Source organism: Electrona antarctica (assembly GCF_951216825.1).
Source record: "Electrona antarctica genome assembly, chromosome: 5".
In the NCBI taxonomy this organism is placed as follows: domain Eukaryota; kingdom Metazoa; phylum Chordata; class Actinopteri; order Myctophiformes; family Myctophidae; genus Electrona; species Electrona antarctica.
In genome coordinates this window covers 8,088,032-8,220,388 of record NC_136810.1, presented here as the reverse complement: position 1 = coordinate 8,220,388, position 132,357 = coordinate 8,088,032, and the positions used below count along the sequence as shown (strand labels likewise).

The 132,357-nt window shown below is 43.8% G+C and overlaps 4 protein-coding genes and 1 long non-coding RNA gene across 10 annotated transcripts in view; 3 read left to right on the top strand and 2 right to left on the bottom strand.

Annotated features, from left to right (window-relative positions):
* agbl1 (AGBL carboxypeptidase 1) overlaps positions 1–8,709 on the bottom strand; it is a 258,686-nt gene extending 249,977 nt beyond the window's left edge. For all 3 annotated transcript variants that reach the window (XM_079501323.1, XM_079501324.1, XM_079501325.1), the window contains exon 1: positions 8,598–8,709. In XM_079501323.1, the coding sequence (XP_079357449.1) occupies positions 8,598–8,679 (82 nt within the window). In that variant the 5' untranslated portion in view covers positions 8,680–8,709. The remainder of the gene's footprint in view (positions 1–8,597) is intronic.
* A 17,641-nt stretch (positions 8,710–26,350) lies between these two features.
* On the top strand, positions 26,351–33,482 carry ska1 (spindle and kinetochore associated complex subunit 1). 4 transcript variants are annotated; one of them, XM_079501329.1, is made up of 8 exons: positions 26,351–26,372; positions 29,715–29,798; positions 29,903–30,018; positions 30,787–30,878; positions 31,397–31,534; positions 32,563–32,732; positions 32,862–32,971; positions 33,262–33,482. In XM_079501329.1, exons 1-8 carry the CDS (start codon positions 26,366–26,368, stop codon positions 33,298–33,300), a joined length of 756 nt encoding a protein of 251 aa, XP_079357455.1. In that variant the 5' UTR covers positions 26,351–26,365; the 3' UTR covers positions 33,301–33,482. The 4 variants fall into 4 exon arrangements, with proteins under 4 accessions (XP_079357455.1, XP_079357456.1, XP_079357457.1 ...); XM_079501330.1 differs by having other exon boundaries at positions 33,148–33,482; XM_079501331.1 differs by lacking the exon at positions 26,351–26,372 and adding an exon at positions 26,753–26,910 and having other exon boundaries at positions 32,862–33,482.
* A 4,357-nt stretch (positions 33,483–37,839) lies between these two features.
* Positions 37,840–38,877, bottom strand: LOC306923255 (kelch domain-containing protein 3-like; the record flags this gene model as incomplete). The annotated part of the gene is made up of 2 exons (XM_079501288.1): positions 37,840–37,844; positions 38,073–38,877. The coding sequence occupies 2 exons, from the start codon at positions 38,875–38,877 to the stop codon at positions 37,840–37,842; spliced, it is 810 nt and encodes a 269-aa protein (XP_079357414.1).
* Positions 38,878–43,243: 4,366 nt separating this feature from the next.
* Positions 43,244–119,637, top strand: enc2 (ectodermal-neural cortex 2). The gene is made up of 12 exons (XM_079501328.1): positions 43,244–43,363; positions 63,816–64,047; positions 65,261–65,366; positions 70,295–70,540; positions 72,855–72,944; positions 73,607–73,770; positions 75,519–75,666; positions 76,408–76,604; positions 81,934–82,039; positions 82,855–82,998; positions 83,964–84,393; positions 119,526–119,637. Exons 2-11 carry the CDS (start codon positions 63,866–63,868, stop codon positions 84,348–84,350), a joined length of 1,770 nt encoding a protein of 589 aa, XP_079357454.1. The 5' UTR covers positions 43,244–43,363; positions 63,816–63,865; the 3' UTR covers positions 84,351–84,393; positions 119,526–119,637.
* Positions 119,638–124,814: 5,177 nt separating this feature from the next.
* Positions 124,815–126,736, top strand: LOC306923289. The gene is made up of 3 exons (XR_013790012.1): positions 124,815–124,919; positions 125,273–125,755; positions 126,096–126,736. It is a non-coding gene; the product is annotated as an uncharacterized lncRNA (long non-coding RNA).
* The last annotated feature ends 5,621 nt before the right edge of the window (positions 126,737–132,357 follow it).

Below are 132,357 nucleotides of genomic sequence, written 5' to 3'. Positions count from 1 at the left end.
GAATAGGGTTAGGTTTAGGCATCGTTTTACTGAGGTTGAGGTTAGGAATAAGGTTAGGTTTAACCGTTTAAGCATAATTTACTTAGATTACTTTAGGAATACCAGGCCGCGCTGTTCCGCCGGCTGTACGCCCGGGGCGAGTTGGTAAAGGGGCGAGCAGTCTCGTATTCCTTGCCATGCATGAAAAGAAACAAAACGTGCACACAGGTCCAGACCTTTTTCACGTGTGCTTTTTCACGTAAACTATGTAAGTGGCATTAGAGGCTAATAGTGCTGACGGAGCAGCTTTCTTAACAATTAGAACATTTGTAACAAATCAGTAAGTGCTATTACTTTGCAACTTTCACCAGAATATAGGCCTATGGGCAGAAACGTTCACATGCTTGAAGCTGGAAGGAATGATGAAGTCCATCACCGTTTTCCTCATAAACTGTAATCTAGCAAAAGACTCAAACGTTCATGAAAACATTTGGATCCAGACAGTTCCGACGATCAACCATCATGTATTTCTCACACTTTGTCTTCCACCTCTTTTTCATAAAGAATTTTGCCATTTTCCCACTTTTTTTTGTTTTTAGGAATGCCACAATAGGTATGCCAGGGTGAGAGCGGTTAAATAACAATACATATAAATGTTTAAAGGACCACTTCACCACAGACGGAGTAGGAAAAAATGGTGGTATTTTATCATTAACATTAGTTAGGACCAATTATAGGAAGAGAAGTTGAAAAGTGGTGAAGTGGTCCTTTAATCTAGCAGGGAAAATGAACCTGTCTGTTTGTAGCTTGTCATTGTTCCACTTAGCCTCGTAAGTGATGGCATTTGTAGGGAGAGGATTATGGCCTAGTGATATTGATGACATCCTTCCTCTCCCATGTGGTGTGCAGGGTTTTCATGACACCGTGATTCTCGTTGAGGTCTGAAGTGAAATGTATTTATGCTCCATCGTTCTGTGGCATCGTAAAAGCCCACGACTTTGTGAGCTTGTACGTTCCCGCACGACTGTCATAACGACGAAGCAGAAATCAGGGCTGGAGTCGAGGCAGCGCTGAGGGTTCTGAGCCTCTGCTCTGCTGTAAAACTAATCACCTCCTCAGATATAAACCAGGCCCGGAATCTAAACTTGGGCCGCTGGTGGCAAAATCGGCCCCATAAATCAGAGGAACGGAGAGAAAGCAGATGGAGAAGAAATGAACCACCCTCGTGTACATGTGGTGCCAAAGACCCCCAGACTGGGACGGGCAGCACGATGGGATATAATTGAGACAGATGGCCTGCCAGACACAGAGATATGGAAAGGTTTATAAAGACATAGAGAGAGATGGGGGGGGGGGGGAATCAGACAGTTAGCACACGCATGCACCACACGCTCCAAAGGCTCCGTGTGAATCGCACTCGCAAGGACCCGAGTTTGAATCCGACTCCCGTCATCTCATGCACATGTCCCATCTGTCTTTCTGGTCTAGAGGGGGGGGGGGGGGGGGGGGGAGCAAGCGCTGGGGAAATATTGGTTCACCGATCAGAGACCCTCCGCCCCTCTCCTCCCTGGTAGAAAACAGCGGAAGAAACTGACGTCAATATGTTGAGACTCGAGAGCGCCACTCGGCACTGTAGTTCACTTCCGCTAAGTGTGAGAACTACTGATTTAGAAGGGTATAAAGCCCCACCCCACCATATACAGTATAGGCTACTGCACTGCACGCCAGTTAGCAAAAATAGCTGATCTAGAAGCTCACGACCAGTTGCAATGTGACGTGGTGTGAGCTTGTAGATCAGTTATCAATAAATACATTCATTAATCTGCTTTATTGATGACGGCAGCAGGACCTCCATTCCGGATCCTCACTGCCAACAAAGTGAGCCGTCAACTCGCCCTGACCAAAGCACTAGGGGCCCATGAAGACAACATCAAACCCTGACCAAAGCACTAGGGGCCCATGGAGACAACATCAAACCCTGACCAAAGCACTAGCGGCCCATGAAGACAACATCAAACCCTGACCAAAGCACTAGCGGCCCATGAAGACAACATCAAACCCTGACCAAAGCACTAGCGGCCCATGAAGACAACATCAAACCCTGACCAAAGCACTAGCGGCCCATGAAGACAACATCACACCCTGACCAAAGCACTAGCGGCCCATGAAGACAACATCAAACCCTGACCAAAGCACTAGCGGCCCATGAAGACAACATCAAACCCTGACCAAAGCACTAGCAGCCCATGAAGACAACATCAAACCCTGACCAAAGCACTAGCAGCCCATGAAGACAACATCAAACCCTGACCAAAGCACTAGGGCCCATGAAGACAACATCAAACCCTGACCAAAGCACTAGCAGCCCATGAAGACAACATCAAACCCTGACCAAAGCACTAGCAGCCCATGAAGACAACATCAAACCCTGACCAAAGCACTAGCAGCCCATGAAGACAACATCAAACCCTGACCAAAGCACTAGCAGCCCATGAAGACAACATCAAACCCTGACCAAAGCACTAGCAGCCCATGAAGACAACATCAAACCCTGACCAAAGCACTAGCAGCCCATGAAGACAACATCAAACCCTGACCAAAGCACTAGCAGCCCATGAAGACAACATCAAACCCTGACCAAAGCACTAGCGGCCCATGAAGACAACATCAAACCCTGACCAAAGCACTAGCGGCCCATGAAGACAACATCAAACCCTGACCAAAGCACTAGCGGCCCATGAAGACAACATCAAACCGTGGGTGCTCAGGGTACTGTATGCATGCTGAGCAGCAAGAAGCTCGCAACACAGCGCAAAGCGTCGCGTTGCATGTGCACTAGATCTGCTATTTTCACTAGTTTTGGGCGCGCGCACGCACGCACGCGCACACGCACACGCACACGCACACGCACAGTTGAAAAAGCAGAACAACAATAAATGAGTACCACAGACGAAAAACAGTCTTAAGTCCAAATTTCATTCTGACCCCTCCACGAAAAGGCCTCGTTGTCCTGAACCCTTATCTATCATTTATACATTATGGATCAATAGTGTGGACTTAGACTGTTATTCGTCTGTGGCATTATTGTAGCATTGGGGTGGCACAGTGGTGAAGTCCCTGCCTAACACCACAGAGGTTGTGGGTTTGAATCCACCGTGGTGCATCGGATGCACAATTGGCCCGTGTTCGGAGGAGGGAAGGGAGGGACGGGTGACACTGGTCATTGCAGTGTACTACTCCTACGGGCTCCAACTGTCAACGGGGAATGTTGGGCAGGAGGAGTAGGACGAAGGGTCCTCCCAGAGGGGGCTCCTCCCTGGCAGGTGAGTCTGTAGGCTACGACAGCAGTGACAACACCAGTGATGTGAATAGGTTTTCAATGTAGTGGGTTTTAGATGGGTCCCAGCCAGGGACATTCCAACGACGTTAGAGTACAGTACCGAGTACAGTATTGCATCCCAGGACCGCCGGAGGATTACATGATTGCGTCCTTTCTCAATTTAGTGAGTCTAAGGAAGCAGGATGCAGGCTATTTGCATTACTGCAACACAGAAATATATGTATGGGGAGTCGGGGACTACGACTAAATTGACTAAATTGGGGGGAAAGAAAAGAAAAAGGAGGAGAAATAAGCACTTCGGAACATGTTTTGTGACTAAATAACGACATTGGTACACAGGTGTTCTTTTCCTTTTTCCATTTCCTGCAAAGTAAAGGTTTTGGATGCATAAAAGGTTTTTGCCTGACAGCAACAATAGGAATAATGTAATAGGAATACAGAACGCTAACATCACTCATTTATCTTATCACTGCTGTCCAGAAGAAGCCTCCTATCTCCATATTCTAACCTTTGGTGTTTTTTTCCCGTAAATTAACCCATTTTAACCTGAGATCAGATTCTAAAAACGTCTTCTACATCCTGACAGTTTTCTGAAAAAGCTATGTTTCTATGTCAGTCGTTCTTCGATTTTTCTAAAATAGCAGACCTACAAGCTCTATGAGCTTGTATATCTGCTATTTTTTCAATAGCTAAAGCAGATCCACAAGCTCAAAACGGAGCACGAAGCAACACGTTTTGAGCTTTTTTTGCCATTGTTTTATTAGAATCTTGTAAAGTAATATGAGGTTTCCACCCGACAGAGATGTTATGTGAATGAAACCATCTTTCTCTTGCTATCCGTCTTACTTAATATTTGTGTGATTGCACTCATTTTTCACCCTGGGTGTAAGAGGGTTGATGTGTAACTGTAAACCCCCAGACATCCTCTGTTATTGTGTATTATTGAAGTCTGTTGTAATATTTCTCGGCGTTACAGTATGTCACTATCTGGTTGCGCTGCTCCATGTTGAATGGATTTGCCTGCAAAAACAAAAAGTGTTTTAATTCTGAGAACGTAAAAATGGATCACTTTCTAACACTCTCTACTCTCTACTGTGGATATCTGAGCAATTCATCTCCTTTCCCTTCTCACCTCAAGTAGTCCGGGAGCTATAGGCCCAGCCCATACTTGAGAAAGACCTCACGATCGAAACACCATATGTCCTGCTGTATCGCTGAATGAAAGTTTTCTGGAGCATACAGAGTGAGTTGCGAGCCCCTGCATCAGAGACGAAATGTTTTTATAATCGCCATGGGGGCCCGCCCCCTCCCCCCGCTGCATGTGTACAAGTGGACAGGCAACACGGTCCACCCCCCACCACCCCCCTGCCAGGACAAGAAAAGAAAGACAAGGCGAGAATTGCGCGAACGGTCGCGGCGCGACCTGGCGCGGTACAAACGGGACGGACCGAGGCGAATATATTCCATAGAGAAATGATATATTCAGGTCTAATTCCTCATGGGGGATCGAGCCCCACCGCCCCCACGGAGTATACGTCATTGCCCTGCATGCTTTTGTCTACGTTGTCTGTTTAAACAGTTTGGCTCAGCATCAAGATCGGAGGATGTGCGCTACCACATTCCATGAGTGAGCGAGCTGACTGTAGCAAGATGGCCGCCATGTGGCGACGTTGCTCTCCATTGGCCGGCAGGGCGGGCAAGTCATCTAGCCTTTATGTCTATGGTGGCAGCAAATTGAATGCCTGTGACTGGCTAGTACCGGCACATCCCATAAGGTGGAGTGACAGGAGCATTGTAATTGGCCAATAAGTGGTTTGATCACATAAGCCGGATGGGCAAACGCCTAATTGGCCAACCCTGATCCATAGCCTTTACAGGACATATCCCATAGACAGGAGGGATGATTGCTCTGCTATTATTAATTCACAAAAATGACAGTTGTCGTTTAGCAGGCAGAGGTCCTCAATTCCCAAATTCTTTTCCAAATGGCTGTCAGTGTGCACAGAAATATGACACTGATCGGCCTAGAAGTTTGCGAGATTAGCTGCAGACAGCCAGGTGGACGGACGGACAGACAGACAGACAGACAGACAGACAGACAGACAGACAGACAGACAGACAGACAGACAGACAGACAGACAGACGCCCACAGCTGAACGCTATGTCTCTGCCTGCCTGGCGGAGATAACGAGCAGATTGCATTGAAACTTGCTGAGTGCATTCACGCTGCTTGGAAGATGAACCCCACAGCCTAATTTATACCGTGTAAGACAACCCCCTGTGAGCCAGGTTTTTTGGCTCGTGAAACTAATTTGGAACACCTCGCAGGCTGCGTGCCACTTGGCTCATCATGTCTAGCGCGTCACACTGCGTCATTAATGACCCGGGCTTTAATGGTGAGCCCATCTATTGAGCATAAATGTCCATATGAGCATTGAGCCATAGCCTTGTTATACAGATAAACTAGGCTAGACTATTTTAGTAACCCTGTGACATATGCTCTAGCACCAACCTCAGGCCAAATTAACAACTTTTCACACAATATCTCGTAATCTACGACCACCCTTCAGGCAATTTCCAGTTGGATGTAACTCCTCGTGTCTCTCAGCGTAGTGTGTGTAGGGGCCTCCCCGTCTAACTTGTTTAACACATATTGATATGGAAACGGCAATCGATCACAGCTCGGCACCTGGGTGACTGTGAACCGCATTGCCCTTGTATAGCGTGATCAGGAGGATAACTTATGTAAATCACATTTTTTTGAGTGGTGTAAACCACTCCAACAACTGGCTTTGTACCCGTGTACCCGTGTTCGTACCAAAAAAATGAGCATGGTTGCTATGGTTGCTATGGACATTACGTCAGACCACAGCTGATCAGGCTATATAAGACCTCGCAACACTCAGTTCACACGGGTGTGATTTTTATATTACTCATTGAGATCCCTCATTACTATTCATGGTGAACAGATCAACCAGGTATGTTCCTACAAATACCTGGGAGTAGTACTAGTAATAGACATGTGCCAAAACTGACCCAATAGGCATTGACAGCCTTCCTTTTCTAAATCGCCTGTATTTGGCCATTAACTGGTTGGTAAGTGCCAAATTCGACCCCGTCGTCCAAAAAGGGTTATAATTTAACTGACTAAACTCTTCTTGAATACTTATGCAATGTGTAATGTCTTGGGATGCCAGTGCCACACTCCCCTGTGCCCAAAATTGGCACCCGTGCCTAAAGTTGCATCAATACTACAGCACTGCATTGAACATGGGAATGAAGAGCAGACAGACAGGCCAACAGACAGACAGGCCAACAGACAGACAGGCCAGCAGACAGACAGGCCAACAGACAGACATACATACAGACAGAATGTACCAGTAAAACGCCTGACGGCGAGAAGCGTCCTCGCCCTAAATGGCCTGTTGTTCACCGGCTACGGCTGCACTAATAACTTTGGGGCAGGCCCGTCTAGAGTTTAAATGGACAGGGGTGCACCATCAGTCAAAAGGGAGACATCGAAGAGGAAGGATGGATGGGGAAGGATCAACATATAGAATGTCAGGTCAGCTCCATCTAAGGGTGATCTAAGGGTTTGAGGTGAGATGTAGAGTTGCTGGCCAATATTGATGACATCAGGGATCTCCATATATGGGCTTAATATTGATGACATCACGTGATGTCACGAGGCATGACCATATATGGGGCGTGACTGACTGGCGGAAATGCACGATTTCATAGTAAAAATTAGGTTTCAATTAAAGGTGGTGCGAAATATTAGCTTTAAGTATGGCTAGACTCAGGGCTAAAGGCTAAAATAAGACAGATTTTAGAGGGTCACAGCTTATTATGGCAACACATGATATACAACCGTTGAGCAGTCAAGTAGCACCCTGACCCTACACAAGAACAGACATGTACACAGTAAGTAACTCATGTACTTATGCGCACCTCACAGCTGCTCTGGTCATGTACTGGTACTCTACAACAGGGGTTCTCAACCTGTGGGTTGCGACCCCTCGGGGGGTCGCTAAATTATTTTGGGGGTCCCCAAATTATTTTCTTTTTTTTTCTGCAACTGAATGGCTGGAAAATGGAAATGAAGAGTTTACATATAGTACACATAGTACATGCATACACCTTCCCTAATGATTATATCTGGTTTCAGTATGTATTTATGGTGTATTGTCTCTATTATTAAGGTTATTGTAGCAGTCAATTTATATTGGGAGTCGGGAGGGGGCGTGGCGGGGGTCCCGAGACATTGCCAAAGCATTTCCGGGGGTCCCCGGCCAAAAACGTTGAGAACCCCTGCTCTACAAAGTACATACGTACCCAGTGTTGGGCAAGCTACTCATAACAAGTTACTCATAAAGTGTAAAAGTTACTCTTTACATACCTTTAATAAGTAATTATACTTGATATCAACACCACAGACACGCCCGCACACACACTTTACATTCACTCCACATACAACACATTGTTTACATTTCCATGCATTGTAAATTAGCACATGCATCTAAATATGCATGTGCTAATCAGTCTAAATATATGTTATAATTATACTTATTACTACTTATTACTTGATATCAACACCGCACGCACGCACACACGCGCACACACACGCACACACACATACACACACACACACAGTTTACATTCACTCCACATACAACACATTGTACATTGTTTACATTTCCATGCATTGTAAATTAGCACATGCATCTAAATATGCACGTGCTAATCAGTCTAAATATATGGTGTCAGTTTGCAATCAGGTCTAATTATCAAAGTTTGACATTTGCATCCTATAATGCCAGGTTTCCTGAAGCCTCACTTCGCGGAATGACACGACAGAGAATCCACTGTCACATTCAGGGCATAACAGAGACACATAGCTGAGATAGCAACACTCTGGAGGAATTAGCCCAGCTTAAATACATGGGTGAAACAGGGTAGTCTGATTGCCACTCCTACCCCCCCCTCCTTGCGTCTTGGTACAGGGCTATCCAGCATTCAAGACACTGGCTCAACAGTCAGTCTCACCTCTTATTGCTCTCGCTCAGACAAACACAAACACCCACAACACACACAATGCCTCAGTGCAGTTAAGATACTCCAAGGCATCGTGTAGACCTCTTACACACATGTGTATCCTGTGTGTGTGTGTGTGTGTGTGTGTGTGTGTGTGTGTGTGTGTGTGTGTGTGTGTGTGTGTGTGTGTGTGTGTGTGTGTGTGTGTGTGTGTGCGCTCGTGCATGCAAGTGTGCATGTCTACCTTTGCAGGATGCAGGTGAGCTGGTCTGCAGCTCTCGCAGTGTTCCATTCCAGGTGAAATTACTACGTCCATAACCAGACATGGTTGCAGCTTAACAAGTCTGTTCTCTCCTCTTACTGTTATAGCACTGCTGTATGTGTAGGATACGTGTGTGCCTCTTCTCTGCAGTAGCTATGCTGTCTGTGTGTGTATCTGTCTGGAAGTCAGTCTGTCAGCCAGGGATTCATTTCTGTAATTGCTAGGCACCCAAAAAAACAAACAGGTAGATTGCCTCCCCCTGTCCTGCCCCCCTTCATTGAGAGGGAGGTAGCTTTAAGTTGAGTAAGAAGTTACGAGTCAGAGAGGGGAGGAGAGGGTGCTGTGTGTGTGTGTGTGTGTGTGTGTGTGTGTGTGTGTGTGTGTGTGTGTGTGTGTGTGTGTGTTATGCACCTGGTCAAGCTTTAAAAGATGCCCTTGTGCACGACGCTGGCCCATTGGACGGACGGCCAAATGTCAAACAGTGATTCCCAGCGTGTGTCCTACGACGTGGGTGGGTCTGCCTGTGACGGAGGGGAGAAGTGAACATATAGAAGTGTATGTGTATATAGAAATGTGTGTGTGTGTGTGTGTGTGTGTGTGTGTGTGTGCGCACGCGCGCATGGGGGGGGGGGGGGGGGTTATAACTGCACAGTTAGCCGAGTGTAAATCACCACTGTCAACAGCTTGAGTCCTATGCACTGCTGATCCTCTGATACCCACATGTGGAAGGCATTAAACTGAAGTGGGGGTGGGTGTGTGTGTGTGTGTGTGTGTGTGTGTGTGTGTGTGTGTGTGTGTGTGTGTGTGTGTGTGTGTGTGTGTGTGTGTGTGTGTGTGTGTGTGTGTGTGTGTGGGAAATTAAAGATAATGATGAGTTGAGAAGAGTGAGTTGTGTGTGTTGGCCCAGTGGTGGGAAAAGTATTCAAATGTTTTACTTAAGTAAGAGTATTTCTACTCTTACTTAAAATGAAGACTGGTCATCAAAATGTACGTATAAGAAAAGGTATTGGCATCAAAATATACTGTACTTAAAAGGACCAAAAGTTAAAGTACTCATTATGCAGATTGCAGAATGTCCCATTTTCCCAAGTTATCATTATGTCTAAAATTCATGAAAAATAGCAACACGTCATCGTGATGTGTTCTGAGCTTGTAAATCGTCTATTTTCAAGTAGGTTAAGTAGTTTAAATAGGGCTGACGTGGTTAACCTACAGTATGTTTCGTGTAACTATAGTAACTATAGTTTTAAGTACAATATTTGCCTCTGAGATGTAGTGGAGTAGAAGTAAAAGTATTGAAAATGGAAATACTCAAGTAAAGTTAAAAAAATGCATTTAGGTCTGCTGTCTTATACGCAACAGAGCATGAATTAGACTTGCGACAGAAGGATTGGGCAAAGCAAGAGGCACAAAAACAGTTGATATGTGCAGAAAGCAGAGCTGCATGTCCACTGGCTGCGACGCTGCTGTTCGTTTGTCTTTGAAGGCAGGAGTAGTGTTGCATGCCCCCCCCCCCCCCCCCCCCCCCCGCCTCTCCTGCAGCACGACATAAATAGTCCGCAATTAAAATAGGCATACAGTACTTGGTATGCAATACACACGCATGGTTCCATAAATAATCCCTTTGAAGTCAGATTGCCATTTGTGAGATGGAAAAAATACTCATCTATCCATCTATCTATCCTGATCTATCACCACCAGCGACGCACGCACGCACGCACGCACGCACACACACACACACACACACACACACACACACACACACACACACACACACACACACACACACACACACACACACACACACACACACACACACACACACACACACACACACACACACACACACACACACACACACACACACACACACACACACACAATTTACCGCTACTGGCAAGAGCCATCCAACGTGCTACGCAGCATTAACGAGCGTCAGGAACATTTAAGGTGGTGCTAGTAACATTTGTCAGTGTCAGACTGACACTGTGGAAGCCATCCAACGCAGGACACAGCCATCAAACGCAGGACACAGCCATCCAACGCAGGACACAGCCATCCAACGCAGGACACAGCCATCCAACGCAGGACACAGCCAAGAGGGGAAAGAGACACACCACCTACATAGATACACTGTGGTGCGACAGCCCGGAGGGCAAAGAGACAACGGAGCAAACCCAAATAGACACACTGCGGTGCGACAGCGTATAGCAAACACATCATCACACAACCCATGTATTGTAGACACACTGCGGTGCGACAGTGTATAGCAAACACATCAGCACACCACCCATGTATTGTAGACACTGCGGTGCGACAGCGGAGCAAACACATCAGCACACCACCCATGTAGTGTAGACACACTGCGGTGCGACAGCGTATAGCAAACACATCAGCACACCACCCATGTATTGTAGACACTGCGGTGCGACAGCGGAGCAAACACATCAGCACACCACCCATGTAGTGTAGACACTTCGGTGTGACAGCGTAGCAAACACATCAGCACACCACCCATGTATTGTAGACACTGTGGTGTGACAGCGTAGCAAACACATCAGCACACCACCCATGTATTGTAGACACTGTGGTGTGACAGCGGAGCAAACACATCAGCACACCACCCATGTATTGTAGACACACTGAGGTGCGACAGCGTAGCAAACACATCAGCACACCACCCATGTATTGTAGACACTGTGGTGTGACAGCGTAGCAAACACATCAGCACACCACCCATGTATTGTAGACACTGTGGTGTGACAGCGGAGCAAACACATCAGCACACCACCCATGTATTGTAGACACACTGAGGTGTGACAGCGGAGCAAACACATCAGCACACCACCCATGTATTGTAGACACACTGTGGTGTGACAGCGGAGCAAACACATCAGCACACCACCCATGTATTGTAGACACACTGTGGTGCGACAGCGTAGCAAACACATCAGCACACCACCCATGTATTGTAGACACACTGCGGTGTGACAGCGGAGCAAACACATCAGCACACCACCCATGTATTGTAGACACACTGAGGTGTGACAGTGTAGCATAAATTGCCCAGTGTGGGACATTAACAAACTTGAGCTAGCATGCCACTTCGTGCCACGCTGTAAGCTTGTACATCTACTATTTGTGTACATTGATTCAAAAATATTCAAAGAATTACTCTTTGATTTGTTTTTAAAAACAAATATTCTCTTCTGGGGGTCCCTGGCACAACATATTTTCAGCTCTGGTATAATATCAATGTGGGCGTTCTTGACATGAAAATGTGACATGAACCCACATGGACTTGGACCACCTTTAAGTATGTCCTTAATGGAGGCACCTTTCTGTCTAAGCAGATGACAGGTGAGACACACACAGACATACTGAAAATGCTCACACACTATACATACGTATTTTATAGAACAGGTGTAGATGCCTAACCCAGTATCAAAGCCATCATAAATCTGATGCGCGCGCACACACACATGCACACCTTGGTGTTACAATTCTATTGCGAGAGCAGAAATGTCATCTATGGAGTGACAATGTCAAATGAACACAACAAGCAAACAAGCTGACATTGTGACATACTTGCAAGATTTATCAATACATGGCAGTGATGGACGAAGTACTCTCAATACCACAATGTAGAAAATTAAATAGCCTACAAGTAAAGGTCCAGTATCCATAATTTACTTGAGGAAAAATACAAAGGTTTCGGCAAAATATACTTAAAGTACCAAAAGTAGGCTACTCATTATGCGGAATGCCCCATTTCACACGTTTTCGGATCAAAACAATTTTTCCCCCCCCTTTTTTTTCCTTCAAAAAAGCCAAAGTATATAGGCTAGAGCAGGGGTGTCCAAACCTTTTTCAAAGGGGTCCATATTAGAAAATATTAAAACACCCACGGGCCAACTACATCTCCTAACATAATGTACCGACTATAGCAAAGTCATATACATATGCATCGCATTTAACTATTTAACTATGATCATCAGTATTTAATATCAATGTTCTTTTGTCAGGTGTGTGCTGTGAACAAAAAGTGTAACTCAGCCTTTTTTCAGCCATATGTCACATAACCAAATGTACCCAGACAAGCAAGGTAAAAGTAAGGAACAAGGAACACTGCCATAACTAAAAAATACATTGCATGGATGCACCTGGGACGTATCTTCAGTGATGTTTCCTGAGGTCATCAAGGTTTCGGGTCTTCCAACATCATACCCCTCACTCAGGTGACCCAGCCGGGGTTGATCAAATCCCGACTTACGTCCCAGTAGCTACCCTTGATCAGTCCATCAGGGAATGAGCAAGGCCACACAATCCGTTGCTCCGGAACTACTCTGCCGGTACTGGGAGAACCAAAATCTGGCGCGTGGAAGGACTAGGCTCTGTGGGTTGACTCCTGACCGGGCCCCTCCTACGTCTCACCAGGTCCACTCCTGCTCTCACCAGGCCCAGGACCTGTGCGTTGCACCAGACTCCCAGTACCAGGCACTCCATTCAGGAGTGGTGGACTATAATGGCCCTCCTAAAGGCCTCACCAAGGTTTGTTGGGCTTCCTCCTCACGGAGGACACAGGCTGGGGTGCTAAACCATACTGCTCACCCGGGTGCCATCTACATTCCGGCTGTCACCCGTCTCTCCGGTGGTCACCAGACTATACCTTGTTGTCACTGGGAGAACCAAAATCTGGCGCGTGGAAGGACTAGGCTCTGTGGGTTGACTCCTGTCCGGGCCCCTCCTACGTCTCACTAGGTCCACTCCTGCTCTCACCAGGCCCAGGACCTGTGCGTTGCACCAGAGTCTAATTCAGTGGTTTTCAAAGTGGGTGGCAAACATGTCATTATTGGAAGAAAATTTGGCAAACCTTCAAACATTTAAAAAATATTTTCAAAAATAGCAAAGGGGGGGGGGGGCTATATGTATGAATGGTACAGTATGTCACACTGCAACAGGGTAAGCTTGATAGGCTATTTATGTATTGTCGGATTGTCAGTTTTCTTTTTCCAAGACATTTCATAATAGGTGGGGCTGCAGCCAGAGGTTATGGCTATTTGGGTTCCTTGACATGGAAAAGTCTGGGAACCTCCTTGATCTAATTCACTGGTGAAAAAAGTACTCAAATGTTTTATTTAGGTAAACGTGTCATTAATGCAATGTAGAACTACTCTGTAAATGTCCGGGATTCAAAATGAGTATACACTTCTGTATTTTCAAATGTGTAGAATTTATACAAAATCTTTTGAAAACAGCCGATCTACAAGTTCACAATGCGTCGCATTGCGAATTTGCGACACATTGTGAGCTTGCAGTTCGGCTATTTTCCGATGGGCAAAATGTAAATAGGGCTCAAGTTCTTAATGTATGTTTTGTAATAATAAACCCAGATATACCAGTATATGTGCAATGCGCCTAGGAGCGCTAGACCCACAGGCGCCCTCCAAATTTACATTTTAAGCTTATAGATCTGCCATTTCTGCTATTTTTGGAAAATGTATGAACATTTTACAACATGGAAACAATTATGACGATGTGGCGACTGAATTACAACTCAGATTTGACCATGTTTGCCATTCACTGTGCCTTTGTACATTGACAAGCTTTATGTTGATGCTGATCTTCCTTTTCAGGCAGCACTTGGCACCTGCCCACAGAGCCTAAACTATAGTAATTGGTGTACTGCCCATGGTATTACTGTGCTTAACTGACTAGCCAACTGGCCTGAACTGAACCCCACAGATAATCTAGTAGTATTGGCAAGAGGAAGGTGTGAGACATGAGACTCAACAATACAAAAAATGTATTTACGGCTGTTCAGTCAGATAACTCACGAATAGATTTACCAACATTTATTGTAGAATGAGAATACAAGTGTGCATATGATATTAAACTTGGCGTTCGGCTCTGCTGCATTTTCTCCCTGCTCGTCAGGATTAAGCACCATCATAAAATATTAAGAGCAGGGAGATAAATATACAATAACTTTATGAAAACGCTATAATATTGCTAGGTGGCGGTAACAGGCTGCCAAATAGACCAGTCCCACGTTACGTACAAGAAGAAGAGCCAGCTCCCCCTTCACGCAACCCTATCTGGGTTTTGCTTCCAGAACACAACGTGGTTGTGGCCGTCGCTCGCTGCCTGCTTTCTATAACGCATCGAGGTGACAGACAGGCTGACAGACAGCCCATAGCATGCAGGCAGAGCGCGCCACGGGATGTTTATATATTTTATAATACTATCTTACTATCGCAAGGCATTTTATTTACATCATGGTTTTACATTCACCATCGCTGATGAGCAGTGCTTTGTAGGCGAGGAGGGAGGCTTGTTCAGGAACTCCATATGGCTCTGCATCAATGTAATAAATATGCGCTGTGAGCCAACGTAAGACATGATGTCATACGTTTTGCGGATTCACCGTTTTGCCTGTTTATATGGAGACCATAGGAAACGGCGTTCTCAAAGATTTCCACTCTGGGAGGTGGTTTCACCTCGTTGCGTTTTCACCTCCTGAAAACACCGTTCTCGTCTAAACGGACACCAGCAAACGATACTTTATTTTGCCGTTTTCTATGAACACCATTCTCGTGTAAAGACCACCTAACTCTGCAAGCTACGCATCATTTATCAAACAAACCTGGGCTTCCATAATATATATATATATATATATATATATATATATATATATATATATATTCCCCCCACCCTCCTCACCTGTTCTTCAAGTGATAATTTGATCTGCCTGCTCTGCTCTTTTTTTTATTCCCTGGTCGGCAACAGCCTAGAGCAGAGAGTGGCATTACTACAGTATTCTCCTAGGTTTGTCGGTCAACCCTTTTCAACCCTGTGAAGGTGATACCTCAGGAACGTCTTGGGGGAATTGACATGGCACATTGGCACAGATGTCCACTTGGACTCAAGGATGTAACTGATTAGAAAGGTCAAAGGTCAAGGTTACATGGAGTTTGTCCCAAGTTACATTGTCAACACGATGTCTCAGGAATGGCTTGAGGACATATCGCTTTCTTCAAAGTCTTCCTTTCTAAATATAGTAATATACTACAGTGTACACAACTTCGGACAGACACGGATGTAAACGGCAACTGGTTGATTGAGGCATAAAACAGTGATGCCGTACTTCTATTTCTTTATTTAATTTGTTACTCTTTTGTTATACTGCTTTCATTTCAATGTATAAAATGTGCTATATAATTATTTTGACAGCGATTAATCCAACACACACACGCGCGCGCGCACACGTCCCGGCACTTATGAGATCAATGAAATGTCTGATTCCACCAGGCAGGTTAGCCCACCGCACCTGGTTTAGAACATCCCCCCTGAGTCCGAGAGGCATATACATAGTCCAGTGTGTGGTCTGTTAAGTACTGCATTACTACTAGGTTATGGTTCCTTTATAGCACTGGTTCCCAAACATTTTCATGTCAAGGACACCCAAATTGACACTAATTAGCCCACGGAGCCCCATTAGAAAAGATATGCCAGGGACCCCCATAAGAGAAGATTTTTATGTCTCTAGCAGTGATTTTCAACCCGTTTAATTTCAAGGACCCCCAGTTTGACATGCATTAGTCTACGGACCCCCATTTAATAGCATTTCTATCTCTGGGACCCCCAATTTATATTGTAAAATCAATGCTAATTTAACTCTGAGAGTGTACAAATGGAACCAAATGGACCCGTTAGGGTCCATTTGGTTCCATTTGTACACTCTCTGAGTTACAGACCCATAAGGGTCCATTTGGTTACAAACTATCATCTAGCTGGGTCCCCCCTGGAACTCCCTCAAGTACCCCTGGGGGTCCCCGGACCCCACTTTGGGAACCAGTGCTTTATAGTACCATCGCTAATGAGACAAGGCAGGTTTTGAGAATGAGTTTGGGAAGTGAGTTCATGTGACGCCAAAAATCAAAAGACATACCACTTCATGGTATTATTCTTTGAGCCCTGACTGACTGAGGCGTTGCAAACTCTATACCAAACAACTTGTTTTCATCTCATTACCTTATTTTAAATAAAAATGTTACATCTCTGCTGTCGGGAGGAAACCTCAAGAGGTTGGAAGAGAGAGAGAGGACAAACGTGTCATCGCCTGGGGCTTAACAGAACATCCTCTTGGTATGGAAACCACGCTCAGGCCCGTCTCGTGTTGCCTGCAGTTTACAACATCATTCAACAGATACAGTACAGGGGCTGCGGATTGGATATCATCTTGAAAATTGTGATGGGTATACAGTTAAAACAGTATATGTGGTAGCAGGGGACGAAGATACAGAGAAAAGGTCACACCGGGTGTTGCCCATGCTGTCTAAACGACAGGAAGATTAGCAGGCCATTTACAGCAGCTAATATGCAATATTGAAACATTTTATTTGTTGATTTACAGTACATGATTAACCAGTGATGATTAACCAGTGATGAAGCGCTACATGAAGCGCTACAAATTGCTACCAATTGAAACAAGTACAAATATAACGACGAGGCCACATGAGCACTTTATATCTTCATGTACAAAAAAGTTAAGAATATCTTTTGGAACATTTTAACAACATAAATCCTCGTACAGGGGTCATAAAATACTGGTTTAAATAACATTTATTTACAAGCGACTTTACAGAAAAACAGGCCCAAACTTGCTTATAATAGGCAGACATGGCAACACTGATGAAACATGCCTTTACTTCCAAGTGGCCCTCCAACTAGCAATGAGCATGCTGTTTTGACGTTTATCGGGTATGCTAGTTTCTTTGAAGCATAACATTGTTGTCTTTAACTCTATACTTGTGTGACTAATATGTACCCATGTTGTGTGTTGACTAGTAGGGTAAATGCCATAGTCTTGGCTAGGTGTAGTTGCCTAGCCAGGGCTGTCATCATGGGTTGCAGCTGTAAGTCGCCAGCCTTGGCTAGGTGTAGTTGCCTAGCCAGGGCTGTCATCATGGGTTGCAGCTGTAAGTCGCCAGCCTTGGCTAGGCGTAGTTGCCTAGCCAGGGCTGTCATCATGGGTTGCAGCTGTCAGGACGCAAGGAAGCTGGGAGGAAAATAGCATTTCTACAACCTAGGGTGGAACTTTCCATGTCTGTGGTGACCCTAAGGGCAGAGGTTAAAACGCTTTTGGAGGTACGCCCTATTCACCTGTTTCGGCGGGAAGGTACTGGGACTCCTTGTGTGTGTGCTTACTAGTATACAAAATACATTTTATATTTAAAAAAAAAAAAAGAATTGTGCTCAGCACAATCAAATGCTCATTCTCAGATGTTCTTTATTTAAATCAGAACATGACAAGATACTGCATCCCGTGCATTGGCGCGCCAAAATGGTGAACCATGTGCCCTTCTGGGCACAGGTCGTGTGTGTGTGTGTGTGTGTGTGTGTGTGTGTGTGTGTGTGTGTGTGTGTGTGTGTGTGTGTGTGTGTGTGTGTGTGTGTGTGTGTGTGTGAGAGAGAGACAGAGACACGGCTTGGCCTGTTGTAGCTCCACCATGAGGCTGATTTGAAAACTGTCAAGTGGCATTTCTTCCTCAGCCTAGTGGGAATATGCATGCACAGTTTCACCGCAATCGGACGCTGCGTTGAGTAGTTGTGGCGATTTGTACAAAACGGGTACAAAGCGGGCTACTCCTGAAAGGTTTAGAAGCCAATCGTAGACAATGAAGGTGGATTATGAGAAATCAAACAAACCTGTCTTGATCACATGACTATGGAGAGCATGTGTACCGATTTGCGTGAAATTTGGATAACATCTGAAGGAATGTTATATTAGAAAATGTGTTTTACATATGTCGGCCTCCTGGTGGCGCTATGAAGAGCAGATGTGAAAGATTCCAGGCAAAGGTTTTTCCTTGGCCTCTAGGGAGTTGGCATACAACGTTATCCACAAATCCGTGCAGTTGGAGGTAAAAACACGGCCAGTTATAGCGCCACCATGAGGCTGAGTTGAAAATGTTCATGTGGCATTTCTTTCTCGGCCTAGTGGGAATGTGCGCAATTTCACGGAAATCACACGATGTGTTCATGATTTGCAGCATTTTGTTTGAAACTGAGCACTCCTGCGAACTTTGGAAGCCAATCTTAGCCAATCAGGATGGAGTCTGAGAAAACTGAAAGACCAGTTATGGTGGTCTTTGAAATTAAAAAAACATTCTAAAAAGAAAGACCACATCAAGAACAGTGGTCCCTTATTGGCCTGTGGAGTACACTGACATACATACATACCCAGCCGATCGCAGTACTTGCACGCTCTTTCATGCTGGGCATGAAAACGATAGCTGCATTAGATGTATACTATAGCAAAGACAAAATGCACTGCACTGTATTTGTACTGGCTGCAAGATATAGGGCCCTTAAGTGGTTGAGATTTGCAGAGTAAACACTGGCGAGAGAAATCTACTATATTATCTGACCTGTCAAGAAAGAACCGAAAATGAGTGATGAGACACCATTACCAAGTGAACAGTGGATTTCCACTTTTTAAGCCCCCCGTATCTGTTGATAGAAGAGATCCACTGAAGCACGGTTAAAGCCCGGTGTTTAAATCCACTGGAACTGGAGCTGGTGTTGCGTACGTGTATGTGCATGAGAGCTTGGCAAGAGGAAGTGTGTATGTATGCACGTGTGTTTTCCAGAGAAGAGGGTTAGGGTGAGAGGCAGACAGGAGAGCGTGGTTATGTGTGCATGTAGATGGGAGAATGTTGGGAAGGGGAGGCTGGGGTTAGAGGAAGGTTAAAGCAATATTTCACTTTGGCAGAACATTTTCCCTTTTCAGGAAACACGCGCGCACGCACGCACGCACACACACGCACACGCACACACACACACCTCCCAGGAGCTCACTGAGAGCCATCCTCCACCACAGAGCCCAGATTTGCTCTTTGCTGAGTCAGCAAGCATGCAACGCAACGTGAAAATCGATCACGATGGCTGCATTGCTGTGCTGCAGCCATTTGCACTGTGAAGCAGGACATAATTGGCAATTGTGTTTTTCTTGGACATCTCACCTTCCATAAAAAACTATACTTAATTGACTGGGGTCCCACAAAGGGACAGGACATCTTCTCTCCTACACCAAATCTCAGACCAAAATATAAGCTCACAAGTCACAATGCATTTCAAACTTTCTATCAAACCCAGAATAAGGATGCTAGCTATAGGTTTCATGTGGATAATACATTACTATTACAGGTATTTGTCTATTATGTCATGAATGCATCCACACAGAACGCAGGTATTAGGAACAAAATGTATTTTATCCGAAATTAGGTCACAGGAAATAAAAGGTGTCAACGCTTGTAGATCGGCTATTTTGACTAAGAGATTTGACGTAAGGGAGGTAAGGAGCTCACCTAGTATAGAGCCCTGGGGGATCCCGTTCAACAAAGTATACACTATGGTATATTTACCAACCAATAAATTCATCTTAAGGTCTCCACACACCGGGCGCAAATTCGGATTTTTAAGTGGCGTTTCTCCATCGGTTTTCCGAAAAACACGGACGGTGTGCAACCACCTTAATCACACACATTTTTTTGTGTGATTAATTCCCCCAAAAATATATATTTTGAACTGTTGTATAATTTATTCTATATAACCCTGTGTGTAATCCACCCCACCTCAACAACATGCAAAAAAAACAAAAACAAAAGAGAGACACCAGGGTTAATGGGGTGAGCACCCAACGCAACAAATCAGATTAGATCCAGGGGGGAAACTATTTGGTAGAACCACAGATGACCACAGCAATCTTGACAATATCACAAGGCAGCTGAAGACGGAACTAAAGCAGCAGCATGGTAGAGGAGAGGTACACCCGAGGGGGTTCAGGGTAGCTCCTCTGACGTGTGCAGCCATCAATCACACGGTGGGAGTGTGTAATCTGAGCTACTGTTGGTAGCCCCTTTGCTTGGCATGCTACACATGACTGAAATAGCATTTTCCAAAAGGCCTGACACCCAAGACGTTCTCTAGGCACACTGCCCAACCCTCTCTGACATAAATACGCGTGTGCACACGTGCGTGTGCGCGCGCGCGCACGCACGCACGCGCGCGCGCACGCACGCACGCACGCACGCACGCACGCGCGCGCCCGCCCGCCCGCCCGCCCCGGGTCTAATCTGCCGACCTCGGAGCGGTCACCACCAGGTATTCCTAAACGTAACCTCAGTAAAACTAATAACTATGCCTAAACCTAAAATTATTCCTAAACTTAACCTCAGTGAAACTATGCCTATAACCCTAAACGTATTCCTAACCTTAACCTCAGTAAAACGAATACCGCTGGGGGCGAACGGTCCTCGAAACAAATGGGGGCGAGTGTGTTTTGGGGCAAGCAGTACGGTTAGCAGAGAATATTATAATGCTATTATGTTTCTAACATGGGGCATTTATTCTCAGACCAACCAAAAAAGGCTCCAAACAAACAACATACGTGTACTATAGTCATCATCATCATTTTTCGACCGCGGTCGAGATCATGGATTTCACAATGCCACGCTAGACTTTTCGGTCCTTCATTGCCATCCCCAGTTCCTGCTTACTGATGCATCAGGGAACAACAGTTTTTTACCTCTGGTCTGCTTTGAGGCAGGATTCCAGAGAAGAAGGGAAGATATAACCTCATTGTCAGCTCTGTAGCAGTGGCCGGCAAACTGTGTTCTTCTGGATCGGACTAGTGCAGAAACATGGGGAAGGTTTCCGCCATTAGATTAGTCGTTGGGTGGCTCTTCCAAGACAGATTTTGCACTCTCATTAGAAGGCGGGTGTAAGTGCCATCCAACCGTTTCTCTAATTTCTTGAAAATGAAAGTGTCCATGTCTCGCAGCCATAGAGTAGAATCGGCTTAACAGTCGTCCTAAATATTTCTCCTTTACGTTTCTTAACATCTTACTAAGCTGGAAGGACCAGATCTTATGCATGTCATTTCAGGCTGACCAGGCCATACCCTTCCTAGTTTGAAAGTCCTTTTGGGAAGAAGATATATGAGCCCAAATACGTGTAGTCATCAACCTGTTCCAGAGGAGTGTACTATAATATATACTATACTATAGTAAGACGCCCTGAGGGCGAGGCCGGGTGTACGCAAACTACGCATCCGCCTGGGTGACGGCAGACTGCTGGGCGAGCGCTGGCGCTTTGGCATGGGGGTCAGATCAACATATGGAATTAATTCTGTACTGGCCATATATGGAGCGTGTCTTGAGTGTACAGGGTTTGATGAAGTCAGATCAACATACGGAATGTCAGAACAGGATGGGACGGGGAGGATCAACATATGGAATTTCAGGTCAGCTCCATATATGGAAATCTAAGGGTTTGAGTTTTATGGTCAGATCTAGGTGATGATCCAGTCTTCTCCATGTATGGTTTTCCAGGGTTAGATGAGGTCAGTGTCGTGATCTTCATATATGGAGATGGCCATATATGGTGGCGTGAAGTGTCACAAGGTGTGATGTCACAAGGCGTGACCATATATGGAGGCGTGATGTTACAAGGCGTGACCATATATGGAGGTGTGATGTCACGAGGCATGAGCATATATGGAGGTGTGATGTCACTTGGCGTGACCATATATGGAGGCGTGACTAACACACAGAGATGCAGGTTTTCATAGTAAATGCGATCTACAGTCGCAATAATGGTAAATGGTGCATTTGTATAACGCCTTTATCCAAATCGCTTCATAATGAGCGTTACATTCCCCCATTCACACACCGAATGGCAGAGGAGACTATATAAGGCCCCAACCTGCTCATTGGGAGCAATTAGGGGTTTAGTGTCTAGCTCAAGGACACTTTGGCGGGGGCACGGTAGAGCAGTCGGTAGCGCTGTCGCCTCACAGGCAGAGAGAAGGTCCTGGGTTTGATTCCCGCTGGGGGACGCTGGGGGCGTGTTCTCTCCTCCGCGTCATCAGTGCCCACACCCTAGAAAGGGCCTTTCTGTGTGGAGTTTGCATGCTCTCCCCGTGTCCCCTATGGTAGGTACCCTCACAAAAAACATGCAGTAATCCTGGTCTCTAAACTGCCTCCTCCTGGCCAGCCAGGGCGCCTGATTGAGGGGAAAGGAACTGGTTGGAATAACGTGTTCCCTGGCAGGGAGTGTAGGGCCCCTTGCTTGGCATGCTTGACTGGAATGGAATGGTTGGAATAATGTGTTCCTTCCACGCGCTGTCTAACTGGGAAACTCCCTCCTGTCAGGTGAAAAGAAGCGGCTTGTCCTCATGCATTGAAGGAAGCAAGAGGTCAGTCCGTTGCTCTCCCCAGGTTGGCAGATGGAGTATATCACTCAGGATTACACTACAGACTAGACTATTGACACTGGGTGAAAACAATGGGCTCCAAAAGTGTGTAGGCCTACCACACATTTCATGCAGGTGCAAACGCAATGCTCGCTCGCACACGCACGCACACACACGCACACACGTGAGTGAGTGGTGCAGCTCTGTGTGGGGGTCCGCCGGGGGGGGGAGGGAAGTTCCAGACCCACAGGAACGCGCCCAGGGGGCCGGGGCCGGTTCCGACGTGCAGCCCTGCGTCCGAAACGGTTGAAAAATGACAGAGGTCCCGTGTGGGGGTCCCTCTACTGTACCCTCTACTGTACTGTACTGTACTGTCACTGTACTGTACTGGCACACCCGAAATCATCATATATACAGTTAATATGTGCGTGTGTGTTAGGTTGCGCACAGGTGGTGAAAAACAACCATGCTGTTTTCGTGCTCAGACCTACCCAGCCACCCACCCACCCACACACATAGCTCCGTAAGGGAGAAATAGGCTGGTGCTTCAAAGATCAGTGGGACTAAAATACTGAAGAAAAGGCGGCGATCCGAGCACTCAATCCTGATGAAGACTCCTTTGCGAGTCGAAGCATGTTGGCTTTTTAAACTTTTCTAATAAAGTACCTTGATTTTATATCCACCCTCTCCTCATTTTTACACCTTTTTGAGTGCTCGGATCACCGCCTTTTCTTCAGTAATAAAGAGTCTATTAATAAAACATCTATCAGAAGGTGGAAAGGCCTCTGAAACCATAGCTATACTATCCAATCCAATCCACTTTATTTATATAGCACGTTTCACAACTCAGGGTTTACAAAGTGCTGTACAGGTAAATAAAGAAAATGCACTATAGCTACCACACAGAAAACAACAGCGAGAAAACAAATTACAAACAGTAAAAACAACTCAGACACATCACAAAAAAAGAAAAACAACAGCATCACAGAGAGACAAAACATATACAAGGACCGAAGGAACTCAAGTGGGGTTAAAAGCCAAGGTATAGAGGTGGGTCTTAAGGCGAGATTTAAAAGTCTCGATGGAAGGGGCCAATTTGACGTGGGAGGGGAGTGCGTTCCATAATTTGGGGGCTACAACAGAGAAGGCTCGGTCGCCTCTAGACTTTAAGCAGGTCTTCTTTGTGACCCTGAGATTTAGCTGGCCCTCAGACCGCAGTGACCTTGGAGGAGTATAGACCTCAATAAGGTCAGACAGATAAAGAGGAGCCAGACCATTAATAGATTTAAAGACAAATAAAATAATTTTAAAGTCAACTCTAAAGCGTCAACTCTATGCTCACTCTATCTCACGTCTGCGAGTACCTGTGAGTAGTCGTGCAGCCGAGTTCTGGACTAGCTGGAGTCGAGCATTTGTGGGAGGCTTGATTACTAGAGCGTCGCAGTCCCGCCCCCTTTCATGACGACGAGCAGCCCGGAAGAGAATTAAATAATTAGAAAGAAGAAAAACAACAACAAAAAGTTACCTTTTTTTCTTCTAATTAATTGTTCGGCCCAAAAACGTTGTCACCATCCGGGTTGGCTTTGTCTGAGGCTTACAGGTGGAACACCATGGGTTCTGATCTGCTCCTCAGATATACATGTCCAACTTTAAAGATGAAAACACTGGGGAGATGCTCAAACTATTTTATGGTGGGTGACTGCTGGGATTAAGGGATGAAAGGGGTTGAAATAGAAAGCCAGCAATGATGTCATCCACAGAGTTTATTTTATAGTGTCACTGGCTTGTCTTACTCCCTCTCAGGTTTAAAGGACAATGTAACCTTTGTTTTAATCCATAGTGTGTGTGCATGTGTCGAAGTGTGCATGTGCGCGTGTACAAGGGTCTGAGAGAGTCTGACTGTGAGTCACTACAAGTCGCAAGTGGTTTCAAATAGACTACCTTTTACCCTTTTTGTTATCCACAGCATGTCAATCGTCCCCCTACTTAATCCATCACCAGCGATATGAATAGATACTGACACAGTCATCCATCACAGAGTCTCTAATCCATTCACTGTCATCACTGAGCTGCTACAGTTAAGTAAAGGAAATGCTGATGCTGAACAGTATCCTATGTTGTCTTGAACCTCTTCATGCCCAGGGTTGAAAAAGGTTAACCAAACCTGGTGCCATTCTTTTGGGCTTGTCATTGTAGACAATTCATATAGGCCCAAAAATAAATAAATTCCAAAATATATATATTTCTTGTAGATCTACAAGCTCAAAGATCGTCACAATGCCACACGCTATGAGCATGTAGATTTGCAAAAATAGTTAATAGAGCTTAACTAGGTGTATAAGTGTTTAAGAATTCCACTCACAAATTTAAAAAATATATAAAATATTGACAAAAACACACACAAACTTTGCTCACTAAATCATGGGTTCCCAAACTTTTCAGCCCCCGATCTCAAAATAATGTTGCCATTGATTGACTCGCGACCCCAACCCAACCCCAACCGGCGGTAATTCTATGCACATAAACTTGCACGTTTGGTGCGCATTTGTCTGCACATGTATGAAGCCTATGGCTATGTAGGGGTTTTGTAAGAATTATCATTAAATGTATTTGTAATAATTTTTACATTGTATTTCACTCATTCTGTTGAATTATATTCAGGTGTATTATTTTTGTACAAATATTTTTGATGGCCCAATATTATTTCACGGCCCCAACTTTTGGAACCCCTGCACTAAATATTTCACTGTAAATTGATGTTTTTTAATCAGAATGAAGACAGCAAATTAACCCTTTTAGACCAGAGGCTGATTCTAATGCCTTCTAAATCAGTAGTACTTTTTGATGCCAAGGACCCCAAATTGATATAGCCTATACTTGGCCACGGGCACCTCATCTGAAAATGTGTTGTGCCAGGGATACACAGAAGAGAAGATGTGTGTGTAAAAAAAAAAAAAAAAAGAAAGAAAAAGTGAAAATTATTCAAGATTTCTCAAAAACTTTCCAGATTGTTCAAAAATGTAAAAAATAATAGAAGATGTACAAGCGTGCAACTTGTGAGCTTGTAGATCTGCTATTTTTGAGAACCACTGTTCTAAAAACTACTGTTCTAACTTCTAGGCCTAGGCTATGTCCTAAGAGTTTTCTGCAAAAGTATAATCTTGCTGGTTTAATGGGTCAAATATTACACAAAATGTGTGTGTAACATTATAAAGAAAAAAAATAACATCTCATATCTGAACTCACCTGTAGCTTGTCAGTGGACATGGAGGCCATGGTAAGGCTCTGGGCCAGACCAGACACAATACAGCTTGGCATGGATCCATCCACAGTACTCCACACACAGCACGCACATTTCCATCTCACTGAGTGCAGTTAACAGGCAGGCAGTCTAATGGGATGGAGGAGTTGGTTTTAGCCTCTCAAACACAAAACTTATATTTTGTTATTAATTGCACTGCTTAAATGCAGCCCTATAACAGATTTGAACATGCACAGTAAGTACATCATTACCATTTACCAGACCTATAAATGTCCCCTGAACCTCGGTTTTGTTGTAAAATTATGCCTTAACATGTCAAATATTCGAGCATGTATAACCTACTTAACAATGCGTCAGACCATTTCCCCTATTATTATTAACATTTTAGATTTAAAAAAAAATAGCTAATTTAACTTCAAAGTGTCCAGTGGACAAGAAAGAATGTCGACTCTTGACTTTACCCCGAGTCTGAGTGCCTGTTCGCTGGAGAGTCCGTTTCCAAATCACATTTATAGTCCATGACAGCGGTCAGACATGTTATTGATCATGTAGAACACTTTTCGTGGTTATATTTTAATATAACGTGACGTGACTGTAAGGCCGGCATGCCAAAACACAACGCAGCCTTGATCTCCTTGAAGGAAGCGGAAACGTCACAGCTGCCGCGGGAAGTTACGAAATCATAATAATACAAGCTATTTGTGTTTCAAATCTGCGAACAAAACAACATTGATTTGAAGCAGCAACTGCGGTCACATTATCATCCATCACACGTAAGTTACTGTGTTTGTTATGGATGCATCATGCAGTAGAATTGCTTTTTTGCTGCTGGCAAAGTGGCGAACTGACGAACGACTTTAATCACAGCCAAGCCCAATTGATATCAGCTGAGCTAACGTTAGCAACGTTATGTACTGTGGCGATGCGGCCGATCTACAAGCTCACACAAAACGCTGTGCCTGTGAATCTCTAGGTGAAATGAGTAGTACAAAGGACCCCAAACTGAACAAACCACAGGCTTTCTTGGGATTTAATTTAAATCCGCAGAATTGTTTTGAACTGAACTTTCATGTGCTTTTTCTAAAAACGTATAAAGACAGACAATATGTAGAATGCCAGTTGTATGCGCGACGAGAATCATTAGGATGATCCTAACCTAGTGTGGATGATCCTAAAACTAGAATGTTCCTAGCCCCATATGTGCCCTCTCCCAGAATGAGCGTAGGGAGAATGTTCCATAAAGCCAATGTAGTAGAATTGACTGTACACACACGGCTGCCATCTTGCCAGCAAGGTGCTAACTAGGTGCAACTTCCCATAGACAGCCCATTTATCCAGACAGAAAAGTTTTATTTAATTTGTATTAACATTTAATAAAAATGAACATGTAATGTCAAATCCACCAACATTGGAGCTGTACGAAAGGCTTGAATTATCCTCTATCGGCAATGTGTAATTGTTTCATAAAAATCCACTGTGTATACATGTGTTATGAGCTACTCCCTGTCAAGAAATGTCTTGCAGATGATTTTTGTCTGGAGAAGTGCTGGAGTTTGGAAGTGCTCGTTGACGATCACTCAACATCCCATGAGTACCACCTGTTTTGCACATAATGCAGGAGGCAGCAGGAGGTTGCTGTACTGATAACGAGCACTTCCAAACTCTGACTCTGATGAACTGAACATGGTGGACCCTCTTGTAAACAAGTGTAATGCTTATTTGGGTCGTCCACTCACAGTTAACAGCCTTTGTATTGAGTTTGTGCTTGAAATGTACTGTAATTCTGCAAACTGTTAATAAATATTTCAATCAATCAATGACACTTAGGGAAAAAAATCATCTCTCAGGTCTACGGTGGATTTGTATTAAACAAACACTTTGCACTTGTGCAGATAGTAAGAGGATAATTCAAGCTTTTCGTACAGCTGCAATGTTGGTGAGTTTGACACTATTTAATACAATTAGATAGGACTTTTCTGTTTGCATGAATGGGCTGTCTATGGGAAGTTGCACCTAGCACCTTGATGGCAGCCATGGGCAGGACTTTGAAAACCTTGATCTGGGCTAGGGCCTCTAGGCGGAAGGATGGTTCCATACAGGGCTAGATCTAGGCTTAGATAGATAGAGGCTGATTTTGTCATTTTAAGTTTTGTTAGTTTTCCAGTTCAGGTAGTGCTTTTTGTGTTGTCCTTTTATCAATAATTGTAAACCGTACCTCTGTACAATCTTTAGTATTCCATCAACAACAAAAAAAAGTTTAATCTGATGTAGTTTGGTAAATGGTGCATTTATATAGCGCCTTTATCCAAGGCGCTTTACATAGATTGTGCATTACATTCACCCATTCACACACACATTCATACACCGATTGCGGCGGAAGCCATGCAAGGTACCAACCAGCACATCGGGAGCAATTTGGGGTTCAGTGTCTTGCCCAAGGACACTTCGACATGTAGACAGGCGGAGCCGGGATTCGAACCGCCGACCCATGGATCATTGGACGACCTGCTCTACCTCTTGAGCCACAGTCGCCCCAGTTTCTAACCAGACACGGAAAACTAATACCCGGTATACAAAATCAGCCTGGGGTTCCTGTTTAATCCATACACTCTGTTAATTTTAATCCCCCTCTATCATTTATATCTACAGTATGTGGGGTGCCTGCAATTGTGTGGATTCTCAAGACTATCAAGCCTTTTTTTTGCTTATAATAATAGATAGATAGAAAAAGTCAGACATATGATAGTGTTGGTCCAAGGCTAGACATTTTCTAGCCGCAATTTGCAACTCTAGATTTTTTTTACAATGGGATGAATCTAGAGTTGCAATACCCTCCATTGACTCCCCACTCATCATTTTGCGTTTGCGATCTGCTGGTCTTAAACGACGTTAAACTCACCAACATTGCAGCTGTAGTCCAAGCTTGAATTTTGCTCTTTCAATCTGCAAAGCTTGTTTTTCATAAAAATCCCCCGTAGACATGTTATGAGCTACTTTCTGTCCAAAATATTCCACAAGTGATATTCCGATCCGCCATTTTGGAATTCTGCGACGGGCCGTAAAACAAGACGTGAGGGGGAGAGCTTGTTTAATAGAATCTTACCTGCACAGGTAAGACACCCAAAGAAGAGGCCGACGCAGCGCGACGCCCCGTCACGCACGGCCTTCTATTAAACAAGCTCTCCCCCTCACGTCTTGTTTTACGGCCCGTCGCAGAATTCCAAAATGGCGGATCGGAATATCACTTGTGGAATATTTTGGACAGAAAGTAGCTCATAACATGTCTACGGGGGATTTTTATGAAAAACAAGCTTTGCAGATTGAAAGAGCAAAATTCAAGCTTGGACTACAGCTGCAATGTTGGTGAGTTTAACGTCGTTTAAGACCAGCAGATCGCAAACGCAAAATGATGAGTGGGGAGTCAATGGAGGGTATTGCAACTCTAGATTCATCCCATTGTAAAAAAATCTAGAGTTGCAAATTGCGGCTAGACATTTTCTTACATTGTAATTTAATAATCATGCTATGCAAAGTTTATTATCCAACCCTTGCTTGACACATGCCGTTGTTCTTTCAGGAATGAGTGATATGGAGGACTACACCCATTACCTAAATGACAAGATATCGTCATTAAAACACATGCTGGAGCTGTCTGTTGATGGTATGAGAAAGTAAATGTATAAAGACATTATAAATGTGTGTAGACACGAGTACGAAAATCCATTAACACTTTTTGGTTTGTTTTTGCTCTCATTCAACATGTAGTAAAAACAGGAAATATGATTGGAAGAATCGCACAAGATGTCGATACAGTAGCAGGAGTTCTTGATGAGTTTGAAAAACTTGTGGCTAAAGAAAAGGTTCTACTGACACGTTTGAAGGTAACGTACAGCCAACATGTTTGAGGAAGTGTCAATGTCAACAGTGCAAGGATCCCCATACCACCCCAAAATAATGATATTTGAACTGAGTGACAGTGATGCAAATATCCTGCATCCATATAGCCCAAACCACACCAAAGGGTCAGGTCGGGACAACTGTTTTTAAGGTAAACCACACCAATGCAACTCCTTGCAACTCAATGAGTTGCATTGGTGTGGTTTACCTTAAAAAACGTTTTGTCCCGACTCCCAACCCAACCCCTTGGCATCATGTCACCCTCCGGGGGTCCTGGGATGCAATACTGTCCCGGTTCCGGGACCCAGTTCATTGAAATTTACATCCCTGCACCCTGACATTGCAATTAGTTTGACTCAGTTCCACAGATGCATATTGTGAAAATAGCCCATCTACTGCAATGCGTTGTGAGCTTGTAGATCGGCTATTTTCACAATGTTTTCCTCTTTCTTATGTAATATTTGGTAATAAAATGGTCTTAACTAAAAATGTGCAGATGCCCATACTGTACGGTTGTTGAGTGAGAAAATAATGTTGCATAATAAGCATCTGGGGACCCTTATTTGGGGACCCTTGGGAAGGGCCCACTTGAAAATATTGAATGTTTTCACAGTCCACCCATCTGACCACTTAACTCGACATCTAACTTCTTAGATTGGGGTCAGAGATTAAAATTAAAACATTGTTCTAATGAATGTTGTTTATCAAAGTTTATGTTAAAGTTGGACCATTTGTTTGATTGTTTTTTACAGGAAATGGAGATGTTCTTCCAGAATGAACTGAAAGATGGACGACATCTACAGGACAATATACCAGAACACATGCCCAGGAAGAAAGAGCCAGAGTAAGACCTCTTATTGGTTAAATAAAAGGTGTTTCTAATTGTTATATGCAAGTTTAGGATCGGTAAATTGGTGAAAGCGCTCTAGTCTATAATGTGTAATGTTTGGACCCAGATATATTTTCTTGAATACAAAAAAAGGGTGAATTAGTCTCAATTTGGGAACATCAAAATGTTTTGCTTGTGTTTTTTATTTTATGGTTGGCATAACACCAAGGGATTGATCGCATGCTTATGTGGGACTATTACCATACTGCGCTAGCAAATGGGATGAACATTTGAAAATAACATCTTAACATAAGTTCTCATGTGAAACATCCGTGAACACGGCCCACTAAACTGTGGGCTAGAGTACTTTAATGTAGATTGGCCAAAAATAATGAATGGCATAATTTCATGCTAGGAAATGTGATTGCTCTCTTTTAATGTGTAAATCTGTCACCTGTACTTGGAGAGTGGGATAATGGGATTTGCCCTCCAGAATATATGACGTGTGATCATGGATGTTTTTGAACTTCCAGGGTCAGTGAACCTCCGCCGTGTCAGAAAGGACCTGTCGAGCAGCAACCAGCCAAGCAAGAGAATATTAAAAAGCCAACTAAGCGTCCCATCAAGGAGATGGAGGTCATCACCATGCCAGAATATGATGGCATCCCTGCGTGAGTAGAATACCTGTGGAGGGCTTAAAGCTGCAGTCTGAAGCACATGCTTGTAGATCTGCTTCTTTCAGTGTGTACTGTGTAGCATCACACAAAGTGAAGTACCGTACATCAAGCCTTTTAACACCAAACATAATGGAATTCCAGCAATATATCTAGTTAGTTACTACTGGGTAAACATATTTGGTCTAAAGGACCACTTCACCACTTATCAACATCTCTTCATATAATTGGTCCTCACTAATGTTCATGATAAAACACCACCATTTTTGAGTGGTGCAAACCACTCCAACAACTGGCTTTGTACCCGGCGTGTACCCGTGTTTGTTCGTACCAAAAAAACGAGCATGGTTGCTATGGTTAGCAACCAAAAAAACGAGCATGGTTGCTATGGTTAGTATGTGACGTCACTATAACAATAAATGGGTAGTTGCACCACTCAGTTCACACGGGTGTGATTTTTTTCCTACTCTGTGTCTCATAGGAGGGCTTTGGGCAGTTCGGACACCTGTCCACCAGTGACATCATCATTAGGCAGATTCTTTTTTAAAACAAGATTTGTTTTAAAATATATTTAGATTTTTGTTATCGTGAGAACGATGGCTTCAACTTTTGCATTGCAACATTTCAGGAAAAGAGAGCCTATAGTTTCTATTAGCTTGGATTCACCATCTGATGTCACTGGTGGACGGGTTTCTGAACTGCCCACAGCCTTCCTATGAGACACAGACTTGAGTAGGAAAAAATGGTGGTATTTTATCAAGAACATTAGTTAGGACCAATTATAGGAAGAGAAGTTGAAAAGTGGTGAAGTGGTCCTTTAAGATGATTTGTGATGAGATACTATAATTAAAATGTGAAGATCACTTAAGCTTGTTATTTCAGGCATTTACCCACCCCCCAAAAACATGAAACTGTAGATTCTGAGCGAGAGAACCAGGAACTCGTTTCTAGGTTTTGGAACTATAAACTTTGATTAGATTTTGAAAAGATTATTTATGCTCATTCCAACCACTGTGTCCCTCCAGGTACATGAAAGGTCGTATAACATATGGCCAGCTGAACGCTACGGTGCAGATCATTAACACAGCTGTGATGGGCAAGTATAAAATCCTTCGCCAGCCAGTAAAGAACTTGAACAACCATGAAAGGCAACTGCAGCAGCGCTTCAAAGAGGCAGAGACAAAGGATACTAAGGGTACATGAGGATAAACCCTACAACTGCTACTTAACAGTACTTTTTCATGTTAATAGAACTGGATTTGGTATGCAGGTTGGAAATTAATCTTGCTCTCTCTCTAACCTCCCCCCCTTCTATCTCCAACAGGCAACTTTTTTGTAGTGGAGAACGACCTTTGCGAATTTGGACAGATGAAGATGGACAAACGTTTCCAGGGCATTTTGAGCATGCTGAGGCACTGCCAGCGCCTGCGTGAGGTGCGCGGGCAAGGCCTCACTCGCTACATGTTACTGTGACGACAGCGGGCAAGGCCTCACTCGCTACATGTTACTGTGACGACAGCGGCAAGGCCTCACTCGCTACATGTTACTGTGACGACAGCGGGCAAGGCCTCACTCGCTACATGTTACTGTGACCACAGCGGCTGCGTGAGGTGCGCGGGCAAGGCCTCACTCGCTACATGTTACTGTGACCACAGCGGCTGCGTGAGGTGCGCGGGCAAGGCCTCACTCGCTACATGTTACTGTGACCACAGCGGCTGCGTGAGGTGCGCGGGCAAGGCCTCACTCGCTACATGTTACTGTGACGACAGCGGCTGCAAAACATTTCACTCTGCTTGTTAAAACAAAAAGACATTCTTCCATAAGAAACGTCTTTCTTTTAAACCAATGAGACTTCAGAATTAAAATGCAAAGATTATTTTTGCTGTCATGTTACTTTTTTGGACACTTATACTTAATACTAATAAAAATAAGATTGTGTGTTTGACCTAATTTGTACGGTATGTTAATTGATTCTATTTGAATACTATATCGTCGCTGTCATGTAGAAATCTTGTATTTCAGGAAAGGGGGGGACCTGTGTTGGATCCAATTTATTTGTCAATACTTTTCATTAGTTCAATATTTATAAAGCCTGAAGATGGACTTAAAGGGATATTTCAATTAAATATAAATATCACACTCAGGATTTTGTGAACACCCCAGACAGTTTTTAAGTTGCCTGATTCAGTATTTAGATATACAATATCAGTTGTAACTTTAAACTCCATTTGATTTCAACCATTCATTGAAATCACCCATCCTTGGTTCTAGTGACTAATATGATATTGTCCTCTAATATGTGATGGGGCCATGTTTTTAAATCTTTTTTTAATTGTAAATGTATAATCAATACTGTATGGCTAATTTGTATTATCCATGACAACGTTAGGGCATTCATTTACGAAAGAACGTGCAGTTGAAATATACGATAACGATACAAGGTTTCTGCCTGACAGTGACGATATACTTTGACTGGTGTCCCTCAGGAGTCTATACTTGGCCCCTTCTTTTTTTTTCCCTCAACAGAAAAATCTAGAAGCTCGCACACGTCGCAACGTGATTGTAGATCGGCTATTATGGCCCAATCCGCAATGCCTATCACAAAGGAAAGTGTATTTACAAAACTAATAATAAAAAGATCAGCTTAAATACTAAAATAGGTCATATTAATAGGCCAAGCAGAAATGGACATGAAAACATACATATTTCTGTATTCTTGGTTATCTCATGCTAAAATCTGCTGATGCCTATATTGATTTTATTTTTGTTGAATTAAGCTCTATGCAGTTTTGTAACTAAATGTTACTCTTCAAATAGGGTAGGCATAAAGCCTCGGCTTCAGCCTACACCTTTTTGGTTACATATATATATATTTAAAGCACTGGCTGTGAATAAGGACATTATTTTTTAAGTGATGCGAAGTGTCATGAATGGCGGACTCATATCTTCTCATCTTCAAAGTGCTGTCCCATTCCTTTCACAACAATTTGGAGCCCTTGCAGCCTCTCACCCTCAAGCACTTACAGCTGACGTCACCAAAGTCAATGAGGGCGCAGGGCTTGAGGGAGGCCATTAGGATTGGGCCTATAGAGCATAGTGGCGTGGATTTCATTTTTATGGAAGTCCTGCCATACGTAATAATATCAAGCAGAGGTTGCATTATGTCAAAACTTGAATCAAGCAGCAGTAACACTGCCTTCAGATATGTTTTTCATAGATTCCATGCACTCTGAACATACATTCTAAGCGCTGCTTGATTGGTGTTTGCTCTGAATGAGAGTGGCAGTTTGTAGTGATTTTCAAGAGTATAAATGCTTTATATTCAGACCAATCGCCAGTAGGTGGCAGTATAAATGCACTTTTCATTTAGCCCCTGATGGTAGAGTTTTATGGAGCTCAAACATCACTACTGTGTACAAAGGGAGAATACACACATTACTGTTGACCTGCAGTATTAGAGGTTCCAAAGGGAGAATACACACATTACTGTTGACCTGCAGTATTAGAGGTTCCAAAGGGAGAATACACACATTACTGTTGACCTGCAGTATTAGAGGTTCCAACTGGTTTGTGCCTCTCCAACCATTATGTCTCCTCTCTTCAAACGCTCTCCCTCTTACTCATTATTACACTTCAAATTCACTGGCCCCCGTAAAATCTGAATCCCCCCCCACCCCTGCCCCCCCTTTTTCCCTCACTGTATATGTTTCTTTTCCCTTTTTACCTCCATTATGATGAATTCCTGTTCTGTTCTTTGTCTATATAGAAGTGTCTATTTGTACGTCTCTAAATGTTTTGATGAATTGAACATGGTGGACCCTCTTGTAAACAAGTGTAATGCTTAATTGGGTCGTCCACTCACAGTTAACAGCCTTTGTATTGAGTTTGTGCTTGAAATGCACTGTAATTCTGCAAACTGTTAATAAATATTTCAATCAATCAATCAAAAACATTCCCTCCTTTGTTTCAGCATGCATTTCCTTCTAACCTTTCAGGCTGCGACCACCCAAAATGACATTCATATTCATTTTCATATTTGACAAATTTGTCCCAATGTTTGACCATTTTTATAGCATAGATTGTTGATTACTTTTTCTACATCGACACGTTGTGATCTTGTAGATTGGCTATTTGAACTATTTTAAAAGGTTTTTCAAAATACGTCAGTTATATGGGTGGACCTTTGAGTGTGGCCCCAGATTTAGCAGTCTTATCTGCATGTGAAGGAAACATAATAAAGTGTTAAGGGACCTGGCTGTGGATTGGACCAGAGGTTTTTTTGATTGATTGAAATATTTATTAACAGTTTGCAGAATTACAGTACATTTCAAGCACAAACTCAATACAAAGACTGTTAACTGTGAGTGGACGACCCAATTAAGCATTACACTTGTTTACAAGAGGGTCCACCATTTTCAATTCATCAAAACATTTAGAGACGTACAAATAGACACTTCTATATAGTCAAAGAACAGAACAGATCATGAATTCACCATAAAGGAGGTAAAAAGGGAAAAGAAACATATACAGTGAGGGGAAAAAGGGAGGGGCGGTGGGGGGGGATTCAGATTTTACGGGGGCCAGTTTCGAATTGCAGCCGTCCCTAGGTGCCCTTTGAGAGCGGTTTTGAAGGAGTCCAGGGATTCACATGTCTTAATGACTGTTGGTAGGGCGTTCCACATTTTTGTGGCATGGGAGCGAAAATAATTTAGTCCCTTGTTTGTGCCGAATCTGGGTTGTACATGGTTTGTTGCACTCCCTCTGGTGTTGTGGGTGTGGACTTCGTTAACATTAAGGAAGTATTTATAGACAGGTACATGGGTATCTTGGTGGAGTATCGAATCTTGTGGACCAGACCCATTGCAAGATGCTGAGGGAGGAGGGATGTGGGAGAAGAACACACATGTGGAGGAGGAGGACGATGTCAGATGTGGGAACAAATGAAGCAGCTACAGTATATGTGCACCATGCCAGGACTGTGCTGTGCTTACTGTCACAATGCTGATTATGGGCTCTGAGCCTGTGACCGCTCATTTGTAGTTATAAATATAGGCCCATTCAGCACCGTTTCAACAAGTCTATATGTCTCTCTATCTTAACCACGTTCAACCTAGCGTCCCGTCCACATATATATATCATTAGGGGTGAAAATCTTCAAAAAGAAAAATCTGAATTATTGAAAATAGCTGATCCACAAGTTCACAAGTGGTGACTGGTCCATTGTGACATGTTTTGAGAATGCAGATAAGCAATTTCTACTAAAACACCATTGTACGATAAAGTATAATTTAGCCATATATATAGCCATAATGCATTGTTTGACATTTTGGCGCCATAGTCTTTATTAGCTAGCCTACTCAGGACATGACTAAATGTCCTGATGACTACAGCAATAGAAGAACAGGTCATTTCAGACAAGCAGTGTTTCACAGACTTAAAGAGTAAGTATTTTATTATTCTGCCTGCTTATATCATTTACTATAATGGTTCCCAAACACTGGGTAGACGTATGGGTTGCTCTAAAATTATTATTATTATTATTTAAAAAATATTAAAAACAATTATCTTTCGGAACATAAAATGAACATTAAAAAAAAATGTTTTTTTTCTAAAGGATTTCAGAAAAAATAAATAAACAAAAACAAAACAAAAAACAGGCATTTGGACCACAAGGTCATGGGTTCAAACCCGAACACTGTCAACTCAGCTTATGAGTAGCATGTGGTTGGGTGGGACAAGTCGTGCGGTAAGTATTGGGAGCTGATGGTAGATGTCGCCAGACTCACACTCTACCTAAGCAATCCATCTCTCAGGGTTCTATAGCACATTGTAATGGGGACTGATACCGACAATAACCTCTCCAACCTAGTTATTTACCTACAAGCTCACAACATGTTGGTTATTAGCCTACCTCCCAGGGAGGGAAAAAAAGGTATGATATGCCATTGTATTATTATCATTTACTGTTAAACAACAGCTACAGTTATTATATATTGGAACATCAACATCTAACTGGGTCTTATTATTAATCACAGTTAAGCAATGAGCAATCAAAGGGTTCTAATTTCGTGCGGGTACCAAACAAGATGGATTCTTTCTTAATGGTTCCAGTGTAAAACATGGAAGAGCATTATGGACTGTGCTCAAGAGATGTGCACAAATAGAGTACCGTCCAAATTCCAGCACATACATTCATCAAATGCAACACCTGCACCACTTACTTCAACACCTGGTTGTGAAATGAATGGAAATGGATTCAACATTGTTCCTTAAATGAAATAAACTCAAAGAAAGAGTTTACTTCACACTGGGTGTGATTCTAAAGAAAGCGTTTACTTCACACTGGGTGTGATTCTATCCTCTTTTTTTTTTTTCTTTCTTTTGCTGGTGGTAGCCACCTCCAGACCGTACTGAATAATTGCTAGCTTGCATAAGGTATTTAGACTTGGACTCAAGTCTAACATGTACAGGTCACCAGGTGTGTCGTCTTCTCCAAAAAGGATGATACGATCTCCCACCATACAACAGCACATACCATTCATTTGCAAAGGGCATTTCCCCTTGGGCTCAACCTTCTTCCAGGAAAAGGTCTCTGGATTCAATTTCCACAGATCATTGAAGACCCGGCGATTTCCACCAAACTGGTCACAGTGTTCACCAGCAAATATGTACAGCTCTCCATTGTGGGCAAAAGCTGAATGAGCGCTCCGTCTTTCTGGAAGGAGCTGTGCAGAAGGCATGCTCAGCCAGCAGTTGTTCTCTGTGTCAAAAACCCTGGTGTTGTCATGGTAGAACCCCTTGCCCCCAAATACAAACATCTTTGTCCCGAGGATTGTGGCAGAGTGACATGACGAAGCGAGTAGCGGCGTGCCTATGATGTTAATAAAAGACCAAGCCATTGTGGTGGTGTCCAACTTGTAGATGTCATTAGTGTAACCAGTCAGCTCCTTTCCTCCATAGATATACATGACCTTTCCCAAGACACAGGCCGAGTGGTTGAACCTCGCCCCTGGAACACTTCCAGAAACCTTGGGTTGGTACCAACTGCGGGTCTCGACATCAAACGCAGACAGCACGTCGCAGTAAGGCAACCCTCCCCAGATGTAGATGGTATAGTCTATAAGCACAGCTGTGTGGCCCCAGCGCATGGAGGGGGCCGCACTGGGGGCAACTAGGGGCAACTTCATCCAGCGCAGAGATACTGTGTTGACAATGTGCACACCAATCCCGGCGTCGTCGTAACCGTACCCTCCAAAGGTGTAAACCTCGTGTCCCACTGAAACGGCAGCGTGACGGTATCCTTTTGGACCTCCACGCAGATGAACCGTCCAGCAGAACATTTTCTCAACACTGTAGATCAAGCTTGACTTATCAAGTTGTAGCTCTTACTGTATATGAATGCAATTGTCCTATTGTGCACCCTACCAAATGCAAATGTCCACACCAATTTTTACCAATCCAGGCCGATGACTGTTCAGTCACTTGATCACCAGCACGATCACAATCCAGTCAGGGTCTGACGTCTACAGATTTACACAGCAGTGTTGACAGCTAGTTCTAAGGGGAACATCAGGTGGAAGTGTTGGTGATAAGCGCAAAAATATGTAAACAGGCCCTTTTATGCCCATATGGAGATCCCTGATGTCATCAGTAGGCCTATATGCCCATATTTGTATGCCCATATATGGGCATATTGGTTGGAATGGCAGTTATGCACACTGATATATCGTTCTAATTGGGCTATAATGTTTGAAATATAACCCCCAAGAATGAAACCAAAAAATGTTTATGCCTTGCTTTTCTTTTCTTTTTTTCTCCATTGCTCTGTAAAGCACTTTGAGCTGCATTTCATGTCATGAAAGGTGCTATACAAATACGTTTTATTATTTATTATTATATTTTATTATTCTCCGTCGTCCCCTCACTCGTGAACAAGACCCCGAGATACTTGAACTCCTTCACCTGGGGTAATGCCTCATTCCCTACCCTGCACAATCCACCGGTTTCCTGCTGAGAACCATGGCCTCAGATTTGCAGTCGCTGTACCGCACTGTTCTCAAAGAGAGTTGAGCCAGAAGGCAAAGCTCTCCGTCTACCGAGCAATCTTCGTTCCTACTCTCACCTATGGTCATGAAGTGTGGGTCATGACCGAAAGAATAAGGTTGCGAATACAAGCGGACGGGTGGCTGGCATCTCCCTTAGAGATAGGGTGAGAAGTTCAGTCACACAAGAGAGACTCGGAGTAGAACCGCTGCTCCTTCTCCTGGAAAGGAGCCAGCTGAGGTGGTTCGGGCATCTGGTTAGGAGGCCTCTCAGGTGCCTCCCTAGGGAGGTCCTCGACGCACGTCCCACTGGGAGGCAGACCAAGGCGCAGTTGGAGGAAACACATCGACTCACTGGCCTTGGAACGTCTCGGAATCCCCCAAGAGGAAGTCACTAATGTTGCTCTGGAGAGGGAAGTCTGGAGCACTCTGGTGGAGCTGTTGCCCCCGCGACCCGACTACGGATAAGCGGTTGAAGATGGATGGATGGATGGATGGATGGGTGCGTGTCTGAGCTGTACTAGTTTATTCCAATCACTATTTGGAAGAAATAATAATGCATATTATTTCTTATGTGGCCTTTTAGAGGTATTCTCACTGGCAAATTGTCTGATTAAGCAATAATGTTGTAAATATAACCCTCAAGCATTAAACTAAGTTATTTTGCGGCTGAAACAAGCCTTCAGTTACCAGGTAGGAGTTGCAATTTCTGGCAGAAGGAAACTGAAAAGCACATGCAGGCTTTTATAGATATAACCACTGGTATATGTGTCTGATTGATTGGGCGCTAGTGTTTGAAATATAATCCAGAATGACCGGTAGGTGTAATACAGGCTATGTCCTTTCAGAGGCATGTCCAGTGTTGTGTGGTGCTACTTTTAGAAGTGGGGGGACGTCCCCTAGAGATGGGATTTATGGCTCTTTGAAGGGAACCGGATCTCTGGGATCCGTTCCTTTCAAAGAGTCGTTCAAAAAACTGTGTCTGCCCAGTGCCTCCCCAGTACCTCCCCAATGTCTGCCCAGGGCCTCCCTAGTGACTCCCCAGTGCCTCCCCAGTGTCTCCCACCCAGTCTTCCAGTGCCCAGTGTCCCCCCAGTGCCTCCATAGTGCCTCCCCAGTGTGTCCCCCAGTGCCTCCCCAGTGTATCCTGCTTAGGGCGCCAGATTGCTCATGACCGGCCCTGATTGAAACCCCCCTGCCCCCCCTCCTCCTCTAAAAAGGAACGGCTCCCTACTGTGAACCGGATCCCATCGTTCCTTTCAAAGAGCCGTTCAAATGATCCGATTCGTTCACGAACGTCACATCTGTCGTCCCATAAGACACGTGCGTGCACAAGCACAATATTACAAGTAAGACGCGCGAACGCGGGAAGCGAACGCAGCTCGTAAATTGCAAAAACAACAATTAGAATAAATTACGTAATTTAAGGTTTTTTTTAAGTTCTCTTTTTTTTGTGTTTTTTAAGATTTTTTTTAAGTTAAGTTTTTTTTAAGTTTTTCCTTTTAAAGTTTTTCCTTTGTAAGTTTTTTTTTTTTTAAGTTAAGTTTTTTTTTAAGTTAAGTTCTTTTAAAGTTTTTCCTTAAGCTTTTTTTTTAAGTTAAGTTTTTTTTTAAGTTAAGTTTTTCCTTTTAAAGTTTTTCCTTTTTAAGTTTTTTTTTTTAAGTTAAGTTTTTTTTTAAGTTAAGTTTTTTTAAGTTAAGTTTTGTGTGTGTGTGTGTGTGTGTGTGTGCGCGCGTGCGTGCGTGTGTGTGTGCGCGTGCATGTGTGTGTGTGTGTGTGTTTTTGTGTGTGATACAGCTGCGCCCTCTGGTGGTGGGCGGGTGGTGTTACAGCGTGACACACACACAGACACACAGACACACAGACACACAGACAGGATCTGCTGGGTCTCATAGTAAATGCTCACTGCGTTCGCAAAAACATGCAGACGTGTATAGAAACAGGGTTTTGCAATGCTTAATTGTATCCATAAAAGTCCAAAAACATATTTATGGCAAAAATATATGTGTGTGTGTACCAAATAACGATGCTTTGATTGGCTGGAAAAAAGTACTACATTTTTGTATCTCTGGTGATCACTATCCTTATTTTGTCTATGTCAAGGATATTCAGAAATCATTTGGAGAAAATAGCTGATCTACAAGCTCACAGTGCATCACAACTTGTAGATCGGATATTTTCAAAGAGATGTTCAGCAAGTGACACCATAATAGATTATTATGGTTGATTCAGACTGAGTGTACCTGTATATGGCAGCATGATTCATGTGATATCCCAACTCAGTCACTAGATGTCAGTATTCGACTGTGTGTGTGTGTGTGTGTGTGTGTGTGTGTGTGTGTGTGTGTGTGTGTGTGTGTGTGTGTGTGTGTGTGTGTGTGTGTGTGTGTGTGTGCGTGCGTGTGCGTGTGCGTGTGTGTGTGTGTGTGTGTGTGCGTGCGGGCGGGCGGGCGTGCGTGCGGGCGTGCGTGTGTGTGTGTAAACTGTCAGCAGACTGTTAATAAAGTATTCAATCAAATTTCAAAGAGGTATTAGATCTGAAGTCAAGACTGTCTGAAATGACAGTGGTTTGGTGTAAAAAATAAAATAAACATGTTTTACTCTTTTGTGCAGAAGTCCAGAGTAGCCTACTAAAACGTGTCCTTGGTTGCAAATACATTGGATAACTAAGCTTTGATCAGTGGCTATTTAATTTTTTAGAGATCATTGATTGTTTTAACTTTTTTATTATTATTGTTTTCTGCCGCCATCATCAGTAAAGAACTCTCCTAAACTCACAATCTCTCAAAGCCATCTGGATTGGATTTTGGCTTGCAGTTTATATATCCCGTCAAGAGCGGATACGGAAACGGTCTGTCTGTGCATGTAGAAGATGACCGCATAGATAGCGCATACAGTAGGCGGGCTCTAGACCGGATCAGAGCAACGAACAGTAAACGGAAAACAAGGCTTTCTAAAATAGCCGACCTACAACCTCACAACGCATCGCGGACGCGGTGCGTTGTGAGCTTGTACGTCGGCTATTTTTGGCGCGCGCCCCCTTCGTGCGACGGGGCATAAATTAGGCATTCGGAACCCCGCCTGTTTTTTAAGAGAACTCTCTTCCTAATCCTAACTGGCCAGTCAGTTCTGCTCTAAAGCCCATTGGTTAAAATGAGACGTCAATCACGTGTAAACGAAAATAAATGTAAATGACAATTCAGTGCTGCCATGTCTGCTTATTATAAGCGAGCGACGTTGGGCTTGTTTCTCTGTACTCTGTAGTTGCATGGTTTTGGGGGCTTGTTTCAAAAGTGTAGACTAGTTACTTAGTTATATTTGGCCTTTAATTGTTTCCTAACATCTTCATGTCAAGGACCCCCAAATTAATGTGTATTTGTTTTGTCTACAACAACCCCCCCCCCTTTCTGTCTAATAAAGTATTCAATCAAGTATTCATTCAATCAAGTATTCATTCAATCAATCAATCAATCAATCAATCAATCAATCAATCAATCAATCAAACTGGCTTCCCTCCCCATCCCCTCCCAGATTTCACCCAACACCTGTCTTGACTCTTGTTTTCATAATAGACCCGGTTACTTGTTTCTCGCTCGCAAAACAGGACCTGGCAACACTGGTACAATTCTCTGCTTTTCTCCTGAAACCAGTCAGACAGGTTGGAAATAAAAAGACAAGAGATAGTTTAAAGTATTGACGTATATAGAGAGATGTTTTCACCAACTGAGCCGGTCCTTTACCCTGGTTGGATTTAACATTTACACCTTAAAAGCACGCACGTTATGTGAGTATGATGAGACTATACCTTGATATATGTTTTTAAATATGGTCAGTCAGCAGGGAGGCACAGAGTCACACACACAATGTGGATTATCTACATATTTGTTGTGAGGGACATAACTTCACGCTAATGTGTTTTTCATAGAGTAAAACCCAACTATAACTGCAGTTTGTTGACGCTTACCACTGTTCATTTACCACGGGACTTTTGTATATATATACACTATTGTATTATTTCTGTTATTACAAGTTTATAGACTCGAAACTACGATAACTGCTTCAGTGAAGTTTTAGCATAGCCCGAACACCGACTGTTGTTGGATAACAACACAACTTGTTTCTTTTCTCGGCGATCTTTTGCACTTATACCTACTTAGTGTTGTTGACACATATAGCCTATGCTATAACCCTTTGTTCTGTTGCTGTTTTTATGAAAATGTTCGTATGATCTCGTAGGTATTCTTAAATCTCTCAAAGGCTTTGAGTCAAAGCCATCTGGATTGGACCACTATAGCCTACTTTTGTTTGGGCGCCTGACATGGGAGTCATCACCAGAGTAGCCTAGTGTGATTTGTTTATTTATTTGTCGCACAACAAAAGCATTTTTGATAGAAGTGTCGCCGCGACTGCATGGCTTCCTATTGGCCTTGGGTCAATTAAAACTATCATTAGTAGCCTATCATAGATGCATTTTATTGAGTCTGACTGCTTTCGTATCCGAAAGCAAAAGTCAGACTCAATCACCCATTCATAGCCTTAATTGGGGTAAAGACTATCATACTTGTATGTATTTATTATAACGCCTGCATTTCACATCCGTATCATGCAAATGTCAAATGTAATAAATTGGTCTTGATCCGAGGAGCTCTACAACAGCTTGTAGGGCTGCCCGTTCTATATATTCTCTGTGATTATGCAACCACGGTGGTTAATTATTCAAGATTTAGGGTTTTTTGCATGTCACGGTGAAACTGTAATTAAAGCAAATTGCATCGACGTGCGTTGCCTACTAGGCAACTATAGACAGTTCCCTCCCGATTGTTCGATAACGACCAATAGCGGTGATTAATAGCGTCGATGCATAGGAATGCTCTCTCTCTCTCTCTCTCTCTCTCTCTCTCTCTCTCTCTCTCTCTCTCTCGCTCCCTCTCCCTATTACCAACACAATAAGGTGTGCTCTTGTGAGAACTTAGAACAAAGAGATGCATTACATAAGACTTAAGAAGGTATAACGTCTATATTGTAGTTACACTTAGCATACAAAACCATCATTAAACACCAGGCAGTCACATTAATATTGTGACTCAGTCAGGAGTCAGGACCCTCCTTGTCAAACTGGTGGCTGGCAGGCAGTGTCAAAAGATGACTTGTTGTGAGTCTATATTAATATGAAATGGTCTTCTGAGAAAAGCCGCCTACTATAGCCTTGGATCAAGACTAGATGTATTTTATTATCGAGTCTGGATTAAGTCTGACTCAGATTCGATAAAATACATCTATAATACTGATAGCCTTGAGCCAAGGCTGCCTCTATAACCCATAGCCATTCACTGCTACTGTAGAGCTAACTGTCCAATAATGTCTCATGATGTCCACATGTGGCTGCAGGGCCGAGACGCTTGTCCCCGTTTTGGGTTCTTAGCATGCAAGGTTCCAATGTTCTACAATCATGCTCCATTGATTAGTTGTCAGCTAGCTAAACAAACAGATCAATAGTTAAAGCACTGGGTGATCAGTGGAAGGGGTGGAGGCAGCTGTTACACCCTAAGAGCAGAATAGAATACACTTTAAGTAGAATAATAAATTAGAACAGGCACATGGTAGAAAAACTAGATGTACAGTAGAATACATGCAATATTAAATGAGGTAGCTGCATGATTCTCACTACAATTCTAATCCTGATTATTATTTTTTTGCATACTATTTAAATATTGCAATCCCGATATTGATAATGATAACGTTATTATTCTTAATGAGTTTGTTGCTCATCGCGTGCATATTGTTTCTTTTGGCTTTCTGTGATGTTATTGTGCCTCTCTGTGAGCGCATGGCTGGGGAGATGGGATGTGTAGCCTACAAGCCATTGTTCTGGTTAACCCTTTGTGTACACTGTAAGGACAGGAAGGAAATAAAGCCTCAGCCCTCAGTTATACTTTGTGTGTCATGTCGTGCTCAGTAAATAGCAGATCTACAAGCTCACGTGCCACAAATGTGACGCATTGTGATTGACACCAGCATGCAGCTAAGTATAAATCAAGTTAGATGTTTGAATCAATTGCCTAGTTTCATGCTGATTTCTTTTTATACATATTGTGCGAAAACAATCTGGATCTGAATATGAGCACTGCAGTTTTGGCTCCGAGGAGCGCTTCAGGCACATTGATCATATTGTAATAGTATGTCCTCATCTTTAGCTACCCTAACTCTGGACGGATGCCCCATTCATTTCAGAGCCTTGTCAGCATCACCCCTCTCATCCAGTGTTGCCATGTCTGAGCAATTTTGGACATAATTTTATGTAAAGTCGCTTGTAAACATTGGTGGTTGCTAATTTTATTGGGGCAGGGGGTGGGGGGGGGGTCTTGTTTCTAAAGTGTAATTGCTTGCTTATTTGAGCTTGCTTTCTTAATGTTGTTTAAACCAGTGGTTTTCATGTCATCATGGACCCCCAAATGTCCAAATAATGTGTATTTATTTGTCCCAACCTAACCGCCACATCTGAAAATGTGTATACCTGGTTGCTTTTTTCTCTCACAAAATCTGTCAACACTGCTCTCATCCAGTTCATCTTAATTAACATGAAGGTACACAACGTCTTAGTCACACTCGCTTCTCCACTTTTCTTTTCGTGCTATTTCAAGCAAAATCTTCAAAGTTTTAATGTGTTTTAGGCTATAAACAGCAACACCTCTGAGTCTGACAGTCACTTTCAGGACAGCGTAGCGATGATAAAAGACAGACACGTTGGCAGAGAAGGAGACAGAAAGTGGGACACAGGATGAGACGGCGAGCGGCTCCCTGGAGTCCATATCGTTTAGAATAAGGCTCTTCAATGGTCAGAAGGGAAATCAAGGATGCACAGCACACAAAACCCATTGTTTGTGTTGTGTTACTATGCATAGAAGCACATCACATTGACTTTTCTTAATTCCTTAATCCGTACGCTCTGACCTCAATATTCATCAATGTAAATACCCAGCATTATACCCCCTCATATTATCCTGGTTTCAACTGCACTCTGTTTCATCGTCAGCAGCACTGGCCAAAAGCTCATAGTTCCTTCAAAATGTTAATTTGATCACAGCCATAGCATATAATAAGTGTATACAGGCCTCTTGGCAGATATAACACTTTGGTTAGACAAGACAGTAATAGTATACCAGATGGTAGATCTGTCACTCACTCACTCACTCACTCACTCACTCACTCACTCACTCACTCACTCTCTCACACAGAAACATGCTTTAGGCCTTTAGGGTATACAGTACATGCAAACTTTGGAAAATGTCTGTAGTTTAGTTGGTCATACCTTTAGTTTGAAACAGCCTGTGCTGTTAGTTACTGAAACGCTGAACAGCATATGCAGGCTGAAGTGGAGTGTAGCACAGACTAAAGCTGTGTTTACATTATAGCCTGCAATTTTTGCATTTCTGGTGTCTAAGTATGTAGTTGCCTGCATCCGTGCAAATACTTGCTGACAACTTGGAATGCAGTTGTTAATGACAATGATGTTAACTGTTGTTTTGAACATTTGCTTGTCAGTATTCTCCATGTGTATTTATTACTTACTTTATTTACACTTGAAAACACAGTACAGTGTACACATAAGATAAAGGTGATACAGCCTCTTGCAAATCCTGAATCCATGCGTCGTGCCACACACTTTGACATGCAATGCAAACAAATGTTTTGATGTTCTTAAATCTGCCTCCACAAAAACCTGATGTTTTTGTGTTGATCAGTAGGATATCTGAAGTTAATTTGTACAACTAGATGCTTCAATTCTGCTTGTGATTTTGACCAGGGTGGTTTTAGAGCACTGTCTGTTTCCTCCTTATGCTTACAGACCTCTACGTGCATGCTATACAACTTCTGACTCCAATAGATCCCTGTGGAGGAATACATTATGTTTCTCTCTTCTCGCTCTCACTCTCACGCACGCACTTGTACAAAGGACCCTGCCAGTGCAGTCAGACAATAGGAAAACAGCCAATTACAAAGTGTCTATAAGATAGAACATTGTTACTTGTCAGACACAGCAGATATCAATCATCATGGATAAAGAAAGTAAAGGAAACAACGCCTCCTCCAAATTGAGTGGCTTCCTACAATAGCTGAAACTGTTTGGCCCTCCTTTTGGAGAGGCCAGCCATTCGAAGGTCACAACCAACTTGTTCACGTGCCCTAGGCCTCGGCTAAAGATAAAAACGAAATGTTTACATCTTTAGCCTAACTGTGAGATGGTCTGCTCTAGCTGATAACATTTTAGCACTTTGGTTAGAAAGGCTTCCTCTAAGCAGTAATCAAAAAGTACAGTCAAAGTGCAGGAAGATTGCACGCACACACACACACCTAATTCTCCCAAAATAGGGCCCCTTCCACATGAATGTGTCTATGTGCATACTCACGCTCATTTATACACACTCTCTTACTCACTCACACACACACACACACACACACACACACACACACACACACACACACACACACACACACACACACACACACACACACACACACACACACACACACACACACACACACACACACACACACACACACACACACACACACACACACACACACACAGGAGTAGTGGCACTAGGCAACCGGGCCAGCGGTGCAGCTATGCTCCCAGCGGGTAAATAAGTTAGGCAGGCTGACTGACTACCAGTCTCAATACAAGGCAAGGGTTCATTCAACTGCACTCACACATACACACCAGTCTCTATACGGGACTCCCCCCCAAGTCTATTCACTTCACCGTGTTGATATTCCACCGGCGAAGTGAGCTGGCCAGAGACGGAGACGGGAGTGAGTATTGTGTGTGTGTGTGTGTGTGTGTGTGTGTGTGTGTGTGTGTGTGTGTGAGAGAGAGAGGATGGGAGAGGAAAGCGAATTTACACTATAGGTAGGTGGCAGCTACAGTAGGTGGCTAATTCTCTGTCTCTCTGTGTGTCACACAGTGCATGTTAACTCTTGCTGTAGCCTGGGCAAGAAAGTGTGTGTCTGTGCGTACGAGTATAGTAGCTCTATACTTACTGGTTTTGTCTTTGAAGGAGACACATTACATAGATGCCCTTTTACTAATGCTTAAACCCATTAACACCGGGAAAGCATCTGTGTCATTTTAGATTTGAATCACTTAAACCATTAATATTTGATACTTTTTCAATTAAAAAATGCGTGACACGGTACACGGAAAAAATATGTTGAGAAATTGAGATGGGGGTCCGTGGCCAATATAATTTTGAGGCTCCTTTACATGAAAAAGTTTGATTGAAAGTTTGACACTGTAATAGCAAGTAGCAACATACATTTTCCAGAAAAGCGTTTTTTATACAGATTCCTTTCCTTTCCTTTTTTCGCTCTCTCAGTGCAATATAAGTGTATAATACTGCCTTTTCTCATGTGTTTGATATTATTACCAGATATGAGCCAACAAATGCTTTCACATTTTGACAGGGCTGTGCAGTCTGGCTAGTACTGTGCCAACTATTTTGTCAATAATGTCCTGTTATGTATTGTCCTGAAACATAAGTAAAGTTGTGAATGTGGCTATTGGAGTTCAACTTTCCATTTGTCATTGTGGCCTCCGCCGCATGTTTGGTGCCCGACTGCCCGTCCCTAGGGACTTTCCAGCAGCTATACGTAGTATCAGCCCAAATGCTGGTACTCTGCTAGATGGCTGCTAGATTTGTCTACGCTTTATTTGTCAGATGGGGGCTGTACGTATTTTCAAAATAAACCAAACCAAATATGCTACCAGACACTTTAATGTGGTACAGTGACAGACTCAGTCAGTCATCATTTGGAGGTCCAGTTCTATTCTATAACATTTCTGACTGCGGTTACAGTATAAATGCCAACATTCATCAGCTCTATTGTTTTACCAGCCACTGGAGCCGGTAGACAAAGAATGCTTCAGTAACTATTATTATGCACTCGCAACACCTTTTAGTCCTCTGCCACCAAGAAAGCAAGCAACCACCCATCATTCAGATTTATTTTTATTGCCCAAGGCACACCAAAGGGCATGGGGCAAGTCCAACTCTCAAGGTATACCTCTATTAATGAAGAAGGCATGTACACGCACATTCGTGGCCCTGGTGCAAGGCGAGTCTGCACACTGGTGATGCTGAAAAAGCTCTGCTGTATTGCCTTGCGTTGTCAACGTTTCATGTACTGTATAGCCTAAGTCCTGACGAAGATCTTAATTGATTGAAACATTGACGCGAGAGGACCTCAATGGAAATAAATCTCAGGACTTTGTGTTATCCTCAAACTTTTCAAATAAACCAAATCTAATCAAGTCGAAATAAGTCGCAATTAAATACAGCAGAGCTTTTTCAGTATCACTAGTGTGCAGACTCTATACCTCTATTAATATCATAAAATATCCTCTATAGCACATGTTATCGCTGTCATCATGCTGCAAATATGTATTTGTATTTGTCAGTACTCGTGCAGGTACAAAAAGCGAATGAGATGCAATTTTGTGAGGTCCTCAATAGTATCGTGCTATAAATACAATGACAATAATGATAACAAACATAGTATCTAGCCTAAACGTTGGTCGGGCTCTAGTGCACACCAGCCGCTGGTTAAAACATTTGTGCAGGCAGTTGTTGGTACCTGCAGGACATCTCTGCCTGACGCACCTTCCATGGTGCCTAAGCACCAGCTGTAGGGTCTTCTTCTGGGATCCATCCTGGTCTGGTGTTTCGCCCCTTGCTCACCCACCAGGGAGTGACCTTCGACTCTGCATGGCAGGGGCGTCCTCCTCCCTGAGCCAGGCTTGCACCATGCCGGATACCTGAAAATTTGTGTTAAATATGCCTTCCGTTTAAATCAGCCTGGGTGAATGCTACCAGCTTGAGGCATCCCCATATTGAATATCACTGCCATGTTCAGAAACGCTGGCTTTCTTATCAGTCTTGGAAGTATTAAATGTTTGTATCAGTATGTGAGCCTGAGGACACAGCACCAATATGTGTCAGCTCTACAAGTGCTAGAGCATTATTCTTTATGATAATGGACATTTGCTTTCTTATCAGACTGAAAAGCTGCCAAATATGTCCACTCTGCTTGGAGGCCAGCCAGTTACTGTACTTTACAATTGCTACAGCTCTGGACGGGCCAGAGTAATGTAGTAAGAGAGTGGTGACACGCTTTGATCTCGCCGCAAAGCGGGTACCTATGGGCGATAGTTCCAAACATTGCTCCTATGGCTGGAACTATTCCATTGAGATAGAATGAGCACGTCCGCATTCCATTGTTACAATGAGAGTCAACGGGAGTGTCATTACTCTCTTACTAGATTACTCTGGGACGGGCTAGCTTAGCTACTGGTTCTAAACCTAAAGTGTATGCTGGCCTTCTAGGGTTCAACGTTAGCCAAGAGAGAGACGAAGCAAACATATTGTATAACATTGTGTTGCAGATTAACCTTTTTCCTAGGTTTCATATACGTAGCTCAATAGACTGAAGAGGGAATCATTAAGGAACAGGTGTTCTATTGCTCAATCCAACATGTTTATAGTGTTTACATAATCAGCTCCTACCGGTGCCTTTAACCCTTTACCCTCGTGGATACTTAGTAGAGATGTACCAATACCATTTCTTCCTTCCCGATACCGATTCCCGGTACCCATACCTAGGATCTGATACCAGTGTGTAAGAAATAAAACAGTGGGGTTCAGGGAGGGTTTACACTCTCAGAGTTAAGGGTGTCTTTGAAATGAAAACATTTGAGAATCAGAGATCTAGTAAGGAATACAAATTCCATTAACAAGTTGCAGCTACAAGTTAGTAATAAATAATAATAATAATAATAATAATAAACAATAGTACAGTAAGAGTACAAAACAGTCTTGCAACATCAACTGAAGCATTCAAAATATCGCATACTCGCCGATATCGATATAGGCCACCAGCATTTCGGGCAGTTGATGAGTATATATTGGAACAACTCTAGTGCTTTATAGTACTTGCTGCTACATATACTATACAGTATGTACTAGGCATGTAACGATATATCGTATATCGATATATATCGATATTATATCCCGACGATATGTATCGATATATTAAAAATTAATATCGATTTTCCAAAAAAAACAAGGGGGGCTTTTAGGGGGGCTAGTGTGTGATATGAAATGTGAGCTGTAATCATATTCCATCATATTCACATGCTTTTGGAGAGAAATGAGACAGACTCCATGCAGTCACTTTCAGTAGTAGAGGCCTGCAGAGGGGAGCTGTATGTGTCTATGACACAGGTGATGGTCATTATTGATGCTCATTAATACATCAAGGAAGGCAATTATGTTTCTGCACTGTCAAATAGGTCTACATCTATCCTAAGATGCCATCAAAGAAAAGAAGAAATGTTAACTCGAGCTAGGTTTAAACATGAAAGCATGTTTACAGTTAAAATGAATTAAGTAATTTTACATGAAAAGTAATGCTACTTTTGCAATGTAGTTAAATACAAATTGTGAAAAAAGCTTGGGGGGGAAGATAAATCATTAAAAAAAATATTTGTGTTGAAAATATCGTGAAAAATCGTATCGTGAACCTCATATCGTGATACGTATCGTATCGTGAGTTGAGTGTATCGTTACATGCCTATGTACATTAACATTGGACTGTACTATGTTTGTGTCTATAGCTGTACGGGGATGCAGAGCCCCCCTCATCTCCTGACTGTCAGTGCCTGTGCCTGGGTCAGCAGTCTTTGTCGCCGTAAGTTAGCCGGCCATCATCGGAATGAAAGCCCCTAACCCTGAAAAGTCCTCCTCCTTTCATGCCTGTCCCTTACCCTCCGTCCCTCCATGCCTCCCTCCCTCCCTCCCTCCCACCAGCGGTCTGTCCCTTACCCTCCGTCCCTCCATGCCTCCCTCCCTCCCTCCCACCAGCGGTCTGTCCGTGAACATGAGCCTGCTGCCACTGGAATGAAGCCCCCCCCCCCTCTGCTGCTGACACCCCTCCCTTTTCTTGTGTTCCTTTGTTTTACTTCCCTGCCAGATTCGCCACGTTTTTTGTGATTTCAAACCCCTTCGCCAGCCACCACCCCCCTTAACCAGCGCTGGGCACACATGCTCGTTGCTACAAACATATGTTTGGTCTGTCGTACAGCATTTCGATACTCCACACAGCTCTGGTCTGTTTGTGTGTGACGTGTGAGTGCGTGCGTGAATGCGTGCGGGCGGGACGATATGATATGATAATTACGTCACGATTATTGTGGCAAAAAGCATTGCAATTAACGATTAGCGATAATCAAAATATGCTTGAAACTTAAAATGCCACCACTTTTGTAGAGTTTTGGGTTGCGTATAGTTACCTTGCCATGATGTAACTCCAAATGTGGACAAGAAATCAGTGCTCCAGTGATTAGAAACTGGTAATTCAAAATCTGCCCCTCATTGACTTACATTGTATGCTGAAACAGCTCTCAAATTCACTCTTTTAGTATGTATACAAACAAAGGCAATATAGAGCATCGCCAAACCTCATACTCTTTATTTTTAATTTTTAATAACAATGTTAACTTCCTGTTGATTTTACTATTCAACTCGATCCGGATCCACGGATCCAGTCCGGGTTTTCTTCCTAATATTTTTTTATGTTTTTTTTTTTGTGGCTTTCGCCTTTATTTTATTTTTTTCATGGGACAGACAGAAAGTAGGCAGACAGGAAATGGGGAGAGAGATGGGGGGAAGACATGCAGTAAAGGCCGTCGGGATCGGGAGTCGAACCCACGGCACACTGCCAGACTGGATTACAAGCCAAGGTGCCTGGACCACTGAGCCATGGCCCAGGCCTTCCTAATATTTTTGATAAAAAAAAAAAATTAACAGTAGGAGGTTTGGTCATGTTCTAATCTATATTGTCTGAATCAACTTCTTACTAGTGTATGACGGAGGGCAATTTCACAATATATTAAAATATATTGTTCTTATCACGATAAATGATAATAATGATTATTGTCCCATCCCATCCCTAGCGTGCATGCGTGCTCTTTTGTCCCCTGCCCCCAACATTGTGGTTTCTGTCAAGCCTGCATTGTGATCAGTGAAACACACACACACACACACACACACACACACACACACACACACACACACACACACACACACACACACACACACACACACACACACACACACACACACACACACACACACACACACACACACACACACACACACACACACACACACCCAGATGACCCTAAAATTGCATGTCAGCACATTCAGACAGACGCATGCAAACATGTCACCCCCTCTTCCCACACACACATCCCACACACACACACACGCATCCCACACGCACGCACGCACGCACGCACACACGCACGCACGCACGCACGCACGCACGCACACACACACACACCCCCACACCCCCAGACACTCCAGTGAAGCTGCTGAAACAGGCGTTTCTTCTGATCTCTTTGTAGTGGTTTGTTTGTGTCCCGCGGCTCACAGCACATACAAATGTTCACCATTCATTCATTAGAAGTGGCATACTGTACTCAGTACTACAACAACATACTGTACTCAGTACTACAACAACATACTGTACTCAGTACTACAACAACATACTGTACTCAGTACTACAACAACAGCATACTGTACTCAGTACTACAACAACATACTGTACTCAGTACTACAACAACATACTGTACTCAGTACTACAACAACATACTGTACTCAGTACTACAACAACATACTGTACTCAGTACTACAACAACATACTGTACTCAGTACTACAACAACATACTGTACTCAGTACTACAACAACATACTGTACTCAGTACTACAACAACATACTGTACTCAGTACTACAACAACATACTGTACTCAGTACTACAACAACATACTGTACTCAGTACTACAACAACATACTGTACTCAGTACTACAACAACATACTGTACTCAGTACTACAACAACATACTGTACTCAGTACTACAACAACATACTGTACTCAGTACTACAACAACATACTGTACTCAGTACTACAACAACATACTGTACTCAGTACTACAACAACATACTGTACTCAGTACTACAACAACATACTGTACTCAGTACTACAACAACATACTGTACTCAGTACTACAACAACAGCAGCACTCAGGGAGCTTCTTGTGGGAGTTCAGTTCAGCAAAGCAACCCCAGAATGTGGGAGTGCAGTCAGTGCAGCAAAGCAACCCCAGAATGTGGGAGTGCAGTCAGTGCAGCAAAGCAACCCCAGAATGTGGGAGTGCAGTCAGTGCAGCAAAGTAACCCCAGAATGTGGGAGTGCAGTCAGTGCAGCAAAGCAACCCCAGAATGTGGGAGTGCAGTCAGTGCAGCAAAGCAACCCCAGAATGTGGGAGTGCAGTCAGTGCAGCAAAGCAACCCCAGAATATCACCAAAGCTTCATTTAGTCTTTTGTGAACATAGAGAGTTGGTGTATGAATTACTAAAAAGCTCCTTATTGTATTTCTTCTGTCCAGAGTATATTATTCTCCCAGAAGGCCTGAGGCTTGTCAACATGTCCAGTCAGGCTTCTTTGAGGTGGAGGGGGGGGGGTGTTTTCATCCATGACCTGCTGGCGCAAACGCCGACCATTATACATGTGACAAGTAACAGATGTGTACATATGGTCTTGTTTGTTTTATGTTATCGGCGAGACGGCGCGGAGGGGGGTTCTTTTGCAGAAAATAGCCGGTATAGACAAGCTCACAACGCGTCCCAGACTCCCAGTGCAACGCATTGTGAGCTTGTCGATCGGCTATTTTCATGCTGGATGTTTTGCTGGATGTTACAATTTGGCATTCTCATAAACAATTATAAGTAAGTTGTTATTTGCATATTGGAAATTGTGTTTGAACATTTCCCATACTCAATGCTGTGATGTCAGGATTGGATGTCTTGCTGCTTTGACCACACCACAAGATGCATTAGGGATGGGACGATGTCAAGATTATTGTGACGAAAATAACTGCGATTTACGATAATCAAAATGCTACTTTTGTTAATCCCCAGCATCCCTATTCTGAGGCGGAACGTTTGTCAAAAATATCTGATCTACAAGCTCACAACAGATGAGCCATTTTGTGGCAAAGTGATTTGGTAGAGAGTGAAAAAAGACTATATCAAGTATGTTCTTTACAGGTCAGTTTTACCAATTATAGAGGGTTTAAGTTAGCCTGGCTTTGGCAATACTGATAACGTGGATTCACTTAAGCTTTCTCCCCGTTATCAGTCTGGACTTCGTCCCATAGGCAGCTTGAAAAGTGGGCTTAAGTATAGTTGCCTTGACAGACATTCTCATCTAGCAAATCAGCGTAACAGAAAGCTGACGTCGTCACAGTGCTAGTACTAGTTCTTGAAAGATACCACGCTATAAACCACAAGGTCTGTTTAGTTTATGCTTTCTAGGTGAGCGATCTATGTTGGATATATGCCGGAGTTTTTAATTTTTGAGTGGTGCAAACCACTCCCTTACGGACGTATGTGTGTGGGTGGGTGCCTGCCTGGCTGGCTGGCTGGGTATGTATGAGCATGAAAACAGCATGGTTGTTTTTCACCACCTGTGCGCAACCTAACACGCACACAAACACTCACGCACATATTAACTGTATATATGATGATTTCGGGTGTGCCAGTACAGTACAGTGACAGTACAGTACAGTAGAGGGACCGGCACACGATAACTCTGTCATTTCTCTACCGTTTTGGACGTGAGGTGGCTCGCCGGAACCGGGCCGGCACCCTGGGTGCGTTCCTGTGGGTCTGGAACACCCCCCCCCCCCCCCCCCCCCTGTGAACCCCCACACAGAGTTGCACCACTCACTTCACACGGGTGTGATTTTTAATTAGTTTTAAGATATTTTTTTGGCTTTTTCTACCTTTATTGATAGGTTGAAAGTAGACTGACAGGAAATGGGGAGAGAGATGGGGGGAAGACACGCGGCAAAGGCCGTCGGGATCAGGAGTCGAACCCACCGCACGCCGTCAGGCTGGCTCAGCAGCCTAGGTGCCCGGACGGTTGAGGTAACCGTCCGGGTCCTTAGAGCTGTTCTTAACGTTTCTGTGGAAACATTATATAGACAGTCCACTGTTAGGTTCTTAGCTTATGTATCTTACGTTCTTAGCTTACGTAAGATTCATGATGACTATTTTTATGTATTTGATGTATTACCATGTTTTTTGTTCTTGCTTACTGTAAATCACTCTGGATTAAGAGCGTCTGCTAAATGCCTAAATTGTAAATTGAAACTTTTAAACTTGTTTCATCAAAGCCATTGTTGTTTTTAAAGTACTGTAGCATGTATGTTACGTCACCATCTACACAGAGGCTGCTTTTCCACTTTTGTATGGACAGCACTTGAAGCGCAGTCACGATCGGCCCGGTCATTTTCAGATTTTTCCAGCTTCCGCAAACACTTATATGGGCCAAAGTCCAGGCTCATATAGCGGGGAGGAGGCTGAAGTGAATCCACGTTATGTGCCTGGCAAAGCCAGGCTAGGTTTAAGTGGTTTAAAAAGCAGGTGGCTAGCGCACATCCAGTTCCTGGCTGGTGCTGGACTTCACCTGATGAAGGCCGCCTGCGGTCGAAACGTTGTGTCTATTATTATTATTATGGTGTTTCAATAAAAGAAAACACCATTGGAGCAAACCTGTGTGCGGACTCTCTTCTCTTCACTAGGTTTAAGTGGTACCAGATATATGCAGCTCGTCAAAGGTTAATTGATCCCAGTATATGATGGATTTTTAATTCCACGATATCGTATGATTACCCCCCCTCCCCAGCCCCCCTTGCTATATAAATGCCTTCCCTCGTTCCTGTGGTTCCATTTGGTTCCACTTGTACTCTCAGAGTTACAGACCTACCAGGGTCCATTTGGTTCTTCACAGAGTTACAGACCTACCAGGGTCCATTTGGAACCCCCTATATCAGTGGTTCTCAACCAGTGGTCATTGAGGGGGTACCAGAGAGTTGGTAACCAAATGGACCCTTTAGATCTTCAATTCTTGAGAGTGTAAAATCAAACCAAATGACCTGTTTCATTTTACGCACTCAACTTCTCAAGAGTTAAATGTGTTTGTTAAATATCTTATTTTACAATAAATCTACACAGGAGAATGTAGACTAATAGTTATTTTGATTTGCTGTTCTCTAAGTTGCTTAGAGAACAGCAAATCTTTTTGAACGTTGCTTAAGTAGCTATAAGCAATAATATGTCAATTGAATGACCATTTTTTTTGGTTTGGTATTCAGATGCTGCTAATCGCAGCAATGGGTAAAACACCCCCAAAAAATATTAGTCTCTGTGACACATCTAGGGGCCGCAATCTGCATTCAAAGATGTTCCTAGAAGCTTTGTTATTGGTCGAAAAAAAAAACCCTGCCAAAATAACTAACCAATCAGGAAGTAGAAAGGCAAATCGACCATTGTGGCTGTCTGAGTGTCTGAGTGTCTGAATACAAAAAAAGGTCATTAAAAATGTGACATATCATTGCTTAAATAGCTACTTTAAGTCTTGGGTCTGAGAGGCTAAATGTCATCAAATGGTGGTCCGTGGCTCAAATGCCCAATACATAATGGACCTTGACATTAAAAGGGTTAAACCACTGCCCTATATGAATTGTTAAAGAGAACCGTAAAGGGATCAGACTGTGGGAATCATTAACCCCTTTTGGACTGAGGCTGATTTAAAAAAAGGCTTCTAAATCATAACATTTTTCTGAAAAACCTATGTTTCTATGTCAGTGGTGCTCAACCTTTTTCATGTCAAGGACCCCCAGAATTATCTCTATTGGGCCACGGACCCCCATCTCAAAATATGTAGTTCGAGGGACCCCCCAGAAGCAAATATTTTAGTTAAAAATGTTCGCTCTGAAATATATATATATTCAATGATTTGTGACACATTTTAACGATTTTAAAAAAATAGCAGACCTACAAGCTCGTAGCGCGCCACTCGGTGGCGCGCTATAAGCTTGTAGATCTGCTATTTTTCAATAGCTAAAGTATAACATAATGCTTGCAACACCAACAGGGGTTCCCGCCCAGAATGGGTTAAGGACCCTATAGTCCACTAAGTCCAGTCAGTATCCAAACATTACATCCCATTCGGTCGTGCCACACAATTGACCTAATCCAATAATCTGTGTACTAATGAATGGGATGTGGAGTAGCTGTTGGTGTTCTCTAATGGCCTGACATGTAGCTGTTGGTGTTCTCTAATGGCCTGACATGCCTCCAAAATGAAAGCTCTGTGGCAAAACAAATGAATATATTATGAAGGAATATGATATGAGCTTGTCTAACGGTCCTGGAGATTGAAAGCAAATACCGTATCTATATTCATTTAGCAGTGGTGAGCCACCATAATGTGATTTTTGCCAGACACAATTTTTTTTGTTTTTAGTCAACTAAATCTACAGTTGATTTAGTTGACAAAAATATATTTTGGCGAGCCTTGATGACGTCGTAAATGGCAGATTTTACGCATGGTTGGTTGCAAGCTAAAAATAGCACTGCACTATTTTTACGGTATACTATATTATTCTCCTCAAAACTTGGCACCTAATCTACTCCTACACACTTTCACTTAGAAACTCCATTCAAACTGTAAAAACATCCAGCGTACTGTGGACATTGAACTGTGGACATTTGAAATGTTTTATCTTTTTTAACTTTAACACCCCGAAACATCTATGGGGTTGATCTCACAGTCTGTTCAGCTTTTCAATACACTGATTATAATTTTTTTATTAGACAATAACAAATGCAGAACAGTACATGGTACAGTCAAAGCACATTTATCCAAAAGGATAGCACCGAAACAAGACCTTACGGTCTTGTTTCCATTCGGGTCCCATGCATTCATTCACTACACAATGATGACAGTAATTGAGATACCTCAAAAACATGATAACTATTTACAGGTGTAAGTACAAAAAAATCAAAATACAACTAAATCACTCGGAGGGGGGTATATCTTCTCTCCGTTTGACCCGCTGACATTGATAGGTAATTTTTCAGACCGGTTTTAAAGGAGCATTCAGTGATTTGACTTTTCAATGATTCAAATATCACTTATTTTTTCTTTTTTTCTGGATAATCCTCCCTACTATAGAGTGTGCTGACCATATAAGGAGTTCCTCCCTGTCCCCAGTGAGCCCCTGGGGTCAAAAAACCCTAGTTTCAGTTTTGGTGGCGGGTGGCAAAACCTTCATCCAATCAGGATGAGTGGGGCCTTCCTCCCATCATGATCGAGTGGGGGTGGGCCTTGGTGCACATGCTGTTGGCCTGTTGCACTTCCCCCCACTGTAGAGCGTGCATGTGCACATTTTGTTACCGGGGCGGACTGGGTGGTTTTCCAAATCACCCAAATCACTGAATGCTCCTTTAAAGGAAGCCAGTGATTGGTTTGTTTTGAGGGAAGGGGGCAGGGCATTCCACACCTGAGTGGCAGTGCTGTGGAAAGTGTATTTACCCATATTTGTTCTATATGTGGGTGGCACCAGATCATTATTTATACTCCCTCTAGCTATATTTGATGCTAAAATGCTGCATTTGTGCATTTCAAGCTCTTAAACAGGTGCTCCTGATCAACCCGGAGGCAAGTCTACACCCACACACAACTCACATCCATGACAGAGATACAAAGTCAAACTGAATTTGTACTTTTTTATACTACTATTTTTTATTTTTTTGCTTGAAGTGAGCCCACACTGTTTCTTTAGGAACAATATATTTATATTTAGTCTTAGCCATCAGTTGGTCATAGTTATCACTGGTTATTCGAGCTGTGTGACATATGCTTTGGCAATGCAAAGGGATGAAATAATGGTCATGGAATCACAATTTGAATGACTCGGGGAGTCGGGACCCCAAACTGCGGCTGTTGTTACAAAAGAAAACCGTATGGGAGAATGACTGAAAGGTGTTTGGCAGAACGATGGAATAAATAAATAAATGAAATGTGAAACGTTGCTGTCAAATGAAAACTCTTTGCATCTGTTAAGAAAAGTTACATACCCAGTACCCACCCACACACATTCTGGTTGTCAACATTTCCTTCTTTTTTAGCATGATTGAAAAATAAACAATCTGGATGAAAGCCACAAGCAAACAAATTGGTGTATAAAGTAATACACTTGTCCAGCGAGCTCTGGTCTAATTCAATAGAATACAAGAATGCTCGCCCCCAAAAACACGCTCGCCCTGGGTTAAAGGTGGCGACCTCGGAACAGTCGCCAGCAGGTATTCCTAAACGTACTGTAACCTCAACTATTCCTAAACCATAACCTTATTCCAAAAACGTAACCTCAGTACTATGCCTAAACCTAACATAACCTCAGCGAATAGAGCGTCGCAGTCCCGCCCCCTTTCATGACGACGCCAGGCCCAGGAAATGAATCCCAATGCATTTTTCCCATAGACATTTCACAAAGTATTTATTTAAAGACCTTTTAAGCGTCGTACGAAGCCAACTCGAGTCGTGACAAATCATGACAACAAACACAATATTTTGGACCAAACAAATAATTACAAAGAAGAAAAACAACAAAAAAAGTGCCGTTTTTTTCTACTTTCTAATGTGTTTATTGTCATGATTTGTCACGACAAGAGTTGGCTTTGTCCGCGGAGTAAACGTCTTTAAATAAATACGTTCTGAAAAGACTATGAGGAAAATTAACAGGGATTTCTTTTCCGGGTCTCTCGAGGGGGCGGGACTGCAACGCTATAGAATACAAGAACCGCTGGGGGTGAGCGTTCCGGTTACCAGTCAATACAGATTGTTAGTGATTAGGCTATATTGTATTAACCATCATACTTAAACCATGTTCTTCAAAGTTAGAACTTCTGCAGTGTCCCACCAAAATAAGTTGTGCCATTTTATCCTATTTCAATGTGTTCCAGCTTTTCTCTGATTAATAATTCATGGTTAGCAGTCCTGTATAATGTGTCCTAACGTAACCAGCAGCTATTCTGTCCTCAGAGGGAGACCGAGAGATGAGACGGGGAGAGATCAGAGATGTCAGGAAAAACATGCTAAGTTATACCAGGTTACAGTTACAGCTCTGGGGGAGAAAAGATTAGAAGATAAAAAATAAAACATAATTGGAGAGGGACAAGAACATAAAGCATAAAGTCTAGCGATCATGGAAAACAAAAATAAATGTAATTAGGAGGAGGAAAATAGAAGATGACAAGACAGAAACCTCCGTATTCAACATTAACAACCTAGTACTACCTGATCATACTACAGTGTGGCGCCAAGCCAATGGAGCCAGGTGCAGTGCATGCTCCCACTGCCAACTATTGCCCGCCCGCCCTATTTTTTTGCTATTTTTGAATTTGAATCCTGAAAAGTAACAGTTTTGGACATATAAGGTTCAATCTTCATATGACCACCGCGCTGACTGTAGGTGCGCCACCCGATTCAAAACATATCAAGATCAAGGAGATGGGTCGCACACACCAAGACTGTGGTTCAAAAAGTTTTATTTCAAACCATAGGGACAAACGTTGCGGCTATCCGACACTGATGAAGGCTGGATAGCCGAAACGTTTGTCCCTATGGTTTGAAATAAAACTTTTTGAACCACAGTCTTGGTGTGTGCGACCCATCTCCTTGATCTGGACATATAAGGTTTCCACCCGACAGAGACGATATGGAAAGACGCTAGCTGGAAGAGTGACGGTAGACTGAGAGGCTTGAGATGAAAGGACAGAAGATCCAGAGAGAGCTGAAGCTGGAAGAGAGACTGGAGACAGAGGCTTGATATTAACCCATTTAGGCCTGACGTCGAAATAAAAAAAACGTTCGCTCTGAAAGAATATATATATATATAAGATTTGTGCCGCAATTTTACGATTTTTCAAAAATAGCAGACCTACAAGCTCGTAGCGCGCCACTCGGTGGCACGCTATGAGCTTGTAGATCTGCTATTTTTCAATAGCTTAAGTATAACATAATGCTTAGTTAAAACACCAAAAGGCGTTCCCGTACAGAATGGATTAAAGAACAGAGAGAGAGCATTGAAGCAGTTCTTTTTCCTCTGGGCACCTCTTTGATCTTTCTTTCTGTTCAGTTCTCCGACTACAGACGATAAAGTCTCACGAGTCTCACTATTCTGAGGAGAGAAACAAGGCAAGCACTTAGTCTCACAAGTCAGTCAATCCCTTGGCTTGTGTTGTGTTGTTGTTGTTGTTGTGATGGTTTTCTTCTTCATAATTTTGTTTGGAAGGGATGTTGGTGAAGGGGGAAGTTAGTCTCAACTGAAGACATGTGCCACTGCCAGTGTCCTTAGATACCGTCTGAGCAAAGATGATCGATTGGATTGTTTCTAACGACCAGATACCTTCCTTACCAATAAACAACCGGCCAATACTGTATGTATTTGGTCACACAGCTTACTTTCATTTTAGCCTCATTCGGAAGTTGGAACTTCTCCCTCCACTATAGCTCTGAGATTAGGTATTTTTGGCCCAAACTATGTTTGCTTTAATAAAGCAAACTTTAATTATTTGTGATTTTTCTGGTCTTTCAATATTACATTTTATTGTATGCTAATTTCTCAAAGCATATCAAGTATACTGTACCAGTAAGCCAGCAGCATTGGTGGTGAAAACAAACAAAGATGTCTTATCATGAATACATTCTTCTATTCTTCTATTTTCCTTCATTACATTTGATTCTTATTTCTATCTGGTGTATAGGCAACATTGTTTTGCAATATCAAAATGAAAGAATAACTTTATGCCTACTACAAATTCAATAATGCATTATGATTAAATGTAAGAAAAAGAAAGAAAAGAAAACGTATTCCTTGTCATACTTCTTTGCCGTAGCAACTGGGAGCCACGGGAGAGGACCTATAACTTTATAGGTCCGCAGGTTGCCTACCCCTGCCTTCCCCAAACGTCTCGCGCAGACGTGAATTGTAGTTGTGTTGCCATTTGCCAAGTGGTTTTATCATGGGGTTTAATTATTTTGCGTTACTTTGCCTTAATAACTACCCCCGCTGGTCGTCATGACACACACGCACGCACGCACGCACGCACGCACGCACACACACACACACGCACACACAAACTATCTCTTTAAAAGGATAGTTTATTGGGAGTTAAGAAATGTCCTATACAACTACAACTCCCTATATTTGCACAATGCACTTGAACTAATTTTATTTCCTATTCTTCTCCCTCCCTCCTCTCAGTGGGTGAGATCAGTCCGAGTGATTCCCTGGAGGTGCCGAGCGAAGCTGCCATGTCGGTGAGCGTGCACGAGAACCGCAAGTCGCGCACCAGCACCGGTTCTATGAACATCTCTCTGTTCCACAAGCCCTCGCACCCTGACAGTGTCCTGACACACCTGAACACGCTGCGGAAACAGTGCATGTTCACCGACGTCACGCTGTGGGCTGGGGAGCGCTCCTTCCCCTGTCACAGGTAAGACCAGGAGGGCGCGTCGCCATGCTGGCTTGTGGTGGCCATTTGTGACTAAATTTGACTGAGAGGGACTGCCATTGGATTCTTTCATGTCATATGAAAGCAGGGAATCATAGCTTCAAATTGACATATTGGTTGTTCAGTTTGACCCACTAGTTTTGGAGATATGGCTTATAGAGTAATGTCTTGCAGAAAACAGCGAGTTGAGAAAACAGGCTTGAAAGGTTCACTTCTGTGGTCTCTAACATTACACCTAGCTACATCTTTATATTAAGCATTTATTTCATATTTACATGTCGATTTCAGCTCTGACACTTATTTCAGACATGCTCTAGTATGTGAAGAGTCTGCTATTAACTCATTTTGGGAAAAAAAGAAAAAAAAAAATTACTCCTCCGGTGAAAAGCTGTAATTTGCGCGATAGCTGTCTCTAGTTCAAATCTGAATTACATTTACAAAATTACATTTTTGCCACGGACATACAAAATGAGCAAACAAACACATAAAGAGCTATGACCATTACAGCATGGGTTCCCAAAGTGGGGGTACCTGAGGGAGCTCCAGGGGGTACCTAGCTCAATTAGAGATAGTTAGGAACCAAATGGACCCTTATGGGTCTGTAACTCAGAGAGTGTACAAATGGAACCAAATGGATTTGTACACTCTCTGAGTTAAATTAACAGTGGTTTTACAATATAAATTTGGGTACCAGAGATAGAAATGCCATTAAACCGGGGGTCCGTAGCATAATGCGTGTGAAACTGGGGAGTCCATGAAATTAATATGTTTCGGAATCACTGCTAGAGCCATACAAATCCTCCCTTATCGGGGTCACTGGCATATGTTTTCAAATGGGGGGTCCGTGGCCTAATAAATGTTGATTTGGGGGTCCTTGACACGAAAAAGGCTAGCATGAATAGGTTCAGAACCACAGCTTTAACCCATTTTGGGCGGGAACCCCTTTTGGTGTTTTAAACATTGTTATAATTTAGCTATTGAAAAATAGCAGACCTACAAGCTCATAGCGCGCCACTCGGTGGCGCGCTACGAGCTTGTAGGTCTGCTATTTTTGAAAAATCGAACAACCACTGATATAGAAACATAGCTTTTTCAGAAAACTGTCATTTTCAAACAGACATTTTTAGAATCTGATCTCAGGTCAAAATGGGTTAAAACATGATGAATGACTGTATGTGTTCTTTGTCTGTTCCAGGGCAGTCCTAGCAGCATGTAGTCGCTATTTTGAAGCCATGTTCAGCGGAGGACTGAGGGAAAGTCTGGACAGCGAAGTTAACTTCAGAGACAGCATACACCCTGAGGTAAAAACTACTACTATTATGCTACTACTCCTAGTCCTAATGATGCAAGTCATTATCTGGTGGTCATGCAATACCCGTGGTACTCGTTATAGACAGTATTCAGAGGCTAGTTTATGATGCCTGCACACACAGGGATCTCCATATCGTCTCTGTCGGGTGGAAACCTCATGTCCATAGCCGTTACTTTCAGGATTCAAATTAAAAAAAATCACACCCATGTGAAATGAGGGGCGCTCTTGTCATCGTATGTACATCAATTTATGTTAGCGGACATTCTGGCCAATAATAATTTGCTTTTGTCTTCAATGTTTGTGTTTACACACAATTTTGTCTTCAATGTTTGTGTTTACCAGCGTCATAACGTTATATAACGCTGACGAAGGCCACACAGGCCGAAACGCGTTCGTTATCAACGTCAGAGGTAAATAAAGTCATATCAAAAGGACATAAAATGAGTGCTGGCATTTTCTTCATTTCAACTTGTATATTCGAGCCTTGCACCGTAAGAACTTTATTCTAACCTGGAGTGTTGCGGGTTGTCTGCTTTGGCAGTACTTTCTTGTAAAAATCATATAACTACAACTGGTATAGTGGCACAAACGTCACTCAAAAGAGTCATGAAGCCGATAGATTGGTTTTGGCCGTCAGGGAAGTGGATGTCTGTGGACACAGACAGACTGACACACACTGTCTGTGGACACAGACAGACTGACACACACACGCAGCCAGACTGACAGCTATACAGGCGGTTCTGGACAACCACTTGTCCGACTCGATTTCTACTTGGTACAACACATCCCCACATACCAGCTCAGTGGCCTTGTGGTTAGACTGTCCGCCCTGAGACTGGGAGGTCGGGTGTTCGATCCCCAACCGGGTCATACCAAAGACTTTAAAAATGGGACCCAGTGCCTCCCTGCTTGGCACTCAGCATCAAGGGTTGGATTGGGGGTAAGTGAGTCCCTGCGACATACTAGCGTCATGTCCATGGGGTGTACTTGTGCATCAAAGCTGCCTCACGCTACAGAAACAGGAGATAGGCTCCTGCCCTATGGGCCTCATGGCTCGACCGGGCCTCATGACATCATGGCTTGGCAAGGCTTACTTACAACACATCCCAGGGTCACCAGCAACACACATGCCAAGTTTCAAGTCAAAGTTATGCCACAGACAGACAGACAGACAGACAGACAGACAGACAGACAGACAGACAGACTTAGATTCAGTGAATTAACAGCGCTAACTCTTTTTCACATTTTGACCTGAGATCAGATTCTAAAAATGTCTTCTACATCCTGACAGTTTTCTGAAAAAGCTTTGTTTCTATGTCAGTCGTTCTTTGATTTTTCAAAAATAGCAGACCTACAAGCTCGTAGGGTGCCACTCGGTGGCGCGCTATGAGCTTGTAGATCTGCTATTTTTCAATAGCTAAAGCATAACATAATGCTAACATCAAAAGGGGTTCTCGCCCAGAATGGGTTAATACAGTCATTCACATACACCCATTCACAAAAACATAGGAGCAAGAGAGTGTTTGTATGAAGTCAATTGATTGTAGAGGCTCATAATTCATCTAAAGCGTTATCCTAATGCTCAAGAACATAACATTTATTAATTCATCTAAAGCATTTTATCCTAATGCTCAAGAACATTTCCTCTGTGGCCATAAAAAACATTTCCATCCTGTTAAGAAGCTCTTTTGCTGAAATGTTTTTATTGACAGATTAAATAGGCATCTTCATCCATGATGCAAGTCATTCCTCTGGTTTTACAAATGCTGAACGCACTCTGCTCTGCTTTGCTTTCTTAAAAATCCCAACAATGAAAGCAGTAAGATTTCTATCTTATAAAATGACTGAAAGGTCTAAAATGTTTCTAAAACGTTTTGACATAAATGCCAAGCTAATATTTCTGTCATTGCTCCACCATTGGAATACTTACACTAAAAACACAAAACGGATTTATTATGCACAATCTCTCATATGACATCACTGTTAACATTGTTTGCAATAATATTATTATATTATATATAATTTGGCTTTAAAAATGAACAATGACTATCTCTGCCAGCACAGCTGAAGATGATGTTTTCTCCCCTGTCTGTCTGTGCACATGTGTGTATGTCTGCACTGCTGCAGTGAACAGCATGAAACATTGCATCACACTCCCAGTAGGCCAAGGCAGAATGTACCCTCCAACATTCTCCAAATTGCCTCATGGTGGCACAATAGCAGGTCGATTCATGTTTTGGCCTATAACTCCTAAACCGTGGGTCATTCAAGTTAGTTTTCCCCCTGGATTCCTTGGATCATGACACAACTCCCCATATAGACCATACAGTATGTGTGGGAAAGCCTCTTGACCATTTGGTTAGGTATTATCACACGATTCATTAACCCATTTTGACCTGAGATCAGATTCTAAAAATGTCTTCTACATCCTGACAGTTTTCTGAAAAAGCTATGTTTCTATGTCAGTCGTTCTTCGATTTTTCAAAAATAGCAGACCTACAAGTTCATAGCGCGGCACTCGGTGCCGTGCTATGAGCTTGTAGATCTGCTATTTTTCAATAGCTATAGCATAACATAATGCTAACACCAAAAGGGGTTCCCGCCCAAAATGGGTTAAGACAGACAAAACCCATTCGATTAAAAAAAAATATATATTTTCCCCTTTGTTTTGGCTCCTCCCCTTTCTTGGTCCACTTTCTTGGTCCACATCCTCCCAGGTACTTAGTAAATAGTATCTTTCAGTTGTGTAGTATATATTACATTTACCTTTATGATACCGACTTGTCATACAACCTAATAAATTAAATCATGAGCTTTTGAGAAGCTAGTGTATAATGCTCATCAGTCTATAGTAAATATGCTATAGCTTGTTAGAAGTGTGTGGTGTGTCTGCTTCTAAAGCTGACCGTCTACGAACAAGAGAGCAGGTAGTGGAGCACACAGGCCGTTAAAGCCTTTTTATTGTAGCTGCTGCAAACTAACGTTTCTATTATTACATCTTCATCGCCTTCATCACTCATCGTCTAATGAAGATGTAATAATCGAAACGTTAGTCTCCGCCTGCAATAAAAAGGCTTTATGTAATGGGCCTGTGTGTTCGCTGCTTTTCCCTCGTATTGCTAGATGCTCATGAGATGCACCACCATGGCCTGTCATAGTTGACGTTTTCATGCCAATAACCCCCAAAGTGACATGTAATTGGCAGCAGACCCCCCCCCCCCCCCCCCCACCTGAAAAGTGTTTGTGACAGAGACCCCCCCAGAAAACCCCACCAGAAAGAAAAATGCAATTTTTTTTTCAAAGGCAGATGTAGGCTACAAGCTCGCAGCACAGCGCAAAGTGACACGCTGTGAGCTTGTAGATCTGCTATTTTTTAACAGCCAACGTATACATGGATAAAGTGGTTAAAAGTATTACGAAACTGTATTAACTACTTTAGCTGGGGACGCCAAGGAAGTGTTGATCGAATAAAATAAATTTTCGGTTACTGCATTGTGTATTTCTTGCTTCAAATGTTTTCAAGAACATTCTTGAGAGCAACGTTTAGTTGTAAATGACATTGTGTGTTTGTTTACATGGCTGTCATGTTGCATACGGCACAACATCTTGCAGCGCAGCAGGTGCTCTGAGGCTTTGATTAGACAGTGGTCTGTTATAGAGCTGATCGGTCATTATCAGTGGAGTTTCCAGTAATTACATTTTGGGCAGGCAAGATGTGTTAATTGTCGTCTCCCCGCGCACAATCGTAGCACTAAAGGTTTTCAAAGAGATACACCTGCCAGACGAGTAGGATACAAAGGCTGAAAGGCATGCATTTACATTCCAATGGGTGATTGAGGGTCGCGCTCTACCGCAACGGCCAATCAGCTGTCCATTAATAGTTCTCAGGTCTTGTTTTTGTCCTCTCTTGTCCTCACATGTGGACGCCTGTCCTCGCCTTATTGTAGATACGCCTCATGGTCATTATCCTTATCCAGAAATAACACACAGCTGAATTCAGCGATAGACCAATCAGAACCAGGCATTCCATTTAATAATCATTGATAACATTGTTCCAGATGGCAAATTTGACTACTAGCATGGACAGCATTTAAACGCATTGTATGTTATATTAGCTTTCTATGATCAAGAGATAGGTACCGACCTACTCAGGGACCATGTAAGTCAGGAATGATGCTAGCTGGGAATGCATCACCTGTGCTCACCTGTTATGCAATACCCGTGGCTCCCGTAGCCGTTGTAATAGTAGTCTGAGTTAATGTGTCATTTTTATATGGAGTACCCTGATGTCATCGGTATACGCCTGTATATGGAATGCACTTCCCATCACAGTCAGAACTGTAGCCTCACTCCCAATCTTCCGCCGTAGTCTGAAAACCCACCTCTTCAGACTCCACCATGGCCCGTAGCACTTGCCCTAGCCTAGCCCCCTAAGATAGCACTTTATGTAGACTTAGGTAGTATTTTTAAACAGACTTATAGCTTGTTACGTAGACAACACTAGAATTGCATTTTTATGTAGTCATAGCACTTTATAGTACACATGTATAATATATAATATAGTATAGTATGTATAGTTCACATAGATACTACACTGTTACGTTCTTAGTTTACGCTTGAGTCATGATAACTACTTTTTATATATGTGATGTATGCCATGCTTTTGTTATTTGTTTTTGTTATTGCTTAATGTAAGTCGCTCTGGATTAAGAGCGTCTGCTAAATGCCTAAATTGTAAATTGTATGGAATGCCCATAATACTGGTAAACCGGGTCTCCATACAGTACAGTACATGCCTGTACAGTATATGGGCGTATCGTTCTGGACAACCCGGCAATCGGATCAACTTTTACGTTTTGATAACTAATCAATCTAACCGTAATCACTCTGACCGCCTCCCCCCCTCCCTTCTCACAGGTGTTGGAGCTCCTGCTGGACTTTGCATATTCCTCCCGAGTCATCATCAACGAGGAGAACGCCGAGTCGTTACTGGAGGCGGGGGACATGCTGCAGTTCCACGACATCAGAGACGCCGCCGCCGAGTTCCTGGAGAAGAACCTCCACTCGTCCAACTGTCTAGGAATGATGCTGCTGTCAGACGCCCATCAGTGTAAAAGGCTCTACGAGCTGTCATGGCGGATGTGTCTAGTGCACTACGAAACGGTAAACATTTAGGATGTGTCTAGTGCACTACGAAACGGTAAACATTTAGGATATTTAGTCTTAGTTTTAGTCACCATGGCTTAGTTAGTTTTTATTTAGTTTTCGTCAGTGAAAAAAGGTAGTCGACTGACAGACGACAAGATTAACGCGGCATACAAGCAGTATCGTTGCTGTCGGGCAGAAACCTCCATCTCCATGTTCTCTTTTTTATTTTATTTTGTAAATGAATGCCCTACTTGATCATCCTACTCCCAAACTTTGTCATGTCAAGGACCCCCAAATCAATGTTAATTTAACTCTGAGAGTGTACAAATGGAACCAAACGGACCCATAAGGGTCCATTTGGTTCCTAACTACCATTTAGCATGGGGACCCCCTGGAACTCCCTCAAGGACCCCTGGGGTCCCCGGTACCCCACTTTGGGAACCACTGTCCTACACTACAGCATCTCACAAAAGCATCAAAAGTAGCAGATCCGCAAGCTCAAAACACTGCTTTTGCTATTTCTGAATATGAATCGTGAAAAGTAAAGTTTTTGGACATATGAGCTTTCTCACCTGACAGACAAGATATGAAGGAGATGTCTGACCCCAGAACCATGACAGAACCATGACAGAACCATGACAGAACCATGACAGAACCATGACAGAAGTGACACAGTACGTTGGGGAAGATTAGAGAGTGAACGTCAGAAATGCATTTCAGACACTGATGAAAAAAACAGGGCTGAGTGACTGATTTTCATTGCAAACATAAAACAGGAAAAGCTACGCGGCCGTTGTCCAACACGGAATATTAAATTACATTACTGGCATAGTAAAGGCAAGCGATGTATAAATAAATAAAGAATAACACCATAACTCAGCTTTGAAGTTGAAATTTACGGTTCTGTGTTCTTTTTCTTTCTTTCTTTTTTTTTTAATCTTTACAGACCGTTCCCCACTTTTAATAATAATAAGGGGCACTGGATCGACCTAAACGCTGAGGGCTGCACTTTTCCCTGCCCATATTCCAAGTACAGTGAAATGTGTTTAATTAATTGCGTATGTAATATATCTAATCTTAAAGATGACATCATACAAGCAGAGAGGCTATGTAATTAGATTGAGGCTTGAGTTATTATGCCAAGAGCACCCAGAATGAGAGGCATGCTTACTGCTGCTGCTTCTGTTGGGGCTCTCCCTTTTAACCCTAGCAATATATCTTAAAAGGGATCCAGTATTTCCTATTTTGGTTTCCAAGGCTAGAATGGCTTATGGCCCGGGTCCATTGTCTTATATCATTCATTTGAGATTGTAAAATGACTAAGTAAGTAGCCTTGCCGAGCCATGAGGCCCATAGGGCAGGAGCCTATCTCCTGTTTCTGTAGCGTGAGGCAGCTTGATGCACAAGTACACCCCCTGGACATGACGCTAGTATGTCGCAGGGACTTACCCCCAATCCAACCCTTGATGCTGAGTGTCAAGCAGGGAGGCACTGGGTCCCATTTTTTTAGAGTCTTTGGTATGGCCCGGCCGGGGATTGAACCCCGACCTCCCAGTCTCAGGGCCGACACTCTAACCACAAGGCCACTGAGCTGGTACGTAAAATGACTAAAGAGACAGCAAATCACTGATGCTGATGATGTCATGTTGAACATACACACAACTAGAGATGTCCCGAATCCGATACTGTATCGGCCCTTATTTGTCACATCGGGTCATATCGGTATCGGTGAATATGCCAGTCTAACCACCGGTCCGACACAGGGGTAAGGGGTTGACACTATGGCAGGTAAATCAAATGTTGAGACATGTGGAATTTGCTTTGGAGTTGCCCAAACTGCAAGTGCACATTTGAGTGAGGAGTCTGCTATGAACACAATACGAGATATTATAGCTAGATAGCTATAAACACAACATGAGATCACGACACTGGTATCGGTATTCAGTAACGGCTAACACAGAAATTGAGGTATCGGGATCGGATCAGAAGCAAAGACGGGACATCCCTACACACAACTATACAAAATATTAGCACAATCGCCACTCCATAGTGAGTGCTCCTTTTGCATAATCAGTGCCTTCTCATTTTAATCCTCTCCTAATCCTCCCTTCCATGTGCTATCTATTCATGGCTAGGGTTTAACCACTACTTCAACCTTAACATCCCTATTTTTGGTGGACCATTTCCCCCTTGAATAGATATTTTGGGGGGATTTTGGCAAAGACATTTGGCGTAGAGGTGAAAGAGGGCGGCAAGTACTGAGCCAACTCAGATGTGTTTTACTAAGTATAATAATAACCTCTATAATGCTCTACATGTTGTCGCCCAGGTTAGAGAAACAGAGGATTTCTACAGTCTATCTAAAGACAAACTGCTGGAACTGGTACTCAGCGATGAGCTGGAGATAGAAGATGAGCAGGTGAGGAACCTAATCTTTCTTACAATACCTGCCTTTGTCCCTACCTTCCTGTCTCATTTAACCGCGATCATCTTTTCTTTAGTTATGGGCCATTGAATAAAGTATAGCTATATGTATAACTCAGATCTAAAATGACACAGATGCTTTCCTGGTTTTAACAGTTCTACTGCGTACTACGCGTTAACCGCATTTTAATCAAATATTCTACGTTGCCGAGATTGTTTTATTACCTTTAGATCATACGCTGAAGTATTTGGGCTTTTGATCCGTGAAAATCCAGCGAAAATAGGTTCCTCCGTTTGTTATTTACGATCGCACCACCCGCCATCTTGCTACGCCAAAAGATCCGCCTCCAAGAGGTGTAGTAGAGACAAAACCCCCGTTCACTTGTATTGGCCTCAATTTCCCAGCAGCCCAGCGCATGGGTTGATTTCCGCTTTCATCATCATAACATAAAGCTCTATCCACCAGCTCCGCGGCAAAGACGGAGTTTCTTTTTAATTATTAAAATACGGCGATTTAAACACATAAAACAAATGTCGGGTATCGCGTATTAATCAGGGCATATAGTTTGATCAATCAATTTAAAGCCCTCAAAGTGTTTGACGTTTAAAAGAAGGATTTCAACCTAATGTTAATAAATAATGTTGTTTGTGAACCAGGTGGTGTTCAACTCGGTGATGCGCTGGGTCCGCTACGACTTGGAGGGCAGGCGCCACCATCTGCCCGACCTGCTGCGTGGCATCAGACTGGCACTGCTGCCCTCTGAGTGTTTACTGGAGGCTGTGGCCTGTGAGGAGCTGGTCATGGCTGACAGGAGGAGCAGGTACCGGAACCTGTGTGTGTGTGTGTGTGTGTGTGTGTGTGTGTGTGTGTGTGTGTGTGTGTGTGTGTGTGTGTGTGTACTCGTGTGTGTGTGCGTGCGTGCGTGCGTGCGTGCTTGTGTGCGCGTGTCAGTGGTGGAAAAAGTAATCTTATTTTTTGATTTAAGAGTATCAATACTGCGATGTAGAAACATATTTTTACAAGTAAAAATCCGGAATTCAAAAATTTACTTGAGTAAAATAAAAAAGTATTAGTATCAAAATGTATTAATGTACCAAAAGTAGAAAGTACTCATTTGCAGAATGTTTTCAAAAGTTTTCAAATGTGTAAAATGTCTAAAAAAGAATAGCTCACAATACATCACATTGTGAGATTGATTATTTTCAAATGGACGAAATGTATAGGGCTGAAGTGGTTAATCCAAATATAAAAATATGAAGTTTTTAAATCAAGGTGTATGTGTAAAAGTACAAAGTGTTTCTGAGATGAGTGGACTAGAAGTAAAAGTACTGACTATTGGACTTGAGTAAATGTTTGGCCTAGTTACTTTCCACCGTGTGCGTGTGTGTGTGTGTGTGTGTGTGTGTGTGTGTGTGTGTGTGTGTGTGTGTGTGTGTGTGTGTGTGTGTGTGTGTGTGTGTGTGTGTGTGTGTGTGTGCGTGTGTTTCCATGCATACATGCATGTATGTGTGTTTGAGCATGGCCTATTTTTCATCACCTGGTCTCAAGGCCAGTCGTGTGAGTTTGTAGACATAACAGGTAACCCAGATACCACCTGGCCGGGCTCCTTTTGATCTTTGATAGATTTCCAAACATGAAATGGTGAGCCTGAGGGGCCAGTAGAGACAGCAGCAGGGCACCCAGCTGCCCAGCTTTGACCCGTTAAACTATGTGATAGTTCACATATCTTCTACCCCATGAAGCCTTGAATTCATGGAGATGTTTTAGTTTTTGTCGCATTCCTAAATAAAACTAATAATTTGGTGTCCGGTATAGGAGACTTTTTAGGATTAAATTAGAATGCAGTTGAATTAATATGTATTTCAATAAATTGAAATATTAAAATGATAATGACAACTCAAAAGTACAATTATAATTTCAGATTTAGCTTAGAACATGTAAGTAGTAAGTAGTAGTGAGTGAGTCAAAGCCATGTAATTGAGGACATTGTAACATTTAGACAAAGATATACAACTCTGCTTATACAGTGTAGGAGCTTCATAATGACAGCCTTGTTAATGTCTGTGTGTCATATTTCATATTTCATATGAAATGGAAATGTTAGCAACTTAAACTCGGGACATGTTTAACCCATTCAAACCGGGAAAGCGTCTGTGTCACAAATCTTTGAATATGATTATATTCTTTCACAGCGAATCTGGTCTCAGGTCTTAATCAAGCCCCCAGTAAGGCTATCCAACGTTGAAGATGCCACTACCTACTGGCGAAATGTGGAATTGCAGCACTTTAATGGAAGTGGACGGACGTTCATGGCGTCACGTGCGTAAGCCCCGGACCTCAAAATTGAGGTCCGGGGCTAGGCTAGGCTAAACTTCCACTCGCTCGAGCCATTGAGTTATAATTATACTTCCGGAAGTCTTCCGGGTGCTTCAAAACACCACTGAGCAACTTGCACTGAAATTAATAGCGGGGGGGGGGGGGGGGGGGGGGGGGGGGCTAACGCTCCAGTTCGGTCTCTATCCTTCTTTATACTCTATGGTCTTAATGGGTCATGGTTTTCCTGTGCAGGTTAATCGTGGAGGAGGCCATGCAGTGCAAGAAGAAGATCCTCCAGAACGACGGCGTGGTGACCAGTCCCTGTGCCAGACCTCGCAAGGCAGGACACACCCTGCTGATCCTGGGAGGACAGACCTTCATGTGTGACAAGATCTACCAGGTACATACACGCACACACACACACATTTTTCAGCAATGTCCGTGTTAACCTATGTGACTTTAACCTATGTGACTATGGGTACCAGTAGGGGCAAAAGTTGCGCTGTTGTGCCAGAAACAGAGAGAGAGAGAGAGATAGTATTGCACTGTTGCCTGCTAATGAGAGACAGAGACAGAGAGGGGGGGGGGGGGGGGGGGGTTAGGGGGAGAGGGGAGATGCACCACTCAGTTCACACGGGTGTGATTTTTTTATCACGATAAACGATAATAATGCTTATCATCCCATCCCTGGCAGAGAGCACTTCATAAAGTAGGTTGGTCAACAGCAGTTGCATCAATGGGGCAGATTGACACACTTACAACAGAAAGACAAACACGGGTAGGGTGGCCAGTTCAAGAGTTATTTTGCAGGACAGCAGAACTGCTTCAGCAAACTGAACCCTGCGCACTGACTCATGACTCGGATGTCGCAGTACATAGTTCTATCTTCATCAATTTTATTTATTTATTTTTTAAATCACACTCATGTGAAATGAGGGGTGCAGTGAGGGCAATATTTATATCGGCCAGATGAAGTCTCACGTTATCATTACTGCCCTAAACAAAGATGAAAGTCCATAGACTTGGCTGGCCTATGAGATAATTGCAAAAAGCAAAAAAATATACCAGTGAAAGATTATATAAAGAAAATAAGTAAAAAGTGAAAAATCAGTATGGCTGATGTGTGGTGTGGTGTTTGTAGGTGGATCATAAAGCCAAGGAGATCATCCCCAAGGCAGACCTGCCCAGCCCCAGGAAGGAGTTCAGTGCCTGTGCCATCGGCTGTAAGGTCTACGTGACGGGGGGACGGGGGTCTGAAAACGGAGTGTCCAAAGACGTATGGATCTATGACACGGTCCACGAGGAGTGGTCCAAGGGAGCCCCCATGCTCATAGCCAGGTAAAGACATCATAGAGGAGTGGTCCAAGGGAGCCCCCATGCTCATAGCCAGGTAAACACATCCTAGAGGAGTGGTCCAAGGGAGCCCCCATGCTCATAGCCAGGTAAACACATCATAGAGGAGGTCCAAGGGAGCCCCCATGCTCATAGCCAGGTAAACACATCCTAGAGGAGTGGTCCAAGGGAGCCCCCATGCTCATAGCCAGGTAAACACATCATAGAGGAGGTCCAAGGGAGCCCCCATGCTCATAGCCAGGTAAACACATCATAGAGGAGGTCCAAGGGAGCCCCCATGCTCATAGCCAGGTAAACACATCATAGAGGAGTGGTCCAAGGGAGCCCCCATGCTCATAGCCAGGTAAAGACCTCATAAAGGAGTGGTCCAAGGGAGCCCCCATGCTCATAGCCAGGTAAACACATCATAGAGGAGTGGTCCAAGGGAGCCCCCATGCTCATAGCCAGGTATAGACCTCATAGAGGAGTGGTCCAAGGGAGCCCCCATGCTCATAGCCAGGTAAACACATCCTAGAGGAGTGGTCCAAGGGAGCCCCCATGCTCATAGCCAGGTAAAGGTTCATAGAGGAGTGGTCCAAGGGAGCCCCCATGCTCATAGCCAGGTATAGACCTCATAGAGGAGTGGTCCAAGGGAGCCCCCATGCTCATAGCCAGGTATAGACATCATAGAGGAGTGGTCCAAGGGAGCCCCCATGCTCATAGCCAGGTAAAGACCTCATAAATGAGTGGTCCAAGGGAGCCCCCATGCTCATAGCCAGGTAAAGACCTCATAGAGGAGTGGTCCAAGGGAGCCCCCATGCTCATAGCCAGGTAAAGGTTCATAGAGGAGTGGTCCAAGGGAGCCCCCATGCTCATAGCCAGGTAAAGGTTCATAGAGGAGTGGTCCAAGGGAGCCCCCATGCTCATAGCCAGGTAAAGGTTCATAGAGGAGTGGTCCAAGGGAGCCCCCATGCTCATAGCCAGGTAAAGGTTCATAGAGGAGTGGTCCAAGGGAGCCCCCATGCTCATAGCCAGGTAAACACATCATAGAGGAGTGGTCCAAGGGAGCCCCCATGCTCATAGCCAGGTATAGACCTCATAGAGGAGTGGTCCAAGGGAGCCCCCATGCTCATAGCCAGGTAAAGACCTCATAGAGGAGTGGTCCAAGGGAGCCCCCATGCTCATAGCCAGGTAAAGACCTCATAAAGGAGTGGTCCAAGGGAGCCCCCATGCTCATAGCCAAGTAAAGGTTCATAGAGGAGTGGTCCAAGGGAGCCCCCATGCTCATAGCCAGGTAAACACATCATAGAGGAGTGGTCCAAGGGAGCCCCCATGCTCATAGCCAGGTAAACACATCATAGAGGAGTGGTCCAAGGGAGCCCCCATGCTCATAGCCAGGTAAAGACCTCATAAAGGAGTGGTCCAAGGGAGCCCCCATGCTCATAGCCAGGTAAAGGTTCATAGAGGAGTGGTCCAAGGGAGCCCCCATGCTCATAGCCAGGTAAACACCTCATAGAGGAGTGGTCCAAGGGAGCCCCCATGCTCATAGCCAGGTATAGACCTCATAGAGGAGTGGTCCAAGGGAGCCCCCATGCTCATAGCCAGGTAAAGACCTCATAGAGGAGTGGTCCAAGGGAGCCCCCATGCTCATAGCCAGGTAAAGACCTCATAAAGGAGTGGTCCAAGGGAGCCCCCATGCTCATAGCCAGGTAAAGGTTCATAGAGGAGTGGTCCAAGGGAGCCCCCATGCTCATAGCCAGGTAAACACATCATAGAGGAGTGGTCCAAGGGAGCCCCCATGCTCATAGCCAGGTAAACACATCCTAGAGGAGTGGTCCAAGGGAGCCCCCATGCTCATAGCCAGGTATAGACCTCATAGAGGAGTGGTCCAAGGGAGCCCCCATGCTCATAGCCAGGTACAGACCTCATAGAGGAGTGGTCCAAGGGAGCCCCCATGCTCATAGCCAGGTAAACACATCATAGAGGAGTGGTCCAAGGGAGCCCCCATGCTCATAGCCAGGTACAGACATCATAGAGGAGTGGTCCAAGGGAGCCCCCATGCTCATAGCCAGGTATAGACCTCATAGAGGAGTGGTCCAAGGGAGCCCCCATGCTCATAGCCAGGTATAGACCTCATAGAGGAGTGGTCCAAGGGAGCCCCCATGCTCATAGCCAGGTAAACACATCATAGAGGAGTGGTCCAAGGGAGCCCCCATGCTCATAGCCAGGTAAACACATCATAGAGGAGTGGTCCAAGGGAGCCCCCATGCTCATAGCCAGGTATAGACCTCATAGAGGAGTGGTCCAAGGGAGCCCCCATGCTCATAGCCAGGTAAATACATCAGTGATTCATAGAGGAGTGTCCCAAGGGAGCCCCCATAAAGCCTGGTAATACCATTATTTTAACCCATTTTGACCTGAGATCAGATTCTAAAAATGTCTTCTACATCCTGACAGTTTTCTGAAAAAGCTATGTTTCTATGTCAGTCGTTCTTCGATTTTTAAAAAATAGCAGACCAACGCTATGAGCTTGTAGATCTGCTATTTTTCAATAGCTAAAGCATAACATAATGCTAACACCAAAAGGGGTTCCCGCCCAAAATGGGTTAAGCCGATTCTAAAAATGCCTTCTAAAACCTAACCTAAGGTTTCTGAAAACCTTCAAATTCTTAGTTAAAAACAAACAAAAAAAACACACTCACTGAAGTGGATAAGGTGCGCTCCTATCATCATCATCATTTTTCGACCGCGGTCAAGCTCATGGATTTCACAATGCCACGCCAGACCTCCCGGTCCTTCATTGCTATCCCCAGTTCCATGCTTACTGATGCATGTGTCCCTACTAGCGATTTACATCAGGGAACGACAGAGAAGAAGGGAAGATATAACCTCATGATCAGCTCTGTAGCAGTGGCCAAGTCGATGGGAGGCTCTTCCAAGAAAGATGTTGCACTCTCATTAGAAGGCGGGTGTAAGTGCCATCTAGCCGTTTCTCTAATTTATTTGAAAGTGTCCATGTCTCGGAGCCATAGAGTAGAATCGGCTCAACGGTCGTCCTAAATATTTTTACTTTGAACCTCTTACTAAGATGGGATGACCAGATCTTATGCATGTCATTGCAGGCTGACCATGCAGGCCATACCCTTCCTAGTTTGAAAGTCCTTTTGGGAAGAATATATATATATATATGAACCCAAATACTTCAACTATACTATACTAGTTACTTCAATACATCAACCTGTTTCAAAGGAGTGTTGTTAAGTATCATCATGCATCATCATTATTCAGCCAATCAAATCATCACATTCCGTTCTACAAACACATTCCGTGCTCAAACACACCTACTCACAAAGCTGTACATAGGAGGGGCTAGTGCCCTTCAAAAAGTAAATTATGTTGGTACATGTATAGCAATAACTAATGACAAGGCAACCCACAGAGCCTAGTCCCTCCACATGCCAGAATTGTACCTCTCAGTCCCGGCATAGTAGTTCCGGACTCGGAGTGGTTCCAACCGATTGTGTGGCCCTGATCTTTCCCTAGTGGGTCTGATCGAGGGTAGCTACTGGGACGTAAGTCGGGACTTGATCACCCCGGCTGGGTCACCCGAGTGAGGGGTATGATGTTCGCGAGACCCGAAACCCCGATGACCTTGGGATACATCACTGAGGATACGTCCCAGTTGCATCCATGCGATGCATTTTCGTTCTGAGACACAGAGGTAGCATCCGGTTTCAAAGGTAAAACAAGGTATAGGTTGCAGTGCGCCAGGTATCAATCAACAACTCGTTGCATTTCAGTACATTTAACGCATTTCAGCGCTCGATCGCGGCAGCTACTGGGTTTTGGCAGAGTGCCCATGGGTGTCTAAAGAAGGGGTTCTCAATGTTTTTGGCTGGGGACCCCCGGAAATGCTTTGGCCATGTCTTGCGACCCCCGCCCCACCCCCCTCCACACCCCCAATACAAATTGACCACTACAATAACCTTAATAATAGAGAAAATACATCATAAATAAATACTGAAACCAGATATAATCATTAAGGAAAGTAGAAAGTAGAAAAGTAGAAAAACAATGTATGTTTTGTAGAGGAAAATGAAAATGCTCTATACATTCAAAAGATGTTTTTTTTTATATCCAAAGCATTCCGTGATGAAAGGAAAACCATAAATTATACGTAGCCTTCTAGTTAGTTCAGTCAGCACACGAGAGGTTAACATGCCGTGCATTACTACGTGGGTGTATTGTATACAGTGCTCTGCAAGTCCCATACGTCATACACTGATGGGGCAATCAGCTGACCGATTTAAGCTCACCTGCGTCTGTGTTCTTTCTGCGTTCCTTCTGCGTATGCGTTCCTGGTTTGTGCTTATGCACCGTTTGCTCCCACCGCCACCCTGGGGAGGGGGGGGGGGGGGTGTTATTGTCTCTCATATCTCCCTGCTCTTAATGGTTAATGGTGGTGTAGCCTGAATGTAGCCTGAACGCCAAGATAAAATATATCACACACTCGTATTCACATTCTCTAATAAAATATCGGTTCATTCTATTCGTGAGTTATCTGACTGAAATTACATTTAAGTTTTGATTTGGTTCCTGATCTGGTGTTTCCCTCGGTTAATGTCCCTCTGACTGTCCCCGCTGTGCTGTGTGTGTGTGTGTCAGGTTTGGTGTGTCCCTCTGAATGTCCCCGCTGTGCTGTGTGTGTGCCAGGTTTGGTGTTTCCCTCGGTTAATGTCCCTCTGACTGTCCCCGCTGTGCTGTGTGTGTGCCAGGTTTGGTGTTTCCCTCGGTTAATGTCCCTCTGACTGTCCCCGCTGTGCTGTGTGTGTGTGTCAGGTTTGGTGTTTCCCTCGGTTATTGTCCCTCTGAATGTCCCCGCTGTGCTGTGTGTGTGTCAGGTGTGGTGTTTCCCTCGGTTAATGTCCCTCTTGTCCCCGCTGTGCTGTGTGTGTGTGTCAGGTTTGGTGTTTCCCTCGGTTAATGTCCCTCTGAATGTCCCCGCTGTGCTGTGTGTGTGTCAGGTATGGTGTTTCCCTCGGTTAATGTCCCTCTGAATGTCCCCGCTGTGCTGTGTGTGTGTCAGGTTTGGTGTTTCCCTCGGTTAATGTCCCTCTGAATGTCCCCGCTGTGCTGTGTGTGTGTGTGTCAGGTGTGGTGTTTCCCTTGGTTAATGTCCCTCTGAATGTCCCCGCTGTGCTGTGTGTGTGTCAGGTATGGTGTTTCCCTCGGTTAATGTCCCTCTGAATGTCCCCGCTGTGCTGTGTGTGTGTCAGGTGTGGTGTTTCCCTTGGTTAATGTCCCTCTTGTCCCCGCTGTGCTGTGTGTGTGTCAGGTTTGGTCACGGGTCAGCGGAGCTGGAGAACAGCCTGTACGTGGTGGGCGGTCACACAGCCATAGCCGGGGTATTCCCTGCCTCGCCATCCGTCTCCTTGAAGCAGGTACGAAACACCTCTCATCTAAACCCTAATGACCCATGCCGGGTTTTATGGGTCCGATGCCGATCCCGATTTTGGTCCTTGACCACGGTTTCCCAAAACACTGGGTCGCGGATACATTTCTACGGGTATTTTATTTTATCGAGTAAATATACCTTTGATTGTTTCCTACATTTGCTTTTTAATCGTTATTATTTCAAAACGATTTACCCAAAAAAGAAATCATTGGGAACAAAATCAATGATTTTTCAAAATAATTTCATGAATATATTATTTTCTAAAATAGCCGATGTATAAGCTCACAACAAATCACGTTGCAACAGATTGTGAGCTTTAGTAGATTTGCTATTTAATAAATAGGAGCAACAAATATTTGCCTACTCTAAATTTAAAGAAAAATAAATACGGTAAATGACTTACATGTCCTACATTTTTGTTTAGTTTCTTCCCTATGCTGAAGAACTACTATATCCTAGGGCATTCACTTCTAGTCATTTTTACTAGTTGACTAGTTGCCTAGTTTACTAGTCGATTAGTCGACTAGTTGTTTAACCACCTTTTATAAAAACGAAGAGAAAAAAAAACGTTTTTTTTTTTTAAATATTTGTACATTTAAAAACTGTGTACATTGGTGACTATAACTATAATCTACCTGATATTGAGGCCTACAAAATCGGGGAAAAAATAAAAAATAAAGAAAATGTTTTATTTTTCTTATCAACTAGTCGACTAGTACCAGCAAGGTCGACTAGTGGATTTACTAGTCGACTAGTAAACTAGTCGACTAGTTGCTTTATCCTGCATTGTTTGTCCTATAGGTGGAACGGTATGATCCTCTCAGTAATAAGTGGACCATGATGGCCCCTCTACGAGATGGAGTCAGTAATGCAGCTGTGGTCAGTGCCAAACTAAAACTGTTTGTGTTCGGAGGTACCACCATACACAGAGACAAGGCTTCCAAGGTGAGTGGAGTCATCAGTCATATTCCTATTTAGCATGTGTGTCTATGGGACACTTCTATGTCAATGACAGAGAAGGGTGTTGGTCTGCAATTGCCTGTATGCTCTACTCCAGGGGTGCCCACACTTTTTTGACTTGAGGTCTACTTTTAAAATTGCCAGCTCAAGGTGATCTACCAACCAAAAGATAATTATCCCTTTGCTTAAAATACTCAAAATATGTACCTATATGGCGAATAAATAAATAACATTAAGGCATTAGGACTTTCAAAATCTAGGTTTCAAAATCAATTCTATTTATTTATCTTTTCAGTTTCCCCACATTGCAAAGAAGAGACTTAATTTCTGACTTTTTCGGATTTTCTGACTTTATCTGGCCTGTTAACATTTTCATAGACCTGGTTGCTTGTTTCTCTCTCAGTCACGAAATGTGGCAACCGTCAAAACTAGTCCTAGTTTGTTTTGGTTGTGATGCATGGATGATGGCATCATGATGCTACCGCACAGACCACACAGAGACTACCGTGGAGGCGCGGACCCCCACGCAGACTATCGCGGACCCCCACGCAGACTATCGCGGACCTCCGCGGGGGTCCGCGGCGACCTCCGTGGGGGTCCGCGTCGACCTCCGCGGGGGTCCGTGATCTTGCTATATGAACAATGATGGATAGATATCCTTTTAATTTGTTTGTTTAACAACAAAACAGACCCGACGTTCTCCTTCAAAGCCACCGGCGCGCCGCCGCCTGCCCGAGGCAAGGATTGTTTTTCTTTTTTTCTTTTTTCATGGCAAGGCCAAGCGGTCTACCTGCGCAGCGCTTGCGATCGACTGGTCGACCGCGATCGACGTAATGGGCACCCCTGTACTAGACAATGTAGTCCAGGTGCTTTTCAAGCACCTGGCAAAAAGACCACTGTTCTCAACCCCCAGCTAACAAAAACAACCGTCCTCCATCCTCCCTGCACAGGTGCAGTGTTACGACCCGGTGGCTAACCGCTGGAACATCGCCGCAGAGTGCCCGCAGCCGTGGCGCTACACGGCGGCCGCCGTCCTCGGCAGCCAGATCTTCATCATGGGCGGCGACACCGAGTTCACCGCCGCCTCGGCCTACCGCTTCGACTGCGACGCCAACCAGTGGACGCGCGTGGGCGACATGACGTCCAAGCGGATGAGCTGCCATGCCGTGGCCTCCGGCAACAAGCTGTACGTGGTGGGGGGCTACTTCGGCACGCAGCGGTGCAAAACGCTGGACTGCTACGACCCCACCTCCGACAGCTGGAACTCCATCACCACCGTGCCTTACTCCCTGATCCCCACCGCGTTCGTCAGCACCTGGAAACACCTGCCCGCCTAGGCCGGGACGGAGGACGAAGCACCCGGGAATGAACTCGCCGCAGGTAAGACCACTGACTGGATGTTACGGGTGTGGTGCTTTGGTTGATATGCAACAGCTATACGAGTGGTTGTCAACCCTTTTAACCCATTTAGACCTGAGGACGATTCTACAAATGTCTGTTAAATCCTGACAGTTTTCTGAAAAACGTATGTTTTGCCATCCCAGTGGTGCTCAAACCTTTTCATGTCCCAAAAAACTATGTTTGGATGCACCGACCCCATTGTCAAATATTTTCTTCCAGGGAACTCCCAGAAGCAAAGATTTGAGTTAAAAATGTTCGATGTGAAAGAATATATTCAAAGATTTGCACTCATTTTCACGATAGAAACAAATAGCAGATCTACAAGCTCTGAGCTTGTATATCTGCTATTTTTCAATAGCTAAAATATAAAATAATTGTTAAAGTGGTTAAAAACTGCATATGCGTTCCATTTCTTACTGGATTAATTTCAAGCACCCCAGTTTGGAATGCTTGCGTTCAGCCTCGCTCTCAGCCTTCTCTCATCTCAGAGGAGGCTCTCAGCCTTCTCTCATCTCCCAGGAGGCTCTCAGCCTTCTCTCATCTCCCAGGAGGGAGGAGGCTCTCAGCCTTCTCTCATCTCCCAGGAGGCTCTCAGCCTTCTCTCATCTCCCAGGAGGGAGGAGGCTCTCAGCCTTCTCTCATCTCTGAGGAGGCTCTCAGCCTTCTCTCATCTCTGAGGAGGCTCTCAGCCTTCTCTCATCTCCCAGGAGGGAGGAGGCTCTCAGCCTTCTCTCATCTCTGAGGAGGCTCTCAGCCTTCTCTCATCTCTGAGGAGGCTCTCAGCCTTCTCTCATCTCCCAGGAGGGAGGAGGCTCTCAGCCTTCTCTCATCTCTGAGGAGGCTCTCAGCCTTCTCTCATCTCTGAGGAGGCTCTCAGCCTTCTCTCATCTCCCAGGAGGGAGGAGGCTCTCAGCCTTCTCTCATCTCTGAGGAGGCTCTCAGCCTTCTCTCATCTCCCAGGAGGGAGGAGGCTCTCAGCCTTCTCTCATCTCTGAGGAGGCTCTCAGCCTTCTCTCATCTCCCAGGAGGCTCTCAGCCTTCTCTCATCTCTGAGGAGGCTCTCAGCCTTCTCTCATCTCCCAGGAGGCTCTCAGCCTTCTCTCATCTCCGAGGAGAAAGGTCCTGTAAAGACCTGACGTACAGCATATCTATAGGGCGTACCAGTAATGTAATGTCTTTTTCCACTAATCACAACATGGGTAAACAGATCTGGAGAGCCTCAACATCCCTGTGTGTGCGATACGTCCGTCCAATTCCAGCACTTACGTTAAGACGCTCAACAGGCTAGGCTTCGCCCATCGTGGATTTAGTTTGGTGTGTGTGTGTGTGTGTGTGTGTGTGTGTGTGTGTGTGTGTGTGTGTGTGTGTGTCTGTGTCTGTGTGTGTGTGTGTGTGTGTGTGTGTGTGTGTCTGAGAGTAATTTGTAAAACTGCCCTAGGTAAATAAAAGCACTCCATCTCACGTAGAAAGACTGTACATCCGCTGAAATGTGAATGTATCGTATGGGCTATAGCAGCTGACAAACCTACTGTACACCCACTGCTTTGGAAATAAATCACACCACCATCCACAATGTAAAGGACAACCCCAAACATCTTTGAATTGCTTCTGCAATGCAGTTATGGTACGTTTCTACATTTTCAAACCGTTTCCACCCAGTTTTAGCCCATTCATTGAACGTACATGTCCACAGACTTTATATCCGTAGGTCGAGATGGTGTTTGGGTTGTGAATGAGTTCGTGTTTAGTTTGGGGCTTTAAAGTACGTTTCCCAGGGAGTGTTAGTATTTGTAGAAGAAAACAACAGCCTCCCTAGAGAGACGTTGGTACCTACTACAGACGAGACGCGCGCATGCACACAAACACCCACAGTCACACATCCTGCTCCCTTTTCACACGCACACATGACTCCCACTTATGTACATATGCAGCAAGCAGAGCCCTGGGTTCTCTCATTCTCCCCAGCCCCCCCGACAGCTTTGTCTGCTCAAGTCAACATGCTATTATCTTCTCCATTCTGTGGACTCTTGTGTCTATAGGGAATCACTGCTGGTCATCAAATTATCGGTTTAGGAATGTGACAAAAACAATATCCATGAATTCAAGTCTCCATGTGGTGAGTAATCGATAGGAAAAAATGTTCATTTTTCAACTCATTTCAACTATCCCTTTAAGTAAGACTCGATGACTCAGTATAGCCTCAAATGACTCGACTCCATAACGTCATTGATTACCTACCTCTAAAACGATATACTGTATGACCTTATTGGAGTTCTACTATAGGAGAAGAATCGCCCTGACTGAGCAGCGGTTTGCAGCCAGCACTAATAACATTAGTCCTCCCCAACCCCCCCTAACCCCCCCCGCCCCACACCGTTTTAATGGGTTAAAGTGATACTATATGCAGTACCTGGCTGCTTGACAGTTGGCGAGGTAAGCTTCTCTTGTTGGGTGAGAGCTGAACTCACGCCTTCTCATTTCCAATTAATTTCCTTCCTCTGTCATCTTAACTGGCTTATGGCCAGCCTAATTAACAGTGGATTGTGCCTTCTGCCTGCACTATTCATATGTTTAATTCGTCATTCTAATGACAATAGAAAAATCTGTGATATACACACTCAGTGATGTAAATAGGTTTTCAATGTAATGAGTCCCGGGATGCAGGGGTGGTCTTTTAGATGAGTCCCAGGGAGATTTGATGAGTCCCACTTCAGCGACGTTTAAGAGTCATATTTTGCCACTTTTACAAATTGCAGCATTTAACTCCCATTTCATCTTATATGGTTATAATGTGGTTATATTCATGTAGAAAACGAAGAAGACATTATTATTATAACTAAAGCTAGCAAAATAAATTAGAATTAAAAAAAATGCTCTACATTCATACTACATACATATTTCATATGATTTTGGCTATATGAGGGGGGGTCATGTTAATGTGTGGTGGCACCGTTCCACAACGCACAACATACAACAGTGTCGGCGTTTGTTACAGTACACAATGTGTGTTTCCCATTCAATCGGGTCTACTCTGTTTGTCATGCACAAAAATGTTCGCCTGTCTTTCTGTCGGAGGCAGCGCCGTGTAGATGAGAGAGTTGCGACAACCCCGTTCACTGTTTATTCACGGAGCTTCATGAGTCACTGAACGGTATGTTGTCGTCACTCTCTCTCTCTAAACGGCTCTGGTCTCCAGGCTGCGCTCCGCTCAGCGCTCGTCTCTGAGCAAGATGGCGGCGCCCGTCAGACTGTGTTGTTGTTAACTAGTGGTTCTACAACGAGTCCTACGTGGATGTTATCGTTTATAACGTAGGATGAGGTCGCATGCGGCCATGCAAAATGATCGTGTCCGTAGATTATTTGTTTTACCGCATTTTCTTTCCGCGATTTTTTTTTTTCACGTGGATTATTATTACTGTACGCTGAGTACAGTAGTGCATCCCGTGGACACAGAGGATGTTGGTGAAGTGCGGCCCAAAACTATAAAGTGCGTTTTGGGACGCAAAACGCACCCTATTTACATCACTGCACACTACATCTCATTCTCACACGGCAATCCTATAATATTATACAAAGTCCTGATGGTGGCGGTAACGTCACCATTATGCCGATTTTGACCAAATAGAGCGCATCTGGCGATGTCACGTCCGGTTTAAGGAACAATAACATCCGGTACTAGCTTTGGACTGTGCAGCACTATCAGATGTCCGGGATGCTAAGCGATCATCATTGATTTTAATAACTAAGTCAAATTAAGCTCTAATCAAGCCCAAAATATCGCATTTTACGCAGCGATGCACATAAAGACCGCGCGCGTGCGTGATCGACCGTGCGTGATCGACCGTGCACGAGCGGATTTCGGCCGGTTTTAGGTAGATTACATCGGCCGTTAGCCAAACAAGCTAAAAGTCAATTACGTCAGTGGCCATAAGGGATTTATTGATTCATTACGTCAATTACGTCAGTGGCCATAAGGGATTTATTGATTCATTACGTCAATTACGTCAGTGGCCATAAGGGATTTATTGATTCATTACGTCAATTACGTCAGTGGCCATAAGGGATTTATTGATTCATTACGTCAATTACGTCAGTGGCCATAAGGGATTTATTGATTCATTACGTCAATTACGTCAGTGGCCATAAGGGATTTATTGATTCATTACGTCAATTACGTCAATAGCCATAAGGGGGTTAATTACCCTTTGAAATGTGGAAGATTTGGTGTTGCACTGAAACGTGTGACCCATTGGATTGTGTGATTTAGGAAGGCATAGGTTAGGATTACATTAGAATATAGAGCCATCTGCTTCATTGACCCATTGGATTCTGTGATTTAGGAAGGCACAGGTTAGGATTACGTTAGAGTATAGACTAGCCATCTGCTTCATTTGCATTTGTTTGTCTGTTTTTGCCAAGCAAAGAAAGCGAATGTCGAGATGATTCCTCATTCCTCCTCACCCATGGCACATACAAATATACTAGAGGTTCGTTTGCATTTGTTTTTGTGATAGAAGTGTGATTTTAAGACGTGCTTTATTGTCAAGCAAAGAGCGAATGGAGAGATACAAAAATAAAATCACGATTCCTCATTCAACCGATAAACATGATGTGACAATATTGTGACTTGAGGTTTGTATCGTGGCCAGACCCAACCCAACAATTTACAATTACAATTTAGGCATTTAGCAGATGCTCTTAATCCAGAGCGATTTACATTAAGCAATAACAAAAGCATAGCATACATCACATCTATATAAAGAGTAGTTATCATGAATCATGCGTAAACTAAGAACGTAACAGTGGAGTATCTATGTAACCTATACATACTATACTATATAATATATTATACATGTGTACTATAAAGTGCTATGACTACATAAAATGCAATTCTAGAGCTGTCTACGTAACAAGCTATAAGTCTGTTTAAAATACTATCTAAGTCTACATAATGTGCTATCTAAGGGGCTAGGCTAGGGCAAGTGCTACGGGCCATGGTGGAGTCTGAAGAGGTGGGTTTTCAGACTACGGCGGAAGATTGGGAGTGATGCTGCAGTTCTGACTGTGACACCCAACCCAACCCAAAGTCTCTACCAAAGTTCAGCATCACATTATGTAACAGATAATGTCTGCTGACTGCTACAGTCATGTAATGGGTTGCCAGAGACACACACAGACTATACAGTAGATAGATGTAGTGGTGGTGAGCGGTCAAAACTATTTCCATGTGTTTCCTGCAAGCAAGATGTTCCCATGCATGTTCCCATTAAGTGAAACACTGCTGACTCGGCTGCTTTACCCCAATAGAGTCCTGGGCCCGTCCCATTACTTAACCCATTTTGGGCGGGAACCCCTTTTGGTGTTAGCAATATGTTATGCTTTAGCTATTGAAAAATAGCAGATCTACAAGCTCGTAGCGCGCCACCGAGTGGCGCTACGAGCTTGTAGGTCTGCTATTTTTTTTTAAATCGAAGAACGACTGACATAGAAACATGGCTTTTTCAGAAAACTGTCAGGATGTAGAAGACATTTTTAGAATCTGATCTCAGGTCAGAATGGGTTAATATGTGACAGCAGCAATCCAAGGAAATCCCTGGGGAGAATTTTTCTAGTACATCTTCTTTTACTGTAATACTGTAATAGCCTTCCTTCTAATATCATTTTGCTCTGGACACCAGTTCACTGTCTGAACACGACACCCCTCCCCCCCTCAGTTACAGTGTTGAAAGTGTAGGATTTTAGCCCATTTAGGCCTGACCTCAAAATTAAAAACAAATCTTCTAAATCCTCCAGTTTTCTGAAATAAATATTTTCACGATTTTTCAAAAATAGCAGACCTACAAGCTCATAGCGCGCCACTCGGTGGCGCGCTATGAGCTTGTAGATCTGCTATTTTTCAATAGCTAAATTATACCATAATGTTTAAAACACCAAAAGGGGTTCCCGCCCAAAATGGGTTAAATTAGAGTCTGACAGCTATATTGGACATTATTATTTGACCCTTCTTTTTTTTGTCAAGTAAATGCTTCAATTTTAGCTACATTCAACCTGGGGTGCGTTTGGGATATGCACACACATATTAGTTTGTTATTGCACAGTGCACTCAGTGCACTATGTATATCCGTACGCTGCCCTGGTGGTGTCCCTATTTGGAGTTTCAAAAGTTTTCAGAAATAGCAGATCAACGTGTTCACAACGTGTCGCAATCTTCTATTTTTAAAAGGTCTTTCAAATGGATTAGAATTGATTTAGCCGTTTCTCTCTCTCTCTCTCTCTCTCTCTCTCTCTCTCTCTCTCTCTATCTCTTAAAAAGAAAGAATACATCGGTAATCTGTAGTCACCGCTAAACCCCTTATCCCTAAACTTCTTTTCCTTTTTTACTATTTTGCAAATCATTTTTGAATAGTTAAAATGCCAGTCTACAAGCTCACAACATGTCAATGTAGATTGGCTAGTTGAACTATAAAAAATGTTTTTCAAAATAGTAAAAAAAAGGCAAAGAAGTTTAGGGATAAGGGGTTTAGCGGTGACGAAAATGGAGCCCTATGGGAAATTGTAATCTGACAGGCTCTAGTTTAGATCGCATTTTTCCTCTTTCTTTCCAAAGACAGTACTCTGCCGGTCCCAGGGCTTCATCTTATGCCATGCTTTATCCTCAAGTAATAAACATTTTCTGTGAATTACGCATTTAGGAGCTTCCACTATGCGTAAACGTTATCTTGCGGCCACACAACCCACTATTCATTTTGCCGACTCCTATATCTGCGGGTGGAGGGGTGTCTGTAGGCGTGTTGATGTGCTTTCCCTATATCTGCTATCTTATGCACACAGGTTTAGGACAATGGAAAGTGCCTCTTCAAACCACCTGTAATGCGAATTCTGTTCGACAAAAGAATGTGCTCCTGACTCTGAGACGGTGAGACCTGAGTTGGAGCTGCCTCGGCTTGAGTCATGTTGCACAACATTCACAGCTCAGAGGTCTCGTTCTGTCTTAATTCTCCACAAATCTCTGTGATTGGAATTTTACTATAATCAGCAGTGTCAATTCCTTGTGCTTATTGTGGTTAATTGTCTAGTCAAAGAAGTTATTAGATTCGCACGAGTGAGGCTGTGTTGGAGCTACTGGACACAAAACAACCCGGTCTCTGTATCAAATATAAATAGGCTATATTTCAAGGCAGCAACGTGTGTCGCTCTTCCATGGCCATGGGCCATAGTGTAAATCACTGGGCATAATGTTAAATGGATAATGGCAATGGCAGGTGGCACAGTGATTGGTTTTGTAATGCCCAGACCACACCTATGCATAATGTAAGGGGTAATGGAGGTGTCTTAGGGACTTAGGCCTGACTCACACCTTCACAACATATTGATGTATAGCTGATGCATGAGACTTATTGACTGATGCAAGCTCACAATGCATTTCCAATGGGAGTCACATGGTTTGACACAACATTTGTGTTGTATGAGGGGGTGGGGGGCAGTCGAAACACAGCCGAAAGCCGTACAACACAAATGTTGTGTCAAACCATGTGACTTCCATTGGAAATGCATTGGGGCAAGATGTAAACAAACCCTTTCTTTACATCTAGCATGCATCAATGTTGTATGCTAGATCGAAAGGTGTGAGTCAGGCCCTAGGCTGTGGCACAAGATAACACATTTTACGCGGCCACACCTCTCACACAGTACTAAATCCCCAAATGAAGGAAAAAGGACCCCTGCCGCAAGTTGGAGCCCCCATATATATATATATAATAATGTCCTTTCAACACTTCCTCGCTCTGTTCCCTGTGGACACAATCAGTGTGTCCCCCTCTGTCCCCCTCGGGCGTTCCAGATTCCACTCTACCACCAGCTGTTCCTTCTGACAGTGTTCTAAAGTGAGGTCTAAGTCCCTTCCCTGCTGACATCCATTAGAACTGGCCTCCCTGAGCGCCCCAATGTCGATGGAAATAGACTCAGACTGGACAAGAAGCACAAGAAGAAGAAGACGGGAAGTAGACCTGTTACTGTTGTCAGTTTGAAACATGTACAACTTTTTCGTGCTAAGGACGAAAGGACCTCCAAAATGTATGTATTTGGATCAAAAGGGAGTGCTGGTATTCCTTTCCAGTGTTGGGCAATATTTCTCAAGAGAGTAACGTTATATATTACTCCTTAGAAAAGTAATAATAAGAAGGTCCTGGGTTCGATTCTCGCTGGGTACACTGTGGGCGCTGGGGGCCTTTCTGTGTGGAGTTTGCATGTTCTCCCCGTGTCCCCTAGGGTAGGTACCCTCACAGAAAACATGCAAAAAAATGCAGTAATCATGGTCTCTAAAACTAGGATCCGGGGCACCTAATTGAGGGGAAAGGAACTGGTTGGAGTAAATTTTTTTTGTAGGTCTGCTATTTCTGAAAAATCGAAGAACCACTGACATAGAAACATCAGAATCAAAAAAGACATTTTTAGAATCTGATCTCAGGTCAAAATGGGTTAAACCTCTTATGTTATTGAGCGGAGTCCCTCTGGGCTTTATACTAGTATCTTTTCTGTTCCCGCTTGTTTTCTGTGAAGGTTTTCCCAGAATACAGATTCTGGGGTGTAAGTGGTTAATCCGAGAAGCCAAGGCTACAAAACATGTCTACTTTAGTGTGTGTGTGTGTAATGTATGTATGTGTGTGCGTGCGTGCGTGCGTGCGTGCGTGCGTGCGTGCGTGCGTGCGTGCGTGCGTGCGTGCATGATGCAGGTGAGCCTGGGTGTGTACCGTGCAGAATAGAAGATGCGTGCAGTGTACCATGAGTCAACAACACCCCTCTCCTCCACCCACTTCCTCTCCCTCTCTCCATCCATCCATCCATCCTCTTCAATCATCATCTGTTCTTTCCCTCCTCCTCCTCCTCCTTCCCCCTGTGGCTCTCAGCTCCTCTCTCCTTGCCTCTGTCTCGCGTTCTCTCCTCTTTGCTCATCTCCAGTCCTTCAAAAATTCATGTTGTGAAACTGGATTCCCTGAGCAGCCTGCTTCCCTCTCCTGTTCTCTCTCTCTCCTTCTCCTATTCTCTTTCTCTACTCCTCTGTCTATCCCTCTGTCTCTCTCTCTACTCTCTCTCTCACCTTTTTTCTATTTTTTTCATTGTCTGTCGACGGTTGTCTCTACTTGGTCCATTACCCAGATTTCATTTACACATTTCACACGTACATCTGTCTATTTTTATAATCCCTTTTTTTCACCACACACACACACATACGCGCCCGTGCACACGCACTCTCCTCTCTCTAGCCTTTCCTCTCTCCAAGTCTCGTGTGCACACACACTTTTCTCCTGTGTGTGTATTTTTAGAGCCCGGTCCAGAGCATGGCTCTGTCAAAACAAGCCCAGCTCTGTCAAGACGCTTCCTCTACACTAAAAGAAAAGTTTCAAGAAGACGTGGCTAATCCTCCAGAAAACAAACGTTTGTCACTTCCTCTCTGGTCTGTTTTCCATTCATTTGTCATCTGTGTTGCTTTGTGTACACACAAACACACACAAACACTTCAGTTCCTCTGCCGAGCAAATACAGCTATTTTTTTTTTGCTTTGTGTTTTCAGCATGAGGCTGATGCCACCCACCTGCCATTTACATCATTAACCACTTAAAGCTCCAGCCTCCATATCGCGGGGAAAGAAATGTCATAAATAGCAGATGTAACTGTGAGATTCTGCTATTTATAGCCTACACATATACAGTACACACACACAATCACACACAGCGACGAGTTAGTAAGGCCCCATAAGGCCCCATTTACAATGGCAGCCAAATCCAGCCTGAATCAGATCTGAGCCGCATCCAGATTGGAATCTGATTTGTTTAAATGAGTCATGTGACCATTTAAACCAATCGGATTTCAATCTTGATGTGGCTCAGATCTGATTCAGGCTGGATTTGTCTGCCAGTGTAAATGGGGCCTAGAAGAACAATCCTATTGTGACTCGTGTCACTATAGGAACTCCAAAATGTTTTTTATCAAGCACGTGTTCTTCTAAAATTAAAACATTTGGACTAGGTGATGTTCTGAAACGCTGCTCTCGCCACCGCTATTCAACGGTGTGTGATTTTACCATCTCTCTCTCACCTAGTCTGTTACTCCCTTTACCATGTCTCTCTCACCTGGTCTGTTACTCCCTTTACCATGTCTCTCTCACCTGGTCTCTACTCATATGTATACTCCCTTTACCATCTCTCTCTCACCTGGTCTCTACTCATATGTATACTCCCTTTACCATCTCTCTCTCACCTGGTCTCTACTCATATGTATACTCCCTTTACCATGTCTCTCTCACCTGGTCTCTACTCATATGTATACTCCCTTTACCATCTCTCTCTCACCTGGTCTCTACTCATATGTATACTCCCTTTACCATCTCTTTCTCACCGACTGTCTGTCTGTCTGTCTGTCTGTCTGTCTGTCTCTCTCTCTCTCTTGCACTCGCTCGCTCTTTCACTCTCCCTTCAAAAGAAAAGCACACCACCAGACTGGTGGTGTGCTAGATTAACGGCTACAGTGATTTACTGTTTATCGTGATTCCTAGAGATGAATGGATGATTCGGACAATTGATGGAGGGCATCAGTCGATCATTGACGGCCGTATGGATTATTCTTTATGGGTGGATCTGTGGAATGTGTGGATGGATGGATGGATGGATTGATGGATGACTAAATGATGGGTGAACGTCGCTGCATGGAGCCAAGATGGATGGGGAAACAGCAGCCTGTCTGACAGGCCGCATTAACGAAGAGATCGATGGATGCGTGTTCTGATGGATGAAGTTCTGTAGATGTTGAAGACAGTGCTTCTCAAAGATGTTCACGTCCCGAAATTGATACGTATTCGACCTTTATCGACTGTGGATAAGGAAGATCCTTTTTTTTTTTTGCATTACTAATTCTACATACTTATATATACACTGTAGGTGGGGAGATAACTGAACCACTTTCATTTTCTTTTTATAATAACAAGAACCCTTCATTGATCGTAACCAAGGCAAAAGTTTGAAAAAAAGTCATTATACTGATTTGAAGTCATATCGCCCAACCCTTAAAGTCCAGGTCTAGTTTGGGCAAAAGGCCCAAAGGTCCCGGCAGGATAGTTACACCTCCAGGTGTCCTAAATGATTTCAGTGGACATTGCGTTCAGCTCCCTCCCATCATACATTAACCCATTCTGCACGGGAACCCCTGTTGGCGTTTTAAGCATTATGTTATACTTTAGCTATTACAAAATAGCAGATCTACAAGCTCATAGCGCGGCACTCGGTGCCGCGCTACGAGCTTGTAGGTCTGCTATTTTTGAAAAATCTTGAAAATGTGGCGCAAATCTCTGAATATATATGCTATCAGAGCGAACCTTTTTAACTCAAATACGGTATTTGCTTCTGGGGGGGGGGGGGGGGGGGGGGGGGGGGTCCCTGGAACAACATATTTTCAGATGGGGGTTGGCAGCCAATTACATAATAATTCTGGGGGTCCTTGACATGAAAAAGGTTGAGCACCACTGACATAGAAACATAGGTTTTTCAGAAAACTGTCGTGATTTAGAAAAACATTTTTAGAATCGTCCTAAATGGGTTAAGATCCACCCGGGTCCGACTGACACGTCGTGTACTAGTATAGCCCTTATAAGAGGGAGTGCTGGACTGACTCCTACGCATTCAGAGAGGATAACAAGCACATCACCATCACCAGGCCATTAGCCTGGCCTGCTCATATCAGACCACACAGCAGCACTGGGCTAATATAGCAAAACGTCATCATTTATTCAACACCAAAACAAAAGGCAATGCCAGGAATTTAGAAGACGTCCTAATAACCGTGGTTGTTAATCCACTTTTAACACCTGTGGCTGCAAAGTATATAAAACCACTTGAGTTTCCTCGATATTAAAAAAAAAGAACCGGAGCATTGTGAAATGCAGGTTCTTCTCTATGGAGAGTGTTTTCTAAATGCAACACGAGAGGGAAACAGGAGTGGATGAATGAAGAGTGGTTGAAAGAGTCAAGGGAGCGATACGATGAGAAGCTCAGGCCCTGGCCTAGTGTGAAGCTTTTTGTACTCTCAATAGTGTAGTTCAGTGGATCTGGACAAAGTATACTCAAGTATTCAAAAGTGCAAGTTCATTTTCCTTTTTCTTTATATCAATGCATTGCTGAATAGATATTTAGAACATTTCCAAAAATATTTATTAAAAAAAAGAAAAAAATAGTGAAAATCTACAAGCTCACTTATTTTTTTTCGTTAATTCATAATATAGTTTTTGAGTCAAGGAACTGACAGAAATATTATTTCTATTTCAACTGTAACGGAGAGAGAGTTGTGTGCTTTAGTTTAAAGAACTGAAAACAGCACTAGCACGTTATTCAACCATTTGAACGCATGTTAGCAGCTCATTGACTCATTGTTCTTTGCAACATATTTGTTTGGGTAGCAATAATTATTGTGGGCACAGGGCAAAGACATATTATTGTGGTAAAGGCTAGAAAAGGGTACTTCAAGGAACAAAATGGTAAATGGTAAATGGGGCATTTATATAGCGCCTTTATCCAAGGCGCTTTACATATAATAGATGCATTACATTCACCCATTCACACACACTTTCATACACCGAAACCATGCAAGGCACCAACCAGCACATCAGGAGCAATTAGGGGTTCAGAGTCTTGCTCAAGGACACTTCAACGCTGACTCTGGGGGAGCCCGGGTTCGAACTGGCGACCTTGCGGTTGCCATCCAGCCACTCTACCCCTGAGCCACCGCCGCCCCTACAAACAACAAAGCAGTGTTCGCTGTCTGTCTGTCTGCAGCCTGGTTGTTTGAGCACGGCGCACGCACACGTGCACGCACACAGACGATAGAGAGCCGCCTGCTCTAGTTGGGGGAAGAAGGGAGAAGAATAAACGAAATAAACACTTGCTGCAACAACGGCACAAACAGATCTGAATCGCTTAACCCATTTAGGCCTGACGTCGGAATTAAAAAAATGTCTTCAAAATCCTGACAGTTTTCTGAAATACCTCATGTTTCTGTATCAGTGGTGCTCAATATTTCATGTCAAGGACCCCAAAAATGATATGTAATATGCCTCCGTCCCCCCATCTGAAAATATGTTGTTCCTCCAGGGACCCCAACCCAGAAGCAAAGAATTGAGTTAAAACATTCTGTAATAATATATATTCAAAGATTTGAGGCACATTTTCAAGATTTTTAAAAAATAGCAGACCGACAAGCTCGTAGCGCGCCACTCGGTGGCGCGCTATGAGCTTGTAGATCTGCTATTTTTCAATAGCTAAAGCATAACATAATGCTAACACCAAAAGGGGTTCCCGCCCAAAATGGCTTAAAGTCTCGAGTGACAGTGTGTGCGAGAACAAAGACTAGACTAATTGAGATTTGTGCCCTTTTGTCAAGCGACAGAGCGGGGTTCAGACGAACGTGACTGAGTGGCTACTGGCTGTCTGCCTGACTGTCTGTCTGTCTGTGTTGCCAGGTTTTGCAAGAGAAATTAGCCGCCAAGTCTATGAAAACGATTGAGCCCAAAAGAAGCGACTATATAGGCCACACAGCTATAGGCTCACATGGACATGGTCCAATGGTCCATATGGACACAATGCACATTCATTTGGGGTCCTTGACATGCAAATGTTTGAGAACCACCAAGTTAAACAACATTAGGAAACGAGCAAAGCAACTACGCTTGTAGGTTGTTTGATCTGCTGCTTTTGAATTTGAAACCTGAAAAGTAACAGAAATGATTAATGCAAAAAAAACACACACAATTTAATCGTTAATCGCAATCAGTTGTGTGACAATTAATCGTCAACTTAAATGTGTAATGGTGACAGCCCTACTGTCTGTCTGTCTGTCTGTCTGTCTGTCTGTCTGTCTGTCTGTCGGACGCTGACTAAAGGAGGGAGCAGCCAGTGTTGTGTAAACAGAAATGTAGGGAATGGAACTTGACCTGACACCACTTCACATTCCTGTCTGTTGCATGTTCAGCTGAGCTGATGTCATTGTTGTTTCTGACTGTCCCGTTCCCCCGGAAAGCTCTGCCTACAGGGAGAGAGGGAGGAGGGGGGGGGGGGGGGGGGGAGACAGAGAAAGGGAGGAGGAGGGAGGGAGAAAGAGAGAGGGAGGAGGGAGACGGAGCACTCCACCATCTGGTGGAGAGGGCTCTCGCTGCCACAAGTGCAATGTCAATGAGTGAAGCTTTTAACTTCAAAGCCTGGCTGGAAACCGCTGAGTCAGGAAGTCAAAATCCGCTATGTAACATGTCCCGCGTTTGTCATTTAATCCACCCAAAACATACTTTTTGTAAGCGATTTTAGAGTTTAGATAAATCAGACGCAAACCAAGCTTGTTTTTGGCCAAAAAGAAGAATCCGAGATATTTACGGCATATGCCAGCGGATTTTCCATTTCCGGTTTGAGCCGTTTTTTTCACCGGATCGAGCCGTCTTTTTCACCGGATCTGAGGGGAAACTGGACGCAGCTGATCGCCGTAATCATATTACCATATTTGCCCCCCCTTCAAACTTCTGCCTTCTTGGGACGTCCAGTCGTCCACCCCAATAACAGCCGTTGCGTTAACTATACACTACTACTACAGTGAACTACAGTGTCACACGAAAGGATCAAAAGTAGCCGATCCGCAACCTAGAAACACGCCATGTTTTCATACTTTTGAATTATAGAATCCTGAAAAGTAACAGTTTTGGACATACTGTATAAGGTTTCCACCCGACAAACAATATCGATATTGTCTTGGATTTTTTTATACCGTCATATGTTATAAGTGTTATCCTGGATTTAAGCACATAAAGCCTTATTTTTATTCTATACAAAACTGTAAAAGTTTGAAAAATAAATAGGCCATCTATCTACAAACTGTGAGCTTGTAGATCAGCTATATTAAAAAAGGAATATTTTATGTATTATTATCACAATACCAACACTTATTTGGTCCAAATACCGGGTAATTAGATTGTGTTCACAACCAGCTCTACTGTACGAGCTCCAGCGGTTCCAACAACAACAGCTTGTAAACAAGCTCATTCACCAGCTGTGCTAATCATCCCGTTGCAAACGGGGCTAACATCTGCCCCGTTTGTAAGCCTGAGTCTAATTAGTATTCCAGCGGTGCCTGCATATCGTGCCAACTCTCGCCACCTCGGTCAGTGTGCTATGCTATGCTACGCTATGCTAGACACTCCTTCCACGTGAGGTAAGCTAGCTACTATAATGGTCAGTGCTGGTGTTTGAGAATAGAGCACCGAAGTCCTGACGTCACTCGCTCGTCCCCTCGATTCCCCTGGTTCACGGAAGTAATTTCTCTATGGAGAATAACATGGGGTCATCTTAAAATCGTTTCATATAGGCGTTGTGGTCCAAAAATAAACAAGCTGTCTCGGCGTCTGTTTCTAGCAAAAAAACTAATTCAGTAGCAGTAACAATAGCGTTTTCTCTCAGCCGCAGGTGATTCTTCATATCTATATGAGTGAAGCGGCCTACCTGGATGATTTGTTTATTTTTCAAAACACAGTTATTATATGAGACGATCTAAAATCCTTAGTATGGGGATTACAAATAAATAAAAAGTACATGAACCCGTGGATTTGCGCCCTCTACCGATATTGACGTCAGACTTCGGTGCTCTATACTATGCCAGTTGTAGCTTCATGATAAATAATATAATAAAGATAACATATGATATAAATAAAATAATGGTCAGTACTGGTGTTTGGGCACGCCAGTTGTAGCTTCATGATAAACCAGTGCTTCTCAAACCTTTCCGTGCCAAGGACCCCCAAAATGCTATGTGTGTTTGCGTGCGTGCGTGCGTGCGTGCGTGCGTGCGTGCGTGCGTGCGTGCGTGCGTGCGTGCGTGCGTGCGTGCGTGCATGCGTGTGTGTGTGGCATTGAGACGAGGCAGCATCCATTACACACACACAAGCAGGATGATATTCAGACAGCATGGCAGCCAAGCTGACTGAGGACTGTTGCTGTTGTTTTGGTGGGCAGTGTGGCGCTGCCAACTCTGTTCTGTCTGTGTGGGCAGCTGTGATGCCATGCTGCCGTGGAGGATGATGATGATGATGATGTAGGGCCTGGAAAGCATTTAGCCTTAACCCATTTTGACCTGAGATCAGATTCTAAAAATGTCTTCTACATCCTGACAGTTTTCAGAAAAAGCTATGTTTCTATGTCAGTGGTTCTTCGATTTTTCTAAAATAGAAGACCTACAAGCTCGTAGCGCGCCACTCGGTGGCTATGAGCTTGTAGATCTGCTATTTTTCAATAGCTAATGCGGGTTCCCGCCCAAAATGGGTTAATTCATGCTTCACAGGTTCAGGTTCACTAATATATCTGGTTGTATATTAAATTAATAAAGACTTTAATAATTTAATATACAACTAACAACACACAGTGACAGTTGCTTGCAAGTTATGTGCGTGCGTGTGTAGGAGGAGGGGGGGGGGGGGTGTGGTGAGGCGGGCAACGAGGCGAGCGGGGGAAACTTTTATTGGCTTTCCATCATGTAACTATGGTTTCTATACGTTGTTTGGTCGTATTGCAGTTGTGCATGTCGCAAAAACGAGGGCGAGGCTTGATTTCATAGGGCGTGCCAGATTGATTTCAGCCGTCACATTTATCAACTCTAGGAACGAAATTAAGCTGTTTGCGATCACTTCATAAATGCTGTGCCGACGTGAACGTACGGCAACACCCACGACGTGAACGTACGGCAACACCCACGACGTGAACGTACGGCAACACCCACGACGTGAACGTACGGCAACACCCACGACGTGAACGTACGGCAACACCCACGACGTGAACGTACGGCAACACCCACGACGTGAACGTACGGCAACACCCACGACGTGAACGTACGGCAACACCCACGACGTGAACGTACGGCAACACCCACGACGTGAACGTACGGCAACACCCACGACGTGAACGTACGGCAACACCCACGACGTGAACGTACGGCAACACCCACGACGTGAACGTACGGCAACACCCACGACGTGAACGTACGGCAACACCCACGCTCGAATTTGAGGCAGAATTTACACTCCATTGATAAATGGGGAAATATGGAGATAAAAGGTTTCTGCTCGATAGACAATATGAAGCTCTTTTAGAATGTCTAAAGCCTCTCACTCACTCACACACACACGCACGCACGCACGCACGCACGCACGCGCGCACGCACGCACGCACACGCACACACACACACACACACACACACGCGTCTCCATAGCCTATTTCCATAGCTCATATTTTCCACTCCTCATTTTCCTGCTCCTAAAAAGCTGCTTTGGTAGATTGGTGTCATATTCTACATAATTGAACCAATTTGAGCTGGCTCCATGCGTATGGCTTCACGCCTGCAGATTGCTATGCTAATACTTGACAGTAGATTAGCACATGGCTTATGACACACAGCACATTATAAGCTTCTTAAAGTACAGTTGCAGTGTGCCGCACGTGTGTATGCGTCTGTATCTGGAGAGAGAGAGAGAGAGAGAGAGAGCTCTAGGGATAGAAGTTATATGATCTTGACTTTTGTATTCAGATGGGTTTATTTTTGTCCACGAGTTTAAAAAGTCAGCCACTCATAACCTCAAGTCTTAAGCATCCCTTCGTGTGTACTGTAGTTGAAGATTAGATGTTTGACAACATGCGTGCGTGCGTGCGTGCGTGCGTGCATGTACTTGCACGCGCACACTTGTGTGTGTGTGTGTGCGTCTGCAAATGATGTCTGTGCATGGCTACAGTCTGTGCATGCCTAGAGTATGTGTGGATTGGGTGATATTACTGCAGTAGAGAGAGAGAGAGATGAATGTTGTAAATCAAATGGACTAAAACTCAAGCTTCAAAGAGTCAGCAGAGACAGAGCTATATCCTGGGAATAAACCTTAGAGGTTAAAAGAACTTTACTCCAGAAGTGAAGGTGGAGAGAAAATAGAGAGAGAGTTCCCAGAGTTGATGAATGTACAACTGTATGTACAGTGTGTATGTGTGTACGTATCTATGTACTACAGCGTACAGACAGACACTAGTATTTAAATGTTGATAGAAATAATTAAACTAGAAAAAGTGCACAGGTCTCCACCAGGAGGATAGGAGTGTGTGTGTGATGTTTGGCAAAATGTTTAGGAGCAATATAAACGTGTGTGTGTGTGTGTGTGTGTGTGTGTGTGTGTGTGTGTGTGTGTGTGTGTGTGTGTGTGTGTGTGTGTGTGTGTGTGTGACACGGCTTGGCCTGTTGTAGCACCACCATGAGGCTGATTTGAAAACTGTCAAGTGGCATTTCTTCCAAAGCCTAGTGGGAATATGCATGCACAGTTTCACCACAATCGGACGCTGCGTTGAGTAGTTGTGGCAATTTGTACAAAACGGGTACAAAGCGGGCTACTCCAGAAAAGTTTAGAAGCCAATCGTAGCCAATGAGGGTGGATTATGAGAAATCAAACAAACCCGTCTTGATCACATGACTATGAAGAGCATGTGTACCGATTTGCGTGAAATTTGGATAAAATCTGAAGGAGTAATATTAGAAAATGTGTTTTACATATGTTGGCCTCCTGGTGGCGCTATAAAGAGCAGATGTGAACAATTCCAGGCAAAGGTTTTTCCTTGGCCTCTAGGGAGTTGGCATACAAAGTTATCCACAGATCCGTGCAGTTAGAGGTAAAACACTTTTCGGCCAGTTATAGCGCCACCATGAGGCTGAGTTGAAAATGTTCATGTGGCATTTCTTCCTCGGCCTAGTGGGAATGTGTGTGCACAATTTCACGGAAATCACACGATGTGTTCATGATTTGCAGCATTTTGTTTGAAACTGAGCACTCCTGCGAACTTTGGAAGCCAATCTTAGCCAATCAGGATGGAGTCTGAGAAATCTGATTCGTTGAATGGTTCTAGAGAGACCAAATTGTGTACCAATTTGCGTGATGTTTGGACAAAATCTGTAGGTGTACTGTCCAAAAACTTGTTTTGCACAAAGCGGCCTCCTGGTGGCGCTATAACAGGCCGTTCTGGAAATTTTGGGGCAGAGGTTCATCGTTGGCATCCAGGGAGTGTGTGTGCAAAATTTGGCATCGACCGGGTCAACGGTGCCGGAGATTAGCTGATCACAGACGGACGGACGGACGGACACACAAACGGACACACGGACACACACATGGACACACGGACACACGGACGGACGGACGGAGTGCAAAACATACTCTCTCCCCATGCCTTCGGCCTGGTGGAGACAAAAAATGTTATGTCTTGGCTATATAGCCAGGACAGGGGGAGGGGGTTACAGAAATAATACAGCTTGTAAGATAATGGGAGGGGTTTTTCGACTGACCAGGCAGTCACTTCTTCTTAAGGTCCATAAAACAAAGCTGAAGTTCACCTCATGTCAGAGCTTCCCAAAACCTTGCCAGTGTTTAAATCATGTCTGAAAACACACTTGTACTCCTTGCCGTTCGAACATGCTGACTAAGAGTTGCTGTTTCCACAAAATCAACACTGCTCCTGAGCTACCAGGACCAGTCCTACACTCATTTCCTTGACAACAAGAAGGAACCATCCAAATTATGGCATTAAGAAAACAGCTGAGTGTTGGAGATGTCAGGACGCAGCGTGGATTAACTCAGGCTGTCTGAAAGCTTCTTGGAAACAAGCGCCACAACTGTCTCTTTTTTGACAGAGGTAGATTTATTTCCCCCTTTTGCCTAGAGGCTGTCCATACTGGCTGGCAGTGTTGTTTTTGGCAGCAAATTTCTATTTTAGTTTTAGTCATAGTCTCTTGAATAGTTTTCATTTAGTTTTAGCCACATTTTTGTCACCTGGAATGTTTTAGTGTTTAGTCTAGTTTTAGTCGACTAGATAGCATAAGATTTTAGTCGACTAAATCTACAGGTAATTTTGTCGACTAAAATGTATTTTGGCGAGCCTTGATGCCGTCGTAATGGCTGATTTTACACTTGCTGAAAATAGCAGATCTACAAGCTCACAACGCGTCGCAGCGTTGTGAGCCTTCTGCCTGGTGGAGACAATAAATGGGAATATCACCATTTACCAACAGATAAACTGTAAATGATTTTTTTTTAAATCAAGGAACTTGTGAAAAGGAAAGAGGACATTAGAGAGAACAATTGCGATCTGAGGGCAGCAACAAACATGTCTTTAATAACCACTTTCTATAAGCCCCTCTAGTCTATACTTTATATAGACCCAATGCTGCTGGGGTTGAAGGGGTTAAAACCTCAGGGATCTGGTAGAAGAAACGGAGAGAGAGAGAGAGAGAGAGAGAGATGTGGGATGGCCAGGAGGGGAGGATTACTGGGGAGAGGAGAAATGAGAAGGGGATCTAATAGAGAGAGCTGTAATCTACTTAAAAACACACCCGCTGCAGAGCATGGGATAGAGAGAGGTAGTGACTCGTGAGGCACATCAGAGACAGGATAGGAGAGGTAGTGAGACACACCAGAGAGAGAGACAGGATAGGAGAGGTAGTGAGACACACCAGAGAGAGAGACAGGATAGGAGAGGTAGTGAGACACACCAGAGAGAGAGACAGGATAGGAGAGGTAGTGAGACACACCAGAGAGAGAGACAGGAGAGGAGAGGTAGTGAGACACACCAGAGAGACAGACAGACAGGAGAGGAGAGGTAGTGACTCGTGAGGCACATCAGAGAGAGAGACAGGAGAGGAGAGGTAGTGAGACACACCAGAGAGAGAGACAGGAGAGGAGAGGTAGTGAGACACACCAGAGAGAGAGACAGGATAGGAGAGGTAGTGAGACACACCAGAGAGAGAGACAGGAGAGGAGAGGTAGTGAGACACACCAGAGAGACAGACAGACAGGAGAGGAGAGGTAGTGACTCGTGAGGCACATCAGAGAGAGAGACAGGAGAGGAGAGGTAGTGAGACACACCAGAGAGACAGACAGACAGGAGAGGAGAGGTAGTGAGACACATCAGAGAGACAGACAGACAGGAGAGGAGAGGTAGTGAGACACATCAGAGAGAGAGACAGGAGAGGAGAGGTAGTGAGACACACCAGAGAGAGAGACAGGAGAGGAGAGGTAGTGAGACACACCAGAGAGAGAGACAGGAGAGGAGAGGTAGTGAGACACATCAGAGAGAGAGGAGAGGAGAGGAGAGGTAGTGAGACACACCAGAGAGACAGACAGACAGGAGAGGAGAGGTAGTGAGACACATCAGAGAGACAGACAGACAGACAGACAGGAGAGGAGAGGTAGTGAGACACACCAGAGAGAGAGACAGGAGAGGAGAGGTAGTGAGACACATCAGAGAGAGAGACAGGAGAGGAGAGGTAGTGAGACACATCAGAGAGAGAGACAGGAGAGGAGAGGTAGTGAGACACATCAGAGAGAGGAGAGGTAGTGAGACACACCAGAGAGAGAGACAGGAGAGGAGAGGTAGTGAGACACATCAGAGAGAGGAGAGGTAGTGAGACACATCAGAGAGAGGAGAGGAGAGGTAGTGAGACACATCAGAGAGAGGAGAGGAGAGGTAGTGAGACACATCAGAGAGAGAGACAGGAGAGGAGAGGTAGTGAGACACATCAGAGAGAGGAGAGGTAGTGAGACACACCAGAGAGAGAGACAGGAGAGGAGAGGTAGTGAGACACATCAGAGAGAGGAGAGGTAGTGAGACACATCAGAGAGAGGAGAGGAGAGGTAGTGAGACACATCAGAGAGAGGAGAGGAGAGGTAGTGAGACACATCAGAGAGAGGAGAGGAGAGGAGAGGTAGTGAGACACATCAGAGAGAGGAGAGGAGAGGAGAGGTAGTGAGACACATCAGAGAGAGGAGAGGAGAGGTAGTGAGATACATCAGAGAGAGAGACAGGAGAGGAGAGGTAGTGAGACACATCAGAGAGAGGAGAGGAGAGGTAGTGAGATACATCAGAGAGAGAGACAGGAGAGGAGAGGTAGTGAGACACATCAGAGAGAGGAGAGGAGAGGTAGTGAGACACATCAGAGAGAGGAGAGGAGAGGTAGTGAGATACATCAGAGAGAGAGACAGGAGAGGAGAGGTAGTGAGACACATCAGAGAGAGGAGAGGAGAGGTAGTGAGACACACCAGAGAGAGAGACAGGAGAGGAGAGGTAGTGAGACACACCAGAGAGAGAGACAGGAGAGGAGAAGAGAGGTAGTGAGACACATCAGAGAGAGGAGAGGAGAGGTAGTGAGACACATCAGAGAGAGAGACAGGAGAGGAGAGGTAGTGAGACACACCAGAGAGAGGAGAGGTAGTGAGACACATCAGAGAGAGAGACAGGAGAGGAGAGGTAGTGAGACACATCAGAGAGAGGAGAGGTAGTGAGACACATCAGAGAGAGAGACAGGAGAGGAGAGGTAGTGAGACACATCAGAGAGAGAGACAGGAGAGGAGAGGTAGTGAGACACATCAGAGAGAGGAGAGGAGAGGTAGTGAGACACATCAGAGAGAGGAGAGGTAGTGAGACACATCAGAGAGAGGAGAGGAGAGGAGAGGTAGTGAGACACATCAGAGAGAGAGACAGGAGAGGAGAGGTAGTGAGACACATCAGAGAGAGAGACAGGAGAGGAGAGGTAGTGAGACACACCAGAGAGAGAGACAGGAGAGGAGAGGTAGTGAGACACACCAGAGACAGGAGAGGAGAGGTAGTGAGACACATCAGAGAGAGAGACAGGAGAGGAGAGGTAGTGAGACACATCAGAGAGAGAGACAGGAGAGGAGAGGTAGTGAGCAGAGTTGGGGTCCGTTACTCAAAAAAGTAATACACTACATATTACACATTACTTTTGAAAAAGGTAATGCCTTACTTTACTTGATTACTCCCTGGAGAAAGTAACTTAGTTACACTACTCGTTACATTACTTTTGCGTTACTCCATAAAATCGCCTGAGATGCATTGTCACATAATTTACCACCACTTAACAAATCTTTAAAATCCTAATAAGGAGGACATACACAAGATCTTTCTTTATGCTCTTTACCAGGTTGTGGAGGAATAAAACAAAATGGGCCTTTCCAAAACGGTCTAGTGCAGTGGTTCTTTTGACCTTGTAAAACGTTTTCTATGCAAACTTCTAATTAATTCTTTAAGTACATTGTACATGTTATGTAACAGTGACAGCAGTGGCTTTCAATCAGTGGTCGACCACCAGACACCAGTGAGCCTTGAGGGTGTTCCAGGTGGTCCCCAGCTAAATGATGGAGAGTTGGTAACCAAATGGACACTCATTAGATATTTAACCCTTATATCTTTAACTCTTGATAGTGTAAAATGAAACCAAATCCATTTGGTATGATATATGGTATGATATGAAAATGGTTGAAAACCACTGTACCACAGGTTCTCTAGGCAAATATTAACCCAAAATATATTCAAATATAATAATGAGACTGAGAGAAATCAGTAGCCTATATGTTCACAGTGCTTTAGGATCCCTTTCTTTATGATGTCGAGTTCCCTGTTCCATTGCTCATTAAATGTTATTTTTCATTTCGGCATATTAGGTTTATTCATCTCTGCATTAACTAACTAGCGAGTGATTGTGAGAGCACACATTCTACAACAAACAAACCGACCCTCCCACTGGCAGTGTTGCCAAACTTGCCAGGTTTTGGGAGAGAAACAAGCAGCCATGTCTATGAAAACAAGCCCAAAAGAAGCCTGACTGGGCTATTTTATAAAACAAGCCCAAAGTCGCTTATATAATAAGCGGACATGGCAAGTTGGCAACACCCCAACGTCTGCTCTGTCTCTGTTTATGAGTGAGTGTGGCCGGCTCGATGTGGAGTTTAGCAGCGCTGCGGATATTTTAATCCCGAGACGACGTAAATGACAGTTATGACACAAGCACTGTATATCACAAAAAACGGACAATGATGTGTCCAGCCAGAGGTTGAGGTGGGAGGGAGGACGACAGGTGGGTCTAAAACCGGACGTCTGGCCACCCTACGAGTCCATGACAGTAACAAAAAGTGCTGTGCTGCTGCTGATCTGACACCGGTTTGAAATGTTCTAGTCCGCGACTCCGCTAGTGCGTTGCCAGCACACCATTAGTGTTCATGTTCAACTCATCTCCATTGTGTGCATTATTCTCCAAAGCAACACTGCTGAAAGCAGCCACATGACGCAAGTAACGAGTAACTGCAGCGCTACAGCGACCAGTAACTGTAATGTGATTATCAATTTGGAGGAGGAGTGTCGTTATATTACTCGTTACCGACCAAAGTAGTGTGATTACAGTAACGAAATATTCCGTTACTCGTTACACCCAACTCTGGTAGTGAGACACATCAGAGAGAGAGACAGGAGAGGAGAGGTAGTGAGACACATCAGAGAGAGAGACAGGAGAGGAGAGGTAGTGAGACACATCAGAGAGAGGAGAGGAGAGGTAGTGAGACACACCAGAGAGAGAGACAGGAGAGGAGAGGTAGTGAGACACATCAGAGAGAGAGACAGGAGAGAAGAGGTAGTGAGACACATTAGAGAGAGAGACAGGAGAGGAGAGGTAGTGAGACACATTAGAGAGAGAGACAGGAGAGGAGAGGTAGTGAGACACATCAGAGAGAGAGACAGGAGAGGAGAGGTAGTGAGACACATCAGAGAGAGGAGAGGAGAGGTAGTGAGACACACCAGAGAGAGAGACAGGAGAGGAGAGGTAGTGAGACACATCAGAGAGAGAGACAGGAGAGAAGAGGTAGTGAGACACATTAGAGAGAGAGACAGGAGAGGAGAGGTAGTGAGACACATTAGAGAGAGAGACAGGAGAGGAGAGGTAGTGAGACACATCAGAGAGAGAGACAGGAGAGGTAGTGAGACACACCAGAGAGAGAGACAGGAGAGGAGAGGTAGTGAGACACATCAGAGAGAGGAGAGGAGAGGTAGTGAGACACACCAGAGAGAGAGACAGGAGAGGAGAGGTAGTGAGACACACCAGAGAGAGAGACAGGAGAGGAGAGGTAGTGAGACACACCAGAGAGAGAGACAGGAGAGGAGAGGTAGTGAGACACACCAGAGAGAGAGACAGGAGAGGAGAGGTAGTGAGACACACCAGAGAGAGAGACAGGAGAGGAGAGGTAGTGAGACACACCAGAGAGAGAGACAGGAGAGGAGAGGTAGTGAGACACACCAGAGAGAGAGACAGGAGAGGAGAGGTAGTGAGACACACCAGAGAGAGAGACAGGAGAGGAGAGGTAGTGAGACACATCAGAGAGAGAGACAGGAGAGGAGAGGTAGTGAGACACATCAGAGAGAGAGACAGGAGAGGAGAGGTAGTGAGACACATCAGAGACAGGAGAGGAGAGGTAGTGAGACACATCAGAGAGAGAGACAGGAGAGGAGAGGTAGTGAGACACATCAGAGAGAGAGACAGGAGAGGAGAGGTAGTGAGACACATTAGAGAGAGAGACAGGAGAGGAGAGGAGAGGTAGTGAGACACATCAGAGAGAGGAGAGGAGAGGTAGTGAGACACATCAGAGAGAGAGACAGGAGAGGAGAGGTAGTGAGACACACCAGAGAGAGGAGAGGTAGTGAGACACATCAGAGAGAGAGACAGGAGAGGAGAGGTAGTGAGACACATCAGAGAGAGGAGAGGTAGTGAGACACATCAGAGAGAGAGACAGGAGAGGAGAGGTAGTGAGACACACCAGAGAGAGAGACAGGAGAGGAGAGGTAGTGAGACACATTAGAGAGAGAGACAGGAGAGGAGAGGTAGTGAGACACATTAGAGAGAGAGACAGGAGAGGAGAGGTAGTGAGACACATCAGAGAGAGAGACAGGAGAGGAGAGGTAGTGAGACACATCAGAGAGAGAGACAGGAGAGGAGAGGTAGTGAGACACATCAGAGAGAGGAGAGGAGAGGTAGTGAGACACATCAGAGAGAGAGACAGGAGAGGAGAGGAGAGGTAGTGAGACACATCAGAGAGAGGAGAGGAGAGGTAGTGAGACACATCAGAGAGAGAGACAGGAGAGGAGAGGTAGTGAGACACACCAGAGAGAGGAGAGGTAGTGAGACACATCAGAGAGAGAGACAGGAGAGGAGAGGTAGTGAGACACACCAGAGAGAGAGACAGGAGAGGAGAGGTAGTGAGACACACCAGAGAGAGAGACAGGAGAGGAGAGGTAGTGAGACACACCAGAGAGAGAGACAGGAGAGGAGAGGTAGTGAGACACATTAGAGAGAGAGACAGGAGAGGAGAGGTAGTGAGACACATCAGAGAGAGAGACAGGAGAGGAGAGGTAGTGAGACACATCAGAGAGAGAGACAGGAGAGGAGAGGTAGTGAGACACACCAGAGAGAGAGACAGGAGAGGAGAGGTAGTGAGACACATTAGAGAGAGAGACAGGAGAGGAGAGGTAGTGAGACACATTAGAGAGAGGAGAGGAGAGGTAGTGAGACACATCAGAGAGAGAGACAGGAGAGGAGAGGTAGTGAGACACACCAGAGAGAGAGACAGGAGAGGAGAGGTAGTGAGACACACCAGAGAGAGAGACAGGAGAGGAGAGGTAGTGAGACACATCAGAGACAGGAGAGGAGAGGTAGTGAGACACACCAGAGAGAGAGACAGGAGAGGAGAGGTAGTGAGACACACCAGAGAGAGAGACAGGAGAGGAGAGGTAGTGAGACACACCAGAGAGAGAGACAGGAGAGGAGAGGTAGTGAGACACACCAGAGAGAGAGACAGGAGAGGAGAGGTAGTGAGACACATCAGAGACAGGAGAGGAGAGGTAGTGAGACACATCAGAGAGAGAGGAGAGGAACTGAGTACTGACTTGGGCACAATTTACTATTTACAGTTTAGGCCATTCATGGGCAACTGGCGGCCCGGGGGCCACAAGCGGCAAAATAGCAAAAAAATATTCAGGATTTCAATTCAAATATAGCAAAAATAGCCGATCTACAAGTTCAAAATGTGTCGCGATGCGACGCGTTTTGAACTTGTAGATCGGCTATTTTTGCTGCGACATGCATGCAATGTGGCCCCTCTGGAGTGAGTATGGAAATATAATGGCCCTCTCCGTCGTCAAAGTTGCCCACCCCTGGTTTAGGCCTTCTCCATCCGTCCTTCCTGTTCTGACATTCCATATGTTAATCTGACCTCATCAAACCCTGTACAAGATATGCGCTCCATATATGGCCAGTACAGAATTCATTCCATATGTTGATCTGACCCCCCATGCCAAAGCGCCAGCACTCGCCCAGCAGTCTGCCGTCACCCAGGCGGATGCGTGCACGCGACCTCTGTCGCCTCTCGCCCTCAGGGCGTCTTACTGGTCAATAGAGGGTATGCGTGTGACGTCATACCCGGAAGTTATGCAGGAACGCCTACCGAGTGGCAAAAAACTACTTGTGGCCTTGACAGCCCATACACCAAACAGAAAAGCCCTATCTGATTGCATTAAGCGACGTTAAAATCACTTTGCCACTTACTTTATGCATGCGCACACACTATAGAAAAATGCCATTGTCCAAAACCTTTCAGGGTTCAAATGCAAAAGTAGCAGATCGACAAGCTCAAAACATGTCGCTTGGCGAGCTTTTACCTGGGTTACTGTGATGCTGTAGTATGATCAAGCTTTTACCTGGGTTACTGTGATGCTGTAGTATGATCAAGCTTTTACCTGGGTTACTGTGATGCTGTAGTATGATCAAGCTTTTACCTGGGTTACTGTGATGCTGTAGTATGATCAAGCTTTTACCTGGGTTACTGTGATGCTGTAGTATGATCAAGCTTTTACCTGGGTTACTGTGATGCTGTAGTATGATCAAGCTTTTACCTGGGTTACTGTGATGCTGTAGTATGATCAAGCTTTTACCTGGGTTACTGTGATGCTGTAGTATGATCAAGCTTTTACCTGGGTTACTGTGATGCTGTAGTATGATCAAGCTTTTACCTGGGTTACTGTGATGCTGTAGTATGATCAAGCTTTTACCTGGGTTACTGTGATGCTGTAGTATGATCAAGCTTTTACCTGGGTTACTGTGATGCTGTAGTATATCAAGCTTTTACCTGGGTTACTGTGATGCTGTAGTATGATCAAGCTTTTACCTGGGTTACTGTGATGCTGTAGTATGATCAAGCTTTTACCTGGGTTACTGTGATGCTGTAGTATGATCAAGCTTTTACCTGGGTTACTGTGATGCTGTAGTATATCAAGCTTTTACCTGGGTTACTGTGATGCTGTAGTACTGTAGTATGATCAAGCTTTTACCTGGGTTACTGTGATGCTGTAGTATGATCAAGCTTTTACCTGGGTTACTGTGATGCTGTAGTATGATCAAGCTTTTACCTGGGTTACTGTGATGCTGTAGTATGATCAAGCTTTTACCTGGGTTACTGTGATGCTGTAGTATGATCAAGCTTTTACCTGGGTTACTGTGATGCTGTAGTATGATCAAGCTTTTACCTGGGTTACTGTGATGCTGTAGTATGATCAAGCTTTTACCTGGGTTACTGTGATGCTGTAGTATGATCAAGCTTTTACCTGGGTTACTGTGATGCTGTAGTATGATCAAGCTTTTACCTGGGTTACTGTGATGCTGTAGTATGATCAAGCTTTTACCTGGGTTACTGTGATGCTGTAGTATGATCAAGCTTTTACCTGGGTTACTGTGATGCTGTAGTATGATCAAGCTTTTACCTGGGTTACTGTGATGCTGTAGTATGATCATTGATCAAGTAGTGTTTAATAACGAAAAAACAAACAGAATATGGAGATGAGAGGTTCCTGCCCGACAGCAACGATATAGAGCAGCAGTGGTGTCAAACTGGCGATCCGCGGGGAAAGTAGGTCTGCATAATGTTACTAGACGACAGGTAATATCCTCACTTCAAATTGAATTGTTCTTTCAAATGTTTTATTGGGGCCCCTTATTGCATTGTTTGTTAATAGTAGTCTTCCACACATATATATATATATATATATATATATATATATATATATATATATATATATATATATGAGAAAACAGACTGAAAAACAATGCTGTACGTGTGAGCGTGGGTCCGCAACTGGTTCTGGCCCACATCACCCATATCAGGCCTGTCGAACCCATTTTGGGGTGAGGGCCGCATTGGTCAAAAGGTCACTTGATGTGGGGCAGAACCAGTTGCGGACCCACGCCGCAGACGGTGGCCCTCACCCCAAAATGGGTTCGACAGGCCTGATATAGAGCGCCGCAGTCCCGTCCCCTCGAGAGACCCGGAAAATAAATCCCTGTTCATTTTCCTCATAGACTTTTCAGAAAGTATTTATTTAAAGACGTTTACGCCGCGGACAAAGCCAACTCTTGTCGTGACAAATCATGACAACAAACACACATTTTCGGGCCAAACAAAGAATTAGAAAGTAGAAAAAAACGGCAGGTTACAACACCTTTTTTGTTGTTTTTCTTCTTTGTAATTATTTGTTTGGTCCAAAATATTGTGTTTGTTGTTATGATTTGTCACGACTCGAGTTGGCTTCGTACGACGCTTAACCCTTAGAAGGTGAAAGACGCCAATTGGCGTCTTCATCAGAATTCCGTAAATGATCAATGACGCCAATTGGCGTCTTCAGAGTTTTTGATTAATCTAAACATATTAATATGCTCCGAAGCGCTGTTTAAATTCCTGAGCTTATATTCCAACTACATTACCCAGAAAACCCGTGTCACGTGACACACGTGTACGTGTTGCCATTGGAAGCTGGTCCCACCCCCTGTAAACAGTGGGGGCAGAGGGAGTCTTCATAGTTTATTGTTTTGCCGTCTCGCCCGAGCGATTTTCTAGCAGAAAAAGTTGAAAGCAGTACTATTTATTTGAGCGAGTTTTGTGGTAGTAGTATTGATCCATACGCGTCCCAGTCGCCTTCTCCAGGCGGAGTAGCCCTGGTCCAGTGCTTACAGCGAGACTCGCTGCTCCCTCCCTCCTTTTTTCATTGTCTCCCCATCGTCGTCCGATGAGCTATAGCCTACCGGGAAACCATTGAAGAAGACGATCAACCCGGAATGTTTTGAGGTATTCTTATTGTAGAAAATGCCCTTCTATAGTGATCAGAAATCATAAGATGATCGCTACAAATAGATGCTTGGATAATTACTACTACTAGTCAGATCATGACGCCAGAATGACTCACCACGATGGCCCCCAGCCATTAGCCAGCACCAAAGGTGCTGGCTAATGGGGGGGTTGGTGCATTGGTGCTGGCTAATGGCTGGAGGGGGGGTTGGTGTCGATCGGTTGGTTGGTGCAGTACAAATGTATCGTAGCAGGCATGCACGCATGGCAGTACAAGTATTTTATATTGTAGCGTGCCTTATAGGCGATCTGATCTTTAGAGTAATGTTCGCTCCTTTTATTTACTGTCTACAAAGACGGAGAACAAACATGCATCGTTTACTGAAGCAACGCGTGGTTATGATGACCTTGCTACAAGGATCGGAGGGGGGACGGGGAGTGAAGCTAACAGTAGCGTATTATATAAGATCTGTATGACGTTTCATTGACGTCTGAGCTTGCATGATAATCGCATTCATTGTATATTGTATACAATCATGATTGTACATTGTTTAGTGTGTCTCCGTGTGATGATGATGATGACGATGATGTCAGATAGCCTACGTCTCCCCCCCCCTAGCCCGTCTCCGGACCCCCCGGGTTGAGCTCCTTTGGACCTACCACGTAGGGTCCGGTCTCACCGGCTTCAAGCGACATGGGATGCCATCTGATTTCCCCTGACTTAGCCCTGTGCTGCGGTGTGGGTGTCACGCTGACATATTCCAAACGAAGCATATGAACGCTATAGGAGACAACGAACCATCTGACCCCCCCCGCGAACGGCTCAGAAGCCGTTAAGTATTTTTAATGTTTGTACGACCGTTTTGCCAGCTCTGAAATTCTCTCTTGTTGACATCCCATTGTACCGCCTCTCGGCATCTCGGTTGGCTAGCAGCGCCTCCCTACGCGCCTCGTAGGCGCAGCTAGCCAACCGAGATGTCAACAAGGAGGGACCGAAGAGAGAATTTCAGAGCTGGCAAAACGGTCGTACAAACATTAAAAATACTTAACGGCTTCTGAGCCGTTCGCGGGGGGGGTCAGATGGTTCGTTGTCTCCTATAGCGTCCATATGCTTCGTTTGGAATATGTCAGCGTGACACCCACACCGCAGCACAGGGGTAAGTCAGGGGAAATCAGATTGCATCCCATGTCGCTTGAATCCGGTGAGAAGGAACCCTACATAAAGTCATCAAAATGTCAGAAACTTTAACGTAGGGTTCCGAAAGGAGCTACCCCCCCCCAACTGGCTATTGGCCGGGCTGACTACAGCTAAATGTTTATTTTTATATATTTAGAACTGGCATCAGATGAGGAGGAGGAGGAGGAGGAGGAGGAGGAGGAGGAGGAGGAGGAGGAGGAGGAGGAGGAGGAGGAGGAGGAGGAGGAGGAGGAGGAGGAGGAGGAGGAGGAGGAGGAGGAGGAGGAGGAGGAGGAGGAGGAGGATGATGATGATGATGATGATGATGATGATGATGATGATGATGATGATGATGATGATGATGATGATGATGATGATGATGATGATGATGATGATGATGATGATGATGATGATGATGATGATGATGATGATGAAGACGAAGAGTCAAGACTGCGATGGAGTTCTCTGACACTGAACCGGATGCATTCATTCATTTCAGTTGTTGTTGTTTTTAAATTTAGCCTACACACACACACACCGTCAAGAACAACTGGAATGCAGTGGTTTGGGGACACTGGGGAGTTTGGGGACAACTGTTTTGTATGTAGGCCTATTTATTTTCTGTAATATTTATTATAATTGTATTATGTTAGTAGTCATAACAAATAAAAGACGCTTTTACAATGAGTTAGACCTGTCATGGCTATTTTGTTCACTATTCTGAGGTTTATGGTTTGACTAAGCGAGTTTCAACTGTGATTTACTCTGTAACGGTAGATGGTAAGAACCCAATTTTTTGTTATAATACAGTATACATTCAAGTCTATATTTTGATACATATCATGGGCACAAAGTCATATCAAAACAATGTCCTTGGATGTGTTTTTTATCAAAACTGTTTCTTCACAACAGGTTTTTGAGATACATGCATGAATAGACAACGTACTGGTAAGACTATGTAAACATGGTATATATCAAAATGTGCGTTAGAATGTCTAATTTTACCCCAAAAAAGAATTGAGTTTATATGATGTTCCATTTCAGAGCTAGGGGGACTTTTAGCTGGATAGGTCAGATTGATCATGACTGACCATGCTATTTATAGATGGCAAAATATCTACAGTGGTACATGTGAGAAACTTTTTATTTTATTTTAATTGAACTAGACAACTCACCCTTTAAAATGAGATATTGCATGGCTATGTACACCCAGCAGAAAAAAAGTTATTTAGAAAATAAAACTTCAACCGGGCATAACTTTTGTTGTTGTCCTAGAAACACTACCCAGTGTAAATGCAGGCTCTTTTAAATGGCTTCCAACACAAAAACTAAACATTTTATCAACTCAGTTCATTTTTTTCCTGGAAGCAGACAAGCCAAGCTTTCTCTGAAGGTCTTTCGTTGTCACACATTCACAACAGAGAATTTTCAATAAATCATTCAAAAACGCCATTCTGCCATAGAGAAGTCTAAAAACTATATAGAAATCCTTGAAACTCTCAAAGAGTTAAAAAGGTCTTTAAATAAATACTTTCTGAAATGTCTATGGGAAAAATGCATTCATTTCCTGGGCCTGGCGTCGTTGAGGGCGGGACTGCGACGCTCTATACTGTATGGCTTAAGTGTTTAAGTGTAATTTGGAGGTACTAGTAAGCTACGCTGAAGTCATCAGAGGACATTGTTTTAGTGTATTCTTCAGTTACAGTATACGGTCAATATCAGCACTTAAACTTACTGTTGGGATTTTGAATGAACTAAACAGAATTTGGACAGTGCATTTACGTGTGTGTGTGTGCGCGCGCGTGCGTGTGTGTGTGCATGTGCGTGTGCATGTGCGTGCATAGCGGATAATAGCTCTCTGAGCACGGATCATTTACACTGTATGGAGACTGCTGACAAAGGGCATGCTGGGGAGTGGGGTGTGTGCGTGTGTGTGTGTGTGTGTGTGTGTGTGTGTGTGTGTGTGTGTGTGTGTGTGTTGTTTAGGGGAAGAGAGAGGCAGACAGGAAGTATGCGTGTTTGCGAAAGCATGGAAAGCATGCAGAAGAACGAAGGCTTTCTTTTATGCCTGTGGCACAAAAACCAAAGGAATGCATCTTACGCCTGTACTGTACAATATCTGCTGGTGCTGTGTGTGTGTGTGTGTGTGTGTGTGTGTGTGTGTGTGTGTGTGTGTGTGTGTGTGTGTGTGTGTGTGTGTGTGTGTGTGTTCACTCTAAGGAAGCAAACAAGCAAACAAGGCAAAGGTCTCAAGATGAAACTTGAGATATTTTTTCTCTTTTTCACAAATGCCTCTCTCTCTATCTCTCTCTCTCATTTCTGTCGTCTATTGAAGAACAGAGGATGAGATATCAATGTAGCATTTGGAGCTCTGAGATTCTGGTCCTACACAAGAAAAGGATTGTTTTCCAGTTTGGCTTAGGAATTAGAAATAGTCACGTCTTATTTACACTTGCGTAGTTGCGCGCTTGTGCCGTTCACCGAAACATAGCTGAGCTTCACCTTTGAGGAAGATTCATGAAATATCCGCCGCTCCTCCATACCATCACAGAGCTAGGATATACTGTAGGCACTGCTTATCTTTGGCAGCCTACAGCAGTGGTTCCCAAACTTGTTGGTGTCAAGGACCCCCAAATCAACATTTATTAGGCCACGGACCCCCCATTTGAAAACATATGCCAGTGACCCCGATAAGGGAGGATTTTTACGACTCTAGCAGTGATTCCGAAACATATTAATTTCAAGGACCCCCAGTTTCACACGCATTATGCTACGGACCCCCGATTTAACGGCATTTATATCTCTGGTACCCCAATTTATATTGTAAAACCACTGTTAATTTAACTCTGAGAGTGTACAAATGTACAGAGGCATATAGGTTGGTTGTACGAGGCAGCCTATAGGACAGAGGCATATAGGTTGGTTGTACGAGGCAGCCTATAGGACAGAGGCATATAGGTTGGTTGTACGAGGCAGCCTATAGGACAGAGGCATATAGGTTGGTTGTACCAAGGATAGTCTAAGAAGGATGAGACGCGAAGACCGTACGGGCAACGCCATGTTGCTTTGGAAGGAAAGAAACATGCGCAGTTGAGACCAAGGAAGCTGAACGCGGAAGTGTTGGCTGCATATAGCCCATTGCGCATGTTTCTTTCCTTCCAAAGCAACATGGCGTCGCCCGTACGGTCTTCGCGTCTCATCCTTCTTAGACTATCCTTGGGTTGTACGAGGCAGACATTGACAGAAATTTCTGATTTAGTTTTAGTCAGTCTTTTGAATAAAATTCCATTTAGTTTTACTCATTTTATACTACCGAAAATAGCAGATCTACAAGCTCACAACATCTCATGCGACACGTTGTGAGCTTGTAGATCAGCTATTTTCAGAGAGTGACACCTGCACCCACCAAACATAAAATTACTTTTAGTTCTACTTGATCTCTTCTCCACTAGTCCCTTCCTAACATTTCAGTCTAGTTTCTATTTGTTGACAAAATTCTCAGTATATTTAGTCATAGTTTTAGTCATCATAGCTTAACCCATTTTGGGCGGGAACCCCTTTTGGTGTTTTAAACATTGTTATAATTTAGCTATTGAAAAATACCAGATCTACAAGCTCATAGCGCGCCAGCGAGTTGCGCGCTACGAGCTTGTAGGTCTGCTATTTTTGAAAAATAGTGAAAACATTTATTTCAGAAAACTGGAGGATTTAGAAGATTCTTTTAAAATTTTGAGGTCAGGTTAATAGTTTTTATTCCGTTTTTGTCAGTGAAAGAAGGCAGTCGCCGAACGTCTTTCGCCATAATCGACAAAATCAACACGTCTCTCTCTCTCTGTGTTCCAGGTGGTGTGTTGTCCTTTTCAACACGTCTCTCTCTCTGTGTTTCAGGTGGTGTGTTGTCCATCTCGAGGGGCACAGACGTGTGAGGACTCCATTCTTCCGTCTGACTGACAGACAACAGTTTGGGGGCATGTCTAATCTTCACGCGGGACGCACCTCCTGTTCCTCCCCGTGTCGGCATGGCGACAGGACCCCACGACGACAGAACCAATTGTAACTGTTGCCAAAATCAGTCCAATCAGAAAACACACAACTCTGAGTGGTGGTGGTGGTGGGGGGGCGGCGGCTAATGGACCAGTCACAGACCAGGATCAAATGCCATTGGCTAAGATATTCACAAAGCTTCCTCCCCTTGCATTAAAAAGCACAACGAGAGGATTCTTCTCGACACAACGCTTCCTGAGCTGATGCTTCTCCAACCGGTGGTGGACGTAGAGTACATTTACTTCAGTAGTTGTACTTAAATACAATTTGAGTATGTTTTGTTTAGTTTTTTACAAGCTGATGACTTTCACTCCGATACATGTTAACAGTTTAGAGGCCCCAGACGGAGATCACCGTCAAAGTTCAAGTTCATGGTCAAGTGCCCCAGACGGAGATTGATAAATGGGACGGAGATTAATGATATCAAAACCGATCGCATCGCTCCACAGCCTAGGAGTGCTTGTTGCCCAATCCTCGGTGTTGCACAACAGTGACACGTCATCGAAAATGTTCCCTGCCTGTTTAGCGGACGAAAACGAAAATCTTAAAACGTTCATAACTCGCGATCTAAATCATCCCGTCTAATTATGAAAAAAGATCCTGTGTTAGACGGCGCTCCGCGGTCCGGGCCCTCAAGGTGTTAAATAGAAAAATGTATACTTTTGAGTATTTATACCTTTGGCATTTCTAGAAAGGGACTCTTGGGACTGAAACTTACCAAATGATATTGAATGAACTGAATGACAGTATAGCCTTTTGAATACAATTTAATTTAGTATTAATCATCTGAAATTGTTTAGTTTCAGTCTAGTTTTAGTTGACAAAATCAACTAAGATTTTAGTCGACTGAATCCACAGTTGATTTTGGCGACAGAAATGTAGGCCTTGATGGCATGGCGTCGTAATGACTGATTTTCAGAGCGCGACACCCGAGTGCAACCAAACATAAAATCACTTTTCTATTAGTTCTACTTTTCTCTTCTCCACCAGTCCCTCCCTAAACATTTAGTTTAGTTTTTATTTGTTGACGAAATTGACAATATATGTAACCTTAATTTTAGTCATCATATCTTAGTTTTTATTTTATTTTTTATTTAGTTTGTCAGTCAAAAATATGGTATTCAACGAATGTTTTTTGCCATACAGTAGTTTTAGTCAACAAAATGAACACTGTTAACCACTTAACCCATTTAGACCTGGACAGCATATACGTTGCTATACCTTCTAATCTGGGAAAGCATCTGATTCTGTGTCATTTTAGATGCTGCTATATACTGTATGTATAGCAATATGAATACGTTTATTGAACAACAACCAGCCGACAACCAGCCCTATTTCAAACATAGTGAAAATAGCAGATCTATATAAGCTCAGTGAGCTTATAGATGTACTGTACCATTTGTTTACCATTTCTTGACAAGCAAATGACAAACTGACACTTCCACAAACTGACTAGCAAACTGAAACTCCTGTACTTGAGGTCAAAGTATGCATGGATACTCCTGTACTTGAGGTCAAAGTATGGATACTCCTGGTCAAATAGTACTCAACTACAAGTGCAAAGCTGCTGTACTTGAGTATTTAAAAAATACTTAAGTATTCAAAAGTACAAATTATATATTTTCTTTTTAAATAAATACATTGCTTTCTTAAAATGTAGACTTTTTCCCTTCAAAAATTCAAAGCTTTTCCCCGACATTTTAAAGAAATGATAATAGTGAAAATAGCAGACATGTTACAAGCTCTCTCACAACGCACCATGACACACTTTGCAATGCATTGGTGTGCTTGCAGATCTGCTATTCCACTATATTTGAAGTAGGGCTTAAAGTGATCTATACTTTTGGAGTGAAAGTCATTAAAGTATCCAAAAAATGAAATACTCAAGAAAAGTACAGATACTCAAGTAAAAGGTACTTGGATACTGTCTAGTGTCCACCACTGGCACATCATGGGCAGTACTGAACACACAAGCTGCTGGGGGACGTTTGGAACTTTTTGAGGCCATGCTGAATTTCTAAAATGGTTCTTATTTGTTGAAAGACCGACTACTAGAACATTCCACTTCTGTAGAACTCGGGGCAGAAGCGTGTTATCTTTTTTTGTTTTGTTTTCTAAGACGATGCCACATTTATAATAATGATCAAAGCAATGATTCGATCAGCAACATCTTATGTATTAACCCATTTTGACCTGGGAACGATTCTAAAAATGTCTTCTACATCCTGACAGTTTTCTGAAAAAGCTATGTTTCTATGTCAGTCGTTCTTCGATTTTTCAAAAATAGCAGACCTACAAGCTCGTAGCGCGCCACTCGGTGGCGCGCTATGAGCTTGTAGATCTGCTATTTTTCAATAGCTAAAGCATAACATAATGCTAACACCAAAAGGGGTTCCCGCCCAAAATGGGTTAAAACGGTGGTTCTCAACCTGTGTGGCCCCCCGGGGCCCTGAGGATATTGCAAAATGGGGGCCCCAATGTAACTGGCAAAAACGTTTAAGATTGTGTTTTTTTAAATGTTTGAAAAATGAGTTTTCAATGTCCTATGATCCGTGACGCAACACAATCGATCGATTGATTGATTGATCGATTGATCATTAAAATGAACATGCTCTTAAAAATAGCATGCGGTGGCCCACGGTGGCCCGTCTATGTTAAGTGGTCAGATGGGTGGGCCGCGGACACTTTCAAGTGGGCACCCAGATCTATAGAGGGTTGAGGCACGGTATTATGTCAACGTCTTGTTCCTAAATAACTTAAACTTGAGGACAGATATTATGAACGAAGATACTACTACATCAGGAAAACAACTATCTCTGACCTAAACTGTTCTTAAAAGTCTGCTTTTCAAAACCTTTATCGAGCGTTTGTGCTTTAGAAAAACAGTATTTGTTGGCTATACTTACAAAAGAAAAAAATAAACGTTATGCACGGATGGAATGTATGCGCTAGAGCGGCCAGATTAATGCATCGCCATCTCTTAATGCATCGCCATCTCTTAATCAACGGCTATTTACAAATACTGGCCTGGTTGACTCGATCTGCTCGATCTGCAAGCCAGATTACTGTAAGCAGGAAAACGCATGGCCTTGTGCTGCCTAAAGTCTTTAAAACTGCATCTAACTATTGCTGGTCCATAATTATGATCCATGACCAGAAAGAATAATAATAATAAGTTGAATCTGTGAGTTCTTAGATCAATTTCACAAAATGTATTTCAATTGGGGTTTTTTTTTTTTTTTTTTTAAATCAGATTAGAAATGTAGCTCTTTGTTTTGTACAAAATTATATCTTGGGGGGGAAGTTTTGTTTTTGTTTTTTTTGGGCAGAAACTCATCACCAGAGTTGACAGTGATTAACCACTTGAACCAGAACTTGTTCATATTCTGATGGGGAACATTAGACTTGAATAAATTGGATTTGGGGTAGCTGGGAAGAAGTGTCAAAGTACGGTTGTAACGCAAGTCCTGTTTTCTTAAAGGTAAACGACCAGCAAACGACCTATTTTCTATCAATGCCACACCCCTTGAAGCCTTGAATTCATGTAGATTGTCTTTTTAGTTTTTGTCACATTCCTGAGCCCATAATTTGATGAACAACAGAGTCTCTATACACTGACACCACGGCGCGTAATCAGCGCCTCAAACTGTGACTCCGCCCACCCCCGGGGGAAGTTGTGATTTGCTCTTGTTTACTGCAATGCAATTTGCGGCATTTTAAAAACAATATTGAGCAGAGTAGCGATTATCAAACGTATTTGCAATGCCATACGTTGAAAGATCTGTTGCCCGTGGACAAGGCACGCTACCTCCGCAAGTTAGATAGCATCGGCATAGATGTTTGTCCGTATGTGATTAAGGATTGGACCAAGTTGCATTGGCAGCCATAGAAAATTCTTACCCCAGGCTAAAACCGGATGTGACGTTTTTGGGCGTTCCTGTCTAGCGTGGTGTCAGTGTATTGAGTCTCCTAATGAGCAGCCACCGGTCATCACATTATTGGCCCAGGAATGCGACATACATCCATGAATTGAAGGCTTCATAGGATGTGTAATTGATATAAAATAAGTATTTTTTGGTGCACTACTCCTTTAAGACTACAGGGGTTTAAGTGGTTGTTAAAAGGTCTCAGAAATGGCCCCGTCAGCTGTTCTTGTATGCATACGAAACATTCCTCATTCAAACCAATGGTGTACACTGTTAGTGCTAAGCCAATGAGACTGTCTGCTGCTCTGGCAGTGACCAGTGACCACACATTTATATTAACCCATTTTGCACCTGGGAACGATTCTGCAAATGTCTAGCAAATGTCTAGCTCATAGTGCGCCACTCGGTGGCGCACTATGAGCTTGTAGATCTGCTATTTTTCCACAGCTAAAGCATTACATAATGCAACACCAAAATGGGTTAATGACCAATGCTGTCGAGTGTCAATGCAGAGAAATGGTTCGCTCCACATGTGTTAGTGGGTCTCTGCTGATATGAAATATAAAAGACCTGAAATATAGGAACATCTTTAGGTTTTGTTTTTAACAACTTTTGGTCACCCCTGAATGCAATCAAAAAACAATCTATCAATCCAGAAAGTTGGACGAAAGTGTTCTTATTAACACCTAGTATTAGAATTACAAAACTAAACTGGTTGTAGTTGCTGTAACTGCTCTTCTATTGGAGAAAATAAATTATAATTATACAGTACTTGAGTACTTACTGTATTTACGTTACACCAGTGGTTCCCAAACTTTTTCATGTCAAGGACCCCCAAATTGACACTAATTAGCCTGCTTACCTCCATTTGAAAAGGTATGCCAAGGACCCCCATAACAGAAGATTTTTACGGCTCTAGCAGTGATTTTCAACCATTTTCACCCCTAGTTTGATATGCATTAGGCTACGGACCCCCATTTAATGGGATTTCTATCTCTGAGACCCCAATTTATATTGTAAAATCAATGTTAATTTAACTCTGAGAGTGTACAAATGGAACCAAATGGACCCGTCAGGGTCCATTTGGTTCCATTTGTACACTCTCAGAGTTACAGACCCATAAGGGTCCATTTGGTTCCAAATGATCATTTAGCTGGGTCCCCCCTGGAACTCCCTCAAGTACCCCTGGGGGTCCCCGGACCCCACTTTGGGAACCACTGCGTTACACCACTGCTTTAGTCTGACCTTATTGAACTCTGGAACTCAGACCCGTTAAGGGTCCACATTTGGTTCCACTCGTACACTCTCATCGGTTCTCACAGTGGGGTCAGGGGGCCGCCAGGGGCAATACAGTCATTTTAAGCTTTTATACTTTGGCTATTCAAAAATAGTAGATATACAAGCTCATAGCACGTCACTTCATGTGATGCTATATGAGCTTGTAGATCTGCTATTTTTCTAAAATCTTTGAATTTCAGAAAGATTTTAACTCAAATCTTTGCTTCTGGGGGTCCCTGGAGCAACATATTTTCAGATAGGGGTCAAATCTATATCAATTTGGGGGTCCTTGTTGGCACAAAAGGGTTTGAAAACCACTGCTGTAAAGGGTTCATTTGGACCACTGCTGAGTGTTCCTGGAACCCACTTTGAGAACCACTGGCCTAGCAAAATAAAAACAAAACATCTGCCTTCTCGGTGCCAAATGTGAGATTGCAGAGCAATGCACAGAGCCAGACAGTGTCTTCTTCAACTAACTCCCAAATGAAAGAATAGTATGCAGAATATTAACCTGAGGCAAATACCTACCACCCCTATTTAAGTCTAAAGTTACATTCTCTGTCCTATATTGCAATGTATTGTATTATGGATGTACTGCATTTGAAGGGCCATAAGCAACTGAAATATTGCCAGCGTCAAACTCTAAATCTAACATTAAAAAAAATGATGATATATTCAATGAATCGTTATACAGGACACAAACGGATATGGGAAGTACAAAAACACTTCACCGTCACCAAAATAGGGACAACATGGTTAAAGTTGCTGACATTTTTACCATTTAGCTAATAGAGCTTGCCTGCTTGCTCAGGGGATACATTTAAACTTGACCATGGAGTCAAGATTTGTGTGGGATGTCCCTGTGTCTAGGTGAGAGACATGTCCCTGTGTCTAGGTGAGAGACATGTCCCTGTGTCTAGGTGAGAGACATGTCCCTGTGTCTAGGTGAGAGACATGTCCCTGTGTCTAGGTGAGAGACATGTCCCTGTGTCTAGGTGAGAGACATGTCCCTGTGTCTAGGTGAGAGACATGTCCCTGTGTCTAGGTGAGAGACATGTCCCTGTGTCTAGGTGACCTTTGATGCAATGTAAATGTCTCAATAGAAGAGCAGGGAGACAATACAACCACGCCAATTGTATTAAGTTGTATATCAACCTACTGGGATGTCCCTGTGTCTAGGTGAGAGACATGACCTTTGACCTGTGTCTAGGTGAGAGACATGACCTCTGACGCAATCTAAATGTCTCAATAGAAGAGCAGGGAGACAATACAACCACGCCAATATTGTATTAAGTTATATATCAACCTACTCTACCATACAGAACAGATTGGACAAATTTGCATTTGATAATTCCTTAATTCATTGAAAAGGTTACATAGTGTCGTTTTAAAGTGGTTAAAGACCTATATTTGTCATAACCAGGTTTCTGCAGGACATTGATGATGATAACCATTGTTTGTGAGTCAATTTCATTGTTCTGTGTGGTGTGGCATCATTATTTGCTAGTGTTATAAAACATTTGCACATTGTCTCCTTTACCAACCCATTTGAAAAAAGGATCTACCGCGAGAGTATTACAAGTTTATATCGAGCATATAAGCTTTTCTCTCAATCAATTGATTTATTTTGTGGAGTTGGGATTTAAAATCATATTGCACAAAGCTGAAGGAAGCAAAAATAAATAAGTAAATAAAATCTGCTGGAACTTTTTTAGTATTTGAAGATAAAGACGAGGAACTTTTTTTTAAAAAAGGAACTGATGACTTTTTTTTTCTTGTGTTTTATTTTCCAGAATGAAAATGCTAGGAATGTTTTTTACTGGAGAAATAAAATGCGTTGACTCACTTTTTAAAAAAGAACTGTGGATATACCAGTGTTTTTATTCTGTGTGAGCAGACAAGACGGAGCCAAGCATTAGACACCGTCATATTTCACGTTTGCAGCATTTCCGATTTTAAGTGCACATAACCTCTGTAGGCCAGCTGGATCATTAAAAAAAACTGATTTATATGTAGCTGCGCGCGGGTGTCGAGCACCCAGAAAATAGCCGATCTACAAGCTCACAACGCGTCCCACTGGGAAGCGTTGTGAGCTTGTAGATCACTTGGGTACACTGCCACGAGGCGGCACGTACCCAAGCATAAGTCACTTACAGTAGCTGGGGATCTGCAGCTTTTCTAATAATCGATAAACAAGGGTGGGAAATACCTAGGTAATATTACCTATTTTTTACCTGTACCCAGTGATGTAAATAGGTTTTCAATGTAATGAGTCCCAGGATGCAGGGATGGTCTTTTAGATGAGTCCCAGGGACATTTTATGAGATCCACTTCAACGACATTAGGAGTCATATTTTATACAAATTGCAGCATTTAACTCCCATTTCATTTTATACTGTTACAATGTTGTTATATTCATGTAGAAAACAGAAGAAATTGTTATTATAACTAAAGCTAGCAAAATAAACTAGAATAAAAAAACAGTACAGTAGTACAGTAGTGCATCCTATGGATGCAGAGGTCGTTGTTTTATTGCGTCCCTTAACTATAAACTGCGTTTTGGGATGCAAAATGCACCCTATTTTTATATTCCTGATACACAGTTATCCGGCTCACTGAATTCTTCCTGCACCTATATCCATTAAGCATGAAAAAGCATGTCAGCATGCAGGAGGGGAGAGGAAAAATAAAGAGCCCCTAATCAAGGAAGAGGAGTACCGAGCACTCAAAAATAGTGCAGAGGAAGTAGAGTTAAAACAAATTTTATATGCTACTATACAAATTTGCCAACACATTTTCCGACCAGTTATTGTCTTCATGGTCCCCTAGGACTTTGTGTCGTCCTTTTAGCGGATCTGACTGTACCTCGTGCTGTCTACATTTCTGTCTGATAAAGTATTGAATCAATCAATCAAACCCTGTCCTAGCTGTGCCAATGTTGGCACCTGTGCCCACCCCTGCAGTATACTGTGCACTCCAGTGTCACACACACACACAGCACCATCTCTCCTCTCTCTGGCAGCGTGCCAGGGGGATCCCTGGGGAGAGGAAGACTGACAAAGACGATCCAAGGGCGAGGGCTACAGGCAGGGCATGTCCTAGCAAGTACAGCGAGAAACCTCGTATCTCCATGTTCTAACTTTATGGGTTGTTTTTGTCCCCTCCGCCCTGAAAAGTAACGACTTCCTTGACCACACACTACTGTACCAAACAAAAGCATCGAAAGCAGCACATCTACAAGCTTGAGCTCCCCCCCTCTCTCTCTTCCCCTCTCTCGCTCTCTCTCTTCCCCTCTCCCTCTCTCTCCCTCTCTCTCTCTCTCTCTCTCTCTCTCTCTCTTCCCCTCTCTCTCTCCCCCTCTCTCTCTCTCCCCCCCTCTCTCTCTTCCCCTCTCTCGCTCTCTCTTCCCCTCTCCCTCTCTCTCCCCCTCTCCCTCTCTCTCTCTCTCTCTCTCTCCCTCTCTCTCTCTCTCTCTCTCTCTTCCCCTCTCTCTCTCCCTCTCTCTCTCCCCCTCTCCCTCTCTCTCCACCTCTCCCTCTCCACCTCCCTCTCCCCACCTCTCCCTCTCCACCTCCCTCTTCCTCCCCACCTCTCCCTCTCCACCTCCCCTATCCCTATATGTATCCCTCTTTATGACCCTATATCTCTCTATGTCTCTATATGTCTCTATGTCTGTTCTAAGACACATACATTTATTTAAAAAATGCACTTATGATATATACTGTATGTGTTTTTAAATGGCTTATACTAGAGTACTGATATGTGCCCTAAAAGATTGTTACTGATTTAAAATGGCTATTGATTCCCATTAAATAACCCTTCTACGTGGGGCGTCACCTATTTAAAGGGCCACTTCACCCCTTTTGCAACCACTGCCAGAGGAGACAAGAAACAATTTCCTGGGGTTTTTATGTGGGTATTATGTGTTTTTAGATATTTTAGTATTTCAAAGTGTCCATGGACTCCATGATGTATTATGGGAATTGTAGTCCAGGAAGTTTCTTCAGTCTTGACCCTATTGTTATGATGAATTGAGCATGGTGGACGGTGGACCCTATTGTAAACAAGTGTAATGCTTATGGTGTCGTCCACAGTTAACAGTTTTGTATTGAGTTGTGCTTGAAATGTACTGTAATTATCCAATCTCTTAATAAATACTTCAATCAATCAATCAATATTGTATACTGGAACACCATATCTCCTTCCTGAAGGCCGCAACCTATACTCTCCATACAAGACATGGCCAGTGTTTTGAGGTGATATTCTTTACTAACCTTCGGATGCTGTTATCATACGTGGATGTATAGAGTCTGAAGTGGTTTTCCAACAATCTTTGAACAAATGTTCAGTTGTTCAGCTTATTGTGACTTTAAGGCTACAGACAAACATCCATACCAGGTGCTACTACAGTACTGAAGAACACTCATAATAACAGAAGTAAAGAACAAAAGAAGAATCCGTCTGCTAGCACCGAAAGATCTGAAACGGCGAAGGAAATTGATTTTTTTGTTTTGTTTTCTTATCCACTGATTCAATCTTTCCACAACAAAGGACGGTCTATTACTCATAGGTATACCTGGATGATCTGTTCACTATGAATAGTAATGGGGGATCTGTGTGCCTCTACTGGTGCACCAACAACATTCTCTTCTGTCTTTCTTGTGGTAATGATGAGAGCGTTGTTATCACAGAGAGAGAGAGAGAGAGAGAGAGAGAGAGAGAGAGAGAGAGAGAGAGAGAGAGAGAGAGAGAGAGATGTCTGGCTTTGGTTTTGTGAGATCAGCTATCTGTTATTAAGAGCTGATGACCAGAGACAATGGGTGTGTATATAACATACCTCTCTCTCTCTGGTGTCCTTGAACAGAGTTTAGATCAGGGGTGGGCAACTTTGACGATGGAGAGGGCCACTATATTTCCACACTCACTCCCTAGGGCCATATATTACTGTCGTAGCAAAAATAGCCGATCTACAAGCTCAAAACACGTCGCAGATCGGCTATTTTTGCTCTATGCGAATTGAAATCTTGAAAATTAACATTTTTCATGTAATTTGAAATGCCTTTAATTATACTTGTGTTGAGCATTGAGCTACTAATTTAGACTGCAGTAATTAAAGCGGGTCATGTTTGCATGTTGTGGAATTGTAACAGCTGAAACCAATACTATATCAGTATTCTGACATTAACCTGAGGGCCACATTAAGTGAAGGCCCCCGGGCCGCCAGTTGCCCTTGTATGGTTTAGATGGGCCATCCATGATGTGACCCTTACACACACACTTACATACATAACATGCACAAATGAGGTCCCACATGGCCCATAATAAACACTGACATGGCCTCAGTGCAACGAGTCAACTGCCCATTAACTATCCCCACAAACTGACCTCAGTGCTAATGTATATCTGTAAACAGTGTCCAACTGTCCATGTGGTCCGTTCTATACTGTAGATAACCACTACTACTAGCTTCTGTCAGCATTGTTCTGACTGCACGCACGCACGCACGCACGCACGCACGCACGCACCTCATTCATTTTTAAACAGCAGTGAGAAGTGTAAACCTGTTAAGAGTATCATGAGAGGAGAAGAGGAGATACAATGTTTTGGCTGATTCATGCTGTTCAGAATCTCTTCATCTGACATTCTACCGTTTCTCTCTGAGTCCTTTTTTGAATGGTGCAACCACTCCCTTACGGAGCTATGTGTGTGGGTGGCTGGGTGGGTGGGTGGGAGGGTGGCTGGGTGGGTGGGTGGGTGGCATGGGTGCGTCTGAGCACGAAAACAGCATGGTTGTTTTTCACCACCTGTGCGCAACCTAACACACACACAAACACACATATTAACTGTATATATGATGATTCCGGGTGTGCCAGTACAGTACAGTAGAGGGTACAGTAGAGGGACCCCCACACGGTAACTCTGTCATTTCTCAACCGTTTCGGACGCGGGGCGGCTCGCCGGAATCGGGCCGACACCCTGGGTGCGTTCCTGTGGGTCTGGAATTTCCGGGGAACCCCACACGGAGTTGCACCACTCACTTTTTTATATTGCACTAGCAAACATCCCTATATATATGTATACAGGTGGTACGTATTTCTTACACCAGAGTGTTAATAATTGGAGATGGAAACAATTAAATTCCCTTTCAAGATTGGAGAGGAATGAATAATCTACGGCAAATGGCCTGATGCCGGAAACAATGCTCATTTAGTATACTGAAACTGAATGATTCAACTAAAATTACATATTCATATACTGTATGTCAGCATTCTCACTCAACTGATCCAGAATGTTGTTGTGGCACAAGCTGCTCTCCAACCTCCCAAAATGATCACATCTCTCCCCGACTCTGTTGGTTAGTTCAGCTAACCGTCTGTCCCTTCCTTCTGTACCTCTCCATCACCCAGGCCAAAAGCTCCATGCAAGGCTACACTCTTCTCCCTCCTGGCTGGCTCCATCCTTAGTCTACAGACATAAACCGTTTGCTTGACCACACAAATGCCAAGAATGTTATTTAGACAGCATGTTGTTTAGACAGATGCTACATTAGGGTTGATGTTTACCCATGCATGCCCTAGTCGTCACTGTGTAGCACTTCATTTGGTTTTCCTTTGCACTCTATTTATGCGACCGTTTCCTCGGCCATTTATTGACTACAGTTCATGCCATTTTTACTCTGCTTTAGCACTTTGTAAATTGCTCTGGATAATAAGAGCAATACCTAAATTCAATTGTATAACTTTACCGCCTAGACACGCTCGTGACCTTATTGTAATTTAAACTATACACATATTGAAAAGTATTGAGGGATTGTTCAACAGCATGAATATAGACGTACGGCTCTGGACCAACATGAAGAATGACTTCATCTGTAATCGTATTTGCCTCAGTGTGATGTCGGTGTTATTCCAAAGCCTACTGACCTCATTCCCACTATCTATATGAGACTGGACGTTAGCCAGACAGTCACTCACTGACCACTATGAGGAGCACACTGGAACGAACGCACGCGCGCGCGCACACACACACACACACACACACACACACACACACACACACACACACACACACACACACACACACACACACACACACACACACACACACACACACACACACACACACACACACACACACACACACACACACACACACACACACACACACACACACACACACACACACACACACGTCTGATTTTTCAAAGGCACATTGTTTTCCACTGAGACTGGGTGACAAAGTACCAAGTATCATGACCTATCCCTGGCTACTTATTGGCTGGGAACCAAATGAACTCTGAGTGTGTATAAATGGAACCAAATGAACCCATGAGTGTGTACAAATGGAACCAAATGGGTCAAATGGGTCCATTTGGTTCCATTTTGTACACACTCAGAGTGATGGGGGCCAAACTGGCCTCAGTGGTTCTCAACCTTTTCAGGCTGTTTCAGGCAAAGATAAACAGAAAAACA

What these genes read in the sequence shown, in the direction of transcription:
- ska1 (XM_079501329.1), top strand. An exon ending in GCTGGAGCTGTCTGTTGATG is followed by an intron (nt 29,799 to 29,902) that starts GTATGAGAAAGT and finishes TTCAACATGTAG; the next exon opens with TAAAAACAGGAAATATGATT. An exon ending in AGAGACAAAGGATACTAAGG is followed by an intron (nt 32,733 to 32,861) that starts GTACATGAGGAT and finishes TATCTCCAACAG; the next exon opens with GCAACTTTTTTGTAGTGGAG.
- enc2 (XM_079501328.1), top strand. Translation starts at nt 63,866, where the DNA reads ATGTCGGTGAGCGTGCACGAGAACCGCAAGTCGCGCACCAGCACCGGT. An exon ending in GAGACAGCATACACCCTGAG is followed by an intron (nt 65,367 to 70,294) that starts GTAAAAACTACT and finishes CCCTTCTCACAG; the next exon opens with GTGTTGGAGCTCCTGCTGGA. An exon ending in CATCCGTCTCCTTGAAGCAG is followed by an intron (nt 82,040 to 82,854) that starts GTACGAAACACC and finishes TTTGTCCTATAG; the next exon opens with GTGGAACGGTATGATCCTCT.